Raw genomic sequence first — 144,179 nt, forward strand, 5'->3', positions numbered from 1 at the left:
AAGACTATACATCTACATATAAGCGATTTTGTGGAAAAGCTTCTAGAAGCTTTATGGGCCTACAGGACTACATGGAGAAATACTACGGGACATACTCCCTATGAACTTATTTATGGGAAGAAATTATTACTTCTGATAGAGTTCCAAATCTAGGACTATAAGACAACAGTCCAGTTAGATCTTCACTTATCAGAAGCACAGAAGTAAAGGATGAGACAACTAAATGAACTTGATGAAACCAGACAAGAAGCCCTCTAGACATCTAGCCTAGTTCAAAAAAAGAGATCTAGATGGCATGATAAGTACATTAAGGAAAGGAAATTTCATCCAGGAGATTGGGCATTACTCTTTGATTCAAAGTTCAAGAATTTTCAAGGGAAATTCCAAACCCACTGGCTTGGACCTCATGAAGTTGAAAGTGTTTTTGACAATGGTGTGGTTAGAATCTGGACTATTGATGAAGAGAAAATTCCTCTATTAGTAAATGGACATCCACTTAGATTGTACCAGAAGCCATTGAAAAAAGAGGAATTTGTTAAAATATTCCAAGATAATTTAGAATTGAAAATGATCAAGAAGAATTCTTCTTCTTTTCCACCTTAGAAATTTTTACTCAGTTTACTCTCTCTCTCTCTCTCTCGATATATATATATATATATATATATATATATATATATATATATATATATATATATATATATATATATATATATATATATATATATATATATATATGTATATATATATATAAAATAAGTAAATTATATATATATTATAATAATAATAAAAGGTATAAACATGAAAACCAACATGTTGTTGGCAGGTTTATACAGAAAATTTAGAGTGAAAACTAATTTTTTTTGGCACTTCAAATTTTCCTTTCAGAAAGAAAATAATAAAGATCCTTTATTAAAAAGCTTTTTTCTCAACTGCAGAATCAACAACTTTCCATAGTTCAGACAAGTTTCTATAGCTATGACAAGTTTCTGCAGCCTAATAATTTTTTAGCCTACAAGGACACTTGGTGATTTGAATTGAAAGACAACTGACAGAGAAAAGTACCTGTAGGATATCTTAGAACAACAAACAAGGTTAGAAAAGCGGATCACACGTATGTGCCACTTTAATTTAGCAATAGGGATTGATATATTTCATATATGATTAAGAAGACACAGTACTACTGAAAATTGAAATGAAATCATTACAATTTAAGGGTGATGGTCGCCTAACAAAAAATCATAATCCACCACTTAAAAGTCATGTGATTTCCTCATTCCAAAGCTGTCGAAGTAATTACTAAATCATCATTTTAAATGTGCCCAATGGTCCAATTCATTCCTATAACCCTTATTATAATCCACCTGTTCTTACACTCCTATGAACTTTCATAGCTACTCCGTCCTTCCGCCACTTAGCAAAACCCTACCAACACCATTATCTTGTCAAGGTTACCAATATTTGAGGTAAAGCATCCTCCATAATGGGGATCATTATTCGAACTGAGCCAGCAGGGAAGAAAATCTTGGAGGGATACCGTCAGACCAAGGAGTTGCTGCAAAAGAAACAATGGTTGAAGTTTATTGAAAAATTCAACGGTTTCACAGGGAAGTGACAAAGACATTTGCATGACCGTTTGATGGAACTGAAGCTGAAATAGGAGACATTAAGATCACCATAACGGAGTCCATCATCGTAGAAGCTGCTAAATTACCAAGGATGGAGGGAAAATGGTTCGATAATAGGGGAATTAATGGAGAATATTGGAAGGTCATCCTAGAAAATCCAAATATGGACACCACTGTCTTTAAGAAAGGTATTCCCAGCATAGCCCTTAAGAGTAAATGGAGAAATTTATTGCTTATACTTCAACAATTTGTCACCTGCGAGGGTTGGTTTGGGTATATGTATTTTTACCATGTTAGGATGATGATGCATTTTCTTGAAGATCACCAGATGAATCTTCCTTATTTTCTCTTACATAGTCTCAAGAAAATGTCCACAAACGTTCAAAAGAGAATTCAATTTATAGAAAATTCCATGTATCGTCATGGCTTGATAAAGATATTGGTTGAGTTCCATAATGGAAATATAGGGAACAACTGGGATAGTTTCCTGGTGAGGAACCATTTTGAATAAACATCCCCAGAACAAGCGAGCAACAGTAGGACCCTCAGAGGAAGGAAGGGAACACTAGAAGTAGTAAAAGAGCAGGAACCATTGACTCACCCGAAATTATCAGAAGAAGAGCTGCCCATGGTGGATATATTGTAGAGAATGAAAAACGGGAATCTTAGAAGGAAGAATGTTAGCGAAAGAGCAAAGGAAATACCACAAACCAAGACCCCTCCTCAAGAAGAAAAACCAAAGACTAAAAGAAGGAAAGTATATGGATTACAAACCTCAGGGCTAAGGAGGAGCAAAAGTTAAGCACAATGCAACAGATAGTGTCAAAAGCTATAGAATACATTGATATCAAGGAAAACGAGCCAACTGAAAATGATCCAACTGAGAACGAGCCAACTGAAAACCCTGAAAGTTCTCTAAAAAGGGTCACCAAAATCATCACCGAGAGTGTCACCACCACCTTGGAACTCACCTCTAAGAAGCCTAATGCATAGTCCAGTGTTGACCCTGTTCAACGAGAGATTTATGACTATATATAGTCATTGGAATGAAAAGAGGAAGTAACTAAAGAAACAATTCAAAGTCCTAGAGAAGGTAGCAATCAGTTAAATGAACCAAATGAACACTCGGCCTCAAAAAATTTAAAGCAAGAGATTTTTTGAGTTAGAAACATTGAACATGTATCTCAAGAATGAGAATCAAATATTGAAGGCACAAACTAAGATCCATATTGAAAAAAGTGACAATCTCATCCTTCATTTGAGTTTGTGGTATAAAAAGAACAAAATACTGAAGAAGGAAAACATTACAATGCAAAAAGATATTATCAACTTAAAATACTAATTTCTCGTGAGAAAACCTAGGATGCCAGTAGCTGCCAGAAAGAAGAAGAAAGTGAAACCTGGAAGTGATGATTAGAAGACACAGGTGACTGACAATAATGAAGTGTATGAGGATATACAAAACCTCCGGCCTGGGATAATGTAGAGTCCAAAGATTGTCTTAGCTTGACACCCATTTTTGTCTATATTTTCTCTCTTTTCCTATACTTACCACCTAAATATTGCCATAGACACAAGGTTTTGTTGAAGGTAATAAATGCCATGTCTTCTTCTTCATGGTTGACTATATACCCTATTGTTCTATTAAAGAATTCATTTCACTACAAAATTGGTTTGTTTCCACACCTAATCCATATTTTTGCAACTGCCTTCATTGTTTGCAAGGTTCAGAAGCTCCAGCTCAAGGAAGAAGGATATATATGGATAAGGAATGGTCTCCTAGTGGATTCCACCCTATTCCCTCGAGCCAATTCATCAAGATGATCATAGGATATCAAGGTCAAACCCCAAAGTCAACTACAGGATTATCACTCGAACAGATTCTGAGATTCATGGAAACCTTATCGATTTTCTTTAGGAATAAGAAATTGGAGTTTTAGCAATATAATTTAATTGAAATAAAGATATTTAGGCTTAAAATGCTCATGTTGTTATGCCAAATACTTATTATAAAAACTATGGCCACACTGTGATTTTGTGCACACCGGGTGATGTAATTTTTGAAACAATTTATTAGATTTCATTTTGCAAGTAATAGACTTGGTTTGATGTTTGTATGTGCTGCATTTATTGGAGATTATGGATTGATTCATGGACGATGCCTACGACTAGTGACAGGTCTTTAACCAATTTCAATTATATTTCATTCATTCCTTGAAATAATTTGTTTTTGTGTGGAGAAATGCAGTATGATGAGTTTGCTAGTGAATCATTTAATGCATGAGCACTTCCCCTTGCTTTATACCTAGTTTAATCTACTATTTGAATTGCTTTCTATCTGGTACAGTATGTTATTTCATTTTCATTTTATCTACTGTAGTCCATCTATGTTTACTTCATAGCATAGTTGTTGTTCATAATATCTTGTTTGGATGAAATTAAATAAGTAAAAGAGTGAGAGTCTTCTCCTTAACAATTGAATTCGAACAATATTCCTTTATAGTTTGATAAAATATATTTCTCTTTCACTTGGTAAATTATAGTTGCAACATAAAAATTCAAGAAAAAAGTCCAAAACAGTCTAACACAAGTAAAATCTAGAATCAGTCTCATATCATCCATAAACTGATTCAATAGAGAATAACCCCTAAGAAATTAGCTAATAGCTTTAGAGATTGATACATTAATATAATTAACAACACCATCTCCATACTAGTCTTAAGTTTATACCCTATCAAGAACATAACGACATATAAGAAATAACTTTTAGCACATATAGTGCACTTGTACTTCATCAATATACCTACCCTGGTTGACAGTTTATGATTGACAATTTAAAGACATTAATTTGGCCAAACTATTCTTAGAGTAGATTGATCTGCCAATTCTAGGATAATGGGAGTTAGTTTAAGGTTCTGTAGGCCCAAGGTAATCACATTTGTAGAAGTTATAATATTAATTGTTTCCCCCAAGTCTACCAACACATTTGGGATATCAACCCCATTAGTTTGTATTGTCATAATTGAGTTCCATGGATCCTAGTATTTCACAGGTATAGGCTTCCCCAAAATTATATTTGATATTTTTCCCATAACATGAATAGTGAGTGGATCCTTCGGTTTTCTTCCAGATTTCTTAGAGAAACATTCTTTAATTTTTTTGGCATAAATTGGTACATCCTCCATAACCTGAAGTAACTATATTTTGACAAATAAATCTTTTAGTTCCCTTACAAATTTGAATTCAAGATGAGGTCTTTGTTTGCTCAAGGATAATCTCTCAGGATAAGGTGGACCAGTATGACATCCTTTAGTAACAATTTTTTGCGAAGGGATTTGTTGTTTCATAGGAATTTGTATTGACTCTCCCCCACTTGTTATAGTAGAGTCTCTAGCTTTTGCTTCTGAGACTTCATCATCGGTATGTTCAACAATTATTGGTGAAGTGAAATATCTACCACCTGACTGGATCAGAGATTTAAATAATTACATTTCTTGGTGGCAATTCTGTATGCAGTGAGGTTGAGTGTATCAACCTGCTAAGCCCCTATATTGTTTGGATTTGGATTGGATTGAACAGTTAGTTATGGATGAAGAGGAGGATTACTAGTGGATGCATTAGAAGGCAGTTGTAGTTACTGTTGTGGCATAGGTTGGGATAATTATCCTAAAGGAGGAGGAGGTCCACACCAATTTTTGGACCATGAAGGGTTTGGACCACATTGAGGGAACCATGGTTTCCAAGGCATTGGATATTAATAGGACTACGACCATGAAGGTGAAGAAGGTACAAACTTAGGCCCAAAATTCAAATTATTGAAATACTGATAAGAGTCTTGAGGCATACCTTGATTCATGTTTTTTGGTCATGGTTTCAATGGTTTCCATGATCCCATGAAATACAACTAATCTACTTCTTCATTTGTTCCATGAAAAATTTTCATCAGCCTAGGAAGAGATGGACACGTGCTGGTAGAATGACTATGTTCACATATCTCACAAGTCTCGATGGAATTCAATGGAAATTCCTTCAATGGGTGCTTCTTCCTGCATTGAGGGAAGAAAGTGGACATAGCCTTCTCTAATTCCATTTGATTTTGTTTATCCTGTAAAACATCTGACTGTGATGAAAATGTGCTCAGGATATCAGTTCTCAAGTTGTCTAACAAGTTCCCAATTTCTACTTCTTTAACTCCATCATTGGATGTCTTGAGAGTTTGGATCCCCTGCCTATTTCTTTCAGATCCTCATGAACACTAAATCCACAATTCACAGATGGTGTCAAATTATTCTTTTGATATATCTCCCTTTCCTACTACATTCAAAAGTTACAGAGACTCCTCCTTTAGATCCCGGAGAAATATTATCTTCAAGATGTTCTTATCTAGATCACTATGGCCTGAGCTCTATAAACTACATTAAAAGTGTTCCACAAATCCTTCCATGTTCTCATCGTCATTATGCATAATATTAAACATTTATTTCTTCACATCTTGGGATTTGTAGTAATCTTGATACTTTCCAAGGAAAGTCATCTTCATATCATCTCATGTAGTAATGGGCTTTCCACCTAAACCCTTAAACCATCTCAAAGTTGTTCCCCTCAAAGGAGCGAGGAATATCTTCAATTTTTGAATATTAGAAATATAGTCATATCCCCAAAAGACAACATCAAATTCGAAAAGGAATGATTATAAATATTCAAAATAAAGACCATGGAAATTAGGTAATGTTGTCAAAGGAATTAGCTTCATAGGCACATCACCTATGATATCTCCAATTGGGAATTTGATTGAAGAAGTTGTAGGAGCCATGAATATATTCCAATATTTACTTGGAATCTCAATAGGTTATGGCTCTAGCTATTCTATATAAGGAAGTTGAGGTTGTTTAACAACACTTCCCCAATCAAATGGTGCAATGAATTCCCTCATGTCTTCGTCTTATGAACTTAGGATATTCAAATCCTCTTCTTACTACCTCTTCTTCCTCGAATTTCACTTCTGCTATTAAGGGATGTTCTAGTTGTGAAACTAACTTCCCTCTAGGTCTCATATGAGATCTCACCCTAACAACAGCTCACGAAAGTGCTTCTGCCTCAACTTTTAAAATGCTCTCTTGGATGTAGGTAATTTTTCTAAGATATCTCCCTCTTCTTTTTGTGGGTCTTCCTCTACCCATTTTATTTGTGTCTCTATTCATGCAATCAGAAAATGAAAGAAAAACATTGAAGCAAATCGAAATCTCAAGACCTAGAGTGGGGTAAGAACTTCCCTCCCCAGGATGAGAGAGTGGCCCATAAAAAAAAGAAAAAGAAAAACAAACAAACCAATCACAAAATCTAAGCCCAGGACTTGAAACAGGATGAAATAAAAGCTTCCCTTCCTAGGATGATAGACTGGTTCCTATGAAAAAGAAAATAGAACAATATAATGCTCAGGACCTCGAGCAGGGTGAAAAACTTCGCTCCCTAGGACGAGAGAGTGGTCCTTAAAAAAACAAAAAATCAAAGCAACCAAAGCGATCTAATGCTCAGAAACTGGAGCGGGGTGAAGACTTCCCTCCCCAAGATGCAAGATCAGTCCTATGGTCAATACTGATCATGCCTTTGTGCGTTCGATAGCCTCCCCGACAATGACACCAAAATGTTATTATTTAGATATGAATCATGCAATTCACCCAATTCCACATTCGTTGACAACCCGAGGCTCGAATGGTTATTTCAAGGATATATGTAGGTCACTATTTCCCTACCCAACATTGAACTTTCAATTATAAACTTAACAGTGTAACAACAAGCAATATTTGTAACAAAATTAAGAGTATCATCAATTTAAGACTCACAACAACACACTAATAAATCATTCACAACAATAAATAACTCAACATAAATAATCCTATGCACACATATAATCCAACAACTCTTGGTCATGTGAGTGGGCCCAACTCCTTGATCAAGGTTGTGGCAATATTAAGAAGTAACAAAATGATCAGAAGATCAAGTTTTCATTATTCAAAAGGGCATTACAAAAGTAAGATTTTACAAACTCAAAGTTAACGTATTTCTATTGCTATCTTAAAAACATGCTTTCACAGCCCCGTAACTCTACTTATATGATTGATCAAATACTAACAGCCCCTAGAATTATGGCAGTTATCTTCCTACAATTACATAACGATTTCCTAGGTGAAACAAAATATAAAAATAACATTGTGTTGGTTGAGAGATTGATCCACCATTGCAGCTAATGTCTAAGGATAGAGTTTGTAGCTCGATGGTCACCATTCATTGAACCATGGTTTTGGTCATCATTCCTCCAAATTTGCAAGAATAATCGAGTTAGCAAGATGCATAGGCAATAATCCCCTACGACTATGCTTCATTGGTTAATAATTCACAAAGACGTGACAAGAGGCATACTTGTGTTGTTTAGAATATAAATCGACCAATAATGGTATGAAATGGGTAAAGGAAAGGGATGAAAAGGCGGGTAAAAAGTATGAGAATTTAGCAACCAATAGTAGCCATAAAAACCAACCTTTTAATATGATATATAAATGGCCTTTTTTACTAAGAAAAATGTATTGGACATGAAAATATATTTATTAATAAAACATATTTACTTTTATTATAGATTCAATTTTAAAATAAATTTTGGATGAATTAGGTCATCATATATATATAAATATATGTATATATATGTATATATATATATATATATATATATATATATATATATATTAATATTTACTATTCATTAAGTAAATATTTCAAATATTCATATAACTTTTTTAAAAAAATTATCAAACTTCACCATCAATTCATATCCACTGATATAATTGTATATAAATTTTATCCCGCGATTAGGGTGTCAGAAGTTTTGACATTGGAGGATAGGAGGGGAGGCTGCCACCCTGTCTCCTCCCATTGAATTTAAGAGGAGGGTTGGCATGTCTACCCCACGTAGCACACATGGAATTAGATTTACCACTCTCCATGCATATTCCATATAACATTATGCTGAAAGGTCCTATGAAAAGAGGCCTTTCTCTCCTGCTTTTATGTTATTTCTGGGCTCCTCCTCCATCATAGGTGGGAAAATTCCCTTGGGTGACTAATAGTTGAAGTATTGTATTAGACTACAAATTCCCTCAATGAGGTTGCAGTGAAGGGGCTTTCTCTTAGGCTCAACCATTGGTTGTTTCCCTGGACATGAATTTACATGCACTAGCATTTTTAGGCGACCTAGATTCAAGAAGTGAAGGTTTTTCGCTCATGCTTTGGTTGCTAAAAAATGGAAAATGGGAAGGGTTGGGAAAACTAGGGGTTACATCTCTCAACATATTGATAGAAAAATTTGAGCTTGACATTGCAGGAGAGTGGGGTGTTGATAATCATCAACATCAAGCATCCCTTCCTATTCAGGTTTGGAGGGGTTGGTAACAATGACTAATTTTCTATATATTCAATCCCTCCACTTTAGTCATTTATTTCTCTCGTTACATTACTAATTGCTGGATGCTAGCTTGTTATGTCTTAATGTTAAGTTGTGTGTGTGGTGGAATTAATTATAGTATCTCTAGGTGGATCGTTGACCCTACCACGAGACATTCATATGCCATTCCTTCTCATCATTCTGATGCAGCGCTCCCACCATAGGTTCTGCCACTTAAATCAAAGACACAATAAAACTCTAAAATCCACAATATCAAAATTTATAGAACTCTCAAATATAATTTATTAAAGACATAAAATATTTATAGGAGAACTTCTCATTCCTCACTCTCACACTTCACTGTCACCATGCCTCATGGGCTCCTCAAGAAGGTTCTAGATGCCTTAACAAACTCCAACAATATCTATCTTGATCCCTAAAATCTCTCATCCAAATCCTAAAAATCCTCTAATTCCACTTTTAACTCAACTAATCCTCTAAGGTAGGATTACCTAATCCCTAAGATCTCTATGAGGTCTTTACAAGTCTATCATCACTCACATTCTCTCATAATTGAGAATATTTACAATTAATACCTCACACACATATTTTTCACTCAATCTATTAAAAATATACAAATAAATTAAAAACATCACACCGCCTAAGTCAACCAAATATACCATGATTTTCTGAAGCAGGATGCTCCTGCATCACATTCTTCTTATTTTCACAATTTTCTCTAGAAATCTAGAGATCCCTCCTTTTTTCCTCTTTTTGGTTTTCTCAAAATCAATCCCTTGGGTCTTTGTTTGTTGTGGGAAAGAATACTAGCTAATTTATTTTTTATCTGGTCCAGTATTCCCTTACAACAAAATAACTTGCATCAAGAGCTTGAGGGTAGGGGTCCTCAAGGAAAGCTAAATACTGAAGCCCAAGCCTAGGAGGCTACAACTATATTCCACTCCATTCCCCCACCCCCCTCCTACAATATGTGAGGAATTCATCAACTTCAATCTTTCAATTCCAATGATGGATAAACTTATTATGTTTCAAAATTTCAGGCAATGGTAGCAAATTGGATTTCGTACCCTCGAGACACCAGGGGAAGACATAGCAAGGACTTGAAATCCATCATTCTTCATTGGCAGATTGAATTTTTTATGTGTAGAGTCATCAAGTAGAAATATGAATTTCATAATGATACAATCACTTCTGTGAAAGAAATCAATCGAGTGCAATGTTCTTAGTGCTTTTGTCTTGCTAGTTTAGATGCCTCGCTTACTCACTTTGAAATCAATCTTCAATGTGAACTTATATCTCCTACTCCAACTAGAACAACAACTCAAGACCCAACTCTAGTCAGTTCATCAGGCTCTTCATGTAATGTTTAACCACTTGGAAGTTGCTTTTACTCTATATAGTTCAATATATGGTAGTTATAAGTAGCTTCTCAATGATAATTTCTTTTATTTCTAATTATCAAAAATATGGTCAATGGTGTAGATATATCGTTTCTCTATAACTTTTTAGAGTGTATGATCTCATTTTGAGGTGATTAATTTGAATTCACAAAAGAAAAAGTTACATCATTTCTATTAAATAAAGAAGTTCAACATTCATAAATAAATTGTTTAAAGTTCAAACCAAACTTTTATATAAATTGATATCATATAAATTTATTACCAAGTGAACATCGAAAGAAACTTTGGGGAATTGTTTCATCAATTTATATAATAATACATGATGTTTATTAGATGGAGACTTTGAACATTCATATAAGTTGGTTGAAGGAATGTGTCAAAAATTGCTATAAATTAACATGCTCTTCTTTTTAATGTTTTTCTTTTTAAAATTGATTTTGTATTTTCATAGAAATTATTTACGTTAGATATTCATAAATTTTGTCTCTAGCTTATGATATTGGAACCTAGACTAGAGAGTAAAGTAGATAATCAAGAACTAGAAGAATTAGAGTGTTCATGATGAACAGGGTGCAAAATCAATTTCTACCCAACTTAGGGGGAAACCAAAAACAATATAAAAGTTAATTTCATTATTGAATTTCAAGGTATGAGCTAAAAAGAAATTATACTAAGCATAGATTTAAAAGTAAAATATAACTCTAGACCTGAGTGCTAGCTAGTCTCCAAATTTAATATGAGACTGCGAGTGTTATGAAAACAACTCACAAAAGATAGAAAAGAGACATAAATGCCTTAGAATTCAGCCTCTTCGAGGGGGCAACCTCCTTTACATTACATAAATGAACAATTCTTGGATGATACAAATGACAAGACCTCATTTCAATATATAGGAGTCTAAGGGGTCATAATATAATCAGAGCCGACATAACAATAATAATGTAAGGGAAAAAATAATACGTGGGCTTCTATGGGGCACAATAATAACAATATGGGGACTACATTGGACAACAATATAATAAGGGGGTTGTACTAATACCAATAAGGGGTTACACTATTGGTATAGAGGCCTAACATGCCCCTCTCCTTCAAAAAGTGTTGTCCTCAACGCTTGAGTAGTTCTTGATGCTTCTGTATAAAATTCTTGTCCTCCCATGTGGAATCTTCAATGGGTAAGTTCTTCCACTTGATGAGATACTCTGACATCGATCAATTTAGTAGCTGTCGGGTTCTCATTTCTGTGATTGCTCTAGGTTCCAATATGATTGGTCCTTCATCTTCAAGTTCTAGCAATATTGTTTGAATTCAGATCTTTTGCAACTTTTGAATGAGTGGCCACACTTCTTTGTCCTTCTTCCATTCATACCTTGTTTCCTTTATCAAATCTAGTTGGATAATATAAATAGAACAAAACAATTCTTCCACATCCTCATCCTTTCTTGAGAGTGCATCTGCAACAAAATTTTGCTTCCCTTTTTTGTAGATGATGTCAAAGTCATAACCCAACATATTTGTGACCCATTTGTTCTATTCTTCTAAAGCTAATATTTGTTCTAAAAAGTATTTAAGACTATCATGATCCACTTTTACCTTGAAGTGTCTTCCCATTGGTTAATGTCGCCATTTCTTAAGTGCATGTAGTATTGCCAACATTTCCTTCTCATAAATAGCTTGCTTAAGATGTAGCTGTAAGAATAGAAAATCACCTACATCAAAACTTTTTTCACTGCGATGTTGATCTACCAATTGTTTCATTCGATTCTGCACCAAAGTGGCATTATCCTTTAAAAGTTGGAGAACTTGTTGTTCATGCTCGATGTGATCTCTCGCTACTTGAACCTTTTTCTTCTTGATATGTCCTTCTATCTTCATAGTTTGAGGAGTGGTAATTCCAGCCAATGCATTAAAAGATATGGTTGGATTCTTTTGTTCTTTATCGATGTGATCTTTCACTTCTTGAACCTTTTTCTTCTTGATATGTCCTTCTATCTTGAGAGTTTGAGGAGTGGTAATTCTTGCCAATGATTTACAAGATATGGTTGGATTCATTTATTCTTTTTCTGGGGTTGGTTCCTAGTGTATATCCTCTTCTTTTGATGTTTCTTGATCCTTTTCTTCCTTCTGTTCATAATCTATGTAAAATAATTTCTTCTCAACACACTTATCACCTTTAGTGCATTTACAATTACAATTGTAACAAAGCCCTTTTTCTCAATTGTTCTCGTGTAACCCTTGTAGGTTGTGGAAGGCTAGGAGAAACAACACTTCCATCTTTATAGTTGTGAGGGGTAGAATTCCTTATTTCCATAATTTTTCTTTCCACTTTGTAACAAAGCCTTTTTGCTCTTTTTTCTTCCAATTGTTGTGGTGTTGCTCTAAAGAAGGTGTTGCTCTTTGTATCCTCATAATGTTCTATAATTTCCTCCGTGAAAATTGACAACGTAACAAGTCATTTACGAGATCAAAGCCCTTTATACCATAAAAAATGATCTTGTTCTGAATATGAAGATATAATACATGCCATTTGTAACAGTGGTACACCATGTAGATAAAAATATTTCTCCATCTATAATATCCAATTTACTAGATCCTTGCCATCAAACTTCCTCATCCCGATTTTTCTTGATTTTAGGACCTCGATCTTGAAATGACTATAACTCTGTAATTTCAGAATTTCTAGTTCTGAAATCGCACCCTATAGTATCCCTCTATTTCCTCTTTCCAATGCTACCTGTCTGATTGAAATTGGATTCTCCAAGAAAGAGTTATACACAATCTCCCAAGATGACCTGATTATATACCTTTTCAGAAGAGCGAACTTCTATGAATTGCCACGTGTCACTGTTTTGACCTTTGGATCTAAATATATATAATGAAAACTACAGTCCGTCCTCTTCCTGTAACTTCTTACAAAATTTCAATCTGATGCTTAGGGAGAAAGCTATGACGATTTTCTTAAGGTCACCTGTTTAGGATGTAATTCAGGAGTCTTCAAAAACCCTAACTTGCTCAGATCATATATTCGAAAATATAGTGAGCCAAGATCTGAAATTCGGACTCAAGCTTTAGACCGATTTCGTTTCAAATGGTTTTTTTTAGCTTCTGAAACTTCATACATGAAATTCTGGAGCTTGCAAAAACCCTAATTTCCTCATATCATATCTCCGACAAAATAGTGAGACAAGATCTAAATTTTGGACCTGTGGTCTAGCATGATTTCTTCGCAAATAGGTTTTCTTTTTCGCTTCTGAAACATCGCAGATAAAATTTATAGCGAAAATGCCACGATGACCTGTTTGGAGCAGTGAAACCTTAGAATCCAAAGCTTTGATACCCAATGTTATGAAAACAACTCACAAAAGATAGAAAAGAGAGATAAACACCTTATAATTCAGCCTCTTCAAGGGAGAAACCTCCTTTACATTACACAAATGAATAATTCTTGGATGATACAAATGGCAAGACCTCCTTTCTATATATAGGAGTTTAAAGGGTCATAATATAATTAGAGCCGACATAACAATAATAATGTAAGGGCACAATAATAATAATAGTGGGCTTCTATGGGGCACAATAATAACAATATGGGGACTACATGGGTACAACAATATAATAGGGGGGTTGTACTAATAACAATAAGGGGTTACACTAGTAGTATAGGGGCCTAACATCGAGGAACCAAATAATTAGGATGATAAAGAAGAATCCATTTTGATAGGTTGTTGCTCTGCTTTACATGCCAATGAATGAATTAGAGAAGTGGGTGTAGAAAGCATCTCTAATATAGCTAGTTAGCCTTCCCAATGAGCATGAGGTCTAGGAGTTCATCTAACTTGTGTAAAATATTTTATTGGGATTGTCTTGTATTCAACAAGATCTTTCCAAGTATAAAATTAACATGCCAATATAAATCAATAGTATGCAAATAATGATTTTTATGGCCTCATGAATTACATGTACTCAAAACCTATGGAGCAATAGTTTCCATGACTTATGATTCAAGAGTGACCTATGCAGGTTTATTTCTCCATGAGTTAAATTTCAACTTGGTTTCCTGGTGGAATGCTAACATGGACTAGTACATATGCATTAAAACCTAATGGTTGTACGTCGAATTTTGGATGAAATTATGTAGGTACTTTGACATCCCTGTAGCTCTGACTTTCGTCAATGAAATCTCGTTAGATGAACTGATGAACCTGTTGTCATTGGATATCTAACACCCCTTCATCATATATTATCATCAAAATCAGTCATTATTTTCGACACGTAATAGTTAGATATCCAATGAATTTTTATTGTAAGTGCATCGAATATCAGAGAAAATTAGAGAGAGAGGGAGAGAGAGAATGGATCTAATAATATCAATATTATAGTTTTCTTTAAATTTACTATTAATTTACTTTGTATTGAAATGAATTTTTTTAATCAATTTATTGAAAAATATTTATTATAAATGATTTCAAATATTATAATGTATTAGACATTAAAAATATTGATTAAAAAAACATATTTAATTTTGTTACAAATTTAAGTTTAAAATAAATTTTGGACAAACTAAGTCATCAATTATATAATAATATTTAACATTTATTACATAAAGATTTTAAATATTCATATAAATTGTTTAGAAAATCATATTAAATTTTACTTTAAATTCATATCAACTTATATAATCATACTTTATTTTTATCTCCTAATTAGGGTGTTGAAATTCAGGACATTGGAGGATTGGAGGGGAGGCTCCCACCCCATCACTTCGCATCACATTTAAGAGGGGGTTGACATGGCCAACCCACCCTATATAACACACAGGCAACTGACTTTACAACTCTCCATGCATATGTCGTACAAAACTATGCTTAAAGGTGTTGATACCAGAGGCTTTTCTCTCCCATTTTTCTATTATTTCCGGGTTCCTCCTTTACCATAGGTAGGACAATGCCCTTGGGTGACTAATAGTAGTAGGCTTTTATTCAGCTACAATTTTGTTCAGTAGGGGTGCAGTTAAGGGGCTTTTTCTTAGGCTTAGTCATTGGTTTTTTGCCTGGACATGAATCAACATACACTAACATTCTAGGCAACTTGGTTTTAGAGAGTGAAGCTCTTTGACTTATCCATTAGTTTCTAGACAATGGAAGATGGGAAGGCGTAGGGAAACCATGGCGTGCATCTCTCTAGGCGCCGACAACAACCTTTGATCTTGATGTTGTAGGAGAGGGAGCTATAAATTTTCATCAAGCTAGCATGTTCCTTCCTATTTAGGTATGGAGGGCTAGGGAAAATTAGCTAATTTTTTATAAATTAAATCTATATGGTTTCGCCTTTTCATTCTCTCATTAAGCTTTTAATTCCTAGATGTTAGCTTATTATGACCTAAGGCCAACCAAGGTGTGAAATCGATAGAATACTGATATCTCGTGGTGGATAGTAGAACCTATCAAGAAGCATTCATATTCCATTCATTCTCACCAATATTTCCATTTGCACAAATTTGCCTAGAAGTGTATTGCTTCCTAGCTTTTTCATGTCTCTAGTTTTCTCAATATCAATCCCTTGGGTCTTTGTGTGTTGTGGGAAATAATTATAGCCTATTTATTTCTTATTTGGTTAAGTATTCCCCAACAACGAATTCACTGCCACCAAAAGATCAAGGGAATGGGTCCTCAAGGTAGTCCACATTCCCAAGCCCAAGTCCAAGATGGTACAACTATCTTCCACTACACTCCCCCCCGAAAATTTGCAAGAAAATTCATCAAATTGAATCTTTTACTACTAAATAATGATAAACGTATTCTAATTGAAAGGTCCAAGCAAAGGTAGTCAATTGCTTCCTAACCTTGGAGAAATCATGGGAAGGCAGAGAGAGTACATAAAATCCATCATTCGTCATTGGTAGATGAATATTGTTCTAAGTAGGGACTTCAACAAGAAACATGAAGATCACAATGATATAGTCTCTTCTCTAAATGGAATCAAGAAGGTGCAACCTTAGCAACATTCGTGTCTTACTAGTTTGGGTGCTTGGCTTGCTCACCTTCAAAGCCATTCTCAATATGAACTTAAACCTCCTACTCCAACTAGAAAAACAACTTAAGACCTTGCCCCAATGACTTAATTGGGTTCCTAATGTAATGCTTAGCTACTTGGCAGTTACTTCTATTTTATTTAATTCAATCTATGGTGGATATTAGTAGCTTCTCAATGACAGTTTCTCTTATTTTGAATTATCTTAACTTTGTTCAATGCTTAACAGATCTCGTTTCCATTAGTTTCTTTTTATTTTGAATTATCAGAACTTTGGTCAATGCTTAACAGATCTTGTTTCCATAGAGGTAGATTGAGACCGAACTCTACATAAACAATAATATTTTTTTCTATTGTATGATGGAATTTTGAGGCAATATAATTTGAATTGAAAAAAAACGGTTGGTTTATTTCTATTAAATAAAAAAATTAAACATTCATATATAAATTGTTTAAATGTCATACGACTTTGATATAAACTGATATCATATATAGTTATTACTATGTTAAATTTAAAATAAACATTGACTAAACTGACTCATCAATTTATATAATAATACACGATGTTTATTAGATGGGGACTTTAAAAAATCAAATAAATTGGTTAAAGGAACATGTCAAGCATCACTATAAAGTCCCATGATTTTCTTGTAAATGTCTTTTATTTTTCTTTTTAAATTTATTTTTGTATTTTCATAGAATTATTTACAGTATATATTCAACATTTTTGTCTCCGGCATATGATCTTGGAAGCTAGACTAGAGATAATAAAGTGAAGAGTTAAGAGCTATAAAAATTAAAGGAGTCTCCATGTTGAATAAAAACCAAAATCAATTGTTGCCCGACTTAGTGGAAAACCAATAACAAGACAAAAAATAATTTATGTATTGAATTTCATTGTATGATCTAACAAAAAAAATTAGATTAAGGATAAAGTTATAGTAAAATATAACTATACCCCTAAGGGCTAGCTAGTCTCTAAAAAGAAGATATGATTGCAATGAACTAGAGCATTAAAATGATAAATACGCATCTAGGTTGATAGGCTATTCCTCAACTTTACATTGTGGATGAACTAGAAAATTGGGTGGAGAACCCATCTCTAATATGGCTAGTTGGCCTTCAACGTCGAGTATGAAGTCTAAAAGTTCATCTAACATGCGTAAAGAATTTCCCTAAGATTGTATTCTATCCACCAAGGTTTTCCAACTAGCAGCTTAACATGCCAATATAAATCAACATTATGCAAATAATGATTTTGATATCCTAGTGAATTAAATATACTAGGAAACCAAGGAGAAATAGCTCTCATGACCTCTGAATCAAGATTGACTTGTTGTTAATGCAAATTTATTCCCCAATGAATCAAATTTCCTCTTTTATTTTTGGTTGTGTGCCGGCATGCAGGAATCTACAAGCTGAGGATTATGCTCAAAGGCACACCCTAGAAGCCTTAAAGCTCCATGACCTTCATTTCCACACCAACAATAATCTTTCTAATAGTTCATAGTTGTTGGAGGCAAAAAACATTGCATGGACTAGGACTGAGGTGAGAAAGGAACTACATGAGGCAACTGTGAAAGAGAAAATCCATTACAAGTTGTGAGTTTGGTTGCACTAGAGTGAAACGATGGACAATGCCCTCGCCTTCTAAAAAATCTGATAGCATAGGTGTTAGGAGAATATTTTTGAGTAGATGAGCCAAAATTCCTATTCTTGTTTAGTTAGTGATGATCTTCCTAACAATGAGGAAACAAACAAAAAAGTTGTAAGTGTTCTTCATATTTGCAAAAAATATTATTAGAAACGTGGCACAAATAATTTGCAAATATTGAAAAACATATGGCAACAACACATATAAAAAAATCCAATGCAAAAAATTGATTTTATTATAATTGAAACAATAGTCCTATTGGAGAAGTATAAAGACATGGGTCTATAGCATCCTCCTCCATGGGATAGGTTCTTTAATTCCCTATTCTTCAAAAACTTATATCACTCTCAATAGTTGCAATGAGAAAAAATAAATGTGAGTTGCACTCAATAATGGGAGCTCAATAGGAATGAGAAAATAATAATGAGGATGAAAATGGTCACGTGTAGAGAGTGAGGAAAAACCTCTCTATTTATACTAAAATGTTAGGATAAATCTTGATGTAGTAATATAATAAAATATTATTAGACCAAATCAAGATCTAACTATTTAGAGTATTTTATTATATTTGAGAGAAGAAAATATTATTGAAATGGTCAAAAAATGTTATTTAGCAAATTAACTCAAAAAATAATGATTTATTGAGTTAATTAAGAAAAATTGTTAAATTAACTAGTAAATAAAAAATGTTTATTTAATTAATTTAAGGAGATATGGTCAAATTGATTTATAAATAATTATTAATAATGATATAATATTAGATATCATGTTTTTGGATTCAACTACGTTAAGTAAGTCATTCATCTATGACCATTTCCCTGAGAGGTAGTCGTAACTAACTAATTTCTCGTGATTTTGAATAGTCCACTGAATAGTCCACTTAGCACTCATTGCATCAGGTGATGCTCACAGGGGTGAAGAAGTGGGATTGAAACTAGTGAAATAAATCACATAGTGTCAATCATCACTTCCGAGGCATGCACCCAGTAACCAAGACATCCCAAGAGGTCACCTATCCTAGATCGCCTCTGGTGCAAGTGCACTTAATTGTGGAGTTTTCGCCACAATCAAGCCAACTTAGCTTGCTACCCCATTTGCAAAACCTTAGCAAGTATTGTGCCTCATGAACCATTCAAGTAGAGTTCCCTTCATTCTTTTGAATTAAGTATTGGGGATTTTTGCAGTGCATTATATGATATCATTTTTTAGGATTCAACTACGTTAAGTAAGTCATTCATCTATGACCATTTCCATGAGAGGTAGTTGTAACTGACTAATTTCTCATGATTTTGAATAGTCCACTTAGCACTTATTGCATCAGGTGATGATCACGGGGTTGAAGAAGTGGGATTGAAACTAGTGAAATAAATCACATAGCTTTAATAATCACTTCCCGGGATTGCACCTGGTAACCAGCACTTCTTAGGAGGTCACCAATCCTAGATCGCCTCTAGCTCAAACACGCTTAACTATGGAGTTTTCCCCACAATCAAGCCCACTTAGCTTGCTACCCCATTTGCAAAACCTTAGCAAGTATTATGCCTGATGAACCATTCAAGTAGAGTTCCCTTCACTCTACTCTACTAGAATGGTTCATGAGGCACAATACTTGCTAAGGTTTTGAAAATGGGATAACAAGCCAACTGGGCTTGGTTGTGGGGGAAACTCCACAGTTAAGTGCGCTTGAGCCAAAGGCGATTTGGGATGGGTGACCTCCCGGGAAGTCCTGGTTACCGAGTGCAATCACTAGAAGTGATGATTGATGCTATGTGATTTATTTCATTAGTTTCAATCCCACTTCTTCACCCCTGTGAGCATCACCTGATTCAAGGAGTGCTAAGTGGACTATTCAAAATCATGAGAAATTAGTCTAAGTGGACTATTAAAGTCATGAGAAATTAGTCAGTTATGACTACCTCTCATGGAAATGGTCATATATGAATGACTTACTTAACGTAGTTGAATCCCAAAAAATGATATCTAATTTAATGCACTGCAAAAATCCCCAATGATTTAATAATTATTTCATGGGAGAAATTGTAATTATTAAGGAATAATAAATACATAATGACTTATTTAATTATTCCTGTGGATGAGCGAAAATACTTAATTAGGTGTAGTCTAACTTATAGATGAAATTACCATTTTCACGACATTTTTTTTGGTTAATTTCAATCAAAATCGAACAGATATTTTAAAAAAAATTGAGTTTAAATGGTTTCATATGAATAGTTTTTCATAGGAGAAATTGTAATTATTAAGGAATAATAAATAGATAAAGACTTATTTAATTATTCCTATGGATGAGAGAAAATAATTAATTATGTGTATACTAACTTATAGATGAAATGACCTTTTTCACGACATTTTTTTGGACAATTTCAATCAAAATCGAATAGATATTTAAAAGAAAATTGGGTTTAGATGGTTTCATATGAACAACTCAAGTGCCCCATGAGTTTTTTTGGTTGCTAAATCCATTTATGCATTCAAAAATGTAATTATTAAGGAATAATAAATACATAATCACTTATTTAATTATTCCTATGGATGAGAAAAAATACTTAATTAGGTGTAGTCTAACTTACAGATGAAATGACCTTTTTCACGACATTTTTTTGGTTAATTTCAATCAAAATCGAACAGATATTTAAAAAAAAAATGAGTTTAAATAGTTTCATATTAATAAATCAAGTGCCCCATGGGTTTTTCTGGTTGCTAAATCCATTTATGCATTCAAAAATTTATTTTAAGTAACAAAAAATCTTGGAACTGTATTGCCATATTTTGGTGTATTGCCATATTTTGGTGAATTGTGGTGAGAAAGGCTATTTCGTATATAAGTTAGTCTATGTCCTTTTAATTATTTTCACTAAGTGGGTAAATATGAAAATAACAACAATTAGTTAAATGAATTTATGGGTTATTTTCAAATGGATAAATAGAAACAATTTAGGAAAAATTATTTTCTAAATTATTTCCTAAGGTGGATGTGGGTTTTTAGGTGTAAAAACCATACTACATGGTGCATTTAGATAATCCTAGATGGAAATAGCTAAATGGTCACTTTCTAGGTGATAAAAAAAGGGGGAAAACTCATTGACAGGGATGGGATACAACCCACCCAAGCAACTGGGTAAGAGTTTAGGCGCATGGTGGGTGAAGACAAGAGTTGAAGGAAGTGTTGAAGAAGAGCACCATGGTTGAGCCACTGGCCTAAAACAAAGAACATGTCAGAGAGTTGATCGACATGACTAATGAATATATGATATGATTTCCAAGGGGCCTCAACCTCATGCCTTGGTAGGCAACGCCCCTTAAATGTGACTCGAGGTACAAACATTCTTAGGAAGTGGCGGAAAGAGGGAATTTTGAGTCCTTGCCCCATTTATGTCACCACATGAGGCCCCCATATCTGTGGTTTCCTTATAGTTATTTGAAAAAAACTTAGTAATGAATTTACTTCTCTCACACACACACACAGAGATATATATATCTATCAATATATATATATATATATATATATATATATATATATATATTATTTTTTAGCTTTTTAATTATAATAGTCTAGCTATATAAATTAAAAATCATGTAAAATGCAATAAACATCCATTCATAATAGGCATAAAAACACTTATATTTCCATACGTCTCTAATCATCAAGATGAAAAAAAAATCATAAAAATTAACAAAATTATAGTTTTATTTTTAGTTGTTATTACTATTTTAAGACAAATTAACATATTAGTTAAATATATAGACATTCTAAAATATAGGTACATGAAAAACATAGTAAAGAAATAATAAACAATAAGAACTCAAAGATTTTGGAAAGAGTAGTAGTACCTTTTAGATAAACCTCAAGCCTCACTAAAAATAGCCCATGCATATAACCTAAGTAGCTAGTAAAGGTGGATAAGATGCCTAATAGACATCAAAATTGTTTTTCTATAATAGATCTCACATTACCCAAGTCAATAAAAAAATAAAAAACATAAGAATTAAGTATATTATTACTTCTTCTTTTTTGTAAGTCGAAATTTCTATTAATGAGAAATTATATACAAGGATATCAAAAAGCCATGTGGTCTTGCCCGACCAAGCTTATTGACCAATGCGATGACCATACAACATACAAAAGGAAAAATTTCCAGCTAAGAGGACTAGAGGCTTAGAGGCTTCACATTCTAGAAAACTAATAGAACAAGAAACAGACTAGTGAACATAATCAATCGTTGGATGTAATTGAAGGAGGGTTGTTCAACGCAGTACCTTGGGGATGTGGGGGAGGGGGGTGTGATACATGAAGTTGACGTGGTGCTAAAACTAAGCGAGCGAGGTTTTGAGTTTTTCAACCTTTTCCATTAGGAAATTATGGTTGTGCCAGACTACGAACACCCTCTCACAAACATGACACTGGAAGTACTAAAGATGCTCAAATTTAACCATGATAGCCTCATATTCCTCCCTACGAGCTTGTCGATAGGCGTCCAGATGAGCAAAGAAATGGAGCAATTTAGGAATTTCCAAGAATGGACCTACACTCCTAGAAGGCGTCTGACTTGTCAATCGAGAACGTCCTTCATTAGAGTGGCCTCGCATTATCGAGCAATGAAGATGACTTTTCACGTGACCACGCACACCTGCATCACAACCGGGTTGTGAAGCTAGTTGATGGCGATAGCCCACCATGGAAAAAATTGACTAGCTACAACACCCACGGCTGGAGCATCTCACTCTGCGCCTAGACCTTCCCACCTGACCAGAAATATCATCACCCTAAGACCTAGCGTCGAGGTAGTACCTTTCGGCTTCAGCGAAGAAGTTGTGTTCGAGGAGGGGGGGATGGGTTTCTTAATGGAGCGTGAAAGGGACCTGTAGAACCAGAGAAGAGGGACTCCCCCATAAATACCACTTGCCCAAAACAAACCAAGACTAGCCGTATACCAAAGAAAGGAGAACCAATGCCAAGATCTCTGCCACCCTAAATTCACCACCCAAGAATAGCCAAACTAGACTAGAGAGGATAGAAACATGAGGGGAGAGAGTTGCTTATAGAGAAACAAGCACCCGAGACTAAATTGAAAGGAAATACAAAGGTAACACGTGAGACAAAGCAGAATCACGAGGAATGAATTATGACTAGAATCCCTATAAATGATGAGCTAGAAGGCGAAAAATCTCAAAGGCAGTAGACACCCTACAGCTAGAAGCACCACCTCGAGAATAGATGCACCACCCTTAGACCCAAAATTGTGAAGGCAAGAATTAGAGATTCGACACCGGTCGCTCGAGAAACATGCCCCAATTGGCCAAGGTAGAGAACCCTAGGAGCAGAGGGAAATGACGATAGGAGTCGATGAGAACCAGCAAAGAAGCTTTAACCAAAGAAGGCCGAAGAAGGAAAGTTTCTTAGATAACTGAAGTGAGTGATAGGGCGACACTTGGGGCACACCTGTAACGAACCAAATAGACCACCACCTTGGAGCAGACGCCGAAGAGGATGTTAGCAGGGAGAGAGGCGTAAAACTGAAAAAAAATGTTTGACAACCAGAGGGAATTGCCATCAGTAGGATATAGCAAGAGGAGCGGCATCATTGCCTTGATGCAAGCCAGAGGAAATGAACAGTTCACACACACGAACTTGGGCGAATTAACTATGGCGTGGTGGAGGGTTGTTTCCCTATCCTCCCTCGCCTTAAACAATGAACATCTGACATTTGTCACGTGACCGGTGGCTATCATGTTCTGACACCCCCATCGTGGATAAGTAAGTTATCACTTTATTTTAAATTATATATATATATATATATATATATATATATATATATATATATTATGATTTTGATTAGTTAAACAAATATTTGATTTAAAGACATGTAACAATATTCTTAAATATAGAGATTCAATCCCATTTTACCATAAAAAATTTTAACTTGTAAATAGCATTTGTTACAATTTTATGGACTAATATTATGGCTTATCAATACCAAATGCCCAATATAACATGTGTTGACATTACATTTTCATTAACTAATTAATATAAGATAAATTAACTAAAATAAAATAACTAACTTAAAGATAATTACTATAAATATTTAGACATATTTTATGAAGACTCTACCATGCAATTAATAATAATTCTGAAAAGCCTATTAAAATAAACACGTGTATAGGCTTAAATATCTATAGAAATTAAATCGAAAATTATAAAAGTATTCCATAAATTTTGTTTTTTTTGTCAATTCTAAATAAATAAATAATTTATTAATTTATTTAAATTATTATAATAACAAGTAATTATTTTTATTTCAATTTAAGGAAAAAAAATTAATATATCTGAACGGTATTAAAATCATATCTTTCAATCATAAATTAAAATCATGGTGCAAAGGTATTCATCCAGCGAAAGTAATGCCATTTGGTCCACCTTATCATATCATTGAAATCGATAACACGGCGTTTCCATAAAACAAGCATACAATAATAGTAGGTGAATATGATCTTTGACAATAAACGGGACAAATCTTTGACAAATTAAAAACAATATTAACAACCATGTTAAAATAAATTAATAAAAATAAACCTAAATAAGAAACGGTATGAGAAATGCAACAATTTTACGATAAATTAAAAATAAACATAAATAAGAAGCAGGATGAGAAATGCAAGTAGGTTTAGAAATCGGTGGTCTATTTAACTTATACTTTCAAATAAACAATATTTTCATCATTGCAAGCTCATAGCTTACATCATTGCTCTCATTGTTACGTCGTGATATCATTTTAAATTTAATTTCTAAGATTTACGTCATGATATTATTTTTAATTTCATTTTTACATTTTGTAATATAATTCTTTTAAATATTTACGGAATTTATTTCAGAGCAGTAGACTTTCCAGAATTTTCGTTCTTTAAAATATTAAAAATTATGAATAGTTTTGATTTATTATTTGTACAAGGATGAAATTAAGGATTTGCAAATTGTTTCAGTTTGAAACCTTTAATTCTGGTTTTGGCTTTACAAATGTTTATTCTCGTCAATGGTAAATAATTATTTAAAGAATTACAAATGTTTAATAATTAAAGTTATTAATTAAAAAAATGAAAATTATTATAGCTTCTTCGTTTCTCTATGGTTTATTTTCATTTTCCATGACTTTGATGCATTCATACCCTCTTATTCTTACTAGTTCTCTATCTATGTTATTCTATATTTTCTATCAACTCAGTCGTTGAAGTATCCTTAGGGATGTTTTCATTAGAGGAATAAGGTTGTAGGGTATGGATAAGCAGAAGGAAGAAGGAATAAGGTTCATAATGTGTTTCTTTAATATGCTATGAGGTATTTTTTTAATATATCATGTAAGAATTAATGGGTTTATATATATAGAATCATATTATTAATATCCAAGTTTAAGGTCACAGTAAAGCTAGATACCAAATTGGTGTACAGAGAGTTTTTGCTTGTGGGAGAAGGGACCTAATTTCGCTTAGTTAGTTGAGTGCTAAGTTTACAAAGGCATACGTACAGTGATGTGTGGTTTGACTGTAAGTCTACTTGGGCGAAGCTCAAGAGACTGTGGTTCAAATCTCATTAGTACACTACCCTGGTGTGGTGGCGGCTAAAGGAATAGATTCCCCATCCCCGCCTTGATGGCACTAGAGTCTCCTCTTCCTAAAATCATAGGATCTTAGTATATGCTACTCGTAAGTAGTTGGATGTACACTTGGTGTCATAGAGGCAGCTACAAGGATTGATTCTCGTTTTAAAAAAAAGTTTACGAAGACATACAAACTCTACCCCATCTTATTTTGAAGCTGTGATCTTTTAAGAGGAAACACATGCTCTTTGATATAAATCAATAAAATTTAAAATATATAAATAGTTAATATAAGCCAATAAAATTTTAAAATTTAATCTATATATAAACCAAATTAATAAATTAATACAATTGTGTTAGATATAATATATTTATAATATAATTTAATTATATCAACCAAATTAAAATATCACATAATGTATTTATAATATAATTTAATTATGTAGGATTGAATTCAACCATAAAATCTAGAGATTAACTAAATATTTTTCTTTTATATATATGCTCGTTTTTAACGACTCCTTACCATTTAATAAAATAAGCATTGTCTCCCCCGCTGAAAATATTATATATAAGCAAGTTCATGAACGTTTCGTATTCCGGAAGCAGCTTTGCCCTTTGGGAATATATTCAGAGCTGTGGTGTGTATATGCTTTTATGTGGCGAGAGTAGGGAGAAAAAATGGATTTCGGGATTTATAATTTTCGAATCGCTATGTTTCTACTGGTAATTGTAACGGGGTGTAGCGTTATTGATTGTTTTAGGGCCCATCCTTTGTCTGTGAGATTGCGTAGTCATGATGTGCAGAAGCAGCGGATTGTGCTTGCCCAGTCGAATGGATATGAGACACATAATTACACTCAAGTTCTCGACCATTTTTCGTTCGTTTCAGAGTCTCGCACCTTTCAACAGAGATATTTTCTCAACAAAACTTTCTGGGGTGGTCCTCTCAATAACTCCCATTTTTGTTTGCATGGGAGAAGAGGATAGTCTCGATGATCTAGTCCTAGGTGGTGGCTGCGGCATCGTGATCGAGAATGCACCCCACTTCAAAGCACTCCTCCTCTTTGTCGAGGTATAAAGTTTAGCTTTCCAAATTTTATTTTGCTAAATTTTTAATCTCTGGTAAAAGCATTGAGTAGATCAATGAATTTTCTTCCGGATATTTTATTAAAAAGATCACCAAGTTTCAGTTGAAAAGATTTGAACAAACTTAAGTTAATGACTTTCATCTTAAAACACTTGAACCGAACCGACCTACAAAATTAACCTCCACCTGTTAACCGTAACAAACTTGTTCAAACCGATTATTAATTTACCTCTTTATTGTTAGTTTTAATATATGACCGTGCGATTGCAGTGTTAGGCTGCATGGCTTCGTTTGAAGTACCCACACATTATACTAGGTGCACTGGCGTCTTCCGCCCCAATTCTGTTGTTCCACAACCTCATTCCTGACTATAGCTTCCTCGCCGTTGTTACAAAGGATTTCAGAGTATGTTTCTTTCATTCATCAATATTGTCTCTCAAATCGTCAATTATCTGAGACCTTATGGCTGTGATTCTATGTTTATTAAACACACGATGCCAACGAGAGCTGTTATACTACAATTAAGAATTCGTGGGGCGAAATGGACAGACTTGCTTCTCAGCCCGGAGGCCTCCAAAATTTGTCCAACATATTTAACACTTGCACGTAAGAATTAGAAAATTAGATTTAAATATTTTATTCGTCTGCTCTACTCCACACTGATCAGATCGTTCTCTTTCTGTGGTGCTTCTCAGCAATGTAACTGATGTAAAGGCCTTGCATGATGTGCTGATTGGTATTTACGAACATGCAGCACAATACGACTATGCTGAGGTCATAGGCGTAAGTAGTGAATAATTTTATTACCACCACAAATCGATTTTATCTTCCATATAAATATAACTCAGTTTAGGATTTTGATAAATGGGCATGGTTGACATTTTTAAAAATTTAAGATGAATGTATATTTTTGAGAGAAGTTTTTTGTATCAAAATTTATTTTCAAATCAACAAGTGTGGTTTATAGTCAGTAGAAGATGAAGAATTAGATCTAGCAGTAGGTTAAGTAGAGAAAAAATAAGTAGAGAAAAAATCTCTCTATTATACTTGGATTTGGTTCTTCATCTTGTCTTGACCATGAATCACACTTGTTGGCTCAAAACACCTCTACAAATAAATTTTGATATAATTACGGCCCAAAACTTGTCTCAAAAATTTGATTAATATAGATCACAAAAGCCTCAATTAAATGAATGTATATTATTAGATTTTAAAATTAAATATATTTATATTTATAGAAGTTTTTTTTTAAATATCAATCATCTAAAAAGTTTGCACATATCTCTTTCGACAATCGCTTCTAGGTTTGCTTTTTTCTCAACCGTGGAAAATGAAGATTTGTTCGGAAATGAATATTAACATCGTTGGTACTGTAGATATGCAACGTCATCGATAGCGCTCCCAAAGGTACCGACATTCTGGTTCGGGTGTCAGCCGCAGCCAGAATGCTTTACCCATTCTGCCTGCCAGTTAATTTTACCGATCAATTTTACCCATGGTTGTGGCAGGTTTGCGAATGTTTTTCATGATTAATAAATTTAATATGAAGCTGTGAGGAGATAATCTGATTGTAATTTACAGGCATGCTCTAAGAGGAGATAATCTGTCTGTTTTGTAGAAGTGCACGGAAATGGTGTTTCCGATTGCCCAGAATCCGAATAAAGTCCTACGCTGAAGATTGCAAAAGGAAATATGGAGTGCTTCCCAGGCCCAACTGGGTAACAACTCAATATGGCGGCCATGTACGTTGTACATTAACGAATCAATATGTATGTGTATCCATCTGGCTAAAGCTTTTGTAATGTGATTCGTTATAATTTGTGTGCACGCAGGACATAAGAAAGGTGCTGAAACACTTCGGTAGCAACATCATTTTCTCGAATGGTTTGAGGGATCCATGGATCGGTGGGGGGTAATTCACAAGACATTAGCCATTAGTTTTTACATGGAGGGACTTCTTTATACTTTTAGCGCTTCTGTTATAATTGTTTGCATTTTTTTACGGGATGAATTGCAGTGTGGTGGAGAATATATCTGAAAGTATCGTCGCGCTGCCTACCAAAGAGGGTAAGCGCAAATATTATTCCGAAAAGACTGAATATTCATATAGCAAATCTAGACTGAAATTCTGGTGGATACATTATGAATGGCAGGAACCCATTGTCTAGACCTATTTCCTTCTTTGCCAAGTGATCCAGAATGGCTTAAAGAACAGAAAGCAAAGGAAATCGAGTACATCAAAAGCTGGATTCAACAATACAACTATCAGTTTCTTCACAAATGATGCCACCACTGAAACTAATAGAAAGCGTTGCAGGAATAAGTATGGTGTGGTAAAGTTAATTCATTTATGGTAAGCAAATTGGAGAAATATTAGCCAGCATGTAGATTCTTTGCTAAGAGAGACTCTGACTGTGACTCTTTTCAAAGGCGTCTCCATAGTTGGTATTATAGTTCATATTTCTTTTGAGGTTATTGAAGCCTTTTTTCGGTGGATCTTTCCTAAATTCCGAAAAGGTTCTTGTGTAACTTGGAGTGTTCGGTCATTGGATTTAAATTTTTTAATTAAGCTTTTGAGTAAAATAAGTCATCCCCAATATTTTAGGATGTTTTTAATAAGAGTTAGCAATCGAAAATCAAGATTTATTTCAAAATGTTGGTTTAATGAAATTGTTGGATTAATTTTTTTGAGATGAACATGTTTCGTATGAACGTTATTTATGGGTTTTTTTGGTTACCAATGACACGTGGTATTAGTAACATTGTGGCATTAGGAATAGATGATGATATTTATAGGTGGTATTAGTAATAGATGATGATATTTTTTCTATTATTATAACAATTTATTGAGAAATTAAGAATACTTATAATAACATTCTAACCCAATGTACTTAAACAGAATATATAAAAAAAAATTCAGTGACTTAAATATTTTGATAGGATTGAAATTACATAAAATAAAAAATTAATTAAAGAATTAAATTAATATAAAAAATTACAACTATTTCAAATAAAATTGAGGTCATAGAGTTAATTATTTATTTATTATTTTTAGATTTTATATTTTGATAGCTATAGTTTTGGAAATAGAATTTTTATGTAATAGTTTTATTCTTACGTAATATAAATTATTTAAATGCATGAAATACATACATATATATATTAAACCATGTGGATGAGCGAAAATACTTAATTAGGTGTAGTCTAACTTATAGATGAAATGACCATTTTCATGACATATTTTTTGGTTAAATTTCAATCAAAATTGCACAGATATTTAAAAAAAAATTGAGTTTAAATGGTTTCATATGAATAATTCAAGTGCCCCATAGGTTTTTCTGGTTACTAAATCCATTTATGCATTCAAAAATGTATTTTAAGTAACAAAAAATCTTGGAATTGTATTGCCATATTTTGGTGAATTGTGGTGAGAAAGGCTATTTTGTCTATAATTTAGTCTATGCCCTTTTAATTATTTTCACTAAATGGGTAAATATGAAAATAACAGCAATTAGTTAAATGAATTTATGGGTTATTTTCAAATGGATAAATAGAAACAATTTAGGAAAAATTATTTTCTAAATTATTTCCTAAGGTGGATGTGGGTTTTTAGGTGTAAAAACCATACTACATGGTGCATTTAGATAATCCTAGATGGAAATAGCTAAATGGTCACTTTTCAGGTGATAACAAAGGGGAGAAAACTCATTGACAGGGATGGGATACAACCCAGCCAAGCAACTGGGTAAGAGTTTAGGCGCATGGTGGGTGAAGACAAGAGTTGAAGGAAGTGTTGAAGAAGAGCACCATGGTTGAGCCACTGGCCTAAAACAAAGAACATGTCGGAGAGTTGATTGACATGACTAATGCATATATGATATGATTTCCAAGGGGCCTCAGCCTCCTGCCTTGGTAGCAAGGCTCCTTAAATGTGCCTCGAGGTAAAGGCATTCTGAGGAAGTGGCGGAAGGAGGGAATTTTGAGTCCTTGCCCCATTTATGTCACCACATGAGGCCCCCATATCTGTGGTTTCCTTATAGTTATTTGAAAAAAACTTAGTAATGAATCTACTTCACACACACACACACACACACACACACACACACACACACACACACACACACACACACACACACACACATATATATATATATAATTTTTTTATCTTTTTAATTATAATAGTCTAGCTATATAAATTAAAAATCATGTAAAATGCAATAAACATCCATTCATAATAGGCATAAAAACAAAATCATAAAAATTAACAAAATTATAGTTTTATTTTTAGTTGTTATTACTATTCTAAGACAAATTAACATATTAGTTAAATATATAGACATTTTAAAATATAGGTACATGAAAAACATAGTAAAGAAATAATAAACAATAAGAACTCAAAGATTTTGGAAAGAGTAGTAGTACCTTTCAGATAAACCTCAAGCTTCACTAAAAATAGCCCATGCATATAAACTAAGTAGCTAGTAAAGGTGGATAAGATGCATAATAGACATCAAAATTGTTTTTCTATAATAGATCTCACATTACCCAAGTCAATAAAAAAATTAAAAACATAAGAATTAAGTATATTATCACTTCTTCTTTTTTGTAAGTCGAAATTTCTATTAATGAGAAATTATATACAAGGATATCAAAAAGCCATGTGGTCTTGCCCGACCAAGCTTATTGACCAATGTGATGACCATACAACATACAAAAGGAAAAATTTCCAGCTAAGAGGACTAGAGGCTTACAGGCCTCACATTCTAGAAAACTAATAGAACAAGAAACAGACTAGTGAACATAATCAATCGTTGGATGTAATTGAAGGAGGGTTGTTCAACACAGTACCTTGGGGATGTGGGGGGGAGGTGTGTGATACATGAAGTTGACATGGTGCTAAAACTAAGCGAGCGAGGTTTTGAGTTTTTCAACCTTTTCCATTAGGAAATTATGGTTGTGCCAGACTACGAACACCCTCTCACAAACATGACACTGGAAGTACTAAAGATGCTTGAATTTAGCCATGATAGCCTCATATTCCTCCCTACAAGCTTGACGATAGGCATCCAGATGAGCAAAGAAATGGAGCAATTTAGGAATTTCCAAGAATGGACCTACACTCCTAGAAGGTGTCTGACTTGTGAACCGAGAACATCCTTCATTAGAGTGGCCTCGCATTATCGAGCAACAAAGATGACTTTTCACGTGACCACGCACACCTGCATCACAACCGGGTTGTGAAGCTAGTTGATGGCGATAGCCCACCATGGAAAAAATTGACTAGCTACAACACCCACGACTGGAGCATCTCGCTCTGCGCCTCGACCTTCCCACCTGACCAGAAATATCATCATTCTAAGACCTAGCGTGGGGGTAGTACCTTTCGGCTTCAGCGAAGAAATTATGTTCGAGGAGGGGGGGATGGGTTTCTTAATGGAGCGTGAAAGGGACCTGCAGAACCAGAGAAGAGGGACTCCCCCATAAATACCACTTGCCCAAAACGAACCAAAACTAGCTATATACCAAAGAAAGGAGAACCAATGCCAAGATCCCCGCCACCCTAAATTCACCACCCAAGAATAGCCTAACTAGACTAGAGAGGATAGAAACATGAGGGGAGAGAGTTGCGTATAAAGAAACAAGCACCCAAGACTAAATTGAAAGGAAATACAAAGGTAACACGTGAGACGAAGCAGAATCACGAGGAATGAATTATGACTAGAATCCCTATAAATGAGGAGCTAGAAGGCGAAAAAGCCCAGAGGCAGTAGACAACCTATAGCTAGAAGCACCACCTCGAGAATAGTTGCACCACCCTCAGACCCAAAATTGCGAAGGCAAGAATTAGATATTCGACACCGGTCACTCGAGATACATGCCCCAAGTGCCCAAGGTAGAGAACCCTCGGAGCAGAGGGAAATGACGATAGGAGTTGACGAGAACCAGCAAAGAAGCTTTAACCAAAGAAGGCTGAAGAAGGAAAGTTTCTTAGATAACTGAAGTGAGTGAGAGGGCGACGCTTGGGGCACACCTATAGCGAACCGAATAGACCACCACCTTGGAGCAGACGCCGAAGAGGATGCTAGCAGGGAGAGAGGCGTAAAACTAAAAAAAATGTTTGACAACCAGAGGGAATTGACATCATTAGGATATAGCAAGAGGAGGAGCGGCATCATCGCCTTGATGCAAGCCAGAGGAAATGAACAGTTCACACACGCGAACTTGGGCGAATTAACTATGGCGTGGTGGAGGGTTGTTTCCCTACCCTCCCTCGCCTTAAACAATGAACATCTGACATCTGTCACGTGACCGGTGGCTATCATGTTCCGACACCCCCATCGTGGATAAGTAAGTTATCACTTTATTTTAAATATATATATAACTATAACATATAACTTGTAAATAGCATTTTTACAATTCCATGGACTAATATTATGGCTTATCAATACCAAATGCCCAATATGACATATGTTGACATAACATTTTCATTAACTAATTAATATAAGATAAATTAACTAAAATAAAATAACTAACTTAAAGATAATTACTATAAATATTTAGACATATTTTATGAAGACTCTATCATGCAATTAATAATAATTCTAAAAAGCCTATTAAAATAAACATGTGTATAGTCTTAAATATCTATGCAAATTAAATCGAAAATTATAAAAGTATTCCATAAATTTTGTTTTTTTGGTCAATTCTAAATAAATAAATAATTTATTTAAATTATTATAATAAAAAGTAATTATTTTTATTTCAAATTTAAATAAAAAATAATAATATATCTCAACCGTATTAAAATCATACCTTTCCATCATAAATTAAAATCATGGTGGAAAGGTATTCATCCAGCGAAAGTAATGCCATTTCGTCCACCTTATCATATCATTGAAATCGATAACACGGCATTTCCATAAAACAAGCATACGTTAATAGTAGATGAATATGATCAACTTATTATACGCACGGCCCTCGGCATCAAATTTGTTTAAACGAGACAAATCTTTGACAAATTAAAAACAATAGTAACAACAATGTTACAATAAATTAAAAATAAACCTAAATAAGAAACGGTATGAGAAATGCAACAAAATCGGTGGTCTATTTAACTTATACTTTCCAATAAACAATATTTTCGTCATTGCAAGCTCATAGCTTACATCATTGCTCTCATTGTTACGTCGTGATATCATTTTAAATTTAATTTCTAAGATTTGCGTCATGATATTATTTTTAATTTCATTTTTACATTTTGTAGTATAATTCTTTTAAATATTTCCGGAATTTATTTCAGAGCAGTAGACTTTCCAGAAATTTCGTTCTTTAAAATATTAAAAATTATGAATAGTTTTGATTTATTATTCGTACAAGGATGAAATTAAGGATTTGCAAATTGTTTCAGTTTGAAACCTTTAATTCTGGTTTTGGCTTTACACATGTTTATTCTCGTAAATGGTAAATAATTATTTAAAGAATTAAAAATGTTTAATAATTAAAGTTATTAATTAAAAAAACGAAAATTATTATAGCTTCTTCGTTTCTCTATGGTTTATTTTCATTTTCCATGACTTTGATGCACTCATGCCCTCTTATTCTTACTAGTTCTCTATCCATGTTATTCTATATTTTCTATCAACCCAATGGTGAAGTATCCTTAGGGATGTTTTCATTAGAGGAATAAGGTTGTAGGGTATGGATGAGAAGAAGGAATAAGGTTCATAATGTGTTTCTTTAATATTTCATGATATATATTTTTTAATATATCGTGTAAGTATTAATAGGTTTATATATATAGAATCATATTATTATTATCTAATTTTAAAGTCACAGTGAAGCTAGATACCAAATTGGTGTATAAGGGCTTTTTGTTTGTGGGACAAGGGACCCAATTTTGATTAGCTATTTGACTTCTAAGTTTAAGAAGGCATGCGTACAGTGATGTGTGGTTTGACGGTAAGTCTACTTGGGCAAAGCTCAAGAGACTGTGGTTCAAATCTCATTAGTACACTGCCGTGGTGTGGTGGCGGCTAAAGGAATAGATTTCCCGTCCCTGCCTTGGCGGCACGAGAGTCTCCTCTTCCTAAAATCATAGGATCCTAGTATATCCGACTTGCAGGTAGCTCGATGTACTCTTGGTGTTATAGAGGGAGGGACGAGGATTGATCCTGGGTAAAAAAAAGGTTTACTAAGGCATACAAACTCTACCCCATCTTATTTTGAAGTTGTGATCTTTTAAGAGGAAACGCAACTCTCAACCATTACACCGACTCAAGTGTATAAAAATTAATAATAATATTAGCACAATGACATTAATAAATGTGGTTGATATAACCCAATAAAATTTAAAATTTAATCTACACTAGAGTCTGTTTTTGTTAAAATCATAGGATCTTAGTATATGCTACTTGTAAGGAGTTGGATGTACACTTGGTGTCATAGAGGCAGCTACAAGGATTGATTCTCGTTTTAAAAAAAAAGTTTACGAAGACATACAAACTCTACCCATCTTATTTTAAAGCTGTGATCTTTTAAGAGGAAACACATGCTCTTTGATATAAGTCAATAAAATTTAAAATATATAAATAGTTAATATAAGCCAATAAAATTTAAAATTTAATCTATATATATCAACCAAATTAATAAATTAATACAATTGCGTTAGATATAATATATTTATAATATAATTTAATTATATCAACCAAATTAAAATATCACATAATGTATTTATAATATAATTTAATTATGTAGGATTGAATTCAACCATAAAATCTAGACATTAACTAAATATTTTTCTTTTATATATATGCTCGTTTTTAACGACATCTTACCATTTAATAAAATAAGCATTGTCTCCCCCGCTGAAAATATTATATATATGCAAGAAGTTCATGAACGTTTCGTATTCCGGAAGCAGGTTTGCCCTTTGGGAATATATTCAGAGCTGTGGTGTGTATATGCTTTTATGTGGCGAGAGTAGGGAGAAAAAATGGATTTCGGGATTTATAATTTTCGAATCGCTATGTTTCTACTGGTAATTGTAACGGGGTGTAGCGTTATTGATTGTTTTAGGGCCCATCCTTTGTCTGTGAGATTGCGTAGTCATGATTTGCGGAAGCAGCGGAATGTGGTTGCCCAGTCGAATGGATATGAGACACATAATTACACTCAAGTTCTCGACCATTTTTCGTTCGTTTCAGAGTCTCGCACCTTTCAACAGAGATATTTTCTCAACAAAACTTTCTGGGGTGGTCCTCTCAATAACTCTCCCATTTTTGTTTGCATGGGAGAAGAGGATAGTCTCGATGATCTAGTCCTAGGTGGTGGCTGCGGCATCGTGATCGAGAATGCACCCCAGTTCAAAGCACTCCTCTTTGTCGAGGTATAAAGTTTATCTTTCCAAATTTTAATCCTTAATTTTTTAATCTCTGGTAAAAGCATTGAGTAGATCAATGAATTTTCTTCCGGATATTTTATTAACAAGATCCTTCATTTGAAAAGATTTGAACAAACTTAAGTTAATGACTTTCATCTTAAAGCACTTGAACCGAACAGACCTACAAACTTGTTCACTTTCGAAATTACTATTTAGCTAATCCTTTTCAATTTAATCCGTTTTGACTTTCGAATTTCCGCTGTTTTCCCTTATTTTAATTTATCGTTTTTGTTTATACTTTAATTTTTCTTTTAACCCTTCCTCCGATCTTAAACTTCGTTTTGTTTCGTATTTTTATGTAGCATCGGTATTATGGGGAGTCCCAGCCGGATTTAATAGGTGACGCATTAAATCCCGTGGTCAATACAAGCACGTATGGCTATCTCACTTCCGAACAAGCCTTGGCCGATTACGCGACTCTGATTACAGATTTAAAGAAGAATTTATCAGCGGAAAATAGCCCAGTGATCGTGTTTGGCGGATCATATGCAGGAAGTAAATCATTTCATTTCATGTCGTAGTTCAAACCGATTATTAATTCACCTCTTTATTGTTAGTTTTAATATATGACCGTGCGATTGCAGTGTTAGCTGCATGGCTTCGTTTGAAGTAGGCGCACTGGCGTCTTCCGCCCCAATTCTGTTGTTCCACAACCTCATTCCTGACTATAGCTTCCTAGCCGTTGTTACAAAGGATTTCAGAGTATGTTTCTTTCATTCATCAATATTGTCTCTCAAATCGTCAATTATCTGAGACCTTATGGCTGTGATTCTATGTTTATTAAACACACGATGCCAACGAGAGCTGTTATACTACAATTAAGGATTCGTGGGGCGAAATGGACAGACTTGCTTCTCAGCCCGGAGGCCTCCAAAATTTGTCCAACATATTTAACACTTGCACGTAAGAATTAGAAAATTAGATTTAAAATATTTTATCTGTCTGCTTTACTCCACGCTGATCAGATCGTTCTCTTTCTGTGGTGCTTCTCAGCAATCTAACTGATGTAGAGGCCTTGCATGATGTGCTGGTTGGTATGTACGAACAAGCAGCACAATACGACTATGCTGAGGTCATACTCGTAAGTAGTGAATAATTTTATTACCACCACATATCGAGTTTATTTTCAATATAAATATAACTCAATTTAGGATTTTTATAAATTTAAGGTGAATGTATTTTTTTAGACAGTTTTTCTGTACCAAAATTTATTTGTTGATGCATTTCGAACCAACAAGTGTGGTTCATCGTCAAGATAGTGTTTCGAACCAACAAGTGTGGTTCATCGTCAAGATAGTGTTTCGAACCAACAAGTGTGGTTCATCGTCATGACAAGAAGAAGAACCAGATTTAAGTATAGGTTAAATAGAGAAAAAAACGGTTTGAATGATCCCTCTATTATGCCTGGATCCGGTTCTTCATCTTGTCGTGACAATGAACCACACTTGTTGGTACGGAACGCCTCTGCAAATAAATTTTGATGTTATTATTGCCCAAATCTTATCTCAAAAATTTGATTGATATAGATCACAAAAAATTTGATTGATATAGATCACAAAAGCCTCAATTGAATAAATGTATATTATTAGATTTTAAAATTAAATATATTTATATTCATAAAAGTTTTTTTAATATCAATAATCTAAAAAGTTTGCACACTATCTCTTTCCACACTCGGTTCTAAGTTCGCTTTTTTCTCAGCAGTGGAAAATGAAGATTTGTTCGGAAATGAATATTAACATCGTTGGTACTGTAGATATGCGACGTCATCGATCGCGCTCCCGAAGGTACCGACGCTCTGGTTCGGGTGTCAGCCCTAGCCGGAAAAGCTGACTCGTCCTGCCTGCCAGTTTTTTTTCCCGATCAATTTAACCCGTGGTTGTGGCAGGTTTGCGAATGTTTTTCATGATTAATAAATTTAATATGAAGCTGTGAGGAGATAATCTGATTGTAATTTACAGGCATGCTCTAAGAGGAGATAATCTGTCTGTCTTGTAGACGTGCACGGAAATGGTTTTTCCGATTGCCCAGAATCCGAATAAAACAATGTTTCCCCTTAAGATATTTGATCTAAAGTCCTACGCTGAAGATTGCAAAAGGAAATATTGAGTGCTTCCCAGGCCCAACTGGGTAACAACTGAATATGGCGGCCATGTACGTTGTACATTAACGAATCAATATGTATGTGTATGCATCTGGCTAAAGCTTTTGTAATGTGATTCGTTATAATTTGTGTGCACGCAGGACATAAGAAAGGTGCTGAAACACTTCGGTAGCAACATCATTTTCTCGAATGGTTTGAGGGATCCATGGAGCAGTGGCGGGTAATTCACAAGACATTAGTCATTAGTTTTTACATGGAGAGACTTCTTTAGACTTTCAGCGCTTTTGTTATAATCGTTTGCATTTTTTTACGGGATGAATTTCAGTGTGGTGGAGAATATATCTGAAAGTATCGTCGCGCTGCCTACCAAAAAGGGTAAGCGCAAATATTATTTCCGAAAAGACTGAATATTCATATAGCAAATCTAGACAGAAATTCTGCTGATACATTACGAATGGCAGGAACCCATTGTCTAGACCTATTTCCTTCTTTGCCAAGTGATCCATAATGGCTTAAAGAACAGAAATCAAAGGAAATCGAGTACATCAAAGGCTGGATTAAACAATACAACTATCAGTTTCTTCATAAATGATGCCACCACTGAAACTAATAGAAAGCGTTGCAGGATTAAGTATGGTGCAGTAAAGTTAATTCATTTATGGTAAGCAAAATGGAGAAACATTAACCAGTATGTACATTCTTTGCTAAGAGAGACTGTGACTGTGACTCTTTTCAAAGGCGTCTCCATAGTTGGTATTATAGTTCATATTTCTTTTGAGGTTATTGAAGCCTTTTTTCGGTGGATCTTTCTTAAATTCCGAAAACGTTCTTGTGTAACTTGGAGTGTTCGGTCATTGGATTTAAATGTTTTAATTAAACTTTTGAGTAAAATAAGTCATCCCCAATATTTAATAAGAGTTAGCAATCGAAAATCAAGATTTATTTCAAAATGTTGGTTTAATGAAATTGATGGATTAAATTTTTTTTAGATGAACATGTTTCGTATGAACGTTATTTATGGGTTTTTTTGGTTACCAATGACACGTGGTATTAATAACATTGTGGCATTAGGAATAGATGATGATATTTATAGGTGGTATTAGTAATAGATGATGATATTTTTTCTATTATTATAACAATTTATTGAGAAATTAAGAATACTTATAATAACATTCTAACCCAATGTACTTAAACAGAATATAAAAAAATAATCAGTGACTTAAATATTTTGATGGGATGAAATTACATAAAATAAAAAATTAATTAAAGAATTAAATTAATATAAAAAATTACAATTAGTTCAAATAAAATTGAGGTTATAGAGTTAATTATTTATTTATTATTTTTAGATTTTATATTTTGATAGCTATAGTTTTGGAAATAGAATTTTTATGTAATAGTTTTATTCTTATGTAATATAAATTATTTAAATGCATTATATATATATATATAACCATGTTAGATCTATATTAAATCTAGATTCAAAGGTGCAAGCCTTTCTTCAAGTTTTGCACTAAAAAAAGAGATTTGCACCTTGACAGATTTGCTCACTCTCACGAGTTTGATAGATTCAGAGTTAAGATGGATCTAGTATCGTAATAATAATAAAATTATGATTTAAGTCATTTGCATTTTTCTTTAATCTTAACAATATGAAATGTATTATAATGGAAGTGTACTAGCAATTGCACCAAATGTTGCAAAGGAAACGCCGTAAGTCATAAATTCGAGAAGCATCATGATATATAAACAATCATTGAAGATAAAAAACTTGTAAACAAAATGGAATTGAAGAATTGTGATTAGTCATTTAAACAACTAGGCAATGTTCATTTCTTTTTTGGAATAACATCGAAAATATTAAATGCATACTACAAATTGGTGACATGTTTCACGAGGATCATAATATTAAATGCACACTGCAATGCTTTGTATTTGTTAGATAATGGAAAACGATAATTCATAGAAACAAAACTAACAAAACTAATTTTCCATGTTGAGTCATCATGAAACATAATCATAATGATACTAAATGAAAATATGTCTAACATACTAATCTACTGCTTTACCAACCAATTACTATGGATGAGAAAGCGGTCTAACTTTTCTGCAATGTGGGAAATGTCACTTCTCCAATTTTTCCAAGTATACTTACCATTTTTTGAAAACCATTAAGAATCTCCCAATCACTGATGACATCTTCCATTCTTTCACAGTGAAGATCCCTTACAATGCTTCCACCATGTTTTTCAAAATTGAAAATCATTGTGTTAAAATCACTTCCTATCACATTATCTATGTGCTAGTGACCTTCCCTTATGGGTGTTCAAGAGTACCAAAAATCTCCTTTTTCACTCTACACATTTATAAGGGACAATGATTCTTTTGACTACTTATCTTCTACTTTGAAAGCCACCCAGAAACATAATTTGACATTATATATTAGCATTAATCGGTATTTTTACCAAAGGCTGCAAATGTCACCAAAATCTCGCTGAGATCTTTGCGCTACACCCAAGGTCCCAAACAATTTTTCCGAATTGTTTGTGACAAGGCCATGGTCTCTTCTTCAGCTAGTTTTATTTCTTGGAGAAATAAGACCTGCAGTTTCCTCAAATTCACTAATTATTTTACTTCTTTTACTACCTTTGGTTTGATGAGGTCTCCAAGTCCCCTAATATTCAACGATGTAATTTTCATTTAGACTTTCAGAGAGCATACTTACCTCCTCCAGCCTTACATCTCGCATTTTCTTTGTTGCTCACGTTTCGAAGAAATTTTGTGATCTGAGGTTGGTTTCCAAGTTTGATAGTTTGCTTTGATTTAGCCTCTCTTGTATCTTTCTTAGAAAAACATGGTGGAAGCATTGTAAGGGATCCTCACTGTGAAAGAATGGAAGATATCATCAGTGAGTTGGAGCTTCTCAATGGTTTTCAAAAAAGGGTAAGTATACTTGGAAAAATTGGAGATGTGACAACATTGCAGCAAAGTTAGACCACTTTCTCATCCATAGTAATTGGTTGGTAAATGGCATATAATGTCTTTCTAGTATTCTGGCTCAAGGGGATTCTGATCACAAACCCATCAGGTTAGATTTGGGCTCTCCATAAGATTTAGATCTAATTCCTTTCTGGTTTAATCCCGGGGGAATCTAGAAGGAAAGGGAGGCTGACCTGATAACTCATGCTTCGGCTATGCCAATTCGCAAGTCTTTTACCTTTGTTTGGGAATAAAATATGAAGGAGGTGAATTATGCTCTTAGAACCCGGGACAATCAATTACAGGCCCCTGCAGCAAGAGATAAAAGAACTCATTCAAAAGATCGAAGATCATCAAGGCTTGATGGAGTCCAAACCAATCACTCACAAAAACTTAGAAGAAGAAAAAAACCTAGTAACCAAATATTTAAAATCAACAGGAAAGGAGGAAGAATACTGGCATCTGATGTCTCGAAGCCTATGGTTAAAGGCATGTGATATAAATACATCTTTTTTCACAAGCATACTAAATAAAGAGAAACTAGGAATCGAGTAAAGGAAATTTCTTCTGGAGGTCACCTTAAAATATGTTTTTCCTAGGAAATTAAGAGAGGACTTTTGCTTCTTCAAGAATCCATATTCTAGAGACAAAGTAAATGGCTCGGAAATGTAGAAATACTTCATCTCGTGTCTCACCTCCATTGTTTTGTATCAGGAATTTTCTCATCTGGTTAAACCGATTAAAGATGACGCAATTGAAACCATCTAGTCCCTAAACATGGTTAAAGATCTGGGATTGGATGACTTCTTTATAATTTTTAATGTGAATGCTTAACTCCTCCATATTTAAATGAAGGTTTGGGGACAATACCAACTCATCCTTTTTAGCTCTAATTCTGAAGGAGACATAGTTTTCCTCATTCTCTCGATTCTAGACAATCTCAATGTGTAATTTGGCCTAGAAGTTTCTAGCAAAAAATTTAGCTATTATGCTCAAAAAGATTTTCCCTACAACCATATCAAAAAACCAAGTTGGTTTCATGAAGCATCGATAAATCATAGACAACATCATTCTTGTTCATGAGGCGATTAATTCAAGAAAGAAATGGGGTTTTCCGGGTATGATTATCAAACTTGACATGGAAAACACCTTCAATAGAATCCATCACTCCTTTTTATTCTCGGTGATGGAAAAGTTGGGTTTCTGTAATGAGTTCATAAATTGGACTAGAGATTGTATTGGAAGCCTGTGGATAGCTCCTTTAGTAAATGGACTCCCCTGTAATCTCTTCTCCACGTCTAGGGGTTTGAGGCAGGCTTTCAATACAAGCTCCTAGTAGTAGAAACCTTAATATATTAGTGGCAGAAAACTTAATAAGGAACCTAGAGATGGGAAGAAGGGAAGGGAAGGGAGAATATGAGGACTAAGTATAGAAAACAACAATAAATATGTGTATCATTCCCAGTTTGCTGACGATACATTGTTGTTAGGGGGAGCCTCCAAAATTATTGCTCGGCGATTCAAACCAGTGTTGGATCAATATCTAGACCTATTGGGGGGCTTCATTGATAAAACAAAGAGCCTAATCATAGGATGGAACTGTCCACTTCAAAATATTAATGAAATTGTGATGGTTCTGGGATTCCCTTTAGAATGGAATGGAAATTATTTAAATATCTAGGAATCCCCATTTTGATCGGTGCCTCTAATATGGAGAGTTGAATCAATACCTTAAATAAATTTTCGAAGAAATTTCAAGCCTGGGGTGCTCAATGGCTCTCTTCATTAGGATGTGTTGTGATAGTTAAATATGTTCTATCGTCGCTTCCTGTCTACCTATACTCTGACCTTCTAGACCCAAAAGTTGTGCTCAATCAGATGAGCTTGTTAATTCACAAGTTTCTATGGCAAGGAGTGAGGAATAGTGAAAGAAAATTTGATTTAGTAAACTGGAATGTAATTTGTCTCCCAATGGTTAATGGGGGATTGGCAGTCTAAGACCCTCTATTTATGAATATTGCTCCTAGAGCTACAATCGTTTGGATACTTATTTCAGATTTCAGTGTGTGGTGGAAATTTGGCTTTCTGCCGGAATATTCAACAAGAATTCTCTTCTCAGGGTAGAATCAAATTATTTGGCAGGTCTAGGTTTTACTATTTGAAAGCTGTGAAAGGAAGCAACCCCTCTTATTATTGATCACCTTAGTTGGAAACGGGGAAACAGGTCTTGCTTATATATTTTGAGATAACAAATATTTCCAAATATCCTATTGAGTGGAAGTGAAGAATTCAAAATCCTCGCTCAGTGGATGAAAAAAATGGTTTTTCTCAAATTAAAGGACATATAAAAATGGGATATCAAAGGGGTATGGAAGGGTTGGATCAACCTATAGCTGGTGATTAATTTAAAGCTGGTTTGGGAAAATTAGACTTGAGTGATAAATGGTTGTTTATAGGAGCTGCCTAAACCTGTAACAGACTTCCCTCCCTTGCCGAAGTCTAATGTACAATTCAGTCAGAGTGTTGATTGATCTGGAACTCTAACTATTTTGGATGATCTGGTTTAATTTAAAATTGGGCAAAACAAACCAATGGAATCATTCCAACACAGAGAATTTTCACTGTGCTTGAAATTCTTGCTGGATTCCTGTCAAATTTGTGGTTGGAAAGAGGGTCTGTTTGCTATACAATTAACATGCTCTATTGTTAATGAGTAGCATGGTTTTTGTACCCCAATGAGCTTGTCAAATATTTCTGAAATGATATTTTGAACAGGTCAATCCTCAATCATCAGCTAAAGTTATGTGATTTTGGAAGTGCCAAAAGCTCTGGTGAGTTGTTGCACTGTGGTATAAGCATCCAATTGAATTGTCATTGTGCTCTTTTCACCTTACACATTTGCAAATATGCCTCTTTTCACCTTAAGCTATTTGAAAAAAATGGATTTACCATTTACACTCATATCCTATCAAACTCTGCTCGGAAATATACAAATCACTGTTGATTATATTCAAAGATTAATTAAATTTATACTCTAGGTAGAGGAATCATGGCAGAGCATGGCGCCTTTTGCCAATGTAACCAACCATGTATAATTTGCTCGTCACCTAGAAAAATAAAAATAATTCACCATCTCTGTCAGTAATATAGTGAAACATAATTTAAACCCTGAAACATAAACACAAGTAACCGTATTAGTTGTCCTGGAGACCACCCACTTCACATCTGACGGTGAAACAATGCATTTTACAGGCACGGTTTTATGATTCTCGAGCTGAATAGAGATGACTTCCAAGGGCTCCATCCCTTTGAGGTTTCTTGAAACAATATAATCAACTTGCCCACATGATTAAATGACACAATTTATTAACTGTAGCCTCTTATTTCGTGTTAATAACAAGAGTAAGCCTCTTGCGTTTGATGCTAAGTAGTTTGTCATATATCACCCACGCAAAACTTATAAAATGGGGATCGGTAGTACCAGATCCTTTCAAATTTGCACGGCCCCAATAATCTGGGTGACATGTTACATGATACCCAGTTGATGCCTTGGCACTTTGCTTATCAAAAAACCAAGTTGGCTTCATGAAGCATTGATAAATCATAGACAACATCATTCTTCTTCAGGAGTTGATTCATTCAAGAAAGAAATGGAGTGGCCGGGCATGATTATCAAACTTGACATGGGAAACACCTTCAATAGAATCCATCACTCCTTTTTATTCTCGGTGATGGAAAAGTTGGGTTTCTGTAATGAGTTCATAAATTGGACTAGAGATTGTATTGGAAGCCTGTGGATAGCTCCATTAGTAAATGGACTCCCCTGTAATCTTTTCTCCACGTCTAGGGGTTTGAGGCAGGCTTTCAATACAAGCTCGCAGTAGTAGAAAGTATAGAAAAAAACAATATGAGGAGTAAGTATAGAAAACAACAATAAATATGTGTATCATTCCCAGTTTGTTGACGATACATTGTTGTTAGGGGGAGCCTCCAAAATTATTGCTCGTCGATTCAAACCAGTGTTTGGTCAATATCTAGACCTGTTGGGGGGCTTCATTGATAAAACAAAGAGCCTAATCATAGGATGGAACTGTCCACTTCGAAATATTAATGAAATTGTGACGGTTCTGGGATTCCCTTTAGAATGGAATGGAAATTATTTAAATATCTAGGAATCCCCATTTTTATCGGTGCCTCTAATATGGAGAGTTGAATCAATACCTTAAATAAATTTGCGAAGAAATTTCAAGCCTGAGGTGCTCAATGGCTCTCTTCATTAGGATGTGTTGTGATAGTTAAATATGTTCTATCTTTGCTTCCTGTCTACCTATACTTTGACCTTCTAGACCCAAAAGTTGTGCTCAATCAAATGAGCTTGTTAATTCACAAGTTTCTATGGCAAGGAGGGAGGAATAATGAAAGAAAATTCAATTTAGTAAACTGGAATGTAATTTGTCTCCCAACGGTTAATGGGGGATTGGCAGTCTAAGACCCTGTATTTATGAATATTGCTCCTAGAGCTACAATCGTTTGGATACTTATTTCAGATTTCAGTGTGTGGTGGAAATTTGGCTTTCTGCCGGAAGGATCACAGCTATAAAAAAAACCCCACTGAAAGACATCGCTGCCAACATGAGTGATGAGCCCCAATTTTTGGTACAATTTGGGCTCATTTGGCCTACTTGCTCTGCTCAAACCATTCATTTTTTATTGCTTATGCATTCATTTCTTGGTTTATTCGTGTTGTTTGTAGGAAGAAGGGTAGGCATTCTATCTACGTGACTAATACATGATGATTTCAGGTTTTTGGCATTAAAAGGGAGCAAAGACCACGAGAAAGGAGACAAGGAGACAGTAAGGTGGCACTGCTGGTTTTTAGGAGAGGATGTCCACAGTCTTGGGGACCTTCCTCGTGATTCCCACCATAGCTTCGAACTTCAACCAATCTCCCCACCGAGATTAGAGGCAGCCAACTGTTCTACAGGAACAGCAGTTACAACTATTCTACAGGATCAGTAGTTTAACCTTCAGTTGGACAGCCGAGCTCCACAAATCAAGGAAACCTGTTGGACTATCATTTTGCATAAATACTGAGGCCATAGCCTTTGATAGAAGCTTTTTGAAATTTTTCATTACTCTTGTAATTTGGAAGTATGAGCTACAGCTCCGTGTTGGTTCTTTTTGTAAGCCAGTTTTGGCATGACATCAGATTTTTGGTTATGAATAAAGGCAGGTAGATTTTGATCTCATTCTGAGTTTCTAAGGGAGCTATAGCTCTCAGGTTAGGGCCCAACCTGAGAGCAATAGATCTCCTCAGTGTTGTAATGTTATTTGCCTCTCGTTCCAGCACTTTGTTTCTTTACTTTGACATGCAATTCGAATTTACAGTCTACTGATTTAGTTTTTGTGTGATTAAGTAGGATTAGCTTATGGTTACTTTGCTTTCAGTTGCTTAGATTTGATAGGAGCTTTGTAATACACAGGAGCTCCAAAAAAAGGTTGTTAGAGATTACTGCCATCTCTGCTTAGGGATTGGGGTGCAGTCCATATCAACCACCAAAAAGAAACGCAGTTCTTCTCACGTCCATGCAAGCTACCACAGTTACTTTAGTCATAGATCCATCCATGCACTTTGGTCTTGATCATTACTTCTCCATTCCACTTCCATGCACGAGTTTCTTTCACAAATTGCACTGCTGATTCATTGGTTCAAAATAGCACAGTTAACATAGGTTAAAGAGTTCTCGTTTTGGTGACATTCATAGACAATTTGTTTCATCTACACTGCTCCACACCATTCCATTACCTCCCTCGTCTTTTCAACCACACCTGAAGCCACTCAACCGACCTCTGCTCAACTCGTTTACCTTCCAGCTCTCCCATTACTCACATAGCTCCATTTACTTAACCTTTCGTTGATCCCATCCTTCCAGCCATCAACCCACTGCATGCACTCTTCCTCCTTCTGACTTCTCTGCTCCTGAGCCATCACCAGTTCCATCTCCATCTCACCTATCCTCCCACACCACTCCAACACTTCACCATCTCCCAAAACTTCCACGGTCAAACATCCTGTAGAATTGCACAGACTTCCTGTAGAATCCCTGAGTTTCCTCTAGGATCCCCTGCAGACTTCCTGTAGAAGCCTGCAAACTCGGTTGTTGAGCATCCAAACGTGGTAGACTTCTGTGGATTGATGCTAGAGACCCTCTGGGACCTCCCCTAGCCATCCTGACCTTGCCCATGCTTTCCTTCCATTCAAACCGCTCCTGCACAACCAAACCCTAATCAAAAGCATCATCACAATAAATCCAACCACTTAATGAAAAAATACAAAAACATGTCTTTTCAGATGCAAGTAGCTTAGATGCATGTATTTCAGCTCACTACAAGTAATGGCATTATTGGTAGTAGTTTCATTCACAGTTTTGCATTGTAAGGGCCTAGCTAGTCAAATTAGGGTTTACTAGGGTTTTCATGCTTTGTTGGCTTTCAGTTTCTTTATGCAAATAGACTAGTCTCCTTTGAGTTAGCTTTCGTCCATCATTCATAAAGCTTCTTCTGTGAGCATATAGAAGTTGGCTTGAGCCCTAGCGGACTTGTGCCAGCTGACCAAGTGACAGCTGCGACAAGAGCTAGTACTTGTGCATACAACACCGTCGCTTCCAAGTTTGTACGAACTACCGGGTTGATAAAATTAGAGATAGGAAGCTCCCGGAGTTGTAGCATTATTGCTGCAATACTGGAGCCCACCATCTTTTTGGCGCCGTTGCCGGGGAAGCGTCAGAGTATTAGTAATTGTTGCTTTTCTTCTACTTTCTTACTCTTGCCTTCTGCTAAGTAGTTTACTTCATTTCCATTCTGCAAAAGTAACATAGACATTTCCTGCTTTCATAGATTAGCATTTCTTGCTTTCATAGATTAGCATTTCCTGCTTTCATAGATTAGCATTCCCTGCTTTCATAGATTAGCATTTCCTTTCTGCAAGCGTAGACTAGCATTTCCATTCTTGCAATTTCATTTGAGCAAATTAGATTAGTTCTTTCCTGCTTTCAGTTTAATTCTGCATCTTTCATAGTTAGTTGTAGATCAATCTGTCTTAGTTTTGCAGGTACCAAAAGAAAAGCAAAGAAAAAACAATCAAAGGAAAAAGAAAGTCTTTTCCATTTCATGCCTCGTAGGAACCGAGCTAGATCAGGCAAATTCCTACCAAACACCCCCACCACATCACTGAGTCACCCTTCTCTCTTCTTTGGTGACAGTGACCCAGAAGAACCTATAGGTGAACATCCTGAGATATACAAAGATCCTATAGTAGAAGAAGAGTTAGAGACCACTCCATCTGAAGCTATGGCTAACAATAGAAGAGAAGATGAGAGAATAGAAGGTGCCTTCCCCATCCGAGAGACCAATGGAGAGATGAAAATGAAGAACATTAGCCCCTCCGCCTTACCTCACTTCCATGGGCTGACTACTGAAGATCCGGATACCTTCCTGTTTGAGTTTGTTGTCCTTTGTAGAACCTATGACTACACTGAAGATGAGCAAACGCTGAAACTTTTCCCTTCCACTCTTAAGGATGCAGCATTACGCTGGTTCATGGGCTTAGCTGGGAATAGTATCACCACTTGGGCTCAGATGCAGCAAGCTTTCAATACCAAGTACCGGGATTACTGTAGGTCCAAGGAAACAAAGGGGGAAATCTTTCGGATGACCATGGGAAATGATGAGTCCTTAGAGGATTATGAGGAGAGGTTCCAACTAAGCTATAAGCGGGCCAGGTGCACACTTGACCCTGAATCCCTCAAGTTGGTCCTGCTCCGAGGAGTCCCTGAAGACATCTTAGATACCCTTCACATGTTAGCTGGGGGGGACATTTACCAACTGCCTTATGAGGACATCAAGACTGTGTTTAGAAACCACTCCAGGGCAGCTCAAAAACGAGGTAGAGGAAACCACCTCTCAACTACTGTCCCTTTCTCCAAACATGAGCTTGCAAATCAATTAGAAGATCTTAAGAGTGAGGTGAGACAGACCATTGCCATGCAGCTTGACACATTCAGGATTCAGCAAAAGAAAGAAGAAGCTGAGAGAGCCTTGGCTGTCTTCTGCCCTAGGTGCACAAGGAGACACCCTAAGAACGAATGTCCGTTGCATTCGGTTGAAGTGTGTTTCGTTTGTGAGGAGGACCATCCCACAAATCAGTGTCCAACCTTACCTGGGTTTAAAGCCATGTACCAAGGGGCAGAGGCTCCCACTGAACCTCTCTATTACCTAAACCAAGGGAGACCACAAGGATCTAGACCTTATCAGCAGGGGATGCAAGGGGCATCTCAAGCTTATTACAGCCCCAACCAATCGACTCCTATGCCTTCGTGGGGTCCCCCTGCTCATCCTTCATGGTCCATGCCTCCTCCATGGTCTTATCCACCTCAGTACCCCACTCAACCTACTTCTCATTCATATCATTCACATGCCCAGCCACAGCCTCAATGGAATGCACCTCAGTCGGGGTGGAGGCCCCAATACAACACTCCTCCTGCAATCTTGCCTCCACCACCAGTTCAACCTCAGCCATTACCTCCTGCTCCTCCAAGGCAACCTCAAATGCCTGCTCAACCGAACCCGAACCCCAACAATAGACAGGCCCAACAGGTATACACTAGGGAAACCTCATGCCCTACCTATGCTGTGGAGATCCAGGAGATCAATCTTCGATCTGGAAAGACTCTACCAGATCGCCAACCTCCTCCCCCAGAGGATGAGGGAGATAAACAGGAAAGTGAACCAAAGGCTATTCCACCCTTTCCTGAGAGACTAACAACCACCACACAACCCAACCCAGAGGAGGATGAGCTTCTGGGTGAGCTCAAGCAGTTGTGTGTAAAAATACCACTTCTCCAAGCCATCAAGGATGTGCCAATATACAACAAACTGGTTAAGGAGAAGTGTTTCAAGCACCCAGGCAGACGGAAGAAAGATGCCTCAACTATCAATGTCATAAGACAACTGTCTGACCTTATGTTAGGACAAGTCATCTGCCCAAAGTACCTAGATCCTGGAAGTCCTGTAGTAGATGTTCACATCAATGGCACCATTATACCTCACACCTTGATTGATCTGGGGGTTGCCATTAATGTGATGACCAGGGATACCATGCTTAAACTTATTCTTCAGGGTTCCTTGAGGAAGACCTCGACAGTACTGCAATTAGCAGATCGCTCCACCGTGACTCCCGAAGGGATTGTGGAGGATGTCTTGGTCTCTATTGACTCTTGGGAATACCCTGCAGACTTCCTGGTTCTGCAACCAAAGGCAAAGCTTACTAGATATCCTCTCATTTTGGGAAGGCCTTGGTTAGCTACTGCAGATGCTTACATAAGTTGTCGTGCAGGAAACATGACCATCAAAAATGGTCCCATGTCCAAGCAGCTAGTCCTATACCCTCCTGCCCAACCCTCCTTAGAGCATGACTTACCACTCTGGTTGGAAGAAGGAGAAGAAGACGAGGTGTACTCAGCACCTCTGTGCACCTTAGATACCACTAGAAGAGACCCCCCAACCGAGGATGACTTGATTGAGACCTTGATCCAGAATCCACCTTCCAGTGCACTACCCTTAGAGAAATTGGTGGAGGATGCCCAAGCTAGCACCTTAGTGGATCTTTGTACAACCAACCCTGTTACTCCCAGAGTCAAGAATGTGGAGTTCGGCCTTGAGAAAGCATTGAAGATCAGCTCCTCCCTATCTCCTTCCCAGGAAAAGGAGCTGTGTAGTCTGTTGGCCAACCACCTAGATGCTTTTGCTTGGAGCTATAAGGAAATGAAAGGAGTCCATCCTTCGGTCTGTACCCATCATATATACATCAAAGAGGATTGTAAACCGGTTAGGCAACCTTAGAGGAGAATGAATCCAGCCCTTAAGGACATTGTCAAGGAAGAATTGCAAAAACTGTTGGATGCCGGGTTCATCTACCCCATCTCAGATAGTGAATGGGTGTCCCCTCTAGTGTTGGTTCCCAAGAAAAATGGGAAATGGAGAATCTGTGTGGACTACCGAGAACTGAACAAAGCTACCAAGAAGGACCATTTCCCTCTACCTTTCATAGATCAAGTGTTGGATGGACTGGCAGGAAAGAAGTTCTTCTCTTTCCTGGATGGGTTTAGCGGGTACAACCAAATCCAAATCAGCCCGGAAGACCAAGATGAGATCACCTTCACTTGTCCTTGGGGTACCTTTGCCTACCGAGTCCTTCCCTTTGGGCTATGCAATGCTCCTGCTACCTTCCAGAGAGCTGTCTTGAGCATCTTCTCGGAGCTGGTCCATGATGCGGTAGAAATCTATATGGATGACTTTACTCCTTATGGGGCCAACTTCCAGGAAGCATTGTCCAACCTGGGAAAAGTCCTAACCAAATGCACCGAGATGAACTTGTCCCTTAGTCCTGAAAAATGTGAATTCCTAATGACTTAAGGGACTGTGCTAGGCCATACCATTTCTTGCCAAGGGTTGCAGGTGGATCCTAACAAAATTGTTCTCATCAAGAGGGTTCCACCTCCTCAAAAGGTAAGGGATGTCCGGAGTTTCTTGGGATTAGCAGGATACTACCGGAGATTCATTAAAGATTTCAGCAAGCTAGCCTCGCCATTGTTTGGCCTGTTGGCAAAAGATGTGGAGTTTAATTGGACTGACGATTGTCAGAGGGCTTTAAATGAATTGAAGGACAAGTTGGTGTCAGCCTCAATCCTGAGAGGTCCAAACTGGGCCCTACCTTTCCACATCCACACTGATGCCTCGAACAAAGCCATAGGTGCAGCTTTAGGACAAGTTGAGAAAAAACTTCCATATGCCATTTACTTTGTTAGCAAAAACTTGTCCAAAGCTGAGCTGAATTACACTGTAACCGAGAAAGAATTCTTGGCTGTGGTCCATGCACTGAACAAGTTCCGACATTATATTACTGGTTACCAGACCTTTGTACATACTGACCATGCTGTAATTAGATATTTAATGAATAAACCAGATGTGAATGCTCGTATTATTAGATGGTTACTTTTATTGCAGCAGTATGATTTGACCATTGTTGACAAACCAGGTAGAGAAAATGTTGTTGCTGACTTTTTATCTAGATTGGATTTGTCTGCAGATGAGGATGGAACAGTGGATGACCAGATGCCCGATGAACATCTGTTTGCTATTTCAGTACTCTCTCCATGGTTTGCTGACATAGCAAACTATCTTGTTTCAGCACAGTTCCCTCCACACCTATCTTCCAGAGAGAAGAGCAGAATCATTAGAAAAAGTGCCTCATTTACTTGGATCGGGGGCAATCTGTTCAAGCTTGGCCCCGATCAGATCTTAAGGCGTTGTGTAACGGAGGAGGAAGTCTTTGATATCCTCCTCACTTGTCATGATGGGCCTTGTGGAGGACATTTTGCAGCAAAGAGAACTGCCTTCAAAATCCTCCAGGCAGGCTACTATTGGCCCACACTTCATCAAGATGTTAGAAGATATGTCAGTCAGTGTGACCAATGCCAAAGAATGGGGAAACCAACCCAAAGGGATGAGATGCCTCTCCAACCTCAAGTGACTCTTGAGCCATTTGAGAAGTGGGGCATGGACTTTGTGGGCCCAATCAACCCCTCTTCGAGGCAAAGGACTTACATCATTGTGTGTACTGACTATTTGACAAAGTGGGCAGAGACCAAAGCAATCAAAGCAGCAACAGAAGAAAAGGTGGCCGAGTTCCTAAGAGAAAACATCTTCTATAAGTTTGGCTATCTAAGAGAGCCGGTCACCGATCAAGGGAGCCAGTTCACCTCCAACCTGGTTGAAGATCTACTAGCCCATCACAAGATCAAGCATAAGACTTCCACCCCTTATGACCCTCAAGCAAATGGGCAGGTGGAAGTCACCAATAGAGCATTAGAAGGGATCTTGACTAAGGTGGTGAGCAGCAGCAGAAAGGACTGGGCAGATCGCCTGGTTGAAGCCACATGGGCTTACAACACCACTTGGAAGACCACCACCGGCTTCACACCGTATGAGCTGGTCTATGGGAAGAAAGCTTGTTGTCCATTGAGTTTGAATACAACACTTTGAGGATGGCAGCTCAGCTGGACCTAGATCTCAGCCATGCACAACAAGAAAGGCTACTGCAGCTGAATGGCCTGGATGAGCACCGAATGCAGGCCCTCCTTCACTCAGAAGTGGTTCAACTTCAGAGAAAGGTGTGGCATGACCAACATCTCCATGACAAGCAATTTCAGCCGGGAGATTGAGCTTTGTTGTATGACTCCAGATACAAAGATTTCAAGGGGAAGCTGAGAACCAGATGGCTAGGACCATATGCAGTGGAGAAATGCCATGACAATGGATCTGTCCTCATTCGAACCATTGATGAGGAAGCCATTCCCATGTTTGTCAATGGGCATCGATTGAAGATCTACATGAGACCTCTCTCAAGACAAGAGTTCATCAAAACTATGGAGAAATCCGTATTGGTCGTAGAGAGGGGTTCTGCCTCTGCTTTTGGCATACCCTGAGGGATATGAAAAAAAAATAAAAAATAATAATAATAATAAAGATCCTTGGGTGAAAACCTCTCTGAGGCGCCCAAGGCAGGTGGTAGGGGTGAAAACCTCATTGAGGCGCCCCTATTGTCTTTAAAAAAAAAAAAAAAAGAGAAAAGCTTTAAAAAAGATCCTTGAGTGAAAACCTCTCTGAGGCGCTCAGGGAAGATGGCACGGGTGAAAACCTCTTTGAGGCGCCCCTGTTATCTTTCAAAAAAAAAAAAAAAAAAAAGAGAGAGAAAAAAAAAAGAAAAAAACAATAAGCAAAATATGGTAAAATTGCATGCAGGTTGCAGATGTTCTATGGAGGAGAGGAAGCCCTTCAACTCAAAGCCAAGGGTCCTTATCATGCTGTCAAGAGACCTCACCAGCACCTCCTCCAAGGGTACCCATGTTTTTTCAAGGTATGTGCAATTTTATCAGGGTTTGAGTCCTCTACAGGAAGATGCAGTCTTTCTACATGAAGATGCAGTCTTTCTACAGGAAGACGCGGATTTTCTACAGGAAGGTGCAGAATTTCTACAGGAAGGCCGAACTTTCTACAGGAAGCTCTGTGTTCTACAGGAAACTTCCTGTAGAAGTTTGGGACGGCCCAGAATTCATCTTAAAAGGAGATTTAGCGACTACGGATTGGTTTGGACGCATGCAAGCCTCTGTTGGCACCCTTGCACATTGTTGTTACCTTGCTCCACCATCCTTGTCGTCATGCAACCAAGTTCCCTGCACCGACAAAGAAGATCGATGAGTTCTCACGGGAAAAGCCATTTTCGAAGATAAACAAGTGCTGAGATCTCATACCACAGGCATCAGAAGCTCCGACAACGTGATCGAAAGGCCAGATCCTCCATCGTGCAGCATGAACCCAAGGAGGAAGAACTGTTACGAGACACCCCGCGGGGATCCTGTAATAGTTAAACCTGCTAGAGTGGATACCATTCACAGCACCGCCATCTGCAATGAAACGCGGGCGCATGCAACCAAAGCATCCACTCCATCGTCGGCAGCCTGTAACCACGAGCCTCCGGGTCTGTGTAAGTTCGCATGCAGCAGGTAGATCCACTCACCATCGTCCAAAACTGGAAAAATCATGTGCAGCCACGCAGGTAAGTGTCTCGACCCTTCCTTCCATCAAATCGCATGAATTTTACCATGAATTGTTTGCACAGCGTAAAAGTGAATGGTTGAGCAACCGTATGGCCAGTCGACTGGCCACGTCGGCTAGTTATGGTGTAATTGGATGATTGGGTGGTGGCCACGACAAAGAGAATGAGCGGCACGCACGTGAGAACACTCCCGTAGGAAGCAAGAGTTTAACAGAAAAAGGCGGCGCCAGATCTGTTGGAATGGATGCGGCAGCAAGTGAATACGCAGGCGAATGATGGATGATGTCGCCCAACGGTCCGACGGGGACAGCTCACCTCCCGCGCCACGGATTGCGCCGATTCAAAATCTAATCGGCTAGATTATGCGCATGCATTTATCAACCACCACTTCAAACTCGAGTGGCTGTTCTGATCTCCTCTGCACTTTGATACGCCAAGCTTTTGGCTACCAGAACGCCGATGAAGCACACCTCGAGTGCAGGCCAACCACAGTCCTCCCCGAAATTTGCACACTGCTCCTACAGGAATACAGTTTCTACAGGAACGCAGTCTCTACAGGAACGGAGTCTTCTACAGGGAAGCGGGTGCCTCACGAAAAAAGGTGGCCAATTAAAGAGGTAACCCTGAACTCTTCATGCAACTGGTTGGTAAGAGTGGCAAGACCATCGTCCACAGTCTGGTCATAAAGATATCAGTGAAATTGTTGTTTGCTGTGCCTATACTATCGTTCTACAGGATGTCAGTATAATTAGACTGTGTTGAATTTTGTGGATTATGTGCATGCTCTGTCCCAATAGACCAAATCTCTTTCACATTTGCCACCTTTAGTTAAAACAACCGTGTTCATCATGCCGGGTGGGTTTATAAGACGGGAACCCACTGATTCAACCAAATTAAGAGAAAACCAGGCAGTGGTAGAGCTCTTCACACGAGCACAATGGATGTCTTTTTGTGATAAGCTACAAGGTTATGATGATGAAGTGGCCGAAGAATTCTTGCAGGCTCTGAAGCCGAAATCCCAGACACTGGCCACAGTGAACTTCAGAGGCCTAAGCCTCAAGCTCACCCCGCAACATATCAGTTGGATCACAGAACTTCCTATGGGTTTGTCGTGGGATAAGGAAGAAAGAAAGCTGAGCCAACAGGCAAAGAAAGAATTCTTCCCACCTGAGGAAGAATTCTCGGAGGACAAAAATGGGGTGCGAAGAACGAGCCTGTTGCCACCATGGAATGAAGTCGGTTTGCAAATCATGAAATATATCACTTGTGAAGGCCGTTTTAGCATCATGTATGCATATCACTTTCGGTTGCTCACTGAATTGAGGCACCGGATTGATCTTCCTGTAGAACAAAAACTGAGCATCCCTTATTTCCTATTGCAGTCTCTAATGGAGTGTGCCACAAAGCTGCAAGAGGGCATACCGGATCAGATACCCACCATTGGTTGATCAAGCTTCTTGTGGAGGATGCGCTGCATTCATATAAGGTTCCCCTCTCATGGGAATCCTTCCGGAATTTGACAAAAGATGGGGACATTAAAATGTTGATCGAAGAAATGGGTTCCTCCAGCGGTGAGGAACAAGAAACAGTGGCCGAGGGACAGAGAGAAGAAGGCCAGAAGACCCCGACCACAGTACAGAAGAAAGAACAAAGGAAGAAGCATGAGGAAAAGGAGGACAAAGAAAAATGTGGCACACCTATCTTGTCAGCAAGAGAAAAGAGGATGAGAGCAGAATGGACAAAGCTGAGGTGGTCCACGTCAGCCCAAGTACCTCAACAGCACCTGCAACCAAAGCAAAAAGCAAAACTCAGGTGGGTAAGCAAGCAAAGGTGGAGACACCTGTGTCTACAAGAAAGCAGAAACGGGCTTCTACAGGAAGCCCGAAAACAAAGACAAAGGCTTCTACAGGAAGCCCAAAAATCGTTGAGAAACAGGCTTCTACAGGAAGCCCAAAAACAGAGACAAAGGCTTCTACAGGAAGCCCGAAATTGCAGAAACAAGCTTCTACAGGAAGCCCAAAGACAGAGACGAGGGCTTCTACAGGAAGCCCGAAATTGGAAAAAGGGGCTTCTACAGGAAGCCCGAAAGTCGTTGAGAAACAGGCTCCTACAGGAAGCCTGAAGACAGAGAAAGGTTCTTCTACAGGAAGCCCGAAGATTACCAAAGCAGGGGCTTCTATAGGAAGCCCGAGAGTGGCTAAAACCGGGTCTTCTACAGGAAGCCCAAAATCGGGAAAGAAAGAATCTTCTACAGGAGGCCCGGAAGTGGGCAAAGCAGGGTCTTCTACAGGAAGCCCGAAATCTGAAAAGGAGGGGCCCTCTACAAGGAGCTTTGAGAGACCAAAACGCAAGAAATAGAAGGCTGGTATTCTCGAAAAGGAGGCAGCAGCGGCGCTAGCCACCCTCAGTACACCTCCAAAGCCGAAGGAGAAGAGAGAGAGGGAGACCCCTCTACCATCTGAAGCCAGGAGAAGCAAGAGGATAACCATGGGCAAGCCACAGCCTCCACCCAGCAGCCAAACCATTTTAGGGGATGTCCCTACTTCATCCAGTGCAAGAACCCCCTCTAAAACATCAGCCACCCCCGAGAAGGGAAGCCCAAAAATAACTTCCTGGACACGAAAAATAGGCCAATCGCCTTCGGAAGCCCGGCTCAAGGAAATGGAAAAGGGGGAAGAAGCACCACCTTCGTCACCACCAGGGGCAGCAAAGGCAGGGCCGCCAAAAACAGGAAAGGAAGAAGCGCCACCCTCGGCAGAAAAGGCAGGACTGCCAAAAACAGGAAAGGAAAAGCATGCTCCGGGCTCTAGTTCTCGGCCAAAGACGAGGAGCCAGAGCAAAGTTGCTCAAGGATGAGCAAATAATTTAGTTGGGGGGTGATGATGAGCCCCAATTTTTGGTACAATTTGGGCTCATTTGGCCTACTTGCTCTGCTCAAACCATTCATTTTTTATTGCTTATGCATTCATTTCTTGGTTTATTCGTGTTGTTTGTAGGAAGAAGGGTAGGCATTCTATCTACGTGACTAATACATGATGATTTCAGGTTTTTGGCATTAAAAGGGAGCAAAGACCACGAGAAAGGAGACAAGGAGACAGTAAGGTGGCACTGCTGGTTTTTAGGAGAGGATGTCCACAGCCTTGGGGACCTTCCTCATGATTCCCACCATAGCTCCGAGCTCCAACCAATCTCCCCACCGAGCTTAGAGGCAGCCAACTGTTCTACAGGAACAACAGTTACAACTGTTCTACAGGATCAGCAGTTTAACCTTCAGTTGGACAGCCGAGCTCCACAAATCAAGGAAACATGTTGGACTATCATTTTGCATAAATACTGAGGCCGTAGCCTTTGATAGAAGCTTTTTGAACTTTTGCATTACTCTTGTAATTTGGAAGTACGAGCTACAGCTCGGTGTTGGTTCTTTTTGTAAGCCAGTTTTGGCATGACATCAAATTTTTGGTTATGAATAAAGGCAGGTAGATTTTGATCTCATTCTGAGTTTCTAAGGGAGCTATAGCTCTCAGGTTAGGGCCCAACCTGAGAGCAATAGATCTCCTCGGTGTTGTAATGTTATTTGCCTCTCGTTCTAGCACTTTGTTTCTTTACTTTGACATGCAATTCGAATTTACAGTCTACTGATTTAGTTTTTGTGTGATTAAGTAGGATTAGCTTATGGTTACTTTGCTTTCAGTTGCTTAGATTCGATGGAGGTTTGTAATACACAGGAGCTCCAGAAAAAGGTTGTTAGAGATCACTGCCATCTCTGCTTAGGGATTAGGGTGCAGTCCATCTCAACCACCAAAAAGAAACGCAGTTCTTCTCACGTCCATGCAAGCTGCAACAATTACTTTAGTCATAGATCCATCCATGCACTTTGGTCTTGATCATTACTTCTCCATTCCACTTCCATGCACGAGTTTCTTTCACAAATTGCGCTGCTGATTCATTGGTTCAAAATAGCACAGTTAACATAGGTTAAAGAGTTCTCGTTTTGGTGACATTCATAGACAATTTGTTTCATCTACACTGCTCCACACCATTCCATTACCTCCCTCGTCTTTTCAACCACACCTGAAGCCACTCAACCGACCTCTGCTCAGCTCGTTTACCTTCCAGCTCTCCCATTACTCACATAGCTCCATTTACTTAACCTTTCATTGATCCCATCCTTCCAGCCATCAACCCACTGCATGCACTCTTCCTCCATCTGACTTCTCTGCTCCTGAGCCATCACCAGTTCCATCTCCATCTCACCTTTCCTCCCACACCACTCCAACACTTCACCATCTCCCAAAACTTCCACGGTCAAACATCCTGTAGAATTGCACAGACTTCCTGTAGAATCCCTGAGTTTCCTCTAGGATCCCCTGCAGACTTCCTGTAGAAGCCTGCAAACTCGGTTGTTGAGCATCCGAACGTGGTAGACTTCTGTGGACTGATGCTAGAGACCCTCTGGGACCTCCCCTAGCCATCCTGACCTTGCCCATGCTTTCCTTCCATTCAAACCGCTCCTGCACAACCAAACCCTAATCAAAAGCATCATCACAATAAATCCAACCACTTAATGAAAAAATACAAAAACATGTTTTTTCAGATGCAAGTAGCTTAGATGCATGTATTTCAGCTCACTACAAGTAATGGCATTATTGGTAGTAGTTTCATTCACAGTTTTGCATTGTAATGGCCTAGCTAGTCAAATTAGGGTTTACTAGGGTTTTCATGCTTTGTTGGCTTTCAGTTTCTTTCTGCAAATAGACTAGTCTCCTTTGAGTTAGCTTTCATCCATCATTCATAAAGCTTCTTCTGTGAGCATATAGAAGTTGGCTTGAGCCCTAGCGGACTTGTGCCAGCTGACCAAGTGACAGCTGCGATAAGAGCTAGTACTTGTGCATACAACACCGTCGCTTCCAAGTTTGTACGAACTACCGGGTTGATAAAATTAGAGATAGGAAGCTCCAGGAGTTGTAGCATTATTTCTACAATACTGGAGCCCACCAATGAGCAAATATCCCAGCCCTGCATTCAGACCAAAAACGGCGGATTCCATGACCCTAAGTCCAATATTGACAATATACTCATGAACTCTGGAAATGCCTCTAATAGATCCGATTTAGGGCTTGGTCCTCGATATTGAAATAAATACAAAGCAGACCATTCCGATAGCGTATATTCTTCTCAAACTCATCCAAGACTGCCCTCCCTCCAGCATGTATACAGAAACGCTCAAATGCAAGCTTGAAATCAGGAATATACGCCTTGGTCTTCATCTTCAGAAGTTTTCTTCCTACACCAAAAACCGCTGCTGATCCAAATCAGAAAAGAAGACAGACATATGAAAATGTGAGAACTAGACTCAGAAAACAAGAAGCATGAAGCAGATACAAAAATCTGAGAATTGGGAATTGGGCTCCAAAAATCTGAAAATCCAAACCAAAATGGTCTGAATACCGCCACCCACTTCGAAATACCTATAAAATTTCCCTGTGTTGCTTCAGACCTCAGAACGTTTTTCACCGATGATCTAATGGCTGGAGATTATTTAATCGTCTAACAATCCATTTAACGGCCCACGTTGAGACACGGTGGCATGGAGGGGAGTTCGTCTCAGAGGGAACGCCTTACGGCGTAACTAGCAATGCCTAATGATTGACTCCTTGAAAGTGTGACTACAACGTGTTTGGGAAGAATTTGCTGTTTTCACATGTTTTCACCATTTTGCAGGGGTCAATCGGATTGCCAGAAAGTTGCTATTTTATATAAACCTTTGAATCTTACTTCAGAAGAATACAATATGTACACAAGATACCTTCTTCACAAACATAATTTTTTTTCCCTATTAACAGATATATCTTTCAAATTATGGCATTCGTTGAACTCCCACATCCCACGAACAAAATAGATCTGGATTTCTTTGTACTTGCAACAAACACTTTAAGAAACCTTGCAGTTGCAGGAAAAGCAGAAAAGCTTTAAGCAAACTTGCAGCTCGTACAGGAGAAATAATGTGATATTAGAACATAGAGACCCGAAAGAACCATGGAAGTATGAAGGCAACAACCATGCAAGCCATCAAGAAGTCGCAGAGAGGCCAACTCCGCCAGCATCTTGGTGATTCACCTGAGGAGTTGTCTGTATCTCTGTCATTCCACTCTTCCAAGAACACTGCATCACCAACACCTGTGACATTCTTTGCAATCTCACCACAAATCTCACAAATCCTGTATCAAGCAAACAAAAGGATTGTCATGTTCTCAAAATTCCCATCAAATAATGCAATTCTCATGTTCTCAACGTTCTCATCACATATTGCAGAGACGCTAGGTGCTCTATAGCCTAGGAGGGGAAGATGTGCAACACTTTCTACATATGCTTTTAGGAAAACAAATAGTCCAATCTTATTTCAAAGAAAAAAATACAAACGAAAGTATAAGTTAACTTTAATACCATATTTAAATAACTATATACAAACTGATCTTAACTTTGGAATAACAACTATAAACAAATTAATACAAACTGATCTTAGCTTTAGAGAGTGACCTTAACTTTGGATCTAGATAATAAAAACACATTCAGATTTGCACAGATAATAAAATACATTCAAATTTGCATGAAAGAGTGAATAATCGACCCAGGGTTAGATATTCTCCATGGATTTAAAAAATTCTGAGGTTAAGATAAATGATCCTAGTTTTAAATGAATTAAAAGTTGCTCTTCTATATAATAGAATATGAAGTTGTTGGGGATTTGCCACCTAACTTAAGAATCTAATTGAGTGGTAGATTGACTTTGGTGGACGTCGTAAATCTAAGGGTAACTCGATTGCAGATTCTGAAAAATTTTAAAATTTTTATTGAAATAAACAAAGTTAAACAGTTGACATCACTCATGTCCCTCCGCATTTAGGAATATTCCAGAATATACGTAAGGATGGTCAGGTCCCAACCAAGGAGCGCCTAAAATGAAAACTTGTGATGGATATTATGGGAGTCAAGCAAACTCCACTCAATCTAAAATCGACATAAGGATAGCCAAGTCCCAACCAAGCATAACGGACTCTAAAGATGAAAACCTTCTAATTGCTTGTAAAAATTTTGTGGAACATCCTAACTGATTAGGAACCACCATGAGTATCTTTGCCGCAGTGAACCAGATTTAATGGCCATTTGGCAGATCCTCTTTCAATAGACTAACTCTTGGGTGAGCTATAACATGCAATAAATTGTAAATGGACAATAAGTATGATGTTTCTGAATGATACATATATAGGCTTAATGGTAAATACATTGTTTAACCAGTGCCTTTAGATACCACCTATTCTTACTTGGACAGTCTTGTTCTCGTCAATCTTCAGCCTTCCCTCATTTCCCTTTCTGTAATAAGCATTGAAGTTTGCAGCTCATCATTTTTGTACTAAATCTATATAATAAGATATAAAAGAGGATGAAAAATTTTACCCTTGCATGAACTCAGCGAGTTTGGATAAATGTAAGAATTTTGAAGAACAGCACTGTGTTGCTTTGGACTGGAAATGTTGCTGAAGAAAATTGTCTACACAGTTGTACAAGATTACTATAGGGTACTTCTACAAGTCCTCTCTTACTTCTCTGTGCCATTCATGAAAATCGATTTTTGATCTTCATTCTCTATAGAATTGTCCCTGGTTTTAGACACCTTTTGAGATACCCCAAATTCATATAATCTGAAAAAAAGCCAATCCTTTCATTTTACAGTTCCAAGTCAGACTTTGACCGTTAGAAAAATGGCATAGGTATTTGTTTGAGTCACTAGTTAACAAATTTTTTTAACAGTTCTAGATACCTTTTGAGATACCCCAAATTCATATAATCTAAAAAGAACTAATTCTTTCAACTTACGACTTAATTGGATATTCACAGTTAGAAAAATGGCATAGGTTTTTGTTTGAGTCACTGGTTAATCTATTTTTCTATCGGTCCAGGATTTCCTTAAGTTCTCAAGAGAACTTAGCATTCAATAATTTGAAGAAGAGCATTCATATTTTTTTCCATTACAAAGAATAAATAGCCTTAGATTTATCCACAAAAATTATTCCACAAATTCCTATGTATTATGATAATTTGCCATTGCAATTAGTTTAAAGCCAGCATTATTTCTTAGAAATAGATGTTGGAGGAAATATTGTTGTCCACGTTGGACCCCATCCTGACATGCATGGGAAATGCAATTGAAACTTGTTATAAGCTTCACTTGACATATACATTGGTTCTATCCTATCATGTAAGCATTGCTCAGAAAAACTGAAAATTGCAGACTAATAATTTGTAGAAAACACGCATTAGAAGGTAAGTTCCGTAAAGGCATTAGACTTGATTGAGCTCTGCAAAAGGTTGGCTATCCCAACCCACTAAGGTCGACACAACAACTTACCTGACTGCTCCAGGGTTGACATTCAGGACCAAGGGTTGACGAAGACCTCATTTAGTTGTCCTGTCAGGAACCCTGGCAGAGCTTAGCTAAAGATCTTTAATGAGTAATCCTTTCAATGAAGGTAAGTTCCTTTCCATCTATGGTGTTTTCTGATTCGAACTGAGTTAAAATTTTAGTAAGGCATTGGCACATTCTTTCTCGCATTGATGGTGGGTAATGGTATTACCCAAAATGTCGGTTCTTGACTAAAATTTTAACACAGCTCAAATCCAATAACGTTATGGGCAGTTCTTCAAGCTGTGAAAGCCTACATTCATTGAAGCCCCTTTCGCCTGAGCGTTATCCACCATAGCAAAGAGTGTAAGGTCATCCATGCCTGAGTTATACAGTAAAACTTCGGGAAAATTGCCACAGAGAGAATTTTGGATGTCTGAAACACGCAACAAGCGGTTCTAGCAACAAGGTACTGATAGAAAGGGTTCAGAGAGTAACGATAGGTAGGTACTCCTAACCATTACTGTCAGTACTCTCAGTTTATATTAGTACAAAATTCTCAAAGTGATAGGTCATGAATTATAATAGTTTCCATAGCCCTCCCCTCCTGCCAAAAATTGTGAGGTTTCTGTAAAACATTAAAATTCATGTATGAGATGTGAGACCTACCTATTGCCTCTGATCTTGAACCATGTCTCTGCGCATTGCCGATGAGCGATGCTCAAATCCTCTTTACAGCCACAGCCAATAATAATCAGGTCTCCAGAACTTGATCTGCCATCAGAGGTCAAATGACATACTCTGCAAACAGTCTCTGCATCATCGCCGACACTATGGGCTCCCGCTCCAAAAATCTGAAAATCCAAACCAAAAATGGTCTGAATACCGCCACCCACTTCGACATACCTATAAAATTTCCTTGTGTTGCCTCAGACCTCAGAACGTTTTTCACTGATGATCTAATGGTTGGAGATGATTTAATCGTCTAACAATCCATTTAACGGCCCACGTTGAGACACGGTGGCATGAGGGGAGTTCGTCTCAGAGGGAACGCCTTACGGTGTAATTAATTACCATACAACTCTATTAAAATAATTTACAGAAAATATACAATGTATAATAAAATATATGTGTTACCTGAGTTCATATTATTAATGAGGAATATGTTTTTTATTTTATTAAATTCAAAATGTATATATAAAACTTGAAGTCCAAATGTGTATGTGCATTATGCTCAATATTGCTTTATGGATCTCAGACTCGTAGACATATGTCTTGTCCACAAGTTCTCTAGCATTTTCCCTCCTCTTAATATGTGGATTAACAAAAAAAAAGGATTTCATTGCTAAAAGGAAGCCTTAAATTTTTATATTTCCATAACGAGTTTCTTTTCATTTTTGTTTGAAGAAAATATAGATATGGATTTGATCTTCCAAAGTGGTCATTACTTCATGGGAGCTTAAGGACATTACATAAACTAATGGAGTCTATACTTTAACTTAGAAAATGAAATTTCATCTCCATTGTTGGAATGAGGACAGATATGAAATATAGGAAACACCCCTAGAAATATATAGATCTAGTAGAACCCAAAGAGAGAATGTTCACATGTGTTATAATTTAAGGAGAAGTAGAATTTGAACATCGTCTCTCATAAGTCATCCAAATCTCTCTTGATAACTTTAGCTTCATTCAATAGGTAAATTACGACCAAATACCTTTCAAATGAAAAGTGTGGAATGAATATAGAAATTTTATAATAGAATGCTTGAATGTAATTCATAAAGAAAAGAATGTAGAGAAAGGAGGGAACTGAAAGCAACCAAAAAATAAAATGGATAAAATAAGTTGTCAAAATATGAGCTTCCTCCTAACATTGTTGGCCCCACTTCAGCAAGCCATTCTCAAGCACTCTCTTCCTCGAACCTTTAAGCCCTATGTAAAACCCTCCTGCCACATCTACCCAAGTAATCAGCCAACTGGGGTAAACATGTGACGAGAAGTTACTATGATATGATTCAACTTCCTAAGTCACCTTAAGGAAGTGGAACCGATGGAAAAACAACATACAGACCTTCCACATCAATAAGAAGACCCTCATGGACCATCCCAACCTCTGAGGTAACCAACCCCTTAGTTCCAGTTTGTTTTTTAACCAATTAACCCCCGAACTCTCCTATGGTATGGGCATTCCAGCATCCAGAGGGCTCTCGATGCTCCCAATATGCCAGTGTCCACGGGATGCTAGCACAGCACTGGCTTACTATTGTGCTAGCATCCCCGGGACATGAGCCATTTTTCAGGCCAAAATCCCATGTTTCTACCAAGAATTCAATGACATTTTCAGAATCCATGATTTACATAATACCAATTTTTACAATCATAAAGTCACTCGACGACTAAGTGTGACCATCCTCGATTGGGACTAACATTTTTTCAAACACTTGGCATCAGTGCAATCTACAGGAAATGAATACAAGAAAAAGCATAAATGAATGATAAATCATATGAGAGTTGACAAGAAGAATCGCCACCCTCTCCCCTATATCTTATCATAAAAAAAGAGAGTAAAAATGACAAAATGGATATTATTATTTTTAGAGGGAACTGATAATTTTTCTAGATATATGTAATAGATGGGAAGTCACATATTCATACTTCAGCTCAGGATGGAGACTTTAGGATACCATCAAAAATTGGAACTAGAGTTTAGACTCGGGCGGGACTTTTTTTAGTCACCCTTAGTCCAGTTTAACTGGTCAGACTACCTTCGTGGAGAGTTTTTGTCAACCTGCCATGAAGTGCAAGAGAAAATCAAGACCTTCCACTATGCGTGGCTCTTGATATTAATCGTGTTGGTAGTGTGGGAGCTAATAGAGGAGAGCCAATTCCCCTCAGTCACACCAAACCTTCCTGAAGTAGTGAAGTACGCTTCACTGTGGGTGACCAAGGACGCAAAGCGTGTTTGGGACAAGAAGTTCTTCTAGATCTTGATGGAAATGAATATAAGGATGGCCATTAATTTCAATCCGTGATTGTCACCCATGGTATACACTAACCTGCTGAGCTATGTCAAGTTTAAAGCTAATTTCCATCGAATATCAATAAGGGTGCAGAAGGACCCTACGCAGAAGTGGTACGAGTTGTTGTACCTAGCCACGCATGATGCCAACGATGCAGTGTTGGATAAATGGTCGGAAGAGTGGCGCACCTGATCCAGGTTGATGTTGGTGGCCACCTAGCTATCCCATTTGGACCCCCACAACTGTCTCTTTCAGTTTTTCTGTTTCCTTAATTATAGCACAGTTTACTATTTTTAGCAGTTTTTCGGGTCCTAAACTTCTGGAGCCGTTTTGAGGCCCTAAACAACGTTTTTCGAGAAATCCACCGCCAACGATTTTTCTATCTAAAAATTTTCTTTTTCGTCGTATTCCTCGGAGAGATCTTTCCAACGGGCTATCATGCGCATCAAACGGAGATAGTATGACCAATTCGCAACCCCGGGAAGTTGATGTACCAACTTACCAAAAAAAGCGGCCCACAATTTGGCGTTTCATCTTCTAGGGTTAGGTTTTGGAATGTGAAGGGTTTTCCATTGTTTCTCAACAATAAATAGGCCGTTGAGCCTCATTGTAACACAGTTTTTGGAGAACAGTTCAGAGGCATGTAGCCGACACATCTCTTCTCAGAGATAAGCTACCATCGCCCTAGCTGGGTTATTTCCATTTCTATTTGTAAGCATATTTCAGTATTTTACAGTAATGAAATGAAGTATTATTTCCGCTGCATATTTGTCTTTATGATTATCTCTATATTTTATTATGTTCATGTTTAAATCCGGATCAGTGGTATCAGAGAGGACTGCTTTTGCTCTGTTTTTCTTTCCATGTCCCCAACGAGGTCGGGATATAAGGAGTTAGGTCTGGAACTGGTCGAACCTTTGCAAGACCAGCCTCGCAAATCTCGACAACCTCCCATGGCAGATGAGAAGAAAAATGAGGGGGTCAGAGATCCTATCAAAATCTTGCTCGAAGAAGCCCTCGAGCGACAAAGGAACACGATGATGGACAACTTTTCCCAAATCCTTCAGCGGCTACCTAGAGGCGACACATCGGCTTCCAACAGCTACTCTGGAAATGCCACATCGTGTAAGGTACAAGTTAATTTTGAAATCCCCATCTTCGAGGGTCAAATAGACGCAGATGCCATAGATAAATGGTTAAATCTGCTCGATGGGTATTTTTCTGTTCATGAATTTTCAAGTCGGGAAAAGATTGTTTTCGCTCTTCTCAAAGGAGACCCCCACGTCAAGGACTGGTGGTAAACCTACTGCGAACAGAAGGATGAAAGTATAGGCTCATTGTTTTCAGCCGCACCCACTTGGAATGACTTCCAAGATGCCATCAAGGAGCAGTACTACCCTGTCAAAAGCTATGAGGACAAATACATCAAATGGACCACACTGCGGCAGGGACGAGACCAAGATGTGTGGAGGTTCACAAACATTTTTCTTACCCTTCACACACAATTGGGTATCAAAGATTTTGAGTTGCATCTGGTACTCAAATACCGCGGCTGCCTACACAGATACATGCAGGAAGAGATGGAGTTCTTGAACATCTCACTCGGCACAACATACCGATACGCTGTCAAAATCGAGCAAAAGTTCAAACAGAAGAAGCGAGACTTTGGATCTGCAAATCCAAAGCCCAAAGGACAAAGCCAAGGCGGGGTGACCCAAGACAACCCGTCGAAGCCGCAAGAAAATAAAAACACCACGAAGCCGAAGAAGGACACAGGAAAGTGGTGTGAGTTTGACAAGAGTCCCACTCATAACACAAGTGAGTGTCGGACCAAGCAGTCGTTGGTGGCCGAGTTGAAGGCTTCTGAATCAGATGCATGTTCCGACTCTAAGTCAGAACCCGACAAGGGGAATGACAAAGGGAAGCAGATCATTGATGGGGATCCCAACGCCACTGTTGCTACTGCCAAGATCCAGAAAAATGAGCCCGAAGATCCAGAGGAGGGGGAAAGTCTTTTCCACTCACAGATGTGGGTGAAGGGTTCGCCACTGCAATTCATTGTCGATCGTGGCAACCAAAAGAACCTCATTTTAGCAGAGGTCGTGAAGCGGTTGGGCCTACCAACTACACCACACCCACAGCCGTATAGTATTGGTTGGCTTCACGAAGGACGAGATCTCAAAGTTCGCCAACAGTGCCGCCTTCCCTACAGCATCAAGCCCTTCATAGATGAGGTATTGTGTGATGTTACACCTGTGGATGTTTGTGATGTACTATTAGGCCAGCCATACTTGTGGAGGCGACATGCTATGTATGAGTCAAGGCCTCGCGTTGTCATCATTTCTTTGGATAATTCATTATACAGGATGCCGGAGGTAGCCCCACCTACCGCCACCTCTTTGATCACTGCTAAGAAAGGCAGCAAGCTCATCTCACAAACTAGGAAATTTATTTTCTCTCTGGTTCGCTCCCAAAGTAAGGGGAAGATCGTTGCTACATCCATGACCCCTGCGAAGGGTTCCTCCACATAGCAGCAACAACAGAGGGATACAGTCATTACAGAACACAAGAACAACTTCTCCTTACCCGGAGGGGTACCATGCAAGTTTCAGGTGGGCGACAAAGTTTGGTTACATTTGCAGAGGGAGCGCCTTACTAGAACCCATCAAAAACTCAGACCACTTCGACATGGTCCTTACACCAGTAACAAGGCTATAGGAAAAAATTCTTTGAAGCACAACATTCCTCCATTCCTTCGCTTGCACCGAGTGTTCAATGTGGACCATCGTCGACCATACTCCCCACCATTTCTAGACACATGAGAGATTGCAGAACAGCTCACCAGAGACCCAGCTTAGCAGAAGCTTCCTCATCTCGGAGAGGAACTCAACGCAATGGGGACCATTGCTTCCTAAGGGGGAAGGAATGATCCAGGTTGAAGTTGGTGGCCACCCACCTATCCCATTTGGACCCCCACAACTGTCTCTTTCAGTTTTTCTATTTCATTAATTATAGCATAGTTTACTATTTTTAGCAGTTTTTCGTGTCCTAAACTTCCGGAGCCGTTTTGAGGCCCTAAACGACGTTTTTTGGGAAATCCATCGCCAACGATTTTTTTGTCTAAAAATCATCTTTTCCGTCTTAGTCCTCGGAGAGATCTTTCCAACGGGCTATCATGCGCATCAAATGGAGATAGTACGACCAATTCGCGACCCCAGGAAGTTGATGTACCAACTTACGCAAAAACGGGGCCCACAATTTGGCGTTTCATCTTCTAGGGTTAGGTTTTGGAATGTGAAGGGTTTTCCATTGTTTCTCAACAATAAATAGGCCCTCGAGCCTCATTGTGACACATTTTTTGGAGAACAGTTCAGAGGCATGTAGCCGACACATCTCTTCTCAGAGATAAGCTACCATCGCCCTAGTTGGGTTATTTCCATTTCTATTTGTAAGCATATTTAAGTATTTTACAGTAATGAAATGAAGTATTATTTCCACTGCATATTTGTCTTTATGGTTATCGTTGTATTTTATTGCGTTCCTGTTTAAATCCGGATCAGCATCACCATGGACTTGGTAGTGGGTGGAAGCAAGTTCATTGCATAGAAGAAGAAGGAAGAGTTCAAGCTAAAGGTGGCGTAGCTAGTCCAAAAGAAAAAAAAGGAGCCCATTGAGAAGGACCAGGTGGAACATGCAGGAATGGAGGCAAGAAAATAGACATGTGGCACAGAGCAAGGCTCTGACAAAGGCATGCAGTCGCCTTCACTTATGACTAAAGAGGAGGACACAGAGTAGCATGCCATGGACCATCAAGAGATGTTCGCCTGCATTAAGCGCCCAAGAGAGCTGGATAAGGGAGGGTCCAGAAAGAAATCCAAGGAAACACCAAGACATCGTTGGACCCTATCACATTGATGGAGGGTGACTTATATGACATCTGTGACACAGTCAAAGATGTCACCACGGAGACTCTACAATAATTTGAAAAGAAACAACAAATCATCCTAGGGGCCATCCAGACCAGGCTACAAGATTTGTAGAGTCGTGCGACACAAGCTGGTACATTGTCCACCAGCTTGTCTATCGGCACATCGGAGGCTGTCGATATGCTGCACACAGAGGCTTCTGGTGTGATAGTGCTTCCAGATGGAGCATTGGCCATGGAAAATGAGGCTGATAGGCCCACTGTTGGCGCCTTGAAGGGAGTTGGACTAAACTTGGCAGCGCTTCCGCACGAAGCACTCCACCTCTTGTAGGATGGAGTAATTGCAGAGTTGAGGGCCCACAAGCACTACACCCTCGAGGTGATTAGTGAAAAAAATATAAACAATGAGCAGATGGCCCTACAGAGTAATGCTGCCATCACTGCTGAGGCCGAGGCGACCGGCCAAAGTAAGAAATTCATACAGGTCATGGAGGAGGCATGTAGAACGGTCCCAGAGTTGGTCATTTTGAAGGAGGAGCTAATCGAGGTCCACATCCACAAATTGGCCACAAGGGTGCGTGATACTAGGATAGAGATGGTGTGGGTTTAGTTGGAGCTGAACCTACAGATTACAGAGCTCCAGTTGAGGGCCCAACCTAACCGCCAGAGGTAAAGGAATAGTAGGAGACCACTGTCATAGAAGCAGTTATAACGATGGAGAGTGCAGTAGCAGACTGCACACAGTTGTTCAAATAATCGCTTAAGGTCCTAACCAGCTTGCAGGAGGGCCTCAACATCTAGATGCTAGAAACAAAAGCGCGTGAACTCCAACAAAGCTTTGATGAAGTTAAGGGCACAATGTGAACCATCGCGCTAACAAAGAGGTTAACTAAGCTGCAGGAAGCCAAGCAGCTGAAGGAACAGGTGGACACAACGTTGCACAAGGAAGTAGTGTTGAAGGCACGAGTAAATCCCTGGCTGGAGGAATCTTACACAAGCATAGGAAACATTGAAGGAAAGCTTGCAAATCTACATGAAAAACAACAAAAGGTTTAGGCTGACAGTGCAAGGGCAGTGATTGAGAAAAAAGTTGAAGATGCGAAGCAGGCAGCAACTAAGTGGACAACAAAAGTTGCAGTCATTAGGGTCGAGATGGATGAGCTTCGCACGAAGATCTTCGCACCTACTGAGTGACTTGAGGGCGAGTCACGATGTTTGTGTGGGGGGCCTGTTGGGAGACAGATCCCCCAAGGGCATTTTTGGCGCTAAAAGCCCATGTTAAGTCAATTTTTTGCAATATAATTGTAAAGACTCCACATTTTGTGGTTGTGGAGTGCGTAGGTGTTATGTGTCAAAAAGGGTAGTGTACCCTTAGTTTTTTAAGGTAGAGTCAGTTGTAAGAGACCTACCCATGGTCCGTGAACCATGGGATTGTATAAAAAGAGCTAAGATCTAAGTAGTTTAGAATTAATCAATAAATAAACCAATCAATAGAATGGCATAGAGTGACAACTCTGAAGAAGAAGTCTGAGTCTTGGGTCATAGTGTAGATAGAGGTTTTGCAGCTGATTGCGTAGAGGAGTAGGGTAGAAGTCTACAACTGAGTGCGCAGACCCTTGCAGTTGTGTGCGCAATGTGGACAGAGTCTGTAACACTTGGGAGATATTAATAAAAGGAGTTATTTTGTAATTTCTATGTATTTGTTTTGTTGACGTGTTTGGATATTTTTTGTATGAATTTCCTTTATTATGCTTACATGATGCACGAATGAATGTAATTACATTGAATAATTAAACACCATTACGAATATCTGCTTATGCAGTGGTAACTTCAAGTATTTGACAAGATAGTCAAATCACTTAGTATAATTGTGGAATCTGCACAACATGATGCCATAGCAACGCGAAAGTACTTGAGCCATGGGTTAGGGTTGCATGAAGTTCGATTGTATACTTTCGTGAAGGTATTGAAGGCCGAAATAGAGGGTTTTTCTTACAAGCCCTAGAGTGAGACCACCTACGTGAAGGCAACATAGAATAAATCAAATGACATCACCACCATCTTAGGGTGCGGAAATGTGGTTCCATCATCCCCCCATATTGCTTCGGGTGATACTTCAGTACGCGCTTCACGCGCTGATGCCAAAAGGGCTAGTAGTGTAGGGATTTGTTTGGCTAATTAACATTGAACCTGGGTCAGGCCCCCTTAAGCCAACATGTGGTGAAATTACAAGAATGTTTTCGACTTCTATTTCTGGTTCAATATCTCCCAGAATATTGCAACTCATGACAGATTTTAATAGCTGGCGGCTTGAATCAGAAAAAGAATTGGGATTGCTCAGAAAAGTGATAATGGCATAACCCTCTATTTTGTCCTTAAAACAAAGAGCCTTACTAATGGTAAGGATAGGTCTAACTTCTTCATTCTTAGGTTCAAGCTCTTTCATAGGTATGGGTTTTTATATTATGGTAAATCCTATTTTATCTAACTAACTTGATTTTGCAAGGGGGTAGAGGATAAGATTCCTTGTAATTTCCCCATTGCGTATTACCATATTTCCATACTAACACCCAATGTAAGCATCTTTGATTACAAGCAATGGCCTTCCTAAAATCAAAATATGTCCACTAGCTGGGGATTAGGTGTCTAAAACCAATAGGTCAACATGGTATTGCCATGAGTCTACAAAAATGGTTATGTCTTCCAGCTTCCCTACCAGTCTTATAGAGTCCAACGATTGTCTTACCTTGACACCCCTTTTTGTCTATATTTCCTCTCTTTTCCTATACTTACCACCTAAATAATGCAATAGACACAAGGTTTTCTTGAAGGTAATCAATAACATGTCTTCTTCTTCATGCTTGACTATATACCTTATTGTTTTGTTAAAGAATGAATATGGCTATAAAATTGGTTTCTTTCCACACCTAATCCAGAATTTTGCAACTGCCTCGATTGTTTGCAAGGTTCAGAAGCTCCAGCTTAGTGATGAAGGATACAGATGGATAAGTAATGGTACGCTAGTGGATTCCTTCCTATTCCCTCTAGCCAGTTCATCAAGATGATTGCATGATATCACGGTCAAACCCCGAAGTCAACTACAAGATTTTCGCCGGAATAGAATCCGATTTTCATTGAAACCTTATCAAAATAAAGATATTTATGCTTAAAATGCTCATGATGTTATGCCAAAGACTTACTATAAAAACTATGGCCGCATTGTGATTTGGTGTGCACCGGATGATGTAATTTTTGAAACAGTTTGTTAGATTTCGTTTTGTAAGTAATAGACTTCGTTTGATGTTTGTATGTGCTGCATTCATTGGATATTATGGACTGATTTGTGGAGGGCCCCTATGACTAGTGGCAGGTCTTTAACCAATTGCAATTAGATTTCTTTCATTTCTTGAATACTCTGTTTTTGTGTGGAGAAATGTAGTATGATGAGTTCGCTAGTGATTATTTATATGCATGAGCACTTCCCTTTGCTTTATACCTAGTTTAATCTACTATTTGAATTGATTTTTATCTGGTACATTATGGTTATTTCATTTTCTTTTTATCTAGTGTAGTCCAACTATGATTACTTTATAGTGTACTTGTTGTTCAAAATATCTTGTTTGGATGAAATTGAATAAGTAAAAGAGTGAGAGTCTTCTCCTTAACAATTGAATTCAGACAATATTCCTTTACATATTGATAGAATAGATTTCTCTTTCACTTGGTAAATTAGAGTTGCAGCATAAAAATTCAATACAAAAATCCAAAATAGTCTAGCACAAGTAAAATCTAGAATCATTCTCATATCTTCCATAAACTAATTCAATAGAGAATAACCCCTAAGAAATTAGCTGAAAACTTTAGGGATTGAGACATTAATATAATTAAAGACACCATCTCCATACTAATCTTAAGTTTAGGCCCTAACAAAAACATAACAACATAATAAATAACTTCTAGCACATATAATGCATGTGTACTTCATTAGTATACCTACCCTGGTTGACAATTTATGATTGACAATTTAAAGACATTAAATTGGCCAAACATTTTGGTGCCATTGCGGGGGAATTACAAATAGAAGTTAAAAAAAAAATAACAAAAACATGACATGCGTAGGGATAGAGACTCTAGAGGTAGATTTGTAGGGTGAGGAAGAAGTTTAATTCCCACAACTCCACTCACTTCACCACGACTTCAAGAATCCACACCACCTACTCAAACCTGAATTCCATTTAGAGGTCGACAAAGGCTTCCTAAAATCTCAAGATTAGAAATTCAATCCAAAACTTCAACCACTTCCTCTGCTAAAGCTGTAATTGAATAAAGTCCTACATCCCCAACTACATGATTAAGTTTTCTGTCCTCCACTAGTGAGCAAATTTTGAGAGAAAAATTTGAAGTTCCTAGTGAAGAAGAGGAATAGGAAACTTATTTTGAACAGCCATTAATAGAGGAACCATAGAGATTAGAAGAACACTATATTAGTTCCAAAGAATCTATTATGGCTAAATAAGGGGAAGAAGAGGTACACAATGTCCATGGAAAGGAAAATAGGATTGGAGGTAGAGATGGATATAGGAATAGAGGAGGGAGTACAGGCAGAGGAAACCAAGATCCTTCTGGATTTCCCATTCTCCATGAAGATACAACCCTAAAAATGAAAGATATATCACCCTCAATTCTTCCTAATTTCCACAGAAAAAGAAACGAATACTTAGAGACATTTCTCTTCGAATTTCAAGTATTATGTGATGATCAAAAGTTAAAAATGTGCCCTACTACATTCAAAGACTCAGCATTAAAATGGTTCATGAGTCTAGGAGTGCACTCTATAACAACATGGGGACAAATGAAAGAGGCTTTCTTAGGGAAATATAAAGATTATTGTATGCCTAGTAACCTTAAAGATGAAGTCTTCAAAATGACACAAAAAGAAGATGAAAATCTTGAAGATTTAGTGGAAAGGTTTGTTTACAATGTTAAAAGAGAAAAAATGAATAATTTGGATGAGGAAACCTTAAAATCCCTCTTACTTAGAGCTATTAAAGATGATTGGAATGATCTCCTTAACCTAACCGGGAAGGGAGATATTTCCAAACTACCATTTGCAGATATTTGTGATTTATGTGTACATATCTCAAGGGGTAAAGCACGAGTTGGAAGGAGTCCTAGAGACCCTCTCTTGTCCAGAATTAATAAATCTACAGCTGGGATGGTCAGCAGGGCAGAATTAGGAAATTTGCTTGATGCCTTCAAAACAAATATTTTAGGGAGGCTAAGTGAGCAGATAAACACCCTTAAAATACAAAACAAGCAAAATTATGAAAATGTTGCATTATCCATCTTTTGTCCTAAATGTCAAAAGAAACATTCTCTAAGAGAGTGTCCCTTAGATTCAAAATCCATAGAAACTTGTGTCATATGTGCAGATAATCATGGTATGAAGGAATGTCCATCCTTACCAGGTCTCAAGGTTGTATCTAATGATGACGGAATATTAAAACTAGTAGACACTCTCTACTTTATAGCCAAAAGACCATGGCAAATTCCCCAACCAAATCAATCACAAGGATTCAGACCACAACAATATGCTTAGTCTTCACAAAATAATTGGAATTTATCCAGGCAGCCTAGCCGTAGTCACATCCTTAGAATCAAGGATGGAAAAATCCTTATGGAGCCTATGCTCAATATCAAAAATACTCACCATCCTACCTTCCGCCACAATTTCTACCACCATCTAATCAAATTCCCCAAGCTAACGAATTACCACAAATTCCAGTTTAGAATCAAAACCCATAGCTCTCCCTACCATTTCCAAAAAAACCAAATCAATTACTCGTTCAACCACTTCTGAATCCTAATAATAAAATACCACAACCTATGTAGACTCATCTAAAGTTGAAGTCATTTCTAAGTCATCAGTGCCAAGTTTTCAAAAAGATGTTAGAATTTTTCTCGGTTTTACTGGATATTATAGAAGATTCAAAGAAAACTTCACAAAAATTGCATCCCCACTTTTTAAATTGCTCACCAAGGACTATGAATTCAATTGGGATTTTGAATGTCAAGCTACCTTTGAAACTTTGAAAAAAATAATTTCTGAAGCACCTATCTTAAAAGGGCCTAACTGGAAATTTCCTTTCCATATCTCAACGGATGCTTCAGATTCATCCTTAAGAGTTGTGTTGGGAAAGAAATATCTTACTCATGCAATCCATTATACTAGCAAAAATTTAACTCCTGCAGAGTTAAATTATATTGTAACTGAAAAGGAGTTTTTAGCTATAGTTCATGCCATTAACAAATTCAAACATTACATAATTGGCCATGAAACTTTTGTTCACACGGACAATTCTTCCATTAAATACCTAATAAATAAACTAGTCACTAATGGAAGAATAACCAGATGGCTTTTACTGCTACAAGAATTCAACATAATCATTCTAGATAGGCCAGGAAAGCAAAATATAATTTCCAAAATTTTATCTAGAATACAAAATGAAAATAATGATCAACCTATGGAGGGTAAATTTCTTGATGAATATCTTTTTGCAATATCTACTATACCACCTTGGTATGCAGATATTGCTAACTATTTAGCTACATGAAAAATGTCATTTCATTTATCTCCTAGAGAAAAAATAAGAATAGTCCACAATAGCACATCTTATTCATGGATAAATGAAGAGTTATAAATGACAGGACCAGATCTCATCATCAGAAGATATGTTCGAGAGGACGAAATACCAGAAATACTTAAAGCTTGCCATGATGAACCATGTGGGGGACATTTTTCTGATAGAAGGACCGCTTACAAAATCTTGCTTTTAGGATATTATTGCCCTTCCATTTTTAGGGACACCAAAGAAAATGTTAAAGGATGCGACAATTGTCAAAGAATGGGCAAACCCACTCTTTCAAATGAAATTCCATTGTAACCATAGGTAGTCATCGAAACATTTGAAAAATGGGCACTAGATTTTGCTGGACCAATCAGCCTAGCTTCAAAGCAAAAGAAGTATATTCTGGTATGTACTGATTATGTCACTAAATGGGTAGAAGCTAAAGCACTTCTTTTTCCTACTGAAAATGTTGTAGTTTCATTTCTTTTTGAGGATATTTTTACTCATTTTAGTGTTCTAAGAGAAATTGTAACGAATCAAGGAACATAGTTCACATCCAGATTAGTGCATAAGATTGTGGATCAATACAAAATCAAACATCGGAAGTCCACTCCATACCATCCACAAGCCAATGGACAAATTGAGTCCACAAATAAGGTGATTGAAGAAATTCTTACCAAGACTGTACATCTACACATAAGGGATTGGGTGGAAAAGCTTCCAGAAGCTTTATGGGCCTACAGGACTACATGGAGAAATACTACGGGACATACTCCCTATGAACTTATTTATTGGAAGAAATTCCTACTTTTGATAGAGTTCCAAATCTAGACCTATAAGACAACAGTCCAGTTAGATCTTCACTTATTAGAAGCACAGAAGTAAAGGATGAGACAACTAAATGAACTTGATGAAACCAAACAAGAAGCCCTCTAGACATCTAGCCTAGTTCAGAAAAAGAGATCTAGATGGCATGATAAGTACATTAAGGAAAGGAAATTTCATCCAGGAGATTGGGCATTACTCTTTGATTCAAAGTTCAAGAATTTTCAAGGGAAATTCCATACCCACTCGCTTGGACCTCATGAAGTTGAAAGTGTTTTTGACAATGGTGTGGTTAGAATCAGGACTATTGATGAAGAGAAAATTCCTCTATTAGTAAATGGACATCGACTTAGATTGTACCAGAAGCCATTGACAAAAGAGGAATTTGTTAAAATATTCCAAGATAATTTAGAACTGAAAATGATCAAGAAGAATTCTTCTTCTTTTCCACCTTAGAAATTTTTACTCAGTTTAATCTCTCTCTCTCTCTCTCGATATATATATGTGTGTGTGTGTGTGTGTGTGTGTCTATCTATCTATATATATATGTATATATCTATCTATCTATCTATATATATATATATATATATATATATATATATATATATATATATATATATATATATAGATATATATATATATATATATATATATATGTATGTATGTATATATATATATGTGTGTACATATATATATAATAAGTAAATTATATATATATATATATATATATATTATTATAATAATAAAAGGTGTAAACATGAAAACCAACATGTTGTTGGCAGGTTTATACAGAAAATTTAGAGTGAAAACTAATTTTTTTTGGCACTTCAAATTTTCCTTTCAGAAAGAAAATAATAAAGATCCTTTATTAAAAAGTTTTTTTCTCAGCTGCAGAATCAACAACTTTCCACAGTTCAGACAAGTTTCTGTAGCTATGATAAGTTTCTGCAGCCTAATAATTTTTTAGCCTACAAGGACACTTGGTGATTTGAATTGAAAGACAACTGACAAAGAAAATTACCTGTAGGATATCTTAGAACAACAAACAAGGTTAACAAAGTGGATCACAGGTATGTGCCACTTTAATTTAGCAATAGGGATTGATATATTTCATATATGATTAAGAAGACACAGTACTATAAAAAATTGAAATGAAATCATTACAATTTAAGGGTGATGGTCGCCTAACAAAAAATCATAATCCACCATTTAAAAGTCATGTGATGTCCTCATTCCAAATCTGTCGAAGTAATTACTTAATCATCATTTTAAATGTGCCCAATGGTCCAATTCATTCCTATAACCCTTATTATAATCCACCTGTTCTTACACTCCTATGAACTTTCATAGCTACTCCGTCCTTCCGCCACTTAGAAAAACCCTACCAACACCATTATCTTGTCAAGGTAACCAATCTTTGAGGTAAAGCATCCTCCATAATGGGGATCATTATTCGAACCGAGCCAGCAGGGAAGAAAATCTTGGAGGGATACCCTCAGACCAAGGAGTTGCTGCAAAAGAAACAATGGTTGAAGTTCATTGAAAAATTCAACGGTTTTCACAGGGAAGTGACAAAGACATTTGCATGACCGTTTGATGGAACTAAAGCTGAAATAGGAGACATTAAGATCACCATAACAGAGTCCATGATCGTAGAAGCTACTGAATTACCAAGGAGGGAGGGAAAATGGTTCAATAATAGGGGAATTAATGGAGAATATTGGAAGGTCATCCTGAAAAATCCAAATATGGACACCACTGTCTTCAAGAAAGGTATTCCCAGCATAGCCCTTAAGAGTAAATGGAGAAATTTATTGCTTATACTTCAAAAATTTGTCACCTGCGAGGGTTGGTTTTGGTATATGTATTTTTACCATGTTAGGATGATGATGCATTTTCTTGAAGATCACCAGATGAATCTTCCTTATTTTCTCTTACATAGTCTCAAGAAAATGTCCACAAACGTTCAAAAGAGAATTCAATTTATAGAAAATTCCATGTATCGTCATGGCCTGATAAAGATATTGGTTGAGTTCCATAATCGAGGTATAGGAAACAACTGGGAGAGTTTCCTGGTGAGGAACCATTTTGAATAAAGATCCCCAGAACAAGCAAGCAACAGTAGGAGCCTCAGAGGAAGGAAGGGAACAATAGAAGTAGTAAAAGAGCAGGAACCCCTGACTCACCTGAAATTATCAGAAGAAGAGCTGCCCATGGTGGATATATTGCAGAGAATGAAAAAGGGGAATCTTAGAAGGAAGAATGTTAGCGAAAGAGCAAAGGAAATACCACAAACCAAGACCCCTCCTCAAGAAGAAAAACCAAAGGCTAAAAGAAGGAAAGTATATGGATTACAAACCTCAGGGCTAAGGAGGAGCACAAAGTTAAGCATAGTGCAACAAATAGTGTCAAAAGCTATAGAATACATTGATATCAAGGAAAACGAGCCAACTGAAAATGATCCAACTGAGAACGAGCCAACTGAAAACGCTGAAATTTCTCTAAAAAGGGTCACCAAAATCATCACCGATAGTGTCACCACCACCTTGCAGCTCACCTCTAAGAAGCCTAATGCATAGTCCAGTGTTGACCCTGTTCAACGAGAGATTTATGACTATATATAGTCATTGGAAAGAAAAGAGGCAGTAACTAAAGAAACAATTCTTAGTCCTAGAGAAGGTAGCAATCAGTTAAATGAACCAAACGAACACTCGGCCTAAAACAATTTAAAGCAAGAGATTTTTTGAGTTAGAAACATTGAACAGGTATCTCAAGAATGAGAATCAAATATTGAAGGCACAAACTAAGATCCATATTGCAAAAAGTGACAATCTCATCCTTCATTTGAGTTTGTGGTATAAAAAGAACAAAATACTAAAGAAGGAAAACATTACAATGCAAAAAGATATTATCAACTTAAAATAGTAATTTCTCGTGAGAAAACCTAGGATGCTAGTAGCTGCCAGAAAGAAGAAGAAAGTGAGACTTGGAAGTGATGATTAGAAGACACATGTGACTGACAATAATGAAGTGTATATATACAAAACCTCCGGCCTGGGGTAATGTAGAGTCTAAAGATTGTCTTACCTTGACACCCATTTTTGTCTATATTTTCTCTCTTTTCCTATACTTACCACCTAAATAATGCCATAGACACAAGGTTTTGCTGAAGGTAATAAATGCCATGTCTTCTTCTTCATGGTTCACTATATACCCTATTGTTCTATTAAAGAATTCATTTCACTACAAAATTGGTCTGTTTCCACACCTAATCCATATTTCTGCAACTGCCTCCATTGTTTGCAAGGTTCAGAAGCACCAGCTCAGCGAAGAAGGATATAGATGGATAAGGAATGGTCCCCTAGTGGATTCCTCCCTATTCCCTCAAGCCAATTCATCAAGATGATCACAGGATATCAAGGTCAAACCCCAAAGTCAACTACAAGATTATCACTCGAACAGAATCTGAGATTCATGGAAACCTTATCGATTTTCTTTAGGAATAAGAAATTGAAGTTTTAGCAATATAGTTTAATTGAAATAAAGATATTTAGGCTTAAAATGCTCATGTTGTTATGCCAAAGACTTATTATGAAAACTATGGCCACACTGTGATTTGGTGCACACCGGGTGATGTAATTTTTGAAACAATTTATTAGATTTCATTTTGCAAGTAATAGACGTGGTTTGATGTTTGTATGTGCTGCATTTATTGGAGATTATGGATTGATTCATGGAGGATGCCTACGACTAGTGACAGGTCTTTAACCAATTGCAATTATATTTCATTCATTCCTTGAAATAATTTGTTTTTGTGTGGAGAAATGCAGTATGATGAGTTTGCTAGTGAATCGTTTAATGCATGAGCACTTCCCTTTGCTTTATACCTAGTTTAATCTACTATTTGAATTGCTTTATATCTGGTACAGTATGGTTATTTCATTTTCTTTTTATCTACTGTAGTCCAACTGTGTTTACTTCATAGCATAGTTGTTGTTCAGAATATCTTGTTTGGATGAAATTAAATAAGTAAAAGAGTGAGAGTCTTCTCCTTAATAATTGAATTTGAACAATATTCCTTTATATTTTGATAAAATATATTTCTCTTGCACTTGGTAAATTATAGCTGCAACATAAGAATTCAAGACAAAAATCCAAAACAGTCTAACACAAGTAAAATCTAGAATCATTTTCATATCATCCATAAACTGATTTAATGGAGAATAACCCCTAAGAAATTAGCTAATAGCTTTAGAGATTGAGACATTAATATAATTAACAACACCATCTCCATACTAGTCTTAAGTTTATACCCTATCAAGAACATAACGACATAAGAAATAACTTTTAGCACATATAGTGCACCTGTACTTCATCAATATACCTACCCTGGTTGACAATTTATGATTGACAATTTAAAGACATTAACTTGGCCAAACTATTCTTATAGTAGATTGATCTGCCAATTCTAGGATAATGGGAGTTAGTTTAAGGTTCTGTAGGCCCAAGGTAATCACATTTGTAAAAGTTATAATATTAATTGTTTCCCCCAAGTCTACCAACACATTTGGGATATCAACCCCATTAATTTGTATTGTCAGAATTGAGTTCCATGGATCCTAGTATTTCACAGGTATAGGCTTCCCCAAAATTATATTTGATATTTTTACCATAACATGAATAGTGAGTGGATCCTTTGGTTTTCTTCCAGGTTTCTTAGAGCAACATTCTTTAATTGTTTTGGCATAAATTGGTACATCCTCCATAACCTGAAGTAACTATATTTTGACAAATAAATTTTTTAGATCCCTTACAAATTTGAATTCAAGATGAGGTCTTTGTTTGCTCAAGGATAATCTCTCAGGATAAGGTGGACCAGTATGACATCCTTTAGTAAAAAAAATTTGCGAAGGGGTTTTTTGTTTCATATGAATTTGTATTGACTCGTCCCCACTTGTTATAGTAGAGTCTCTAGGTTTTGCTTCTAAGACTTCATCATCGATATGTTCGACAATTATTGGTGAAGTCAAATATCTACCACCCGACTCGATCAGAGATTTAAATAATTACATTTCACGGTGGCAATTCTGTATGCAGTGAGGTTGAGTGTATCAACCTGATAAGCCCCTCTATTGTTTGGATTTGGATTGGATTGAACAGTCAGTTATGGATGAAGAGGAGGATTACTAGTGGATGCATTAGAAGGTAGTTGTAGTTACTGTTGTGGCATAGGTTGGGAGAATTATCCTAAAGGAGGAGGAGGTCCACACCAATTTTGGGACCATGAAGGGTTTGGACCACATTGAGGGAACCATGGTTTCCAAGGCATTGGATATTAATAGGACTATGGCCATGAAGGTGAAAAAGGTACAAACTTAGGCCCAAAATTCAAATTATTGAAATACTGATAAGAGTCTTGAGGCATACCTTGATTCATGTTCTGTGGTCATGGTTTCCATGGTTTCCATGATCCCATGAAATACAACTAATCTACTTCTTCATTTGTTCCATGAAAAGTTTTCATCAGCCTAGGAAGAGATGGACACGTGCTAGTAGAATGACTCTATTCACATATCGCACAAGTCTCGATGGAATTCAATGGAAATTCCTTCAATGGGTGCTTCTTCCTTCATTGAGGGAAGAAAGTGGACATAGCCTTCTCTACTTCCATTTGATTTTGTTTATCCTGTAAAACATCCAAATGTGATGAAAATGTGCTCAGGATATCATTTCTCAAGTTGTCCAACAAGTTCCCAATTTATACTTTTTTAACTCCATCGTTGGATGTCTGGAGAGTTTGGATCCCCTGCCTATTTCTTGCAGATCCTCATGAACACTAAATCCACAATTCACAGATGGTGTCAAATTATTCTTTTGATATATCTCCCTTTCCTACTACATTCAAAAGTTACAAAGACTCCTCCTTTAGATCCCGAAGAAATATTATCTTCAAGATGTTCTTATCTAGATCACTATGGCCTGAGCTCTATAAACTACATTAAAAATGTTCCACAAATCCTTCCATGTTCTCATCGTCTTTATGCATAATATTAAACATTTCTTTCTTCACATCTTGGGATTTGTAGTAATCTTGATACTTTCCGAGGAAAATCATCTTCATATCATCTCATGTAGTAAAGGGATTTCCCCCTAAACCCTTAAACCATCTCAAAGTTGTTCCCCTCAAAGGAGCGAGGAATATCTTCAATTTTTGAATATTAGAAATATAGTCATATCCCCGAAAGACAACATAAAATTTGAAAAGGAATGATTATAAATATTCAAAATAAAGACCATGGAAATTAGGTAATGTTGTCAAAGGAATTAGCTTCATAGGCGCATCACCTATGATATCTCTAATTGGGAATTTGATTGAAGAAGTTGCAGGAGCCATGAATATATTCCAATATTTACTTGGAATCTCAATAGGTTATGGCTCTAGCTATTCTATATAAGGAAGTTGAGGTTGTTTAACAACACTTCCCCAATCAAATGGTGCAATGGATTCCCTCAAGTCTTCGTCTTATGAACTTTGGATATTCAATTCCTCAAATCCTCTTCTTACAACCTCTTCTTCCTTGAATTTCACTTCTACTATTAAGGGATGTTCTAGTTGTGAAACTAACATCCCTCTAGGTATCATATGAGATCTCACCCTAACAACAGCTCACGAAAGTGCTCCTGCCTCAACTTTTAAAATGTTCTCTTGGATGTAGGTAATTTTTCTGAGATATCTCCCTCTTCTTTTTGTGGGTCTTCCTCTACCCCTCTTATTTGTGTCTCTATTCATGCAATCAGAAAATGAAAGAAAAACATTGAAGCAAATCGAAATCTCAAGACCTAGAGTGGGGCAAGAACTTCTCTCCCCAGGATGAGAGAGTGGCCCATAAAAAAAAAGAAAAATAAAAACAAACAAACCAATCACAAAATCTAAGCTCAGGACCTGAAACAAGATGAAATAAAAGCTGCCCTTCCTAGGATGATAGACTGGTTCCTATGAAAAAGAAAATAGAACAATCTAATGCTCAGGACCTCGAGCAGGGTGAAAAACTTCGCTCCCCAGGACGAGAGAGTGGTCCTTAAAAAAACAAGAAATCAAAGCAACCAAAGCGATCTAATGCTCAGAAACTGGAGCGGGGTGAAGCCTTCCCTCCCCAAGATGCAATATCAGTCCTATGGTCAATATTGATCATGCCTTTGTGCCTTCGATAGCCTCCCCGACAATGACACCAAAATGTTATTATTTAGATATGAATCATGCAATTCACCCAATTCCACATTAGTTGTCAACTCGCGGCTCAAATGGTTATTTCAAGGCTATAATGTAAGGTATATGTAGGTCACTGTTTCCATACCCAACATTGAACTTTCAATTATAAACTTAACAATGTAACAACAAGCAATATTTGTAACAAAATTAAGAGTATCATCAATTTAAGACTCACAACAACACACTAATAAATCATTCACAACAATAAATAACTCAACATAAATAAGCCTATGCACACATATAATCCAACAACACTTGGTCATGTGAGTGGGCCCAACTCCCTGATCAAGGTTGTGGAAATATTAAGAAGTAACAAAATGATCAGAAGATCAGGTTTTCATTATTCAAAAGGAAATTACAAAAGTAAGTTTTTACAAACTCAAAGTTAACGCATTTCTATTGCTATCCTAAAAACATGCTTTCACAGCCCCGTAACTCTACTTATATAATTGATCAAATACTAACAGCCCCTAGAATTATGACAGTTGTCTTCCTACAATTACATAATGGTTTCCTAGGTGAAACAAAATATAAAAATAACATTGCGTTGGTTGAGAGATTGATCCACCATTGCAGCTGATGTCTAAGGATAGAGTTTCTAGCTCGATGGTCACCATTCATTGAACCATGGTTTTGGTCATCATTCCTCCAAATCTGCAAGAATAATCGAGTTAGCAAGCCGCTTAGGCAATAATCCCCTACGACTATGCTTCATTGATTAATAATTCACAAAGACATGACAAGAGGCATACTTGTGTTGTTTAGAATATAAATCAACCAATAATGGTATGAAATGGGTAAAGGAAAGGGATAAAAAGGCGGGTAAAAAGTATGAGAATTTAGCAAGCAATAGTAACCATAAAAACCAACCTTTTAATATGATATAAATGCCCTTTTTTACTAAGAAAAATGTATTGGACATGAAAATATATTGATTAATAAAACATATTTAATTTTATTATAGATTAAATTTTAAAATAAATTTTGGATGAATTAGGTCATCATATATATATATATATATATTAATATTTAATATTCATTAAGTAAAGATTTCAAATATTCATATAATTTTTTTTTAAAAATTATCAAACTTCACCATAAATTCATATCCACTGATATAATTGTATATAAATTTTATCCCGCGATTGGGGTGTTGGAAGTTTTGACATTGGAGGATAGGAGGGGAGGTTGCCACCCTGTCTCCTCCCATTGAATTTAAGAGGAGGGTTGGCATGTCTACCCCACGCAGCACACATGGAATTAGATTTACCACTCTCCATGCATATTCCATACAGCATTATGCTGAAAGGTCCTATGAAAAGAGGCCTTTCTCTCCTGCTTTTATGTTATTTTTTGGCTCCTCCTCCATCGGAGGTGAGAAAATTCCCTTGGGTGACTAATAGTTGAAGTATTGTATTAGACTACAAATTCCCTCAATGAGGTTGCAGTGAAGGGGATTTCTCTTAGGCTCAACCATTGGTTGTTTCCCTGGACATGAATTTACATGCACTAGCATTTTTAGGCGACCTAGATTCAAGAAGTGAAGGTTTTTGGCTCATGCTTTGGTTGCTAAAAAATGGAAAATGGGAAGGGTTGGGAAAACTAGGGGTTACATCTCTCAAGATATTGATAGAAAAATTTGAGCTTGACATTGCAGGAGAGTAGGGTGTTGATCTTCATCAACATCAAGCATCCCTTCCTATTCAGGTTTGGAGGGGTTGGTAACAATGACTAATTTTCTATATATTAAATCCCTCCACTTTAGTCATTTATTTCTCTCGTTACATTACTAATTGCTGGATGCTATCTTGTTATGTCTTAATGTCAATTTGTGTGTGTGGTGGAATTAATTATAGTATCTCTAGGTGGATCATAGACCCTGCCACGAGACATTCATATGCCATTCCTTCTCATCATTCTGATGCAGTGCTCCCACCATAGGTTCTGCCGCTTAAGTCAAACACACAATAAAACTCTAAAATCCACAATATCAGAATTTATAGAACTCTCAATATAATTTATTAAAGACATAAAATATTTATAGGAGAACTTCTCATTCCTCACTCTCACACTTCACTCTCACCATGCCTCATGGGCTCCTCAAGAAGGTTCTAGATCCCTTAACAAACTCCAACAATATCTCTCTCGATCCCTAAAATCTCTCATCCAAATCCTAAAAATCCTCTAATTCCACTTTTAACTCAACTAATCCTCTAAGCTAGGATCCCCTAATCCCTAAGATCTCTATGAGGTATTTACAAGTCTATCATCACTCACATTCTCTCATTATTGAGAATATTTACAATTAATACCTCACACACATATTTTTCACTCAATCTATTAAAAATATACAAATAAATTAAAAACATCACACCCCCTAAGTCAACCAAATATACCATGATTTTCTGAAGCAGGATGCTCCTGCATCACATTCTTCTCATTTTCACAATTTTCTCTAGAAATCTAGAGATCCCTCCTTTTTTCCTCTTTCTGGTTTTCTCAAAATCAATCCCTTGGGTCTTTGTTTATTGTGGGAAAGAATACTAGCTAATTTATTTTTTATCTGGTCTAGTATTCCCTTACAACAAAATAACTTTCATCAAGAGCTTGAGGGTAGGGTTCCTCAAGGAAAGCCAAATACTGAAGCCCAAGCCTAGGAGGCTACAACTATATTCCACTCCATTCCCCCACCCCCCTCCTACAATATGTGAGGAATTCATCAACTTCAATCTTTCAATTCCAATGATGGATAAACTTATTATGTTTCAAAATTTCAAGCAATGGTAGCAAATTGGATTTCATACCCTCGAGACACCAGGGGAAGACATAGCAAGTACTTGAAATCCATCATTCTTCATTGGTAGATTGAATTTTTTATGTGTAGAGTCATCAAGGAGAAATATGAATATCATAATGATTCAATCACTTCTGTGAAAGAAATCAATCAAGTGCAATGTTCTTAGTGCTTCTGTCTTGCTAGTTTAGATGCCTCGCTTACTCACCTTGAAATCAATCTTCAATGTGAAGTTAAATCTCCTACTCCAACTAGAACAAGAACTCAAGACCCAACTCTAGTCAGTTCATCAGGCTCTTCATGTAATGTTTAACCACTTGGAAGTTGCTTTTACTCTATATAGTTCAATATATGGTAGTTATAAGTAGCTTCTCAATGATAATTTCTTTTATTTCTAATTATCAAAAATATGGTCAATGGTGAAGATATATGGTTTCTCTATAACTTTTTAGAGTGTATGATCTCATTTTGAGGTGATTAATTTGAATTCACAAAAGAAAAAGTTACATCATTTCTATTAAATAAAGAAGGTCAACATTCATAAATAAATTGTTTAAAGTTCAAACCAAACTTTGCTATAATTTGATATCATATAAATTTATTACCAAGTGAGCATCAAAAGAAACTTTAGGGAAATTGTTTCATCAATTTATATAATAATACATGATGTTTATTAGATGGATACTTTGAACATTCATATAAATTGGTTGAAGGAATGTGTCAAAAATTGCTATAAATTAACATGCTCTTCTTATTAATGTTTTTCTTTTTAAAAATGATTTTGTATTTTCATAGAAATTATTTACATTAGATATTCAAGAATTTTGTCTCTAGCCTATGATATTGGAACCTAGACTAGAGAGTAAAGTAGATAATCAAGAACTAGAAAAATTAGAGTGTTCATGATGAACAGGGTGCAAAATCAATTTCTACCCAACTTAGGGGGAAACCAAAAACAATATAAAAGTTAATTTCATTATTGAATTTCAAAGTATGAGCTAAAAAGAAATTAAACTAAGCATAGTGTTAAAAGTAAAATATAACTCTAGACCTGAGTGCTAGCTAGTCTCCAAAGTTAATATAAGACTGCGAGTGTTATGAAAACTGAACTCACAAAAGATAGAAAAGAGAGATAAATGCCTTAGAATTCAGCCTCTTCGAGGGGAAACCTCCTTTACATTACATAAATGAACAATTCTTGGATGATACAAATGACAAGACCTCATTTCTATATATAGGAGTCTAAGGGGTCATAATATAATTAGAGCCGACATAACAATAATAATGTAAGGGAAAAATAATATGTGGGCTTCTATGGGGCACAATAATAACAATATGGGGACTACATTGGACAACAATATAATAAGGGGGTTGTACTAATACCAATAAGGGGTTACACTATTGGCATAGAGGCCTAACATGCCCCTCTCCTTCAAAAAGGGTTGTCCTCAACGCTTGAGTAGTTCTTGATTCTTTTGTATAAAATTCTTGTCATCCCATGTGGAATCTACAATGGGTAAGTTCTTCCACTTGATGGGATACTCTGACATTGATCAAATTAGTAGTTGTCGGGTTCTCGTTTCTGTGACTGCTCTAGGTACCAATATGATTGGTCCTTCATCTTCAAGTTCTAGCAATATTGTTTGAATTGGGATCTTTTGAAACTTTTGAATGAGTGGCCACACTTCTTTGTCCTTCTTCCATTCATACCTTGTTTCCTTTATCAAATCTAGTTGGATAATATAAATAGAACAAAACAATTCTTCCACATCCTCATCCTTTCTTGAGAGTGCATCTGCAACAAAATTTTGCTTCCCTTTTTTGTAGATGATGTCAAAGTCATAACCCAACATATTTGTGACCCATTTGTTATGTTCTTCTAAAGATAATATTTGTTCTAAAAAGTATTTAAGACTATCATGATCCACTTTTACCTTGAAGTGTCTTCCCATTGGTTAAGGTCGCCATTTCTTAAGTGCATGTAGTATTGCCAACATTTCCTTCTCATAAATAGCTTGCTTAAGATGTAGCTGTAAGAATACAAAATCACCTACATCAAAACTTGTTTCACTGCAATGTTGATCTACCAATTGTTTCATTCGATTCTGCACCAAAGTGGCATTATCCTTTAAAAGTTGGAGAACTTGTTGTTGATGCTCGATGTGATCTCTCACTACATGAACCTTTTTCTTCTTGATATGTCCTTCTATCTTGATAGTTTGAGGAGTGGTAATTCCAGCCGATGCATTACAAGATATGGTTGTATTCATTTCTTCTTTCTCGATGTGATCTTTCACTTCTTGAACCTTTTTCTTCTTGATATGTCCTTCTATCTTGAGAGTTTGAGGAGTGGTAATTCTTGCCAATGCTTTACAAGATATGGTTGGATTCATTTATTCTTTTTCTGGGGTTGGTTCCTAGTGTATATCCTCTTCTTTTGATGTTTCTTGATCCTTTTCTTCCTCTTGTTCATAATCTATGTAAAATAATTTCTTCTCAACACACTTATGACCTTTAGTGCATTTGCTATCACAATTGTAACAAAGCCCTTTTTCTCTTTTTTCTTCCAATTGTTCTGGTGTAACCATTGTAGGTTGTGGAAGGCTAGGAGAAACAACACTTCCATCTTTATAGTTGTGAGGTGTAGAATTCCTTATTGCCATAATTTTTCTTTCCACTTTGTAACAAAACCTTTTTTCTCCTTTTTCTTCCAATTGTTGTGGTGTTGCTCTAAAGAAAGTGTTTCTCTTTGTATCCTCATAATGTGCTATAATTTCCTCCGTGAAAATTGACAACGTAACAAGTCGTTTACGAGATCAAAGCCCTTTATACCATAAAAATGATCTTGTTCTAAATATGAAGATATAATAAATTCCTTTTGTAATAGTGGTACACCATGTAGATCAAAATATTTCTCCATCTATAGTATCCAATTTACTGGATCCTTGCCATCAAACTTCCTCATCTCGATTTTTCTTGATTTTAGGACCTCGATCTTGAAACGACTATAACTCTGTAATTTCAGAATTTCCAGTTCTGAAATTGTGCCCTATAGTATCCCTCTATTTCCTCTTTCCAATGCCACATGTCTGATTGAAATTGGATTCTCCAAGAAAGAGTTATACACAATCTCCCAAGATGACCTGATTATATACCTTTTCAGAAGAGCGAACTTCTATGAATTGCCACGTGTCAGTGTTTTCACCTTTGGATCTAAATATATATAATGAAAACTATAGTCCGTCCTCTTCCTGTAACTTCTTACAAAATTTCAATCTGATGCTCAGGGAGAAAGTTATGACGATTTTCCTAAGGTCACCTGTTTAGGATGTAATTCAGGAGTCTTAAAAAACCCTAACTTGCTCAGATCATATATCCGAAAATATAGTGAGCCAAGATCTGAAATTCAGACTCGAGCTTTAGACCGATTTCGTTTCAAATCGTTTTTTTTTAGCTTCTGAAACTTCATACATGAAATTCTGGAGCTTCCAAAAACCCTAATTTCCTCATATCATATCTCCGACAAAATAGTGAGACAAGATCTAAAATTTGGACCTATGGTCTAGCATGATTTCTTCCCAAATAGGTTTTCTTTTTCACTTCTGAAACATCGCAGAAAAAAATTATAGCGAGAATGCCACGATGACTTGTTTGGAGCAGCGAAACCTTAGAATCCAAAGCTCTGATACCAAATGTTATGAAAACAACTCACGAAAGATAGAAAAGAGAGATAAACACCTTATAATTCAGCCTCTTCAAGGGAGAAACCTCCTTTACATTACACAAATGAATAATTCTTGGATGATACAAATGACAAGACCTCCTTTCTATATATAGGAGTTTAATGGGTCATAATATAATTAGAGCTGACATAACAATAATAATGTAAGGGCACAATAATAACAATAGTGGGCTTCTATGGGGCACAATAATAAATATGGGGACTACATGGGTACAACAATATAATAGGTGGGTTGTACTAATAACAATAAGGGGTTACACTAGTAGTATAGGGGCCTAACAGCGAGGAACCAAAGAATTAGGATGATAAAGAAGAGTCCATTTTGATAGGTTGATCCTCTACTTTACATGCCAATGAATGAATTAGAGAAGTGGGTGCAGAAAGCATCTCTAATATAGCTATTTAGCCTTCCCAATGAGCATGAGGTCTAAGAGTTCATCTAACTTGTGTAAAATATTTTATTGGGATTGTCTTGTATTCAACAAGATCTTTCCAAGTATAAAATTAACATGCCAATATAAATCAATAGTATGGAAATAATGATTTTTATGGCCTCATGAATTACATGTACTCAAAACCTATGGAGCAATAGTTTCCATGACTTATGATTCAAGAGTGACCTATGAAGGGTTATTTCTCCACGAGTTAAATTTCAACTTGGTTTCCTGGTGGAATGCTAACATGGACTAGTACATATGCATTAAAACCTAATGGTTGTACGTCGAATTTTGGATGAAATTATGTAGGTACTTTGACACCCCTTCATCATATATTATCATCAAAATCAGTCATTATTTTCGACACGTAATAGTTAGATATCCAATGAATGTTTGTTGGAAGTGCATCAAATATCAGACAAAATTAGAGAGAGAGGGAGAGAGAGAATGGATCTAATAATACCAATATTATAGTTTTCTTTAAATTTATTATTAATTTACTTGGTATTGAAATGAATTTTTTAAATCAATTTATTGAAAAATATTTATTATAAATGATTTCAACATTATAATGTATTAGACATTAAAAATATTGATTAAAAAACATATTTAATTTTGTTAGAAATTTATGTTTAAAATAAATTTTGGACAAACTAAGTCATCAATTATATAATAATATTTAACATTTATTACATAAAGATTTTAAATATTCATATAAATTGTTTAGAAAATCATATTAAATTTTACTTTAAATTCATATCAACTTATATAATCATACTTTATTTCTATCCCCTAATCAGGGTGTTGAAATTCAGGACATTGGAGGATTGGAGGGGAGGCTCCCACCCCATCACTTCGCATCACATTTAAGAGGGGGTTGACATGGCCAACCCACCCTATATAACACACATGCAACTGAATTTACCGCTCTCCATGCATATGTCATAAAAAAATATGCTTGAAGGTGTTGATACGAGAGGCTTTTCTCTCCCATTTTTCTATTATTTCTGGGTTCCTCCTTTACCATAGGTAGACAATGCCCTTGGGTGACTAATAGTAGTAGTCTTTTATTCAGCTACAATTTTGTTCAGTGCGGGTGCAGTTAAGGGGCTTTTTCTTAGGCTTAGTCATTGGTTTTTTGCCTGGACATGAATCAACATACACTAACATTCTAGGCAACCTAGTTTTAGGGAGTGAAGCTCTTTGACTTATCCATTAGTTTCTAGACAATGGAAGATGGGAAGGCGTAGGGAAACCAAGGGGTGCATCTCTCTAGGCACTGACAACAACCTTTGATCTTGATGTTGTAGGAGAGGGAGCTATAAATTTTCATCAAACTAGCATGTTCCTTCCTATTTAGGTATGGAGGGCTAGGAAAAATTAGCTAATTTTTTATAAATTAAATCTCTATGGTTTCGCCTTTTCATTCTCTCATTAAGCTTTTAATTCCTGGATGTTAGCTTATTATGACCTAAGGCCAGCCAAGGTGTGAAATGGACAGATACTGATATCTCATGGTGGATAGTAGAACCTATCAAGAAGCATTCATCTTCCATTCATTCTCACCAATATTCCCATTTGCACAAATTTTCCTAGAAGTGTATTGCTTCCTAGCTTTTTCATGTTTCTAGTTTTCTCAATATCAATCCCTTGGGTCTTTGTGTGTTGTGGGAAATAATTATAGCCTATTTATTTCTTATTTGGTTAAGTATTCCCCAACAAGGAATTCATTGCCACCAAAAGATCAAGGGAATGGGTCCTCAAGGTAGGCCACATTCCCAAGCCCAAGTCCAAGATGCTACAACTATCTTCCACTCTACTCCCCCCGAAAATTTGCAAGAAAATTCATCAAATTGAATATTTTACTACTAAATAATGATAAACTTATTCTAATTGAAAGGTCCAAGCAAAGGTAGTCAATTGGTTCCTAACCTTGGAGACATCATGGGAAGGCAGAGAGAGTACATAAAATCCATCATTCTTCATTGGTAGATGAATATTGTTCTAAGTAGGGACTTCAACAAGAAACATGAAGATCACAATGATATAGTCTCTTCTCTAAATGGAATCAAGAAGGTGCAACCTTAGCAACATTCTTGTCTTACTAGTTTGGGTGCTTGGCTTGCTCACCTTCAAAGCCATTCTCAATATGAACTTAAACCTCCTACTCCAACTAGAAAAACAACTTAAGACCTTGCCCCAGTGACTTAATTGGGTTCCTAATGTAATGCTTAGCTACTTGGCAGTTACTTCTATTTTATTTAATTCAATCTATGGTGGATATTAGTAGCTTCTCAATGATAGTTTCTCTTATTTTGAATTATCATAACTTTGGTCAATGCTTAACAGATATCGTTTCCATTAGTTTCTTTTTATTTTGAATTATCAGAACTTTGGTCAATGCTTAACAGATCTTGTTTCCATAGAGGTAGATTGAGACCGAACTCTACATAAACAATAATATTTTTTTCTAGTGTATGATGGAATTTTGAGGCAATATAATTTGAATTGAAAAAAAAAGGTTGGTTGATTTCTATTAAATAAAAAAATTAAACATTCATATATAAATTGTTTAAATGTCATATGACCTTGTTATAAACTGATATCATATATAGTTATTACTATGTGAACTTTGAAATAAACATTGATTAAACTGACTCATCAATTTATATAATAATACACGATGTTTATTAGATGGGGACTTTAAAAAATCAAATAAATTGGTTAAAGGAACATGTCAAGCATCACTATAAAGTCCCATGATTTTCTTGTAAATGAATTTTATTTTTCTTTTTAAATTTATTTTTGTATTTTCATAGAAGTATTTACAGTATATATTCAACATTTTTGTCTCTGGCATATGATCTTGGAAGCTAGACTAGAGATAATAAGGTGAAGAGTTAAGAGCTAGAAAAATTAAAGGAGTCTCCATGATGAATAAAAACCAAAATCAATTGTTTCCCAACTTAGTGGAAAACCAATAACAAGACAAAAAATAATTTATGTATTGAATTTCATTGTATGATCTAACAAAAAAATTAGATTAAGGATAAAGTTATAGTAAAATATAACTATACCCCTAAGGGCTAGCTAGTCTCCAAAAAGAAGATATGATTGCAATGAACTAGAGCATTAAAATGATAAATACGCATCTAGGTTGATAGGCTATTCCTCAACTTTACATTGTGGATGAACTAGAAAATTGGGTGGAGAACCCATCTCTAATATGGCTAGTTGGCCTTCAACATCGAGTATGAAGTCTAAAAGTTCATCTAACCTGCGTAAAGAATTTCCCTAAGATTGTATTCTATCCACCAAGGTTTTCCAAGTAGCAGCTTAACATGCCAATATAAATCAACATTATGCAAATAATGATTTTGATATCCTAGTGAATTAAATATACTAGGAAACCAAGGAGAAATAGCTCTCATGACCTCTGAATCAAGATTGACTTGTTGTTCATGCAAATTTATTCCCCAATGAATCAAACTTCCTCTTTTATTTTTGGTTGTGTGCCGACATGCAGGAATCTACAAGCTGAGGATTATGCTCAAAGGCACACCCTAGAAGCCTTAAAGCTCCATGACCTTCATTTCCACACCAACTATAATCTTTATAATAGTTCATAGTTGTTGGAGGCAAAAAACATTGCATGGACTAGGACTGAGGTGAGAAAGGAACTACATGAGGCAACTGTGAAAGAGAAAATCCATTACAAGTTGTGAGTTTGGTTGCACTAGAGTGAAACGATGGACAATGCCCTCCCGTTCTAAAAAATATGATAGCATAGGTGTTAGGAGAATATTTTTTAGTAGATAAGCCAAAATTCCTATTCTTGTTCAGTTAGTGACGATCTTCCTAACAATGAGGAAACAAACAAAAAAGTTGTAAGTGTTCTTCATATTTGCAAAAAATATTATTAGAAATGTGGCACAAATAATTTGCAAATATTGAAAAACATATGGCAACAACACATATAAAAAAATCCAATGCAAAAAATTGATTTTATTATAATTGAAACAATAGTCCTGTTGGAGAAGTATAAAGACATGGGTCTATAGCATCCTCCTCCATGGGATAGGTTCTTTAACTCCCTATTCTTCAAAAACTTATATCACTCTCAATAGTTTCAATGAGAAAAAATAAATGTGAGTTGAACTCAATAATGGGAGCTCAATAGGAATGAGAAAATAATAATGAGGATGAAAATGGTCACGTGTAGAGAGTGAGGAAAAACCTCTCTATTTATACTAAAATGTTAGGATAAATCTTGATCTAGTAATATAATAAAATATTATTAGACCAAATCAAGATCTAACTATTTAGAGTATTTTATTATATTTGAGAGAAGAAAATATTATTCAAATGGTCAAAAAATGTTATTTAGCAAATTAACTCAAAAAATAATGATTTATTGAGTTAATTAAGAAAAATTGTTAAATTAACTAGTAAATAAAAAATTATTATTTAATTGACACATTTTTTTTTTAACTGAAGCTTGGAGCACGCGCGGAGCTGGAGCGAGGGTTTGGAGAATCGCAGCAGCAGCAGCTTCGCCTTGGCCTGGGCCGCGAGGACTGTTTTGGGGCCTGGCCTCCGCCATGGCCCATTCTGATCCATCTTCTGGGGACGCAGAGAAAGCTTTCTCTGATTTGGTAAAATCTCTGCCCCCTGTCCGTCCGAAGCCAGCAACATCCAAATTTGTTAAGAAACTTGATACACTCCAAGAAGTTCAGTTACCTCCTTCTCTTCCACGAATGGCAGCTTTATCTCTAGCAGAAAAAGGGCTCATTGGGCAGTTCACAGGCTTATGGCCCTCACCAAAGACAGTCCAGAGATGGGTGGAAAGGAACTGGTCTGATAAAACTCAAGGAAAGATTTCGATTCGATTCTGCGGCAAAGGCTATTATACCTTCCATTTTGAAACCAAAGCAGATAAGGATCTGATATTTAGAAACGGGCCCTATTTTATGGACTCTCGAGGGTTATATCTGAATAAATGGACCCCTGATTTCGACCCTGAACTCGATATTCCGAATGCGGTTCCGGTTTGGGTCCGTCTTCCCCATCTCCCCCTGCACTGCTGGGGAGATGACTCGGTAAAAGCAATAGGGAATGCAGTCGGCAAGTACATCGACAGAAGCGAGCCTAAAGATAACATGCAAGCGTGTGCAAGGATTTGCGTAGAAGTGGACCTTGGGAAAGGCCTTCCAGAAGCCATCAAGCTGAAGGTGGATGACTGGAGCTACATACAGCAGCTGGACTACGAGCAAATTCCATTCAAATGTAAGGTATGTCATGAATACGGCCATTTTGCCAATAGATGCTCTAAAAATACTAATCTTGACTCTGAAGATCAAGGAGATCAGTGGGAAACTGTGAAAAAAAAGAAAGCAGCACCTCAGGCAAAACAAGATCCACCTCCTGAACAACCGGGACCCTCCTCTCCTCGCCCCACCTCTCCATCTTTTAACCCTCCTGGACCTTCCCTTGACTCTTCCTTCCCCTCCTCTTCCAACCCTTTCCTTATTTTATCCTCTGATGATCCTCTGACTGATCAGCCATCTTCGAATCTGATTGAGCCCCCCTTGATTTCTTCGACCCCCTCTCAGCCCGTCATTGATCCTCCCCCCCTCAGAACCACCAGAAGTTCCTCCAAAGACTTTGGCTCCTCCGGTGATATCCACAAGAAACCTGGACCAGGCAGAAAGTCAGCCAAGCAGCATCGGGAAGAAAGCACGCAAAAGGACATAGCCCTAGGGATCCAAACTCCTATGGAATCTTTCATTACAGGTTCACAAGAGAAAGAAACAGCAGGTAAAGAACATGAGAGGCGAGCACCTCCTCGCTCGAACGCCTCATGATGAAGCTTTTATCTTGGAACAGCAGGGGTATGGGGCACCCCTCCAAATCAGCTGCCCTACGAGATCTTCTTCAAACAGAAAGACCTGAAATTGTTCTGATACAGGAAACCAAGCAAAGTCAGAACGAAATGCAAATAATTATAGAAGCCCAAAAAAATTTCTCAGGGGCCAGTAGCAACTCCAGAGGAGCCTCTGGAGGAATCACAACCATGTGGAATAAGCAGTACTGGGACTGCAATTCCTTTGTCCTCAATCAAAACTGGGTTAGGACCAACCTTACCAACAAGGAAGAGAGCTGTGACTTAATCATTTATAATGTCTATATCCCCAACCATTACCGGGAAAAGGAACAATGTTGGAAGGAATTGAAGGAAGAAATAGACAAGGAGCAGAACCCAAATGTTATTCTTGCTGGAGACTTCAATTTAATTCTTCATGCGAATGAGAAAAGGAGGGGCACCTTCACCCCCGACACCTCCAGAAGACAGCTGGAAATGATAATGGCTGAACATGAACTGATGGATATCATTCCAAAAAATAGGAAATATACTTGGAACAACAGAAGATTGGGGCCAGGCAACATTATGGAAAGGTTGGACAGAATACTGGTCAATGTTTCCCTTCTCTCCTCCTTTGCCGCAGGCCACACCAAAATTCTCAGTGCCACAGCCTCAGATCACTTCCCCATTCTCTTAACGCTGGACTCCCATGCTCATTTGGGACCAATTCCGTTCAGGTACAATCCCTTGTGGAGAGACAGCGCTGAGGCCGAGGCTATCATAGAAGAAACTTGGAAGCAACATGTTGAAGGTTCCCCAAATCATATTTGGGAAACAAAACTTCGAAACATAAGGAAGGCACTCAAGGATTGGGCAAAAGCCAGCTATCAAGAGCCAGAAAAAATAAGGAAAAAAATACAGCAGGATTTGGAAGAGATCTACAAACAAATAGAGGACCATGGATTCACTCATCAGCTGAAAAGTAAGGAATGGGAGGTTCAGGGACAGCTAATTCAAATAAAGAGAGCGGAAGAGATCAAATGGAGGATCAAGTCAAGAGAATTATGGTTAAAGGAAGGTGATAAAAATACGGCATACTTTCATAAGCAGGCCACAGCAAAAAAAACAAGGAACAATGTTACTACTATTACTGATAGTCAAGGCAGCCAGCATAATGACCAAGAATCTATAAAAAGAGCTGCCTTCCTCCATTACAATTGTCTCCTCACAGAAAATCAAGGAGACGCTGACTATTCGGCCTTCCTTAAGCATCTTCCGGAAAAAATCTCTGTTGAGGAGAATGACAGGTTAAATAGTGAAATTACAGAGGAGGAGACCAGAAAAGCCATCTGGACTTTACAACCAGACAAGTCCCCTGGTCCAGACGGTTTCCCAATAAATTTTTACAGGGACCATTGGCACTTGATAAAAAAAGATCTTGTTAAAATGATGAAAGGAATCCAAAGGAAAAAGAAAATGGGGGGCTTCACAAATTCAACTTTTCTCGCCCTCATTCCTAAGGAAAACCGCCCCACTTCTTTCTCCAGATTTAGACCTATTTCTTTGTGTAACACTTCTTACAAGATCTTTGCAAAAATTATAGCAGCCAGGCTCCAGCCACTTCTCCCTTCCCTTATATCTGAAAATCAAGGAGGCTTCATGACCAACAGGAAAATTCATGATACCATCACCTTGGTTCAAGAAGCTATCCACTCCAGCACATCTAGGCAGGAGAAAGGCTTCGTTCTCAAGCTAGATTTAGCTAACGCATTCGATCGAGTAAGACACTCCTTCTTGTTCGCTGTCTTGAGGAAAATGGGATTTAATTCTGCCTTCATCAGCACCATTGCCGCTTGTATCTCTGGCCCCTGGATCTCGCCTCTCATAAACGGCCGCCCCTGTGATGCTTTTCAATCCTCAAGAGGGCTAAGGCAAGGTTGCCCTCTTTCCCCCTATCTTTTCATCTTGATGGCTGAATCCTTTAGCAGCACCCTTGAACACAACAGAAGAGTTGGTCTCATCTCTGGTATCAAGTTTGGAAACGGAGTGAAAAATATCAATCACTCTCAATTTGCTGATGACACTCTGCTTATTGGTGGGGCATCCACTACTATAGCAAGGCGCTTCAAAATCCTCCTCGATCAATTTATGGCGTGCTCAGGAGGAGAAGTCAACTTCCAAAAAAGTTGCATCTATGGATGGAACATCTCCAATCAAACAGCCCACAGTATTGCTAACATCTTTGGAGTTGCCTTCAAAGCAACCTGGGACCACTTTACCTACCTTGGGATGCCGGTCACCATGGGCTCTCTAAAAGCCACCACCTGGAATGAAATAATAGACAAAGTCAAAAGGAAGGTTCAGCAATGGGGAACTCAATGGCTTAACCCAGCTGGCAGATTAATTTTGCTCAAATCAGGTATCTCCTCCTTACCTTTATACCGATTCACACTTTATCAAGCTCCTGCTTCTTTTCACTATAAGCTGGAAACCGCCCTCCGCAATTTTTTATGGCAAGGAGGGAAAAAAGAAAAAAATAGATTCAATTTGGTCAATTGGAAAACTGTAATTCAATCTCCAGATAGAGGTGGGTTGGGAATCAGAGCTCCTAAAATTCTAAATCTCGCATTTGGGATTAAAATGGCTTGGAGGCTAATTAATGAACCAAAAGCCTGGTGGAAACAGGTCATTGAATGCAAATATCTCTCTGACAATAGACAAAGACTCCTTGAAACTGATATTCCCAATAGAGATTCTACCAAAATCTGGCACCTCTGTAAGAAAGCAATCCCCACTCTCATTCAAAACACCTCAAAGATTCCGGGGGAAGGGAGCAGTATAAATTATGCCACTGATAAAATTATGGGTTTCCAACCTCTAAATACTGTTGAAGAAGCCATTCCCTTCATCCTCTATCTTAACAGCAAAGGCATTCAGAGGCTGGACCAAATTTCAAAATGGGATGCTGATACTGGAGCTTGGACTAGCTGGGACTTTCCAGTTATTCCCCCACACTTGGAATCAAGCTATCAAGCCCTCCATAAAAATCTTCAGAACAGAGCCCCCATTAAAAAAGGAGCAGCAGATGGGTTTAGATGGGACCCCACGGGCTCAAGCTATACCATCAAATCTGGCTATCAATTCATTTGCAACAACACTTACCAGACTCCCGTCTGGAATCAATGGAGAACAATATGGAAATCTGAGGCCATCCCCAAGGTCAAATTCTTCATCTGGTTGCTGTTAAAGGGCAGAATCCTCACTTCGGAAAACCTAAGAAAGAGAGGGATACATGGACCTTCAATCTGCCCTAATTGTTGCTCTGAGGAGGAAACCATCCACCATCTATTCCTTGATTGCATCTTCGCGAAGAAATGCTGGACCATCATGTCCAACTTGGGCAATATAACATGGCAACCTCAGCAAAACATTGCAGAGACAATCCAAGATTGGAGAAGGAATTGCCCTTGGAAAGATAAAAGGAGCAAGATAGTCAAAAGAACTTGGGATATCATACCTCACAACCTTCTTTGGAAAATCTGGCTCACAAGAAACAAGAAAATCTTTCAAAACAAAGAGGGCAATGTTTGGAAGACATGCAACAATGCTCACCTCTTGGCGCAGGAGACGATGGCAGCCAAATACTCAGGAACAATTAAAGCAACAGACTATTCAGTTGAGGAGAGGCTCATGATCAAGCATATTCTAGGTCGTTCAGGTCATCAACAGAGTATTCAGAGAACTAACAGACAGCATCAACACCAGACCAGGGATTGGGAAATTAGACTACCAACCCAGGATTACAAGAGGTGGATCCAGAGTAACAACTGCCCAATTTTATACTTTGATGGCGCCTCAAAGTCCAACCCAGGACCAGCAGGCGCAGGAGGTGTTATCATTGATGAATTAGGAGAAGAAATCTGCAACTACGAATGGAGTTTGGGGGAAAAAACAAATAATAATGCAGAGGCTCTAGCACTGTATCAAGGGTTGTTGCAATTAAAAAGCATGGGGATTAGAAAAGCTCTTGTTTTAGGAGACTCCTCCATAGTCATTGGCCTTATGAACCATCACCGGAGATCTCCAAACAGTAATCTTCAGCAACATATCCAACGCATCAATCTCCTCACCAAACACTTTGAAAAAATCAGATTCTGCCATATCCTTCGCACGCTCAATGGGGAAGCGGATAAACATGCGAATAACGCAGTTGGACATCCGGAAGTTGCATTGAGGCACAATCACAGAGATTTTTTCCAGCCTCTGCCATGAAGCAGGCCGACCCTGACATTGCCCAGGCACGCAGATCCAGCAAGCGTGTGACGGGCATGGTTACAACAGTCCCAGGACACTTGACAGAGAGTATGAAGCGCATAAACAGTCTCATTCAGGCCTTGATTCAAAGAATAACTGACATCCCGAGAAAAAACAATCACCTCAGCGAAGGACGGAAGAACGATTGCACTGCTCCAGCAAATCGACTTAGAGATTTAGGAAAATATCTTAATAATACAGAGGATCCGACTTCTGCAATGCATTCAGGCCATGGTTGGTTCCGTTCCATAAATACGGGCAGAGGAAAGCAAAGACTTGTCATACATTGCTATGAGCAAGAGCAGCTTCGCTGGAATGAAGAAGGCGCACTTGTCCAGAGTCGAAGACGAAATCAATCTCTGGTATCGCCATTCCTTGCTTTGATTATCTCTTCTCTAATCTTTATCGTGGTGCTTTTCAGGAATAGTTTCAGTGGGAAGGCGAGAACTACTGCTCCATTCTTTCAACAATCTTTGTTTTATTTACTTCACCTCTGCGGGCCGTCCGCCATCTTTCAAACTTGCCCCTTTAGTACGCCCCTCTCTGGTTCATTCTCTCTAATCTCCAGTATTTCCCCTTCAAGTTTGCGCGCTATCATCCAGACTCTCTTTTATTTCCCTTCTCTCACTCAGAAAGTGAGAGCTGTTAGCACGACCCCCTTTTGTTTATTCTCCCTAACCTTCAGTACTCCTCCTTCAACCCTGCGCATCATCATCCGGCCCTTCTTATTCTTCTCCCGCAGCAAAGAGGAGTTAGCAGCCCACCACAGTGAAACCGCCCCTCAGAGAATCCAAGCCCAAGTAGTGATGGAACGTCCTGAGCAATGCTTTCATTGCCGCGATCTTCAGGCTGAATTCGAAGAGGTCAGAGCTCAACAAAGGGTATTGGAAGATCAAGTTCGGAACATGGAAGCCAGGCACGCTGAACAGATCCGGAGCCTGGAAGCCAAATTTGACGAGCAGTTCAGAATTTTACACAGCAAATATCGCACAGAAATGAACCTGTTTCTCCACCGAGTTCATTCACTTCATGAGCAGTTCAACGGACTCAGCAATAGATGCATTCACGCTGAGGAATCGCTGGCAATCTTAAGGGAAATCATGGAAGCAAAGCAGAAAGATAAATCAACATCCTCAAGTGCAAAGTCAATGGAAGCAGACCAGAACCCAGAGGATTCCACAGCGAGAAAGATCAGTCGTATTGACATTGATTAACTATGTGCTGTAAATGCAAGTTTTGGTGCCACCAGTATGTCCGAATTTATAGTAGCAATAGATGTTTTTTAGCTAGAAGTTATAGAAATCAATTCAAGGATAGGAACCTCATGCTTTCTCCTTGGATTTGTAATGCTCTCGAAGCAATCTATGTATGGCTTCATGCCTTATTCCCTTTTTCAATCAATATATAGCAGCCGATCTTGTCAAAAAAAAAAAAAAATATTATTATTTAATTAATTTAAGTAGATATGGTCAAATTGATTTATAAATAATTATTAATAATGATATAATATTAGATATCATTGTTTGGGATTCAACTGCATTAAGTAAGTCATTCATCTATGACCATTTCCCTGAGGTAGTCGTAACTGACTAATTTCTCATGATTTTGAATAGTCCACTTAGCACTCATTGCATCAGGGGATGCTCACAGGGGTGAAGAAGTGGGATTGAAACTAGTGAAATAAATCACATAGTGTCAATCATCACTTCCGGGGCATGAACCTAGTAAACAAGACTTCCCAAGAGGTCACCTATCCCAAATCGCCTTTGGTGCAAGCGCGCTTAACTGTGGAGTTTTCCCCACAATCAAGCCAACTTAGCTTGCTACCCCATTTGCAAAACCTTAGCAAGTATTGTGCCTCATGAACCATTCAAGTAGAGTTCCCTTCATTCTTTTGAATTAAGTATTTGGGATTTTTGCAGTGCATTATATGATATCATTTTTTAGGATTCGACTACGTTAAGTAAGTCATTCATCTATGACCATTTCCATGAGAGGTAGTCGTAACTGACTAATTTATCATGATTTTGAATAGTCCACTTAGCACTTATTGCATCAGGTGATGATCACGGGGTTGAATAAGTGGGATTGAAACTAGTGAAATAAATCACATAGCTTCAATAATCACTTCCGGGGATTGCACCCGGTAACCAGGACTTCTCGGGAGGTCACCCATCCTAGATCACCTCTAGCTCAAGAGCGCTTAACTATGGAGTTTTCCCCACAATCAAGCCCACTTAGCTTGCTACCCCATTTGCAAAACCTTAGCAAGTATTGTGCCTCATGAACCATTCAAGTAGAGTTCCCTTCACTCTACTCTACTAGAATGGTTCATGAGGCACAATACTTGCTAAGGTTTTGAAAATGGGTTAACAAGCCAACTAGGCTTGGTTGTGGGGAAAAATCCACAGTTAAGCGCGCTTGAGCCAAAGGCGATTTGGGATGGGTGACCTCCCGGGATGTCCTGGTTACCGAGTGCAATCGCTGGAAGTGATGATTGACGCTATGTGATTTATTTCATTAGTTTCAATCCCAATTCTTCACCCCTGTGAGCATCACCTGATTCAAGGAGTGCTAAGTCGACTATTCAAAATCATGAGAAATTAGTCTAGGTGGATTATTAAAGTCATGAGAAATTAGTCAGTTATGACTACCTCTCATGGAAATGGTCATAGATGAATGACTTACTTAACGCAGTTGAATCCCAAAAAATGATATCTAATTTAATGCACTGCGAAAATCCCCAATGATTTAATAATTATTTCATGGGAGAAATTGTAATTATTAAGGAATAATAAATACATAATGACTTATTTAATTATTCTTGTGGATGAGCGAAGATACTTAATTAGGTGTAGTCTAACTTATATATGAAATGACCATTTTCACGACATTTTTTTTGGTTAATTTCAATCAAAATCGAACAGATATTTTAAAAAAAATTGAGTTTAAATGGCTTCATATGAATAGTTTTTCATAGGAGAAATTGTAATTATTAAGGAATAATAAATAGATAAAGACTTATTTAATTATTCCTATGGATGAGCGAAAATACTTAATTATATGTATACTAACTTATAGACGAAATGACCTTTTTCACGACATTTTTTTGGTTAATTTCAATCAAAATCAAATAGATATTTAAAAGAAAATTGGGTTTAGATGGTTTCATATGAACAATTCAAGTGCCCCATGAGTTTTTCTGGTTGCTAAATCCATTTATGCATTCAAAAATGTAATTATTAAGGAATAATAAATACATAATCACTTATTTAATTATTTCTATGGATGAGCAAAAATACTTAATTAGGTGTAGTCTAACTTAAAGATGAAATGACCTTTTTCACGACATTTTTTTGGTTAATTTCAATCAAAATCGAACAGATATTTTAAAAAAAATGAGTTTAAATAGTTTCATATGAATAATTCAAGTGCCCCATGGGTTTTTCTGGTTGCTAAATCCATTTATGCATTCAAAAATGTATTTTAAGTAACAAAAAATCCTGGAACTGTATGTTGGAAATAATACTGAGAGGGGGGGTGAATCAGTATTATCTAGCAATTTAATAAATCTTCCTTATTTGATCTTTGAATTATTTTAGCATGTCAGTACCATAAAATAATGAGCATGAAAAACAGATAGTCACACCAAAGAACACAAGATGTAAGGTGGAAACCCAATGTGGGTGAAAACCACCTGCTGCAATATGTCTCTATCTTCTTTCAATTTAGAAACTTCTTTTACAATGATTTTGTACTGGTGCAGTCCTTTACCAGTATGCAGGCTGCAACCTGCAGAGAGCTACAACTCTCTCTCTCTCTCGTTTTCCAGTCTACTCCTGGAAGGGAGCTACAACCCCCTACTTCTTTTCATAAAGCATCAGATAATCAACAAGTACATAACATATATAGATCACTACAGATATCAGATCAGCAACAACAGAACTAACCCAGAACACCTTATCAATAGAGAAATTCAATCAACAGAACATCTTAAAACAGAGACGCAGTTTTTTCTTTCTGTGGCCTGCGACCAGACGCCGTTAACCTTCTGCTACTCTGCGTCCACACGCAGATATCCTTCTGCTCCGCTGCATGCCCACGCACTGTTCCTTTGACTGCTCTGCGTTCTGTTGCTTCAGGGACGCACCCAAAGATACTATCGCGCCGCGTCTTTCGCTACAGAGACGCACCTGAAAACACTATCGCGCCGCGTCCTTCTGCTTCAGAGACACACCTGAACCTTGATCGCCCTGCGTCCCCACGCAGGTCTCTCTCTACTGTGCTGCGTCTCGGCGCACTTGCCCTTTACAGTACCTGCGTCCCGGCGCACTTTCCCTTCACTGAACCTGCGACCCTTTAGATATAAATGATATGAAGGCTTCAGGACAAACCCAAACAGTCAGATCTACATATCTGATCATGCGCCATAGAGATCACAGTCCATTAGAAGATTCGCCCTCTTAGATCTGGACTAGATCTCACCAAATAAGATATTCAACCCAAGACGATTGCTCAATCCAAATGAATTCCTTTGCTTTATATAGGCAAGCTCCTCCCCAAAACATGGAACAATACCACGAGCCGACACCATAGAAACATAAAATCGTCGGCTAGATACCACACAAGAAACCCCCACGTGCTTTTCTCTGCCTTGAAATGTGTGCACTGGGTAGACGCACCCCCTGAACGGCTGGCCGGCGACCCTGGATGCGGGTTCTGCATGGTATACCTGCGGGGACGCACTTTCTGAACCGATTACCTGCGTCCTTCTTAATTTTTCAACAAACTGAGAGCCTTACCACTGGAGTTGCCATCAAGTACAACATCTGTAACATACAGTCATACCAGATAACATAATGCCAACAATCTCCCCCTTTGGACTTGATGGCAACCTCAACCTGGCAACCTCAACCTTACAAGCTTCAGCTTCATTCTCCCCCTTTGACATCAAGGGCAAAGGGTATGCTCCCCCTTAGCTCATGCTCCTCCAGATCTGCAACAAATAACCAGAAATCCACCATGAAAGAGATAGAGACATATTGCAGCTATTTCCAAGATCTCCTTCTCCATAATGCCAACAATGCATTATGTGCTCCCCCTGAGCCTTGTACCACCAATAAGAAGATGTTCAACAATAAGATGATGCATCAACAACCCCTAGCTTTTGCCTGAGGTATTCAAATGTGTCCCTGGGCAATGGTTTGGTGAGAATATCAGCAACTTGTTCCTTGGAAGGAACATACTCCAACTTGACTTTCTGTTCAAGCACTTGTTCCCGGAGAAAATGGTACTTGATTGGTATGTGCTTGGTTTTTGAATGCATAACAGGGTTCTTTGAGATGCTGATTGCACTTGTATTATCACATAAGATGGGGATTGGTGGAGTACAAGTGATTTGAAAATCCTGCAAAGTCTGCATCATCCAAAGGAGTTGGGTGCAACAAGATGCAGCAGCAACATATTCTGCTTCAGCTGTAGATAAGGCAATGGAACTCTGTTTCTTGCTGAACCAAGATACCAGTCTGGAACCCATAAAGAACGCACCACCACTTGTGCTTTTCCTGTCATCCACGCTTCCGGCCCAATCTGCATCTGTATAAGCATGAAGAGTAAGATCTGTATCTCTAGGATACCATAAGCCATAATTTTGAGTCCCTTGAAGATATTTGAAAATTCTCTTTACTGCCTGAAGATGAGTCTCCTTCGGATTTGCCTGAAATCTTCCAACTATTCCAACTGCATGCATGATGTCCGGTCGGGTACCTGTCAAATATAGTAAACTTCCAATCATAGATCTGTAGGTTGGTTGATGTACTGCTGAAGATTCATCATTTGCAATGAGACTACATCCTGTGACCATGGGTGTACATACTGGTTTTGCATCTTCCATGCCATATTTCTTCAAAATCTGCTTGAGATACTTGGTTTGAGATAAAAAGATTCCTCCTTCCTTTTGTTGGATTTGCAAACCAAGGAAATATGTCAGTTCTCCTAGCAAGGACATTTCAAATTCTTTCTGCATGACCGAGGCAAAGCTTTGACTCATAGCTTCTTCATTGCTGCCAAAAATAATGTCATCTACATACACAACAAGTATTAGCAATTTGTCATTTTCAACTTTTATATACATATTGCTATCTGCTGAACCTTTTGAGAAACCTTGTTGATGAAGATATTTGTCCAACCGGTAGTACCAAGCCCTTGGAGCTTGTTTGAGACCATAGAGAGCCTTTTTCAATCGACATACAAGATTTGGATCATTTCCAAGAATGAACCCATCTGGCTGTTCAATGTAGACTTCTTCTTCCAAGTCTCCATTCAGAAAGGCTGATTTCACGTCCATTTGAAATACTTTGAAGTTTTGAAAACTTGAGAGAGCAAGGAACATTCGGATGGCCTCAAGTCTTGCAACAGGAGCAAAAGTTTCTTCAAAGTCTATTCCTTCTTGCTGCGCATACCCTTTACAAACAAGTCTGGCTTTGTTTCTAATTACTTCTCCATTTTCATTCAATTTATTTTTGAAGACCCATTTTGTTCCGATAACATTCTTATCCTTTGGTCTAGGAACCAGCTCCCAAGTGTTGTTCTTTTCGATTTGCTCAAGTTCTTCATCCATTGCTTTCACCCAACATTCATCTTTGCATGCTTCTTTCACATTTTGTGGTTCAGTAGAGGAGAGTAATGCCAAATAGCTTGAGGCTTCTGCAACTGTTCTTCTTGTTTGTACACCTGCTTCTTTCTGCCCCACAATCTGAGATTCTGGGTGATTCTTCTGAACATATCTGGATGGAGTTTTCTCTTCTATTCTTGTCTGCTCCTCTGGTTCTTCTTGAGCTTCTCCTTGGGGTTCTTCTTCTTCATTATTCTGTCTTTGAGGGTAGCCTTCATCTTCTTCTATATCTTCATGATGTACTTGCCTAGGAATATATCCCTTCTCATCAACCACTACATCAATGCTGTCAACAATTCTGCCAAGTCTTTTATTGTAGCATTTGTATGCTTTGCTATGTGGAGAATAGCCAAGAAGAATGCCTTCATCTGCTCTAGGTTCAAGTTTGCCAAGCTGCTCATCAGTATTCTTGATATAGCATTTGCTCCCAAAGATTTTGAAGTGCTTTACCGAAGGAGTCCTGCCACTCCAAAGCTCATGAGGAGTTTGAGTGCTGTTCACCCGGACATTTGTTTTGTTGAGAATAACAACCACAGCATGTGCAGCTTCACCCCAGAAAGTTGCGGGAGTTCCTGATTCATCAAGCATAGCACGAGCCATTTGTTGGATTGTTCTGTTCATTCTTTCAACAACTCCATTTTGCTGAGGAGTTCTAGCTGTAGAGAATTCTCTCCTTATCCCATGTTCATCACAGAAATCGAAAAATTCATTTGAAGTAAATTCCCCACCTCTGTCGGATCTGAGGCACTTAATTTTGTGACCTGATTCATTTTCAACCAAGGCTTTGAAGGATTTGAATTTTTCGAATGCTTCATCTTTGTGCTTCATAAGTCCTAACCAGACAAACCTGGAGAAATCGTCAATAAATAATATCAAGTATTCCTCTCCTCTAGGTGTTCTTTTCCTGAATGGACCACATGTATCTGTATGTACTAGCTCAAGAGGCATGCTAGCTGATCCTTCTTTCTCTGGAAAGTTAGTCCTGGTTTGTTTTCCAAACTGACATGATCTGCATATGGTGTTGTCAGGAATTTTGATATCTGGAAGATCGCGAACTGCCTGATATTTGCATGCTTTCCTTATTTGTGAGAAGCTTAGATGTCCCAACCTTCGATGCCATAACCAGTGCTCTTCATCCTTGCTTAGATAGCATTGTTGTTGTCCTTCTTCAAATATGTACAGATTATTTGGAGTTCTTTTGCCTTTGAGTACTGTTTTACCTGTATCAAGATCACGAACAAGACATCCATTCGATCTGAAAAAATCTCGGTTCTTTGATCACACATCTGGCTGACACTTAGAAGATTATGCTTCAATCCATCAACATACAAAACATTTCCAGCTTTGACCTTTCCTTTTAACTGAGCAATGCCTTTTCCTTTTATAGTTGCAGGAGTATCGTTTCCAAAAGAGACTTTCTTTCCTTTTTCTAGAACAAAATAAGATTCAAGTTTTTCTTTATCACCTGTCATATGCTTCGAACATCCACTGTCAATGTACCATAGATTTTCCTGTCCCTCTGCATAAAATGCTATTCCACATCTTTCTGTTTGAGGTTCCTTTATTCTCCATGTTTTGGTGTTTGAGGCTTGCTCCTTTTTCTGCTGAAACCTGCTCCTGCATTCAGATTCTTCATGACCAAAGTTATTGCAAATAGAACATTCGACTTCATTTTCAAGAACCAAAAAGTTGTTATAGGTCCTTTTTGTCATTCCTGTCATACTTCTTTGTTTTTGAGCTTCCCTAGTCATGATTGTTTTATATGCAACACATTGAGCTGCTTTGTGACCAAAATTATGGCAAGAAAAGCATTGTCCATTGAAGAAGCTTCTGCGGTTATTGAATCTACCTGCCAACTGATTGTAACTTCTATTTTCATCTATTCTTGAACCAAACTGAGAAGATTTTACCTGTGGCTGGTTGTAGCTTTTGTTCACCCTTAAGATGGATTGCCCCTGATAGTTTCTGTTTGTATTTTGTCCCTGCTTTACCTGATTATCTTCATTGTTCTTCTGCTCATTTCTTCTTGCCGCATCAAGATAACTTTTTGAGGTGGATGCTTGAGAGGTTTCTCCATTGTAACCTAAACCTGTCTTGTTTAGAGGAGACCGCTGCACATTGATAATCTCATCCAAAGTTTCAGATCCTTTGACAAACTTAAGATTAATAGCTTTTGTTTTCTCAATTTCTTTTCTGAGACCAACAATTTCACCTTCTAGTTTTTCAAGATGTTTTTCTTTTTCATCAATTTGAAATTGTAGAATATCAATGATCACATTCTTTTCTTCTATACATCTCTTGAGTCTAGTAATTTCATCATAGAGGTTATTCACATCTACAGCATCCTCATAATCATCATCTTCAAATGCCATTAACAACTTATATTTATTACCTTGTTCATCTTCATCATTGTTTGATAAACCATCACTATCTTCATGGGTGTAGTAGCTTTTCTTATTTGCACTTTGTTTCTTGTTCCATCTAGCAGGTTCCTTTCCTTTATCCTTATAAGGACATTTTGCAGCATAATGACCTACTCTTCCACAAGCAAAGCATTTGAAAGGTAGCTTACCTCTGAACCTTCCAGAACCCCTTTGAAGATTTCTGACAAAATTTGATTCTTCTTCCTCTTCTTCTGGAACATGGCTTGCTTCATAGTAATCTTCTTTGCCTGATGCCTTAAAAGCAGCTTCCCTTCTGTCTGATGGACCTCCCTTTCTCATTTCATAAGCAGTTAGAATTCCATGTAGCTGAGACATAGTGAGAACACGAAGATTTTCCTTTTCTTCTATTGCAGATACTTTAGATTCAAACTTGGGGGATAATGATCTTAGAATCTTTTGAACTACTATAGCCTCTTTTATTTCTTCACCCAAATTTTTCATACAATTAACAATCTCATCTACCCGAAGAAAATAATTAGCCACACTTTCATCATTATACATCTTGAGAGTCTCATATTGAATCCTGAGAGTTTGAAGTTTAGCTTGTTTTACCTGTTCATCTCCTTCATAGCTCGTGACCATTTTGTCCCATATCTCTTTTGCTGATTTGAAGTGCATTACCTTCATGAATTCTGTTTGGGATATACTTCCTAATAGAGTACTGACTGCTTTTGCATTTGTTTCATACTTCTTTTTCTCAGCTGGATCTGTAGGAGTAGCTGAAGGAAAAGCATAGCCTGTTTCTACAATGTCCCAAACTTCTGTACCAAGAGATTGAAGATATGCAGTAACTCTTACCTTCCAATAATTGAAGTTTGTCCCATCAAAAATCGGTGGCCTGATTGATGCTTCTCTCTCGTAGTTGCTCATGATGAACGATCTACCTTCAAGCGATCAAGCTTCTCTGAAGGACCTGCTCTGATACCAATTGTTGGAAATAATACTGAGAGGGGGGGTGAATCAGTATTATCTAGCAATTTAATAAATCTTCCTTATTTGATCTTTGAATTATTTTAGCATGTCAGTACCATAAAATAATGAGCATGAAAAACAGATAGTCACACCAAAGAACACAAGATGTAAGGTGGAAACCCAATGTGGGTGAAAACCACCTGCTGCAATATGTCTCTATCTTCTTTCAATTTAGAAACTTCTTTTACAATGATTTTGTACTGGTGCAGTCCTTTACCAGTATGCAGGCTGCAACCTGCAGAGAGCTACAACTCTCTCTCTCTCTCGTTTTCCAGTCTACTCCTGGAAGGGAGCTACAACCCCCTACTTCTTTTCATAAAGCATCAGATGATCAACAAGTACATAACATATATAGATCACTACAGATATCATATCAGCAACAACAGAACTAACCCAGAACACCTTATCAATAGAGAAATTCAATCAACAGAACATCTTAAAACAGAGACGTAGTTTTTTCTTTCTGTGGCCTGCGACCAGACGCCGTTAACCTTCTGCTACTCTGCGTCCACACGCAGATATCCTTCTACTCCGTTACGTGCCCACGCACTGTTCCTTTGACTGCTCTGCGTTCTGTTGCTTTAGGGACGCACCCAAAGATACTATCGCGCCGCGTCTTTCGCTACAGAGACGCACCTGAAAACACTATCGCGCCGCGTCCTTCTGCTTCAGAGACGCACCTGAACCTTGATCGCCCTGTGTCCCCACGCAGGTCTCTCTCTACTGTGCTGCGTCTCGGCGCACTTGCCCTTTACAGTACCTGCGTCCCGGCGCACTTTCCCTTCACTGAACCTGCGACCCTTTAGATATAAATGATATGAAGGCTTCAGGACAAACCCAAACAGTCAGATCTACAGATCTGATCATGCGCCATAGAGATCACAGTCCATTAGAAGATTCGCCCTCTTAGATCTGGACTAGATCTCACCAAATAAGATATTCAACCCAAGACGATTGCTCAATCCAAATGAATTCCTTTGCTTTATATAGGCAAGCTCCTCCCCAAAACATGGAACAATACCACGAGCCGACACCATAGAAACATAAAACCGTCGGCTAGATACCACACAAGAAACCCCCACGTGCTTTTCTCTGCCTTGAAATGTGTGCACTGGGTAGGCGCACCCCCTGAACGGCTGGCCGGCGACCCTGGACGCGGGTTCTGCATGGTATACCTGCGGGGACGCACTTTCTGAACCGATTGCCTGCGTCCTTCTTAATTTTTCAACAAACTGAGAGCCTTACCACTGGAGTTGCCATCAAGTACAACATCTGTAACATACAGTCATACCAGATAACATAATGCCAACACTGTATTGCCATATTTTGGTGTATTGCCATATTTTGGTGAATTGTGGTGAGAAAGGCTATTTCGTCTATAAGTTAGTCTATGCCCTTTTAATTATTTTCACTAAATGGGTAAATATGAAAATAACAGCAATTAGTTAAATGGATTTATGGGTTATTTTCAAATGGATAAATAGAAACAATTTAGGAAAAATTATTTTCTAAATTATTTCCTAAGGTGGATGTGGGCTTTTAGGTGTAAAAACCATACTACATGGTGCATTTAGATAATCCTAGATGGAAATAGCTAAATGGTCACTTTTTTGGTGATAAAAAAGGGGGGGAAACTCATTGACAGGGATGGGATACAACCCACCCAAGCAACTGGGTAAGAGTTTAGGCGCATGGTGGGTGAAGAGAAGAGTTGAAGGAAGTGTTGAAGAAGAGCACCATGGTTGAGCCACTGGCCTAAAATAAAGAACATGTCTGAGAGTTGATCGACATGACTAATGCATATATGATATGATTTCCAAGGGGCCTCAACCTCATGCCTTGGTAGGCAAGGCCCCTTAAATGTGCCTCGAGGTACAGGCATTCTTAGGAAGTGGCGGAAAGAGGGAATTTTGAGTCCTTGCCCCATTTATGTCACCACATGAGGCCCCCATATCTGTGGTTTCCTTATAGTTATTTGAAAAAAACTTAGTAATGAATTTACTTCACACACACACACACACACACACATATATATATATATATATTATTTATCTTTTTAATTATAATAGTCTAGCTATATAAATTAAAAATCATGTAAAATGCAATAAACATCGATTCATAATAGGCATAAAGACACTTAACACTTATATTGCCATACGTCTCTAATCATCAAGATGAAAAAAAATCATAAAAATGATCAAAGTTATAGTTTTATTTTTAGTTGTTATTACTATTTTAAGACAAATTAACATATTAGTTAAATATATAGACATTTTAAAATATAGGTACATGAAAAACATAGTAAAGAAATAATAAACAATAAGAACTCAAAGATTTTGGAAAGAGTAGTAGTATCTTTCAGATAAACCTCAAGCTTCACTAAAAATAGCCCATGCATATAAACTAAGTAGCTAGTAAAGGTGGATAAGATGCATAATAGACATCAAAATTGTTTTTCTATAATAGATCTCACATTACCCAAGTCAATAAAAAAATAAAAAACATAAGAATTAAGTATATTATCACTTCTTCTTTTTTGTAAGTCGAAATTTCTGTTAATGAGAAATTATATACAAGGATATCAAAAAGCCATGTGGTCTTGCCCGACCAAGCTTATTGACCAATGTGATGACCATACAACATACAAAAGGAAAAATTTCCAGCTAAGAGGACTAGAGGCTTAGAGGCCTCACATTCCAGAAACTAATAGAACAAGAAACATACTAGTGAACATAATCAATCGTTGGATGTAATTGAAGGAGGGTTGTTCAACGCAGTACCTTGGGGATGTGAGGGGGGGGGGGGGTGATACATGAAGTTGACATGGTGCTAAAACTAAGCGAGCGAGGTTTTGAGTTTTTCAACCTTTTCCATTAGGAAATTATGGTTGTGCGAGACTACGAACACCCTCTCACAAACATGACACTGGAAGTACTAAAGATGCTTGAATTTAGCCATGATATCCTCATATTCCTCCCTACGAGCTTGACGATAGGCGTCCAGATGAGCAAAGAAATGGAGCAATTTAGGAATTTCCAAGAATGTACCTACACTCCTAGAAGGCGTCTGACTTGTGAACCAAGAACGTCCTTCATTAGAGTGGCCTCGCATTATCAAGCAACGAAGATGACTTTGCACGTGACCATGCACACGTGCATCACAACTGGGTTGCGAAGCTAGTTGATGGCGGTAGCCCACCATGGAAAAAATTGACTAGCTACAACACCCATGACTGGAGCATCTCACTCTATGCCTGGACCTTCCCACCTGACCAGAAATATCATCACCCTAAGACCTAGCGTGGGGGTAGTACCTTTCGGCTTCGGCAAAGAAATTATGTTCGAGGAGGGGGGATGGGTTTCTTAATGGAGCATGAAAGGGACCTGCAGAACTAGAGAGGAGGGGCTCCCCCATAAATACCACTTGCCCAAAACGAACCAAGACTAGCCGTATACCAAAGAAAGGAGAACTAATGCCAAGATCCCCGCCACCCTAAATTCACCACCCAAGCATAGCCAAACTAGACTAGAGAGGATAGAAACATGCGGGGAGAGAGTTGCGTATAAAGAAACAAGCACCCGAGACTAAATTGAGAGGAAATACAAAGGTAACACGTGAGACGAAGCAGAATCACGAGGAATGAATTATGACTAGAATCCCTATAAATGAGGAGCTAGAAGGTGAAAAATCCCAGAGGTAGTAGACACCCTATAGCTAGAAGCACCACCTCAAGAATAGCTGCACCACCCTCAGACCCAAAATTGCGAAGGCAAGAATTAGAGATTCGACACGGGTCGCTCGAGAAACATGCCCCAAGTGCCCAAGGTAGAGAACCCTGGGAGCAGAGGGAAATGACGATAGGAGTCGATGAGAACCAGCAAAGAAGCTTTAACCAAAGAAGGTCGAAGAAGGAAAGTTTCTTAGATAACTGAAGTGAGTGAGAGGGCGACGCTTGGGGCACACCTGTAGCGAACCGAATAGACCACCACCTTGGAGCAGACGCCGAAGAGGATGCTAGCAGGGAGAGGCGCATAAAACTGAAAAAAAAATGTTTGACAACCAGAGGGAATTGCCACCAGTAGGATATAGCAAGAGGAGGAGCGGCATCATCACCTTGATGCAAGCCAGAGGAAATGAACGGTTCACACACGCGAACTTGGGCGAATTAACTATGGCGTGATGGAGGGTTGTTTCCCTACCCTCCCTCACCTTAAACAATGAACATCTGACATCTGTCACGTGACCGGTGGCTATCATGTTCTGACACCCCCATCGTGGATAAGTAAGTTATCACTTTATTTTAATATATATATATATATATATATATATTATGATTTTGATTAGTTAAACAAATATTTGTTTTAAAGACATGTAACAATATTCTTAAATATAGAGATTCAATCCCATTTTACCATAAAAAATTTTAACTTGTAAATAGCATTTGTTACAATTCCATGTACAAATGTTATGGCTTATCAATACCAAATGCCCAATATGACATATGTTGACATAACATTTTCATTAAGTAATTAATATAAGATAAATTAACTAAAATAAAATAAGTAACTTAAAGATAATTACTATAAATATTTAGACATATTTTATGAAGACTCTGCCATGTAATTAATAATAATTCTAAAAAGCCTATTAAAATAAACACGTGTATAGGCTTAAATATGTATTGAAATTAAATCGAAAATTATAAAAGTATTCCATAAATTTTGTTTTTTCTGGGTCAATTCTAAATAAATAAATAATTTTTTAAAATTATTATAATAACAAGTAATTATTTTTATTTCAATTTAAGAAAAAAAAATTTAATATATCTCAACCGTATTAAAATCATAGCTTTCAATCATAAATTAAAATCATGGTGGAAAGGTATTCATCCAGCGAAAGTAATGCCATTTGGTCCACCTTATCATATCATTGAAATCGATAACACGGCGTTTCCATAAAACAAGCATACGATAATAGTAGATGAATATGATCTTTGACAATAAACGGGACAAATCTTTGACAAATTAAAAACAATATTAACAACAATGTTAAAATAAATTAATAAAAATAAACCTAAATAAGAAACGGTATGAGAAATGCAACAATTTCCGCTGCTTTCCCTTATTTTAATTTGTCGTTTTTGTTTATACTTTAATTTTTCTTTTAATGCTTCCTCCGATCTTAAACTATCGTTTTGTTTCGTATTTTTATATAGCATCGGTATTATGGGGAGTCCCAGCCGGATTTAATAGGTGACCCATTCAATCCCGTGGTCAATACAAGCACGTATGGCTATCTCACTTCCGAACAAGCGTTGGCCGATTACGCGACTCTGATTACAGATTTAAAGAAGAATTTATCAGCGGAAAATAGCCCAGTGATCGTGTTTGGCGGATCATATGCAGGAAGTAAATCATTTCATTTCATGTCGTAGTTCAAACCGATTATTAATTCACCTCTTTATTGTTAGTTTTAATATATGACATTGCGATTGCAGTGTTAGCTGCATGGCTTCGTTTGAAGTACCCACACATTATACTAGGTGCACTGGCGTCTTCCGCCCCAATTCTGTTGTTCCACAACCTCATTCCTGACTATAGCTTCCTCGCCGTTGTTACAAAGGATTTCAGAGTATGTTTCTTTCATTCATCAATATTGTCGCTCAAATCGTCAATTATCTGAGACCTTATGGCTGTGATTCTATGTTTAATAAACACAGGATGCCAACGAGAGCTGTTACACTACAATTAAGAATTCGTGGGGCGAAATGGACAGACTTGCTTCTCAGCCCGGAGGCCTCCAAAATTTGTCCAACATATTTAACACTTGCACGTAAGAATTAGAAAATTAGATTTAAATATTTTATTCGTCTGCTCTACTCCACACTGATCAGATCGTTCTCTTTCTGTGGTGCTTCTCAGCAATGTAACTGATGTAAAGGCCTTGCATGATGTGCTGATTGGTATTTACGAACATGCAGCACAATACGACTATGCTGAGGTCATAGGCGTAAGTAGTGAATAATTTTATTACCACCACAAATCGATTTTATCTTCAATATAAATATAACTCAATTTAGGATTTTGATAAATGGGCATTGTTGAGATTTTTAAAAATTTAAGATGAATGTATATTTTTCGAGACAGGTTTTTTGTATCAAAATTTATTTTCAAATCAACAAGTGTGGTTCATAGTCAGTAGAAGATGAAGAACCAGATCTAGGCATAGGTTAAGTAGTGAAAAAATGGTTTGAATGATCTCTCTATTATACCTGGATTTGGTTCTTCATCTTGTCCTGACCCTGACCATGAATCACACTTGTTGGTTCAAAACACCTCTACAAATAAATTTTAATGTAATTAAGGCCCAAAAATTGTCTCAAAAATTTGATTAATATAAATCACAAAAACCTCAATTAAATGAATGTATATTATTAAATTTTAAAATTAAATATATTTATATTTATAGAAGTTTATTTTTAAATATCAATAATCTAAAAAGTTTGCACATATCTCTTTCCACAATCGCTTCTAGGTTTGCTTTTTTCTCAACCGTGGAAAATGAAGATTTGTTCGGAAATGAATATTAACATCGTTGGTACTGTAGATATGCAACGTCATCGATAGCGCTCCCAAAGGTACCGACATTCTGGTTCGGGTGTCAGCCGGAGCCGGAATACTTTACCCATTCTGCCTGCCAGTTAATTTTACCGATCAATTTTACCCATGGTTGTGGCAGGTTTGCGAATGTTTTTCATGATTAATAAATTTAATATGAAGCTGTGAGGAGATAATCTGATTGTAATTTACAGGCATGCTCTAAGAGGAGATAATCTGTCTGTTTTGTAGACGTGCACGGAAATGGTGTTTCCGATTGCCCAGAATCCGAATAAAACAATGTTTCCCCTTAAGATATTTGATCTAAAGTCCTACGCTGAAGATTGCAAAAGGAAATATGGAGTGCTTCCCAGGCCCAACTGGGTAACAACTGAATATGGCGGCCATGTACGTTGTACATTAACGAATCAATATGTATGTGTATGCATCTGGCTAAAGCTTTTGTAATGTGATTCGTTATAATTTGTGTGCACGCAGGACATAAGAAAGGTGCTGAAACACTTCGGTAGCAACATCATTTTCTCGAATGGTTTGAGGGATCCATGGAGCAGTGGGGGGTAATTCACAAGACATTAGCCATTAGTTTTTACATGGAGAGACTTCTTTATACTTTTAGCGCTTCTGTTATAATCGTTTGCATTTTTTTACGGGATGAATTGCAGTGTGGTGAAGAATATATCTGAAAGTATCGTCGCGCTGCCTACCAAAGAGGGTAAGCGCAAATATTATTCCGAAAAGACTGAATATTCATATAGCAAATCTAGACTGAAATTCTGGTGGATACATCATGAATGGCAGGAACCCATTGTCTAGACCTATTTCCTTCTTTGCCAAGTGATCCAGAATGGCTTAAAGAACAGAAAGCAAAGGAAATCGAGTACATCAAAAGCTGGATTCAACAATACAACTATCAGTTTCTTCACAAATGATGCCACCACTGAAACTAATAGAAAGCGTTGCAGGAATAAGTATGGTGTGGTAAAGTTAATTCATTTATGGTAAGCAAATTGGAGAAATATTAGCCAGCATGTAGATTCTTTGCTAAGAGAGACTCTGACTGTGACTCTTTTCAAAGGCGTCTCCATAGTTGGTATTAAAGTTCATGTTTCTTTTGAGGTTATTGAAGCCTTTTTCCGGTGGATTTTTCCTAAATTCCGAAAAGGTTCTTGTGTAACTTAGAGTGTTCGGTCATTGGATTTAAATGTTTTAATTAAACTTTTGAGTAAAATAAGTCATCCCCAATAATTTAGGATGTTTCTAATAATAGTTAGCAATCGAAAATCAAGATTTATTTCAAAATGTTGGTTTAATGAAATTGTTGGATTAATTTTTTGAGATGAACATGTTTCGTATGAACGTTATTTATGGGTTTTTTTGGTTACCAATGACACGTGGTATTAGTAACATTGTGGCATTAGGAATAGATGATGATATTTATAGGTGGTATTACTAATAGATGATGATATTTTTTCTATTATTATAACAATTTATTGAGAAATTAAGAATACTTATAATAACATTCTAACCCAATGTACTTAAACAGAATATATAAAAAAAAATGCAGTGACTTAAATATTTTGATATGATGAAATTACATAAAATAAAAAATTAATTAAAGAATTAAATTAATATAAAAAATTACAATTAGTTCAAATAAAATTGAGGTCATAGAGTTAATTATTTATTTATTATTTTTAGATTTTATATTTTGATAGCTATAATTTTGGAAATAGAATTTTTATGTAATAGTTTTATTCTTATGTAATATAAATTATTTAAATGCATGGAATATATATATATATATATATAACCATGTTAGATTTATATTAAATCTAGATTCAAAAGGTGCAAGTCTTTTTTTCAAGTTTTGCACTAAAAAAAGAGATTTGTACCTTGACAGATTTGCTCACTCTCACGAGTTTGATACATTCAGAGTTAAGATGGATCTAGTATCGTAATAATAATAAAATTATGATTTAAGTCATTTGCATTTTTCTTTAATCTTAACAATATGAAATGTATTATGATGGAAGTGTATTAATTACCATACGACTCTATTAAAATAATTTACACAAAATATACAATGTATAATAAAATATATGTGTTACTTGAGTTCATGTTATTAATGAGGAATATGTTTTTTATTTTATTAAATTCAAAATATATATATAAAACTTGAAGTCCAAATGTGTAGGTGCATTATGCTCAATATTGCTTTATGGATCTCAAACTCGTAGACATAGGTCTTATCCACAACTTCTCTAGCATTTTTCCTCCTCCTCTTAATATGTGGATTAACAAAAGGATGGATTTCATTGCTAAAAGGAAGCCTTGAATTTTTATTTTTTCATAATGAGTTTCTTTTCATTTTTGTTTGAAGAAAATTTAGATATGGATTTGATCTTCCAAAGTGGTCATTACTTCATGCGAGCTTAAGGAGTCCATAATTTAACTTAGAAAATGAAATTCCATCTCCATTGTTGTAATGAGGACACATATGAAATATAGGAAGCACCCCTAGGAATATATAGATCTAGTAGAACCCAAAGAGAGAATGTTCACATGTGTTATAATTTAAGGAGAAGTAGAATTTGAACATGGTCTCTCATAAGTCATCCAAATCTCTCTTAATAACTCGAGCTTAATTCAATAGGTAAATTACGACCAAATACCTTTCAAGTGAAAAGTGTGGAATGGATATAGAAATTTTACAATAGAATGCTTGAATGTAATTCATAAAGAAAAGAATGTAGACAAAGGAGGGAACTGAATACAACCAAAAAATAAAATGGATACAAATAAGTTGTCAAAATCTGAGCTTCCTCCTAACATTGGTGCCCCCACTTCAACAAACCATTCTCAAGCACTCTCTTCCTCCAAACTTTAAGCCCTATGTAAGATCCTCCTCCCACATCTACCCAAGTAACTAGCCAACTGGGGTAAACATGTGACAAGAAGTTACTATGATATGATTCAACTTCTTAAGTCACCTTAAGGAAGTGGAACCAATGAAAAAACAACATATAGACCTTCCACATCAACAAGAAGACCATCATGAACCATCCCAACCTCTGAGGTAATTAGTCCCTTAGTTCCACTTTGTTTTTCACCAATTAACCCTTGGACTCTCCTATGGTATGGACATGCCAGCGTCGAGAGTGCTCTGAATGCTCCCAATATGCCAGTGTCCACGAACTATTTTGCTTAGTGTTTTGCTAGCATCCCCAAGACTTGAGCCATTTTTTAGGCCAAGAGCCCACGTCGCTACCCAGAATTCAATGACATATTCAAAATCCATGATTTACATAATGCCAATTTTTACAAATCATAAAGTCACTCGAGGACTAAGCATGACCATCCCCAACCGGGACGAACATTTTGTCAAACACGTGGCATCAATGCAATCTACAGGAAATGAATACAAGACAAAGCATAAATGAATGATAAATCATATGAGAGTTGACAAGAAGGATCACCACCCTCTCCTCTTAATTATTTCCACATCAATTATATCTTTCATCCATTATCCTTTGAGTTACAAGTAAATACATTAAATAATAATGACAATAACGAGTCATATAACCATGCTTATAGCCAACATTAAACCATGAAAATAATAGTGAGATAACACTCATTAAATCCACATATTAATAATTACAAATGAAAGAGAACTTAGCTTTTATTAAACATAGGCAAATCTAACCAAGTTCAGGACTTTGATGTACCACCTAACAATAGACATGGCTAAACCAAATATTTCTTTAAATCAATCACCCCATGCCATATTCCAAGCATGAATGTGGGAACTCATGGGTAAAGAAATCCAAAAATAACCAAGGGAGTTTATAGGTTAAACCACCTCTAGCCTCACCAAAACCGACATCGAGATCAAAAAGCCAAACCGAACTCGAAATGCCTCCCAACTCCATCACTCTCCTTGAGGAATTTCATGTCTCCTTGTCTCTTGGGATTTATCACAATACTCACTAGATCACTAGGCCCTAAGCCAAGACACTAGTCTCTCAAGCTTTACCACAATCCACATCGGTTTACTAGGCCCTAAACTGAGACCCCTCCCTCAGGCTTGACCGTGTATCCTGCCAAACACAGTCAAGGGATTCCTAGGCCTTTGGGATTTTCCTAATACCACCTTCACTCCGGATTCTGAAACCAGCCAGTAATTCCAAAGCTCAAAATTGAGAATATAATCCCATCACACCATGGTTATCCGAGAAAGTAAAGGATAGGATGAAAACCATTATCATAACTCGACAAAACCATGCCACCAACAACAAGAGAAGCATACACCAACATGCAAAGCCGTGCATCTAAAAACCATCTAGGAAATCACACATGCAATATGTTACCTGCAAGTATTTGTGCTGAAGTTTATTAATCCTAATCTTCCTTGCTTGCTCCTTGCTTCCCTCCCTTTCGTTTTTCTTTCTTTTCCTTCCTTGCTCCAAGGCTAGAGTGCTCCAAGAAACACTAAGTGTCCAAGAGTGAGAGAGACAAAGAGAATAATGAGAAATCTCCAAAAATGAACTGACAAAAGGTTACAAAATAATACTTAGAAACCTTTTTATCAATTATGCCTCTATTTTCTTCATTTTCCATTATTTTCCTTCAATTTCCTCCTCACGTGCAAGGTGTGACTTTTCACCTCCCTTTTCTCCTACTTTCCTTTATTTTCATAAATAAATGTGCGAAAAATGTCTTTTGCCTTTTTTAATGCCTGTGCTAATTTACTTTAGCCATAAACACATCCAGTGATGCCCACTAGGATATCTTTTCCAAACATTCAGCTCAAAATATGTGTTCCTTAACCATGGTCTTATTTTTCTTTTATTAACTTTTATTACATGGAATTTTCTCCAGGGTTGTTACAAAACCCTACCCCTTGGGGAACACTGACCTCAGTGTTAAACCACACCATGACCTCAGCCAAACCGCTAAAAATTAAACATATTTCCATGGAGCTTTATACTTGGCCCAATGAAGTATTTACAATGAATGATCTCCTCAAAAGAAAAACGTCATGAAAATCACGACAAGTTAACAACCATACCGCTTATTGGAGATTTATAAATTAGCTTATGGTAGTATTTACATCCATATACATATGTAGATATACCAAAACATCAAAAATACATATGCCAAACATATATTAAACATCAAACCAAAACTACTTTGCCTCCATTGGCAAAAAAATAAGGATACATGGCCCACATCTGATCCGCCATCTCCCATGTAGCTTCTTTGGGCCCAAAGTGCTTCCCCTCCATGTTAACTTACTCTATGGCTATGTTCTTGAGTATCAGTTTCTTCCACTACAGGATTCACTACGGCTCCAACTGGAATTCTCCTTCTTTTCCCCCCTGCAATATAGATCAATCAATAAAATGATCAACATCTTTGATATACCTCTTAAGCAATGAAACATGGAAAACATCTTAGACTTTCACTGTTGGAGGTAGTGAAACTAGATAGGAAACCAGTCTAGTCCTCTCAAGGATGTCAAAAGGATTCAAAAACTGTGGTGCCAACTTGGCACATGATCCAATCCTAAAAGAGCTCTTCTTGGGCTTGATGCGAAAATAGACATCCTCTCCAACCTGCAACTCCTTGAATGCCCTTTGTTGATCTACATAACTCTTCTGCCTATCTTGTGTTGCTTTATATTCTTTTTTATAACCTTCATTTCCTATTCCATGTCTACAACATATCCAGTCCAATAAGTACCCTTTTCACTGGATCACTCTAGCTCATGGAAGTATTATAACTCTACCCATACAATGCCTCAAAACGACTCATCCTCAATGACTCCTAATAAAAAAATTTGTATGTGAACTCAACCAAAGGAAGATACTTCTCCCATTTTCTTTTCTAGTACATCACGTACATCCTCAACATATCCTCCAAGATCATGTTGACCATCTATGCATGTCCATTTATCTGCAGACGATATGTTGTACTAATTGTACCCAAACATGAAAATACCTCCTTACGAAACTTGTAAGTGAACTTCACATCCATATCTGACACAATCTTCTTCAGAAGACCATGTAATCTCATGATATCCCTCATGAAAACCTAGACCACCTCACTATTTGAATATGCAGTCTTCACTGGAATGAAGTGAGCTACCTTGCTCAACTTGTCAACCATGACCATAATAAAATCATGTTGTCTCACTATACTTAGAATATCTGTATTGAAATCCATGGAAATGACCTCCCATTTCCATTACACAATCACAATATGATATAGTAGATCACTTGGGTGCTTACATTCTGCCTTCACTTGCTGTTAATCCCAACATCTAACCACGAATCCAAAGACTTCCTTCTTTAGATTTAGCTAATAGTATAACTTCTTCACCACCATCAACATCTTTTGATATTCTCGGTGACCCACGTATGGATTCATGTAAAACTCCCTCAATATAAGCTTCTTGTCTTCACTGCAATTCAACACATAGATCTTGTCCATAAATCTTACCAAACCATCTATCGTGAGACAATAAACTGCATCTTGATCACCTGTACCTATACTCGTACCTATACATGTGTCGACACTTGTACCTATACCTATACATATACTCTATTGTAACATGTTCATAATCTCCATATACCTATCATCCCGTTGTCCTGCCTACAAGAATATATCATGTAACTTAGTCTCGTAAGAGCTCATAGTTGCTATATGATTTACTTGTACCTTCTTGCTAAGACCATATGCAACCTGGTTCTCCTTTCCCTTAATGTATTTAATCTTGAAGTTGAACTCACTAAGGGTAGCCAACCATCTATCTTTCCTAGATTTAGATTCGGCTGGTCAAATAAGTATCTCAACCCACTGTGATCAGTCATCAATACAAACCTCCTACCAAGAAGTTAGTTCATCGACATATTCAATGCATGTATGATCTCTTCTATCTCAAGATCATGAGTCAGATAGTTCTTTTCATCCTGATTCAGTTTTTGTGACTCATAGCACACTACTTTTTCTTCCTGCATAAGGCCTCCACTAAGTCCTCTCTTGCAAGAATCTATACATACTACAAATTATTTGTCTAGATCTACAATATTTAACACTAATGCATGTGTCAACAACTGCTTCAACTACTCAAAACTGGCCTCACACTCCTTTGTCCATTCAAAATTCTTACATTTCCTCTGCAATGATGTGATAGGATATGCAATCCGTGATAAGTTCCTAATGAACCTCCTGTACTAACCTTTCAATACCATGAATGATCTCACCTCATCCAAATTCTTCAGAGCTAGCCACTCCATGATGGCCCTTATATTTTCTGGATCTACTACTATGCCTTCCTTGGAAACGACATGTCCCAAGTAATGCACCTACGTCTGAAAGAAACAACACTTGCTAAGCTTATCACACGACTGATGTAGAGACCCTTTCTTTTGTTTCCTCTTTCTCCTTTCCATCAACTTCTTTCTGCTACTCGACCTTTTCTTTTTCCGCAACCTTCTCTTTAGCAGAAGCCTTCTACGCTTCCTTCTTCTTTTCCTTTGCTACTGTGGTCATTGTTGTAGTATGTGTTTTTTCACCTTCAATAGTCTTACTGGTACCTGCGCCAACATCAGAAGGGGTGAGCCAGTCACTTGGCCACTTACTAACAACCCCTAAAATATCATCCTCGATGACTAAGTATGGAAACTTGTGCCATGTGCCCTTGGCATCTTTATTTTCATGGATGTGCAGATTATGAAAATCTGCCTTGAAATCTGTGATATTGAGGTATTGCATGTGAAAACTTGGTGATAACATTGGCCACTGGTTAATCACCATTCTTAATTTTGACTCAAATAACACCCATAATATATTCATATCCATGACATGCTCGAGGTGTTTAGTCACCCACAACGAAGCGAACTTCGCAGCCTCATGTAGATCAGAATCATGTTGGGGGAGCTGACTTTTTTCTAGCATCCTCCATGCCACCAACACAATCAGCATGAGAAACCATGCATAATGGAATGCCTTGCCCTCATCCTGGGCCTCTTGGTAGTATTCCAAAAATTCATGGCATGAGTATTGAGCCTAATTGTATTGGATTCCTTTCACACATTGCGAAGCCAAAGATACGACTAGCTCCAATACTTCATCCACACAACACTTCCTCATGATTTTGCTGGTGAACTGCAGCACGCCATCTAAGATTGAATGGATGGAATATCTGTGTGACTTCTTCACCAGACCAAAATCACTTTTCATTTGTTCTACAAACTTTTTCTCCTGTGATTTTCCTACAAACGCCTCCGCAGGGTACACTCCTTGGTATGGAAATAAATTTATTCAATTATCATATCAGTGACCGAGATGGGGCCTCCCAACCAGAGGCACCCATCATGCACTAGCGTCAAAAGTTGAGGCACACAAAGTGTGTTGATAGTGCTCTGGTTAAAATGTAGCACCCAAAACATGTTTAGTAACTTTGCACACCCAACTCAATCCACCCATTTCATTGGCTCTAATCGGGTGACCTCCGATTCTTCATAATATAGCTTGTTCAGGTATTTTCTTAGCACTAGCTATGGGAACTTTGCATAGTCCCCCAAATCACAATCTTCCATTTTTAGAGATGGTATCTGGGCCAACAAATTACCCTCAAATGGCACATTCTCTGGCAGCAAAGGTGTATATACCATGAACTTCATTGCATCCATATCTTTGGGCACTTTAGCCATGGATTTTCTTGGTGGTATATACAGAGGTAGCCGAGTAATTGGCTCTGCCTCATTTGCATCAATCTCCTATATTCTTCCATGCAGTTCTTCCTCATCCAGGTCAAGGGGCTCCGTTGGTTGTTTGGACCTATCCATCTTTCCCTTCTGACGGACTTCTGTCAGACTTTTCTATGGTGATTACCACACCGGTCCTTGCAGAGACTTCTTCTACATCTTATCTCCCACCATGGAAGCAGATGGGTTAGACCTTAACACCCTAGGCATGGTAGTGGGCAACTCTTTAGGTATACGTTGGGCCAGCTCTCTCTCAGGTTGATTTATAGTAATATTCTCAATTAATATCTCTCATTGCCAATCAGTTAAATTTGCAAATCCTAGTTGTGAAATCAGATCCTTAAGACTTTTCCAATCCCTATCAGACATACAACATTTTTCTCAGCACAAACTTTGGCACAAAATCTTAAGGTAAATTCTCAGGAATAAAAGTGTTAGAATGGGGAGTGGAATGCCATATTTATAGCTCAATTTGAATTCAAATCCATCTATTCCCTCCAAATCCCAGTCATTAATGCATCTTTGGTGACATATTTCCAAATATATTCTCCATAAATTCTCACCCCCCCGCTCCTTTTAATGAAAAAATTGCCATCCAATCAGCTATAGTGCTTCCAATGGTCACTTTTTGGCTAGGCTGCGCGAGACCCACCATCCTAGCATAGCTACTTCATCGCAATTGTCCTTTGCGCCTTCCCTTGATTTGCCGTGGATCCCAATCGGTACATGCAACCATCCTTGTAGCAGTGTAGTTTATAGTCCCACATTCCCTTGCAACTTCTTGGAGTACTAAGAATATCCTACATCCATATATTCATCGTGCATGGGAGGGATCAACCTTGTACAACTTTAATCATCTCCCATTGAACTTTCCCAGAAATGACTCCCCATTCAGCTTTGCGAGCTGAACTGCACCTCCATCCGTAATCTCTTTAATAATATATAGCCCCAACCAATGTATGTGGGACTTCCCCAGAAACTTCACGAAGTTATTGTCATATAGTAATACCAAACCTCCATTATTAAAGGTATGTTGTTTGATATGGTGATCATGCCATGCCTTTTCGTGATCCTTCCGCACTTGCTGATGGAAACCCGCCAAGAAGCAATCTTCCTCTAACTCAACTAGCTACACGAGGCGTTATGCCATGGTATCTCGATCGGTCATTTTTGTAACTACAACAATCTGCAAGCTTGGCATGATGTAGTCCATTGGAATTACAACTTCCTGTCAATAAACCAGCTTGAATGGTGTTTGTCCATTCAATTTCTTGTAGGTAGTTCTATAAACCCATAGAATAGCTAGTATATGGACATCCCAATCATTTCACTTCACATTGAAAATATCATTAAGGCTTTCTCCACGATATGGCGTATGCTTTTTGTATACGTACATCCCAATCATTTCGCTTGAGGGTGATATGGCGTACTATTCTAGTGATACATCTGGAATTTGTCGAGAAAAGTAGCAATTGTCTCATTTAAGAAGTGTGAACCTCTATCACTTATCAAGATATTAGGGTATCCAAACCAACACATGATATATTAAAAGATGAACTTTGTAGCTATAGCTGCACTACAATCCTTTACAGGTTGCACCTCAACCCACTTGGTTAAATATGTGGTAGTTATAATGATGTATTTGACCATTGTCTACTTTCCCAGCAACTGAATTGGCCCCACGAAGTATATTTCCCACTTATCGAATGCCTATAATGGCACTTGCGAGTTCAGAGGTAGTTCATCTCTACACAATAGCCTCCCCATTCTCTGACATACATCACATGCCCTGCAATAAGCCTTGGAATCCTTATGCACAGTCAGCCACTAGAGTCCAGCGCGTAGGATATTCTGCACAGTTTCTCTTCCTGCATAATGTCCTCCCACAACCCCTACATGTGCTTCCACGAGGATACTTTGTCATTCATACTCCGAGAAATACCTTCGCAATATTTCATCGAACCCCATTTTATATAAATTTCCTGTGATAACAGAGAAATCTACAGCCCGAACCACCAATTCCTTCTTTTGTTGTGTTGTATACCCTTCAAGAGTTGTACTTGTATACAAGAATTGGATGATGTCTACGAAATGATCATCTATGACATGTACAACAAAGAGTTGCACATTAGGCAATCCTTCCTCTAGATTTTTAGGTTCGTCACCATTCTCAATCGACAAGAGGTGATCTAGTTCAGCATTCAATCACCCTGGCTTCACAATTACATCAAAGTCATATTCTTGAAAGAGCAGAAACCATCGACATATTTTTCCCCCCAACATAGGCTTGTTGACTAGATACTTCAAATCATAATGATAAGTATACATCATGAAGTGAACTCCCAACAAATAGTGCCTAAATTTCTGGAGCGCATACACAATTGCTAGTCCCTCGTGCTCTATGGTTCAATAATTATTTTCTGGCCTCGATAACTTTTTACTTGCAAACGCTATCAGATGGTTGATATCACCTTCACTTGGTTGGGTTAGCACAGTGCCTAGTGCTATGCAGGAAGCATCTACATGTACATGTAACTCCTTCTTCTAATACGGGAATACTAGAATAGGCACATTGACCATCGTTTCCTTTAAGACATCCAAGCTTTTCTGGTAGTCCTCATCCTAGAAAAATATTGCATCCTTTCTTATCAATGGGCATAACAATCGACGCATATGCTTTGATAAACTTCCTATAATACCCTGTATGTCCCAACATCGCACGCAGTTGTTTGACATTCTTTGGAGGGTCCATATTAATAATTAATACAATTTTGGCATGCTCTACCATCAACCCCTGCTTACAGACTACGTGAACCAACAATATCCCATATGGCATGCAAGATATGCATTTCTTCAGATTAAGGGATATCTAATACTTTCAACAAGTATGAAACATGAGGCGAAGGCTAGTAACATGTCTCTTACTAACCAAACTACTGTACAATCATTGAAGTAAACCTCAAAAGACCTATGAATAAATTCTTTGAAGGTTGTGACTACCACCATAGAGAAGATTTCAGGGGTATTTCTAAGTCTGAAAAGAATAACTGTATACTAAAAACAATGCCATTATGTCATGAAGGTGTCCTTACTCTGATCCTCCAGTGCGATCTTGATCTAATGATACCCTGAGAACCCATTAGTAAATGAATATGCTTCTTGACCTCCAACATTTTCAAGTACTTCATCCGTCAATGGTGTAGGAAATGGATCATGGACACAAGAATGATTCAACTTCCTAAAATTCACAAATATCTGAATTTCACCCAGCATTTTGTTTTCTTGCACCACCATATAACTAACCCATTCTAATTCTTCGACAGGCTCAATAATCCTAGCTCCAAGCATCTTATCCAATTATGTGTGCACGTTTTTCTTGTACATAGGATTCAATTGATAAGGGCATTGCTTCACTAGCTTCGTACACGGCTTCATAGTGATCTTCATGACACCTAGATCCCCTACTATCCATTTTAGATCAGAGAACTTGGTGGGAAATAAGTCTTGATACTCCATGTCTACTTTGTCTTCATCCTAATAATCGCCTAAGATTGCGAACTTCGGTGGTTCTCCCGATCCAATACTCACCTACTTGGTCTTTAAAGGCTTTGAGATATTAGGGACTTCCACCTCAAGCCTCATGACTTTGCATTGTCCTTCTGACTCAGGGATGTCGATGTTCCTAGGATCTTATTCACCTTCCTTAGTAGTTACATTGTAGCATTCGAGTGCATGGAAGAGCTGTGTACTCCAATCTGGTTGTAACCGTGCAATAGGTTTGTCGACGAATTCTCTAAGATGGCCATTATGGCACCCTCCAAGAAGAGTATCATAGTAGAGGGCACTATGAAACTCTTCTTTGAGCGAGTGTGGGTACACTTTGGGATCCCATAGTCCATTGTCTTAGATTGGGACAGTAGATTCCTGAGTGCATTTTGGTCTTCATATAAATGTCTAAAGTCAAACATTAAATGCTGAATCATGAATCTTGATCCAATATTTTTTGTCTCCATCATCCTTTACAACTAAATATTAAATTACCATTAACGAAGGTCATCTAATTGATAGGGTACTCATTCAAATTTTGCAGAGTTTGGAGGCACCAATTATACAAATTCCCTATTCCCATGTGGAGTTGTCTTTAGGTGCGTCTTTTTTGAGTTTCTAGTATATTTTTTGGTATTCTAAATATTGCAACTTTGATCTCTTGTAACTCTTCATGCATACACTCAAATCCATCTTCAAAGCTAAAATTGAGCATAAAACTTTCCTTCAGAACATCCCATTCTGCGGTTCCATGTCACAACTCTGTTTCTAGGTACCAGTTCATCAAAATCGTATCCAAAGTGTTGAAGAATATATGAACCCATTCTGGCTATGGTGCTTCTCCCCATGCTTTTGTCCATTGAGCCAAATGCTCATGCGGACCATCCTTCCTTGTATATTTCTTTTAATGTTAGTATTGGCATACCCAAACTGCAACTTCATCATCCACCGATATTCCTTCCAATCTACAAAGTTGTTCTTATGCGTACCCCACCATCTTCTAGTCGTAGCGATCAACGCGATGTCTAATGTTTGGAATCGATGTTCCTCTAGTACATCCCTTTCAAATTTATCCAGAAATAAATTGACATCTTCTAAACCATCATAATATGGTAAGTTGCATACCTCATTGGATATACATCAAAGTGATTTTGTAAGCTTGTTGCATTGCAACGAATACACATCATGCAAGGATAATTTTAGGGGCGAATGTTTGTCCTTTGGCGAAATTAAGGGGTTTTAAATTTTTAGTGGGCGAATATTTTGTATCATAGTACATTTTTACAAATCACCTCAAATAGCCCACCTTATTTTAAGGGAGAGGGTAAAAAAGGTAAATTTAGCCCTTGAAATTAGGACTTACAACCTTCCATTCGCCCATTTTCAAGAATAGGTTTTATTTAAGTGAATCCTATAGGCCAAATACCATATTTATAAAAGAGGTATGGTAAATTAATAAAAATATAAATAAATGAGAGGTATGGTAAATAAATAAAACATTTTTTATATTTACTCCATAAGTCACCTTATATACATGTAACTGTGTAAACAAATAAAAATATAAGTAAAGTGGAGGTATGGTAAATAAATAAAACATCTTTTTATACTTACTCAAACGGAATGGTAAATAAATAAAAATCTAAATAAACTAGATGTATCGTAAATAAATAAAACCTCTTTTTATATTTAGTCCATAACCCTCCTTCTATTTATGAAGGCTCAAGAAAGAGGTTTTATTTAAGTGAATCCTATGGGCCAAATACCATATTTGTAAAAGAGGTATGGTAAATTAATAAAAATATAAATAAATGAGAGGTATGGTAAACAAATAAAATATTTTTTTATATTTACTCCATAAGTCACCTTATATTTACTAACACTAAAAAAATGGGTTATATTTAGGTGAAACCTATGGCCAAAATACTATGGGACAAATACCATGGACTATATTGTTATTAATACCATGCAAAAAACCATTATTAACCCTAATATTAGAATTAATAAAAATAAAAATGGCACATGGTATTAACCCATGGTATTCACCAAAATGGAACATGGTATTGACCCATCGTATTCACCTGGAATGTAGCCTATTTAAATGGGGGAATTAAACCAACATGTAGCCTATGCTAAGATTCACTAGGACTTTACAAAGTTTTATTATGTAGTGAAAGACTCCCCAAGATCTTACAAGATTTTATAATTGAGTAAAATATTTGCCATGCCTGGTGAGAGATTCGCCAAAAAATTATATATACATATTATATTATTGATAACATCGCCTTCCATTTTTCCTATATACCATGGAGATTCGCCCATTTATTATATTTATAAATTTAGGGGGGGTTCTTAAAATTTTCCCTGACATCATGCAACCTATTTTTCCAGTGCTCGAGCTCCACATCTGAATTTGAATTGCAGGAATTGTACTTCTCCCACGTAGTTTGGCCATCCATCATAGGGTTTTTCCAATCTTCATCTCACGTATTCAAATTATAGATATTCTCAATATTGTCCTCCTCATCATAATCGTGGAATGGTTCATTATATCGTGCACCCTCAGTTGGATCCAACGGAACAATAACCCTTAGTTCTTTCTTTTCAAAAGTTATGCTACACTTCTTAAGGTTGATGACTGCATTAATATCAAATGCCCAATCAATTCCAAACAGTGATGGGTATGGCTTACTGTCAGCCACTATTTTGATCACTTCAAAATCGGCTATGGCGTGCGCCCCTTCAATATCTACAGGTGCCCCATGTAGGTGCCTCATAGGAACAATATTTTGTTGATTCACCATTCTCAGCTAGATCGAGGACCACTGTAGCATTGGTCTTCCCATTCTTTCCCAGGTTTTATTCGAAAAAACATTTGCATCAGACCCTAAATCAAGGATTACCTGTTCCATTTCAAATTCTCCAATACGGGTAGTTAATCTTATTTCCCGACCAATCATTTTCTTAATTTTATCCACCTTATGTACCGCACGTTGTTTGGGTAGTGGCTTATTCTTGCCAATGTAGTTATCTATCAATTCTTGCAGTCTCTCTACTTCCTTCTTATCCCTTAGGAGCTTCATGTAGGTTTGTAAGAAAGATGCCAACAATGAGTGATCTATTTCTGGCACAATACTGACTCCTTCAAGTTTATCCGTGCATGTACTTTGAGTCCTTGATGTAGAAGCTCCTGCATCCATGGAGATCCATTTTGCTTCCATAAATGTTTCCTTTCCTTTATTTACATCGAATCTGGGCTCCTTGTGAAGAGCCTTATGAACCCATATCTTTTCCTTTAGTTCCTTCCCCTTATCCTCCTCGGTATCTATGCCACTTTGTGTGGCGATATTAATACTAGGACCCTCTTCGTGCTGTTCTGGCCTCATCATCTAGATGTTCTAGGTAGGCTGCTTAGTCTGAGTTTTATTTTCTTGCATATTTGCGATGAGCACAGGACAATATTCTATGACATGATCAAATTGTTGACAATATAGACATGAGGAGTGTGTTGGATTCTGACAGTCTCATGCAAAATGACATGGTTCTCCACAATTGTAACAAATGATCTAGCCATGACCTCTTCCAACCCCTCTACCTCATCCTCTTCCTCAACCCTGAAATCCTTCGTGTGTTATAGTTGCACCTTGATCCTGAGGACATGCCTCCATATGTACTCTATATGTGGGTGTTCTGTCCATCATCAGTTCGTAACTCTAGCAATTGCGCTTGTCATGACCCACAAAGTTACAGAAATTACAGAACAACTGTTGTGGACTCTGTACAAACTTCTATAGTAAATGAGAATTAGCTATCATACGTTTCCCTGTAATCTGACAAATAGCACACCATGGTACTATACCCATACTTGTCCCAATGGTATTCTTAGGATTCAAGGGAATAGGACATCCCCCAACCAGGTAATTCTGATACAGTGGTCAATGATCATTATGATGACCATGGCCTTTACATTTTAAACACCAGACTTCTGTGTGGAACTCACTCTAGACTTCTTTTCCATTTTTGAGGCTATGCAAATCCATATGCAGGCTAGAAAACTGTGATTGAATCTCCTGTACTCCCATATTTATATTGTGAATAGGTGAGGCTTATAATTTCATAGCAATCTCTAGGGCCTCAACCTGAGTTCCAATCTTTTGTTGTGAAAGTGGCAATCTCAAATGGAGAAATAAAGAAACAATGTACCAACCCTTGTGTTGGTCATCTGTGATCTGCATATTAGCCTATTGGAGAAGACATTTCAACCTCTAATCAAAGTCCCACATAAACTCATTAACCTTCTACTAGATGTCTTTGGCCTCTATTATGAGTTGGGCTTGCGATTTATGCTTCTTGAATTCATTATTGAGTGCGTACTTTTTGTCTTTCAGTGTCACATTTGGATGAGTTGAACAATAATTAATATACCAACTCAACACCCTATCTTGTAATGTTGTGACCAACTGCACCTTCTTCAAGTCATCATCTGTAATCTGCTGTGACTTCCACATAGCATCTACTATAAACCAAAATTTTTCAAGGTCTTCTATCCCCATACCGATGAATATGGGCATCTTCATAGTGTTGGCCATGTTGAATAGTGGAGGTGGAGGTGGAGGCAGAGGTGTAGGTGAAGGTGTAGGTCTGTGAGGTGGATGTGATGGTGGAGGTCGAGTGGATGGATGTGGTATTCCCACAATACCCTGATTTACCCTCTACATTGCACCTAGAGGTGTTTTCAGAATACTACTTTCTTAGTCACTATCAAATACTCCCAAAAAAGGATTGTACTTAGCACTAGAATCTAGATCTCTTTTGAATGTCTTTCCACTTCGTGTAGTACCCATCAATTATCTTATAAAACTTAATTCAGTGACATAACCCTTTTCTCACACAATAGCATTTTAATCCAAGTTTTCAAGGACTTCAGATACTTACCTCTTGGTCCTTTGAAAAACAAAAATTCATCTTCGCTATAATTAACATATGTATCAATCTTGAACTCAGTAATGAAACCTCCCAAAATTCTATCAATCTAGTAATCGACGACCCTCATGATCTTGTTTTATTAAGCTTCCAAGCATTTCACCAACTATGGAGTCCACACAATAGTGTTATCCAACTTCCATGTACTTTGGATGTATGCCAATTTAGACAACCACTAGTGTAATTCGCATGGAAAAGAGGAGAAGAAAAAATTGTTTTCATATGTATATAGGTATTTATTCAACAACTCTTCTTTCGACAAGCATGAATTCCTATTTTCCTGGGCTACAAATTCGTGCAACTTCTAATCTATTCACTTCATTAATTCCTTCTTAGTCGTGAACCATTTATTTGACATCACAAGTTCCTCAGACAGATCCAAGTCCCGAAAAAGGAACCACTTGTTGTCTTGAGGGGGTTTGTACCCAGGTTCAGAGTTAGTTGCACCAACTAACAAAACCCTAGACTATTGGCCCTTTCGGCAACAACCTACATAGCACAGGTTGTACTCTTACCCGAGGCAGTATTGGGGGATGACATAACCAGTTTTCTGCATCCAGAGGTCTGTGTGATAGGTTTTTGCTACTTCTGGGGCAATACCCCGACCTTCGCGAACCCTAACTATTGAAATGCAGAAATTATGATAACTTATAGATAACAGCTTCTAATTCTTCCCTAATTGCTTTAAACATTCATAACATCATGTAAACTAATAGATATACTACTTTCATTTATCAGTTAAGTGTTTCTTATGATAAATCCAAAAAATAGAGCAAAAACACAAAAAATGCAGAAATAAACATAAAGGCACCGATACACAGATATATATCCAAAATAATCTTTACCAACTTTAGATCTTCTATTAGAGACTCTCTCTTCCCTACATACACAGCTCAAGGGGCCTGCGAACTTAGTTGCAGACTTATTAAGGTCTCTGCATACACAGTTGCAGGACCCTTCCCCTTCACCTAAGTACAGAAAATAGACTATTCTGACTTAGATCACTTTCCCATACATAGATATTCAATTGATTTATCTCCTATGACTCACTATGACTCTCTTTCGTATCATCTTTCTTTACAATACCATGGTTCACAAACCATGCACGAGTTACAAAGCAACTTAACTTCTGACACACTAAGGGGCTTTGACCTTCCTAAAGCCCTTTTGACTTCTAATGACCTTCACACTCTGCTCCTCAAAATGTAGAGACATTACAAAAATAACAAAAACTATTACAAAATTGACCCCAGGGAACCTTGTCCCAACAAGTCATGAATGATAGTAACTTGTTGTTACATGGATAGTTGTTGATTTTTTATGTTAGTTAACTTGATGATTATGTTATATGTTTTTCATAATTAAGTTAATTTGTTGATTTTTATATGATAGTTAACTTCATGATTAAGCTATATGTTGGTGATGGGTATGTTATATGTTAACTTCTTGTTGTTGTATGTTGTTTAACATTATGGTTAGGGTTATTTCTTTTAATATCTTTATGTTATATGTATCATGTTAATCTGGATTAGCCTGTATAGATAGTTATGGCTATGGTATTTAGGTATGAGACAACCTATTTCTGATAGTGTGTTGTACTAATCTAGACTGACTGTGTATATTTTATTTTTATGCATGAATGATAATTTTTTATGAATTTATGATTCGAATATGTTAGCTAGTTACTATTGTGGATATCATGACCTTATTTTTGTTTGAATTGATGTGTTTTTAAGTTATATTGTGTTAACCCATATTGATTGTGCAGACAATATAGCCTCCCCTAAGATACATTAAAGTATGAGTTTGATTATGCCATTTATTTGATGGTTGAGTGTTTGATTATGTCATCTAGTTGATTTATTGAAAATGGTATGTTTGCAAGTTGTTTTAATGTTTTATTAATTTCATCTTATGTTTATGTGTTGAGATAACTGATATATGCTTGAGTGTAAGTAGGTTCTAGTTAGAGTATTATGATTAATGACTATTAGTTGATTATGACATGCTTGTTAGTTTTGGTAAAGTTGATTTCAAATTAATAGACATGATGCCTTGATCTTTGGAATGTGTGGCTCACATTTGTGAACAGTTGTAGGGCAAAATGCTTGGTATTAGCATGATCAGGGAATAGTTTATTTGTTTATATAACTAACAGATGGGTGATGTGACAGTACATAGTAGGACTCGATTGCAACAAGGTAAAAATGGTAAAAAAAGGACTTGGGAAAGAATTCCTTTGGTTATGTTTAGAAACCATAATTCCAAATGAATGAGTTCTTTGAATACAAGAAATCCTCTTAACCTATATTTTGTCTCACATTATGTGGATATATGTTATATTCCTAAACATATATTTAATAGACATATTAGCTAGTTTCTAGTTATAGTTGGGTTTGTCGAGAGAATTAGAATTCCTTGACGAATGATATGTGTAGGTGTACAATGTGGCAATGTGCTTGGCACAACAAGGTAAGATAACTAGTATATTGTTATGTTTACTTATGCATTGACAGTTGTGTTTTTATGGTAGTATGATGCAGCAGATTGCATGGAAAAAGAGATTGCCATGAATTCATGAAGAAGGCCCAGGTTGGGATTTCCCTTAGAGACCTTAGGAACCATGGGGATTGAGTCATGGTGTTTGTTTTTAGTCTTGTGCTTTTGGTCTTTTGTGATTAGTTGTGCTTGATTTTCGATTTGTTTACATCTGGTTTAATTGAGCTCCATGCTTCTTCTGGAGTGATATTCTTTAAAACCTTAGTAGGAGTGCGATTTAATATGTAATTTGCACAGTTAGTTGCTTTTGCCCAAAAAGTAAGACTAAGTCCTTTAGATTGAAGCATACAATTAGCCATTTCCTTTAAGGTGAGATTATTCCTTTCAGCTACACCATTTTGTTGTGGAGTATATGGAACAATATGTTGCGTTTGAACTCCATTCTTAGTGCAAAAGTTGATGAATTTGTTGTTAACATATTATATGCCATTATCAGGTCTTATCTTAAGAATTTGATGTCCAAATTATTTTTCAACAAAGGCCTTAAAGGCTAAGAACATGTTAAATACTTCACTCTTGAGTTTTAATAAGTATACCCAAGTGCATCTAGACAAATCATCAATGAAAGTTAGGAAATACTTGTAACCAGAGAATGAAACAACTGGAAGTGGACCACATAAATGACTATGCACAAGCTATAAAGGGGCTGAGGCATTCCAAGAGGCATGTTTTTCAAAACTATCCCGATGATGTTTTCCGAGTACACATCCGGAACAAACACCATCTCTACAAGATACCATTGGAAGACTTGTCACCATATTTTCTTTACATAGATTCTGAAGGGAGCAATAGTTTAAGTGACCAAATCACTCATGCCAAAATTTGCTCACTTCATCATTATGAGCAACAAATACCAAGGGGAGATTTGATAACCCAAAGTTGTTAAACTTATACAACCTTGTAGAATCATCAGCAATTCCAATAGTTAAAATATGTCTAGGATCTATTAGGTCCTTAATTACAACATCGTGAGGTGAAAATTAAATTATTTTACCTTCACCTGAATGAGTTATCTAATATACAGATAGAAGGTTGTAGGACAAGGTTGGAACACATAATACGTCATTAAATTGACCATTGTCTGGATAAACAATTCTAGTCCCTACAACACCAAGAGATCTATCATCACCAACATATATATTTTTGGTGTTACAATCATTTAAAGAAGAAAACATGCCTTTGTTTTTGGCCATGTGATAAGAAGCTCCAGAATCAATGAGCCACTCATGAGAACGAGAAGAAGAAGATAAAGTTAGTGCATAATAAGACTGAGCTGCTTGACAACCACATGCAGAAAGTGCTATTCATGAAGATGAAGTTGAAGTTGAAGAGTGCTCCAAATGGATGTTATGCTTCTTCATTGTTGCTTCCAAGGCATCCGTCTTCTTAAAGAATTTGGATTCTAAGTGGCCATCTCGATTACAAATGCGGAAATGTCTATCAGTCTTCTTCCCTTTTTTTTTATTTGCCTTATCATTTTGTTGAAATGATTTTTCATTTTGAGACTGAAATTGCATAGGACCCTTGTTTGGTTTATGACCATTCTTTTTAAGATACTGCTTAGTGTTATTTGAATTTGGTTGCTTCTAGGTGGCTAAGCCTTTCTTAGAAGAGTTACCAAGATTAAGAAGACCACGATATACAAGCTTTTCTTGTTTTGTTATTCAAGAATCACAAAAGGCATCAAAAGAGGGGGACTTGTAGTCTTGTCCTTTAGAAATAAAGGCTTCTCTAGTAGAATGTAAGGTTGAAACAAACACAGAGTAGGCTTGTCCCAAATTAGTAAGAATAGAATAGATAAGGCTACCATCTTCTTTCTTAACCTTAACACCTTCCAAGAGAAGTCTAAGGGTCCTAAACTTGCACAAAAAATCTTCAATGGAAGAAAAATTATTGGGGTCTAATGTAAGCAACTCATTTTCGAGTTGATGGGATGTAATTTCATTTTTAATTCCAAAAACTTTAGTGAGTTATTTCATTGCTTCATTAGGAGTAACAAGTTCTGTGAAATGGAATCTAAGGTTTGGAGAAATAGACATCCCTATCAACCCACGTGCTTGATCTTGCCTATTTTCCCATTTGGCTTCCTTATCTTCATCTTGAGATTTGGTTTCTTGGCCTGAGGCTATTCTGTAAAGACCTTTACTTCTAAGTAAATCCACAATGTAGGACCACCATTGGAAGTAATTGGTTTTTTCATGAATAACTTGGCATGGGATTTCCATTTTAACAGAAACTGAAGTTGTAGATTTTGAAACTAAGAGTTCCAATGGAAAGATCTCAAAAAATTAGGCCGATTAGAAAAAAAAAACAGCTCTGAAAACGGCTTCCAGATGAAGAAGTTATGGCTTTTTGAAGAAAAGTTGTTGAAGATGTCGATGAAGTGCGTGAATGTGGGAAATGGATGATAATTTTATATTTAAAAAAAAATATCCCCCCTTTCCAAACTTAATCAAATTAGCTCATTTAAAAAAAAAATTATGTGACTCACTTTTATAAATTAGTGCAAGTCACTTTTAGACTGGTGCTTTATGAGCTACCCTCTAAATTGTAACTTAAATAAAAGATAAAGAAACTTTAGAATTATAAGTGACTCACTTTTTATTATGGGTGAAAACACTTTTACATAAAGTAACTTTAAAACATTAGTTACATGTGATTTTTGAAAAGGTAACTCAACAAAAAGAAAGACTTGAACTCAAGACCTCTATTCTCATAAAGTAACTTTGGACCAAGTGAGTTAGTTTAAGAGGTTAGTAATTTTTGGAAAATAGGAAGGCCTTTTCTTTCTTTTTCTTTAGTCACTGAAAATTTGGAGTGCGTGCTTACTTGAAAATCTCTTTTTTGCCTACAAAACAAAAACCACAAAACCCAACACGGACATACAAAATAAAAACAAACCTTATGCCTTGAAGTTAGCTTTAGCTGGAAACTAAATATTTTCTTCAATGTTTCTGATTTTCTGAGATCACACTAAGGCACGGCGAAAAAGAGCATACACATGAGAAAAATCCTTCCTTTCTGTTTCTGATTTGCCTAGATCGCACAGAGTTGTGGGGCAAAGAGAATATGTAGGAATGAAAGGTATAGATCTGGTAATAAAAAACAAAGAGCTAAATAAACTAAAATAAAGAGAGATGAATAGCTAGAACTGCAAATAAAGATTGTATACCTCCAGATCTTAAAAATGATGTAGCTAGGGCTACCGGAAAACTTTTCGCGTGAAACGAAAGGGGTTCCTCTCTCGAACAGATGCTCCTAGCACAATAGAGCAGTCCTCTCGACTCGAAAGCAGTTAGAAATAGTATATCTAGGAAACGATAGTCAGATGAAGTTGTACGAGCTTCAGATTTGGATCACCAACAGATGCGGCCCTCAAATTGCTCTGATACCTTGTAGGAATTTACAAGGTAAGTTTCTTAAACAGAACACCAAATGAAACCACTCATAAATAGATCACAGAGCAATACACCAATATTCTTGATGTGGTTAAAACCCTCAAAGACGGAAACAGTCCACGGCCTAAGCCAACGCGGCCACTTCAGGCAATTTATTAATAAAAGAATGAAAATTTACATAAGCTTCTCTCATGAATGGTTACCCTACAAATGACCCTCCATGCTCTTTAAATAGAGATCATGGACCAATCGTGTGTTAAGCCAGGATCATGTGTCGGTAATACCGAGGAGAGAATGAACTTTTGGATCACTTCATGTCTAGAACGTATCATGACCATTGGATTGTATATTACAAAAGTACATAGTAAATAAACACACTTTACCTACTCTACACTAGACCAATTTATACTTAACTATTTCCTATGTGTTGGAATATCCTAACAGGGTTGTTGTCCAAAGACTCTGAGTTTGTATGGTCAAAACTATGTCAAGAGGCCCTGTACACCTTGAAGGACAAGTTGACCACTACACTGATTCTCCAAGGCCCAAGTTGGGCCCTTCCTTTTCATATACATGTTGATGCCTCACACAAAGCCATAGGAGCAGCTCTAGGCCAGATAAATGAAAAATTTCCTTATGCCATTGACTTTATCAGTAAGAATCTGTTAAAGGCTAAACTGAACTACACAATGACCGAAAAGGAGCTCTTGGCTTTTGTGAATTCATTGAACAAATTTAGGCATTAAATTATAGGTTATCAAACATTTATACATACTGACCATGATGCAATCAAATATTTAATGAATAAACCTAATGTGAATGCCCGAATTATTATATGATTACTTTTATTATATAAATTTTTATCTAACTATTGTTGAGAAGCTTGACAAGGAAAATGTTGTTGTTCATTTTTTTTCTAGGTTAACTTTGCCTACAGGGGAGGAAGGAATGGTTCATGATCAATTACCAGATGAACACTTATTTGCCATTTCAGTTCTCTCTCCATGGTTTGCCAACATAGCAAATTATTTGGTGTCTACATAGTTCCCACCGAATTTTTCCTCCAAAGAGAAAGGAAAGATTGTGAGGAAGAGTGCCCCATTCACTTGGATTGGGGGCAACCTCTTCAAACTAGGCCCAGATAAAATTCTGAGAAGATGTGTCAGGGAGGAGGAAGTATTTGACATCCTTTTGAACTGTCATTATGGGCCTTGTAGAGGTCACTTTGCAGCCAAGAGGATAACATTCAAGGTGTTACAAGTTGTTTATTATTAGTCCACTCTTCATCAGGATGTCAGAAGGTATACTAGTCAGTTTGATCGGTGCCTAAGGAAGGGAAAGCCTACTCCAAGGGATGAAATGCCTCTGCAACCTCAAGTGACTTTTGAGCCATTTGACAAGTGAGGCATGGATTTCATTGGACCTATTGACCCTCCTTCTAAAAAAAAGAAGTACATCATTGTGTGCACTGACTATTTGATTAAGTGGGTTGAAACCAAGGCAATCAAGGCAGCAATAGAGGAGAAGGTGGCTGAGTTCTTAAGGGAAAATGTATTTTACAAGTTTGGGTACTCTGGAGAACTAGTCACTAATCAAGGCAGCCATTTTACATCCAACATGATTGAAGACTTGTTAAGCCAGAACAAGATCAATAATACAATCTCCACTCCCTATCACCCACAAACTAATGGGCAAGTGGAGGCGATCAACAGAGTGTTGGAGGGCATTTTGACCAAAGTGGTTAGCAACAACAGAAAATATTAGGCAAATAGATTAGTTGAGGCCACCTGGGCCTACAATACCACCTGGAAGACCACCACTAGATTCACATCCTATGAGTTGGTCTATGGGAAGAAGGCACTACTGTCCATTGAATTTGAGTACAATACATTGAGGATGGTAGCCCAACTAGATCTAGATATCAGCAGTGCAGAAAAAGA

The 144,179-nt window shown here is 37.3% G+C and overlaps 3 protein-coding genes and 1 pseudogene across 3 annotated transcripts; all 4 read left to right on the top strand.

The window, feature by feature from the left end:
* The first annotated feature begins 27,400 nt into the window (after positions 1 to 27,400).
* LOC149258870 (uncharacterized) lies at positions 27,401 to 29,143 on the top strand. The gene is made up of 7 exons (XM_089438881.1): positions 27,401 to 27,465; positions 27,555 to 27,642; positions 28,236 to 28,367; positions 28,524 to 28,601; positions 28,692 to 28,771; positions 28,877 to 28,926; positions 29,013 to 29,143. The coding sequence occupies exons 1-7, from the start codon at positions 27,401 to 27,403 to the stop codon at positions 29,141 to 29,143; spliced, it is 624 nt and encodes a 207-aa protein (XP_089295007.1).
* Positions 29,144 to 35,816: 6,673 nt separating this feature from the next.
* Positions 35,817 to 38,994, top strand: LOC149258871 (uncharacterized; annotated as a pseudogene).
* Positions 38,995 to 70,817: 31,823 nt separating this feature from the next.
* LOC149258872 (uncharacterized) lies at positions 70,818 to 102,237 on the top strand. The gene is made up of 5 exons (XM_089439067.1): positions 70,818 to 70,872; positions 96,600 to 97,269; positions 97,426 to 97,919; positions 98,045 to 100,384; positions 100,547 to 102,237. The coding sequence occupies exons 1-5, from the start codon at positions 70,818 to 70,820 to the stop codon at positions 102,235 to 102,237; spliced, it is 5,250 nt and encodes a 1,749-aa protein (XP_089295193.1).
* A 1,269-nt stretch (positions 102,238 to 103,506) lies between these two features.
* On the top strand, positions 103,507 to 120,075 carry LOC149258873 (uncharacterized). The gene is made up of 10 exons (XM_089439162.1): positions 103,507 to 103,527; positions 117,584 to 117,776; positions 117,866 to 117,999; positions 118,088 to 118,200; positions 118,290 to 118,377; positions 118,975 to 119,106; positions 119,217 to 119,372; positions 119,463 to 119,542; positions 119,648 to 119,697; positions 119,784 to 120,075. The coding sequence occupies exons 1-10, from the start codon at positions 103,507 to 103,509 to the stop codon at positions 119,912 to 119,914; spliced, it is 1,098 nt and encodes a 365-aa protein (XP_089295288.1). The 3' UTR covers positions 119,915 to 120,075.
* The last annotated feature ends 24,104 nt before the right edge of the window (positions 120,076 to 144,179 follow it).

Source organism: Pinus tabuliformis, chromosome 6 (assembly GCF_031772625.1).
Source record: "Pinus tabuliformis cultivar Carrire ecotype Pingquan chromosome 6, CPIR1, whole genome shotgun sequence".
Classification (NCBI taxonomy): Eukaryota; Viridiplantae; Streptophyta; class Pinopsida; order Pinales; family Pinaceae; genus Pinus; species Pinus tabuliformis.

Excerpts from the sequence above, each read along its gene's own strand:
- LOC149258872 (XM_089439067.1), top strand. The coding sequence starts at position 70,818 with ATGGCCCTACAGAGTAATGCTGCCATCACTGCTGAGGCCGAGGCGACC. Across the intron at positions 70,873-96,599 it reads GGCCGAGGCGACCGGCCAAA|CTTGGAGCACGCGCGGAGCT; the intron begins GTAAGAAATTCA and ends TTTTAACTGAAG. Across the intron at positions 100,385-100,546 it reads ATTAATTTTGCTCAAATCAG|ATAGAGGTGGGTTGGGAATC; the intron begins GTATCTCCTCCT and ends TTCAATCTCCAG.
- LOC149258870 (XM_089438881.1), top strand. The coding sequence starts at position 27,401 with ATGGACAGACTTGCTTCTCAGCCCGGAGGCCTCCAAAATTTGTCCAAC. Across the intron at positions 27,466-27,554 it reads AACATATTTAACACTTGCAC|CAATGTAACTGATGTAAAGG; the intron begins GTAAGAATTAGA and ends GGTGCTTCTCAG. Across the intron at positions 28,927-29,012 it reads CGCGCTGCCTACCAAAGAGG|GAACCCATTGTCTAGACCTA; the intron begins GTAAGCGCAAAT and ends TATGAATGGCAG.
- LOC149258873 (XM_089439162.1), top strand. The coding sequence starts at position 103,507 with ATGCAAGTTTTGGTGCCACCA. Across the intron at positions 118,378-118,974 it reads ACTATGCTGAGGTCATAGGC|ATATGCAACGTCATCGATAG; the intron begins GTAAGTAGTGAA and ends TTGGTACTGTAG. Across the intron at positions 119,543-119,647 it reads GATCCATGGAGCAGTGGGGG|TGTGGTGAAGAATATATCTG; the intron begins GTAATTCACAAG and ends GATGAATTGCAG.